This window comes from Vanellus vanellus (assembly GCF_965231255.1).
Source record: "Vanellus vanellus genome assembly, chromosome: 10".
In the NCBI taxonomy this organism is placed as follows: Eukaryota; Metazoa; Chordata; class Aves; order Charadriiformes; family Charadriidae; genus Vanellus; species Vanellus vanellus.
Genome location: NC_138915.1, coordinates 4,913,889 through 5,058,067, shown reverse-complemented (window position 1 = coordinate 5,058,067; position 144,179 = coordinate 4,913,889). Strand labels below are relative to the sequence as shown.

At 43.7% G+C, this 144,179-nt stretch overlaps 5 protein-coding genes across 5 annotated transcripts in view; 2 read left to right on the top strand and 3 right to left on the bottom strand.

Moving 5' to 3' along the window:
* LOC309675778 (synaptotagmin-like protein 2) overlaps positions 1–18,925 on the bottom strand; it is a 24,540-nt gene extending 5,615 nt beyond the window's left edge. Inside the window, exons 1-11 of the mRNA XM_082488161.1 lie at positions 18,700–18,925; positions 16,209–16,360; positions 11,236–11,329; positions 9,602–9,695; positions 9,349–9,442; positions 7,612–8,718; positions 6,198–6,296; positions 4,143–4,234; positions 3,586–3,687; positions 1,476–1,645; positions 556–658 (exon numbers count right to left, since the gene is read on the bottom strand). Of these exons, the coding sequence (XP_082344287.1) occupies positions 556–658; positions 1,476–1,645; positions 3,586–3,687; positions 4,143–4,234; positions 6,198–6,296; positions 7,612–8,718; positions 9,349–9,442; positions 9,602–9,695; positions 11,236–11,329; positions 16,209–16,360; positions 18,700–18,800 (2,208 nt within the window). The 5' untranslated portion in view covers positions 18,801–18,925. The remainder of the gene's footprint in view (positions 1–555; positions 659–1,475; positions 1,646–3,585; positions 3,688–4,142; positions 4,235–6,197; positions 6,297–7,611; positions 8,719–9,348; positions 9,443–9,601; positions 9,696–11,235; positions 11,330–16,208; positions 16,361–18,699) is intronic.
* A 30,193-nt stretch (positions 18,926–49,118) lies between these two features.
* On the top strand, positions 49,119–71,102 carry VSIG1 (V-set and immunoglobulin domain containing 1; the record flags this gene model as incomplete). The annotated part of the gene is made up of 8 exons (XM_082488357.1): positions 49,119–49,167; positions 52,431–52,591; positions 59,057–59,164; positions 65,519–65,717; positions 67,333–67,488; positions 68,168–68,287; positions 69,336–69,462; positions 70,919–71,102. The coding sequence occupies 8 exons, from the start codon at positions 49,119–49,121 to the stop codon at positions 71,100–71,102; spliced, it is 1,104 nt and encodes a 367-aa protein (XP_082344483.1).
* Positions 71,103–74,750: 3,648 nt separating this feature from the next.
* Positions 74,751–78,810, bottom strand: PSMD10 (proteasome 26S subunit, non-ATPase 10). Its single transcript, XM_082488277.1, has 5 exons — positions 78,686–78,810; positions 78,443–78,541; positions 77,224–77,370; positions 76,950–77,116; positions 74,751–75,929 (listed from the first exon to the last, which is right to left on the bottom strand). The coding sequence occupies exons 1-5, from the start codon at positions 78,797–78,799 to the stop codon at positions 75,776–75,778; spliced, it is 681 nt and encodes a 226-aa protein (XP_082344403.1). The 5' UTR covers positions 78,800–78,810; the 3' UTR covers positions 74,751–75,775.
* A 251-nt stretch (positions 78,811–79,061) lies between these two features.
* On the top strand, positions 79,062–91,537 carry ATG4A (autophagy related 4A cysteine peptidase; the record flags this gene model as incomplete). The annotated part of the gene is made up of 13 exons (XM_082488189.1): positions 79,062–79,071; positions 80,653–80,763; positions 81,971–82,042; positions 82,390–82,488; positions 83,761–83,862; positions 84,399–84,471; positions 85,815–85,894; positions 86,729–86,916; positions 87,027–87,105; positions 87,799–87,944; positions 88,547–88,603; positions 89,764–89,875; positions 90,254–91,537. 13 exons carry the CDS (start codon positions 79,062–79,064, stop codon positions 90,316–90,318), a joined length of 1,194 nt encoding a protein of 397 aa, XP_082344315.1. The 3' UTR covers positions 90,319–91,537.
* A 2,961-nt stretch (positions 91,538–94,498) lies between these two features.
* COL4A6 (collagen type IV alpha 6 chain) lies at positions 94,499–143,741 on the bottom strand. Its single transcript, XM_082488412.1, has 41 exons — positions 143,697–143,741; positions 137,760–137,876; positions 135,163–135,231; positions 133,671–133,706; positions 133,184–133,246; positions 132,516–132,551; positions 132,337–132,378; positions 130,802–130,894; positions 129,726–129,779; positions 128,290–128,349; positions 127,333–127,377; positions 126,071–126,124; positions 124,657–124,726; positions 123,817–123,927; positions 122,820–122,969; positions 121,130–121,234; positions 120,014–120,174; positions 118,842–119,021; positions 118,102–118,285; positions 113,272–113,343; positions 112,753–112,860; positions 111,394–111,615; positions 110,990–111,151; positions 108,805–108,975; positions 107,957–108,100; positions 107,556–107,681; positions 107,059–107,240; positions 106,727–106,790; positions 106,124–106,198; positions 105,610–105,717; positions 104,716–104,823; positions 104,218–104,289; positions 101,809–101,934; positions 101,347–101,463; positions 100,368–100,529; positions 99,313–99,411; positions 98,888–99,034; positions 97,076–97,192; positions 96,021–96,212; positions 95,501–95,787; positions 94,499–94,855 (listed from the first exon to the last, which is right to left on the bottom strand). The coding sequence occupies exons 1-41, from the start codon at positions 143,733–143,735 to the stop codon at positions 94,595–94,597; spliced, it is 4,791 nt and encodes a 1,596-aa protein (XP_082344538.1). The 5' UTR covers positions 143,736–143,741; the 3' UTR covers positions 94,499–94,594.
* Positions 143,742–144,179: the final 438 nt, after the last annotated feature.

Sequence of the window (144,179 nt, the reverse complement as noted above, 5' to 3'; positions counted from 1 at the left end):
CAAACCCATTCCACACATGCACTAACGGACGGGCCCTGCTCTGAACATTTCTTTTTTTTGTCCTGCAGCAATACTACTACTCTGACAAAGCTTATCTGCTGAGCACAGGGAAACCTAGCACTTATTTCATCACAGGGAAAAACCAATATTCTTTCAAGAATCATTAACACAGCCCCAGGCATTGTTAAATAATCCTCTAGGCTTTGATGAGTAAGATGACATAAGGAAGACCTTTCTTACCAGTCCCACACCTCGCGACTGCGCGCTAGGGAAGGGAAGAACACCCCTTGCTCTGGCTGAAGACAGCACAGGCTGCAAGTCTCTATCTCACCCAAAGATCGCGATGTGGTTTTGACAGAGAACTCTTGGGTGCCACACAGATGGGTGCAGAGAAACTTTTAACGTCTCTGCCCTCACAAACCTGAGGGAAGAGCAGTGCAAGGCTGGCGGGAGGCAGGTGAAGAAGCCTGGCTGTGAAGGCAGGATCTTTCCAGACCTGACCTGCTACGGGTGCCTGCTACAACACAGGTTTTCAGAGCATGTATTTGTTCTTACCCGTAACACCTCATTGTAAATGGGATTCACTGTCCTCTTCTTCACTGAAGTTTTCCGCTTACCCATTCTAGCTTTGTCTGGGAGCAGGTAAGTTTTAACATACCTGGAAAAGAAAAAAAAAATCCAGCTGGATATTGTTCTGTATTGCCAAGCTCTAGTAAGCGGGCAACACTTGTGAACGGTGACAAGGGAACAAAAGACCTGGAGCTGACTCTTTGAAGGCAAAACTAATAAAGAGACCTGCTGGGATATTAACTCGGTTTGCATGTGAAGTTATAAATCTCACCGGAGATGGGTGGATGCCACCAACACTCAGAACAGGCAGCTGTCTAGGCAATGTGGGAGGCCAGCAAGGCCATATATCCATTTTCTGAAATGCCCATAACTATAGCATCTCTGCACATTCAAAATCGGGGTGAAATCAGAGAGCAAGAAAGGGGTGGCATGCCTTCAAGTCTCTCTCTTGGGGTTCAAATCCAAGCTCCTTTTCATCATCTTTCAAACTAGAGATCACTAACCTCTGTACAACTACCATTGTGCCCCTAACAGCACTTCTTTATAGATTTCTTTTCATAAAGACATGTATCTACATCACCGGAGTCATTACCAAACTGTATTCACCATGGGGAGATCAAGGTCCACATGGTTGCAGAGAGAACATATTCAGTGATAACAGGAACTGTCTTTGTAGTGCTCAAAGCTTTCTCAATCTGTTCAAATTTAAGTCTGTGGCAACAAATTTATTGATGCCAATGGCTCCAGACCCATCAGCTAGGAAAGTTCCAGCAGTAACCATGCACCAGAAGTCTGAAGGAAGGAAGAAACCGTGACATTTAAAAAGAGAAAACATAAGAAAGAAAATCCTCCAGAACCCAAAATTCAGCAATGTAGAAGTCACAAGGCAGCAAAACATCACTCACGGGTCAGATCTGCCTTTCTTCTCATCCACAACAGCCAAGTCCCTGCACTGGGATACATGAACCTGGAACTCCCGGTTCTTCTCGTCATAGTCTAGAGCAAACTCCACAGTACCTTGGGCATCCACACTCCCAAAATCGCCGCTGTAGACACTGAGCACACTGCCACTCACCTGCCAGGTGGAAGAGCAAGGTCAATGCCAATGAAATAGGCCCCCTCCTGACTTGGTTCCTGGACAAAGATGACAGTCTGTAAAAGCGCACTCCCAGAGAAATAATCTGCTATTTCTGTCCTTGTATAGTGTGGTGTCCTGGACACAGAAATGGTACACATCTGCAACTGTGCTCAAACAAGCAAGGGTCAGGGAACCCAAATAAGAGTCTCACAAGCATGTGCTATCCTAGACCAGGACTTAGAAGCACTATTCTCCTGAATGCTCAATAACCGCAGAAGATTTTTCGTCCCTAAATCCCAAAACTTTGGGAAACGGAGTCAAATATTACTGGGGTGGCACACAAATCTCTTCCCTTTCTCTGTCTTTACAGTACCAACAGCTGCTATCCTGACCCAGTCTCATCACTAAGAAAGAAATATATTGAACAAACTGAACTTGAACTATCTGTACATGAACTTATTATTTCTGGGAGATATAGTCACACAATTGTCAACCAATTTCTAAAATGGGCTAGCAAAAACCATATCAGACTAGAAATATAGGAAAAACTATTACTATCTTGTTGCTTGCTCACAATGTTCCTGGAGCACCACAGAACAGAAATATCTAATCGCTGTCCTGAAGAGCCACTGTCCCACCAGGGACAGCCTGTGTGCATCTACTCGCCACAAAGGCACAGCAAAATGACGTTTCTACAGGTATACATCGGGAGCTAGGCACCCAAGAGTCACTTGCTTTCCCAAAACAAACTGCATTTTCCCATAGACCTTGGGGTTCTTTTTCAAAGCTTTGTCTTTCACCAGTAGAAAGTGATGAGGCAGAAACAAAACACAACTCCAGAAAGATGAGAGAATTTTATATTGCACCAATCACTCATGATTCCTGATGGGATAAAATAAAAGATAATGCCGTTTACAAAGCAAATAATTAACCCTCTTGGCACTTCTCTGTGGTACAGTCATGAGCATTTATCAAAAAACTTTCCTAGTAATTTACCCAATTCTTCTCTGTCTTCCCCTACTTCCTTTGGTTCTGAATGTCATTCCATTACAACCTACAAGAACCTGCTAAGCATCTCCTGCTCAGTCCTTGGAGCTGCATTTACCATCCCATCAGGATACGCACCCCAGCAGAGAATCCTGAGCGAGATTTTCAAGAACACCTACGTTACTTGGACACAACAGACTCATTTGTGGCTCCCAGACTCTCCAGGCTAGGAGAAGGACTCATGTGACCCAAAGTTCAAGGTTTTTTTTAACATATTTGTCTATATTCATGATCTCTCCCTACCAGCTTTGCTTCACGTATATTCTTTAAATCTCACATATACACCTTGTAGACACCTATAACAGTAATACAGCAAATTCAAGAACTTTTAAGCAGCTCCCCACAAAACACTGTCTCTAAGGAATCTTTTAAAAATGCTCAACTAAACACAGTTCTTTTCAGCTCTGCTTAGAAGTTGAAGCTCTAAATCACGTTTTTGTGAGTTCCCTCGAATTTGCTGATAAAGTGAAGGATGAGTTGCAGAGGGCACCTGTCTGCTGTCCCAGCTCTCTCAGAGCTGGACCACAAACACGTCACTCAATAGCACTGCGTTTCACTTCCCCAACTAGAAGAAGGGCCCCCCCTCTCTCCTTCACGCTGCCAGGCTTCAGAGCATCCACGCTTCAGAGCATCCACGCTTCAGAGTGGGGGCTATTGCTTACTGTGAATTTGTCTAACAATGACCCAGCGGGTCTCTAATTTGAGATGGTACCTGGAGACACTCCTTTAACGCAAGTAAGTAATTAACCACCACCATTCTTTTACTAATGTACCATGCAGAAACTAACAGGATACTCCGGAGGCCACAACATCAGTATCAGCCTAAATGCAGTGTCACTGCATCCGACTGAGAAACCCTATCTAGCGAGATGTACGCGTTAAATACCTACCGAAGAGACAGATGCCATGTCGGACGAGTGGCTGCCAATGCTAGGCGTCTTTTTGTGCTTGTTAAACTGGAAGCTGATTTCTGAAGCCGTGTCTGATTCAGTCTGCTCAGAAAATAACAAGCATCTTTAAGCTCTGCTGTATGAGCACTTTGCAACACTACAGAGGAAAACCAATAGCTCAGCAGAGTCCCATTAAGCAGCGATCAGGTTAGGAGAGTGGAGGAGAGCGCAGGGAGTCTCCCCAGAGGCATCCCCTCCAACCAGCAGCAGCGAACGTCATCATTAACTGCCTCCAAGCAGAGCCTGGGCTCTTGGGAAGGGCACGGAATAGTGCGGTTTGAGACAGGGAAACACTAAAACTCTTCCAGGATACAAGGCTGTCGGTCTAGGTTATTGGGGGCTTTTTTCTTAAGGCTGTTCTCATTTATTTACGACATAACCAAGGCATGCTCTAAAGCAAGTACTGTCGGTGTCCAGGAGAAACATTCTGATGGAACCGACTGCCATTCAGGGGATGCTGTGAACATTATTCCAGCCATTTCTGGCATCTAGCCTACCTCAGACAACAGGAGAGGAGAGGATCTGCTCAGCTCTTTGATTCTTTCAGGTTCAAGAAACTGATGGGGTATCAAATGAGGTTTATTGTATGCTGCAGGTACAAACAAAAAAAGGCATCAAGATACCTTGCCAGAGTCAGGAAATATAGAAAGTCACATTTTTGTTTAAGGGCACAAGGAAGGAGGAAAATCTTGTGGGGGACACCCGAGTGCCACCCATTTGCCGCATCTCTGTCACCTGCCATTGAAGCTGACCCTCCCCAAGACAAAAACTGCCAGCTAATATCTTAAAGCTGTTTTCAATGTGTTTTCGTTCAATGTGTGGGAGTGTGCAAACTCCCTCTAGTGGTTAATTGAATTCACTTATTAGCCTAAGGATGTATATCTTCTTTGCACCACTTTCTCTGTGTAGACAGATCTGCTTCCTTGTCAAAGAAACCAAACATGTTCATATTTTCATCTTGTAGCACTTTGACCTGTACAAAAGAAATGTAAAATACTTATACCTACAATTTCACCATTGCATACACCTCTCAAATATTCTGCTAGACAAATAGGTGGACGATAGCCTGAAAAGTTAGAAAGCTTCATATCAACTTAGAAAGATGGTTACTGGACTGTTTAAATGGCTAAGTAAAACCTATTTGTTCTATCTTTATCTTTTCTCAATAACTCCCTTGAAGATGACTATCTCTATCCCAGAAGAACTTGGTTTTAGACTACACATGGGTGGGAACATGCATGCACATACACACACTTTAGCATGTTAGCCATGATGATACATTCTTCAGTGCTCAAAACACCCAAAAGCTTCTTTGGCATTTTTCTTTTATATGATTTACCATTCATTTGATTTTTACTAATTTTATTTCCAAACATAAAAAAAGCATTAAATCTAGCCCTCTCCACAGACTACGTGTTACACTGCAAACAAGTGTGTGTAACTCCGTAGAGGGTTTCTGAGGATGAAGTCTGTGGCTCTAAATAAGCTTTAATAGGGGGAGGCTAAGATCTTGGTCATCGGTGTGAAGACCATGTCACTGAACGGCAATGCATGTGTGACCTGACGCTTCAAGCCACCACGCTGTGTGACATATGTTGGTGCACCGTACAATGGGGCACACAGGAGGGTACCGGAGGGGGTGGGCAGTCACAGGGCGACGCAGCGCATCCCACCCGCAGCCTGCCTTCGACACATGAAGGGGACTCCCCTCCCTCCCACAACCAGGGGTTGGGTTTACTTAAATGGGCTTGACCGTGTCCACTAAGCAGCTTTACCCTTCCTCGGGCATTGCCTTTCCGGCCTTCTCACCTCAGTCCTGGCAGCCTTGGCCTTACTGCTTTGCTTTTACACAAGCTCTTAGCTGTCCTCTTGGGCCTGCCACAGTTTTCACCTTTTGGGGACTTTTATTGGCTTTCCTGGCCACAGAGGTTGCTGCTGCCTTCCTTCAGGCCCCTGCCTTGGCTCCAGCTTTCTCGGGCTTCTTCGTGGTACAGACAGGTTTCTTGGCCATGGACTTCTTCAGCTTTACTGCCGCTTTCTTGGTTGCCTTCTCCTTAGCTTGCTTTCTCAGGGAGAAAGTGCCAGCATAAAGCATGTCCCAGCTGGCAGCGGGGGAGATCAGTCCAGCAACGGGGGTCTGCTCTGGGTGAGGCGAGAGACCCAGGCCGTGAGCGTGTGACAGGAGTCTGCGGCACAACTCGCACGGCTGACACAAGGTCTGGCACCGCTGATGAATCCACGGCACAGGCTGCCATGCAGCTCCCACGGTACTTGGTGGGGGAAGAGGAGAGACGGGTACAAGGTCCTTGCCAACCCTTTGAAGCCCTTGTGTTTTTGCTGAAGACACTGAATAACATACCATCGATCTAGCTGTAATTTCCTGGCTCTGAATTTAATTTTAGGCACTATAAGCTCTCTAATTTGATGATGAAACAATATGTCATTTTCCTTGCCTGCTACATGCACAGAAGCACCAGGGATGCAGAACTCAGGCATAATATATTACCTTCAGGGAACGTAAACCAAAAAGGAGAAAGAAAGATGTTACTCACTCTCTGTGGTTGTGTAAATGTTCACCATGCTCTTTGCAAGATTAACGCTATTTGCTCGGGCCAATGCCTGAGCAGCAGGAGAATGATCCCCATCTTCCTCTGGAATACATGAAAAGCCAAATCAACATGGTAAATAAATAAACACAAATGGGCAGCGTGTCAACAAGCACGCGTGTGTGTGCCTCTCCTGGCTTGTTCACTCTGCTTAAAGCACACTGCCGTTACATTGCACAAGGCTGCTTTCAAATCATCAGTGCGCTTTGATTTCTCCCCCCGAGGAAAACTCTTCACACTATGATGGGATTAACCCAGTCCCTAAAACAGACCAGCACTTGCAAAGAGCTTCCAGTGCAACACAGCCATCTGCTAATATCATCCTGAAATGAATGTAGTAATAGGGCAAAAAACCTGAGAAATATAAGAATGATCTGGTACAGAAAGGAAATGTTTATGTTTACCCGAAGTGCAACTCAGGATTTTCACAGAAATGTCATAAGAGGTAGGAAATAAGCTAAGAAATAACACAGTTAAAAATCAAAATCAGATGAGTCTATGGAAAATCCTCTCCAATAGGTCTTATCCAGATACAGGAGGGCAGGAAATCTGGAAAAAGAGGATAGCGAGCTCTCTCTTCCTAGGTTTTTGCTTGGCAGACAGCAGAGCTGTGGACAATCAGAGCCCATACGTAGAATGAATTGCAATTAACAATAACTTTTGCTCATATTAACATTGACTACAAGAGCCTGTCAAACCCAGAGACGGATAGAGTGATGATGCTATTGACACCATTATGGTTGAAAACATGCTATCAGAACTCAGAAAGATCAGAGTCCTTGTTCAGTCCACTTTGCTTGCAGTTTAATATCCAAATTCGCCTGCGGATTCCCAAAAGACCCAAAATGTCATTTAAACACTAACAGCCACCTGCTATATCAAGGTAGCCTAATAGCCCATGTATTTATTAAACATTTTGCTTCAAGTTTTATTTCTTCTATTTGTGTCACTTAACTCTACCACCATAAAAAATTCCACCGGCCCCACATTTGAAGAAAGTACAGTCTTCCCAGTGAGTGAAATAAAATAAGTTCCCGTGACCTGTTGTAGATAGCACTAAAGAAACGGAGGGCTGTCCCGAGCTGAGGAGCTTGCCGGTAAGGCTGAGGGCTGGTAGCAGGGAGGAAGGCAAGGGAACACGGCACTGCCCCTGTTTACACTCGCACCACGCTACACAAGATTCGTTTCCAGGACTGTTTGCTAAACACATTCCACACATGCTAACTCTGCACAAATTGCAATACAGCATAAATGAACAGACGAAGAAAATGTGCAAAGTGCAGAAGGGCTAGGGAAGAAAACAGGCTTAGGGATGACTCTCTATTGGGATTTCACATGGTGCAGTTACAGCCCTCAGTACCTGAGTAAACAGCCGAGTCTGTTCCCTGAATGGCTTCTCTCTCTCCGGCTGGTTCACCGGCTGTTGGCTTGTCTGAAGACTCACACGTTTTTTCCTCGGGTAGCTCTCCATTTATTTCCATGTTGTCATGAGTGCCCAAATCAGATCTTTCCTCTTTCTCATCATCACTTTCACCATCTGTAAGCACAGGCTCGATCAATATCTGCACCCTGCTTGCCAGGGATTTTGCTGCATGCTTGCGCTCTTCTGCCATGATGAACTCGTCTGTGGGCATCTCTGGCTCCAACATGCTGCCAGACACTTCTTTGGTAGGCGACTCGATTTTGATGGAAGGCGCTCGCACAGGCAATCTGGATTTCTTGGAGCAGCGCTGTGCCACCTTCTCTTCCTCTGGCACCGGTGGCTTCCCATTGCTTTCACTCAGCGAGTTATTGCTTGTAACCGGGCCGCCTTTGCTCTTGGCATACGTGGACCTAGGAATGACAGAAACCGAGCCCTTCCTTGCAGGGGCTACATAGCTTGGTTCTTCCTCACTAGAAGACAAGGTTATTGTCCTTTTGTAGGGAGTTCTTGTTTTGGTGAAGACGCCAGGTTTTTCTTCGCTGTTCTGCACAGAGAGGGAGCGGCACAGCTTGAACTGCCTACCATCTGCCTCCAGCGCGCTGGGGTCCTCCGGCACGTTTCCCACTGTCATGGAGTCTGCTCCTTTCTCCCAGAAGTTCTTCAAGTTTTTGAAGTGTTCACGATCGAGGCCGATATCCTCCTCTTTGTTACTCATTGATGAGATCGTATAGTTCACGCCTTGCTTCACCGCCGGGCTGCTTTCCCCCTCGGCGGTCAGTGGTCTGGGGTTTGCCAACAGGTCTCTCTTTGCGAGGCTGTTCTCTGCCGGCCCCACATGATTCCCAAACTGCTCGGACCTGGGGAAAGTTCTGCTTGGTTTCCTCTTAACTGGTATCTTGCTGGGAGCATAAGTTTCTTCAGGTGGAGTTTTTGGCCCCACTGTGGTGCCGGTGGCCCCACCAACAGCTTCTCCTCCAGCCACACTGCTGGGCTGAGGCACAGCATCTTCTGCAAGCTCGGTGGGCAATGGAGATACTCCGTGACCTACAACGACAATAAATGCTCACAGCCTGTCCCAACACATCACATCGCATTTCCCTGGAAGGTGTGGGCTGCAGCTTCTCAAAGGGAAGCTAGGGGGAGTTTACAGAAACCATCAATATGTTCCTAATTCTTCCCCATTTTGAGACTTTACGAAGCCCCTTTCCATCTGAAGAAGGCCCTGAATACCCCAGCCCTTCTCTCTGCAACAGGACACAGAAAAAGTCCCTGGAGCTCTAAATTGTTGCTGTGAGTTGGGGATTTGTTTGCAGCTTTGCTTTCAGTTTGACAGCTTCAGCTTTCCTACTGGCTACTTGTTACGTATCAAAAACACACTATGCATTCATGGCAGAAAAGAGAAGGTAACTTGGATCTGTGGATTAAGGAGTTGTGAGCCAAGCACTCAGTTTAAAATGTACTGAGAGCCAGGAGAAGTTTTAGTCACTTGATTGTTTTTTCTTGGGCCCTGCTGCCTTAGGCATAATTCTTACAAATGTTGGCAGCCCATTCTTACATGCCAAGGTAGGAAATACTCTTTGTTATTCAATTGCATACATATGAAAAAGCATCTTGTCTCTTGGTGTTTGATGTTGAATAACAAAACCACCAATGCTCACTGAACACAAACCTTACCTTTTCTAGACAAATTCAAGCTGTTTGTTGCAGCCACAAACGGACTTGTCCCAGTGTCACTCTCTGAGGAAGAGACATCAGGTATACTGGATCTCTGAATGGAAAACAAACGCTATCAGTGTATATAACCTGGCAAGACTGGAAAAATGTATTTCATTTGAGCACAGCCACCAGGGCAGGCAGTCTGTGGAGCCCCTGCCAGTAGGTACAGACAGAATAAGGAAAAAAAGCACAGAGGCTGTGCCTACACTACCTTGTGAGACGCAGACAGTGGGACAAGAAGTCTTGGCTTCGGTTTTGGCAAGATTTTACGCTCCTCAGCGGTATCAAAAGCAGGTGTGCTGGATCTGTGGGAGGGGAGAAATGCCTGAGCAAGGAGATCAGTGGTAGTGATGTGCCTGGTAGGGTGAACAGGCAGTCTTCAAAACCATCTCAGTTCTGCTCAGCTACTTTGCCACTTTTATCTACTGATCCAGGCCAATATAAGGCTGTCCAGAGCTGGTGCCTTCATTTATTTTTTTTATTACTGCTTGGAAGGACTGGGGAACATGTTAAATGGCCTGAACTCGGAGTAAGGACGAGTCTCACTGCAGTCAGCACAGAACTTGCTCGATGATAAAAAAATGGTGTCAACTTCTAGGTTTATTCAGACTTTCCCCTTCTGGGAGAAAATCGTAGGGAAAAATACAGGAAGCAGCTGTACCAGAAGAGCCCCAGAGCCATGCAGGAGGGAGATGCCTTTCCATGCTACGGCCCAGAGAGGAACACGCCACACCTCCCAGTTCAGGCCAAAGGCATATCCAGATTGACGGAGGATTTAGAAACTACAGGAATGATTATGACAACAATAGTTACGGCAAAACTATAGTACAGGATATATATATCTTTATGCTTGGAATATAAGTTAATTACTAACTGGCTGGTAAATAAATGGAAGAAACACATATCACGAGCAGTTTACTTGACTGTTTCTACCATCTTTGGGAGTGTCTAGTGGTGGCTGCTCTCCAGATGGAGAACAGCAGTCAAGCTAATGAGATTTCATATGGGAATGCTTTGTGCTTAGGGTTAAACGAGAAAACCAAAGTAAGCTTTTCAGGGTTTAATCAATCCCCCCAAAAACTCATTAGGACCATTCCTGTGCTGGTAAAGCAGGAGCATCTTGGGCTTGTTGACTCCGGATCCTTCGTTAAGCAATACTCAGTGATCAGCTGCAAGAGGTTTGGAAGTTTTGTCAAGGCCCATATTTAATATTTAACTGAAGCAACTGCCACCTGTGAAGAATGATTCCTCATTCTGCTGACAAAAAAAATGCAAATGAGATGGGAGCAACAATAAATGAACATGTGAATATTTTAATGGCTTCTCCATAGCCCACGAATATTGAGTGAGGTCACTGATTTGTTCGTTGGAGTGCTTTTGGTGGGTGTTTCTGCTCAGTCAGCACAACGTGAAATCCTACCAAGCCTTGATGGAGAGTGCTGAGGACTGGACACAGAGGTTGGCACCAGCAGGAAATGAGCAGTTTCCTCAAACTGTTCATTTTGTTAGTGTTGCTCCATGGTAAAAGTTAAACAAATAAAACCATAATTACTTTGAAAAACTAACCAGAATATCCTGACATTAGAGACAGCTTCCATTTTACTGACCCCTTATCAAATCATGCAGGAAAAGACCTTCCTGGGATAAGTACATTAGCACTCAGTTATTAGGGGAGGATTGATATTCTGACAATTCCTGGAAAAAGGATTTTAAAAATATCCTATATAACCTATTACTTGTACAGTCTTGGAAACTCAGTTAAAGACCAGGATTTAATGGGTAGCATTCCATTTTCATCAGAAGTAAGAGCAGCAGCCAGAGCATTGCAGGAGCAGCGGTGGTTACCTCTCCTCTCCTGTGCCGGCACCGTGCTTGGGGAAGGCAGGACTCGGGGCAGCTTTGCTTTCCAGACCCGTCCGGATGTGCTCAGTGGCCTCATCTGTAATGTAACAGACACAATTGAAAAACTTGCAATATTTAAACTTGCAATGGTCGGTGTGTTTTGTTTGGGGAAAGAGAAGGCTCATTAAATGAGTCCCACCAGCACAAATTCAGGGGTTTGAACAGGAGATGGCCCCGGGGCAGCATTGCCCGCGCTCCCTATGCGGCATAGGCACCTCCAAACCCCAGGGGTCCGGGAGGCCAAAGCGAGCCGCCTCGAGCCTGACTCACGCCAGGAGCTGTCCCATCACTGGAAACCTTCGCAGGACTCTGCCGCGGCTGTCAATAAAGTTAGTCCGTACCAGGATTTAAATTCAGCCATTTCCTGTTTTGACTCAAAGTCATCCGATCTTGGCAAACAAAGGAGGAGGCCAATACAGTTAATGAGGAGATCCCTGTTATTTTTACTGGCACAAGGCTCAGCTATGTCTTCTAAGCTCTCAAAGACCCTAAAGAAAAAACAATAGAAGACGGTAACCTTTAGAGCAGCCTGCTAGGGTATAAAGTCGCATTAACCATTTTGCTGGCAAACAGGCTTTCTTGCTGCTGCAAAACCAAAAAGATCAAACTCTCAAACAGCGATGAAAAACGAGTCTGGTCAACAAGATCTGCACATATTTATTCACGTGCAGCTAGGTCTATTTTAAAGAGTAAATCTACCTGTTACAAAACCTACCCAATCTCTTCAGGATATATTTCATTACACAATACAATAGAATCAGAGGTTCAAAGGACTCAGATGTGACATTAAATAATATAGCCTCGCTTGTTACCTGGTTAGAACACTGCACTAAGCCCAAGAGCAGATCAGTCCTATGGATGGGCTGTGATATCAACGTCACGCCGGTGCTGCCCGTGTGGTGCCATCCAGCATCAGCACGGTCAGCCCGCAGATAACAGAGATACCCCAAGATGGAGCTTCGTTCCCCCTTGCCTGCGCATGCCCACGGAGAAAACCGCTGCAGTCCCAACCCTTCCACCCTGCCCAGCGCCTGGCCCGGCAGTGCAGGGGACCACGGCAGGCATTGCTCGGGGCTGTCTGCGTTAGGACCACGTCTCTGGCACACGCATGAGATGGCAGCTGGGTGGCCCTGTGGTTTCCACAGCGGTGGGAAGTTGGGGAGTCGCTCCTGCTGGAAGGCAGGAGTCTGGTTGTGTAAGAATGAGCTGGTTTTAGGGAGCATGTTTCTGGGAGAGAGGCTGTGTTTTGTCCATGTAAATGTTGAACATAATTTTGGGAGTGACAAGCTGTGGCATGGCTGGTGGCACGTGCAGGCCACGTCACGTGCAGGCATGGGAAAACACACTAGCATGCTGAAGAGCATTTATTTATACAGTGAGCCACGTCCTCCTTTTCTGCCCTGGAGCCAAGGGAGGGAGATGCCAGCAGGTACCTGCTCTGGAAGTAGAGGAACTGAACACAGAGCTCCCACGTTTTCCCTCTGCCTGTCATGGCTGAAAAGACCTTGACAACCAACAACAGCAGCATTCATTTCTCACCACACTTCCACTTCCAAAGGCATTGCATCATATTTGCTTTTCACTGTCACTTCCCCCTCAGACAGAGCTCCCCCCTCCCCACTCCCTTCCTCCCATCCAAATCACTGCCCTTCACAATGGCTCAGCCACTGCACAGCTATACCTGGCTTCTATAACCACAAACAAATAGATTATTGGTACATTATAATCCATCAAGAAAAGCAAAATGCCCTTGCTAACTTTAGGATGAGACAGAATAAGAAGCAAATTCCAACAGAAATTAGTAGTGGCCTGACCAGTTCAACTTGTCCATACATATATTTATGTACAGATGTATACAGCCACTCCTTCTCTAACACTTTAGCTGCTTCACTCATTTCCTATCACTCTAAAATGAAGACACTCAGCACTTGGGGAAAGCATGACTAACCGTGCCATTGGGGCTGACTTGCCTCAGCAGGTGGATAAAATGGTCTCTCTCCTAGAAGATTTTTAGCTCCCGTCCATTGCACACAAGATCACCAATTCTATCCATCTATGCTACTCTGCAGGCTGTAGTTTAAATATAGGGTATCTATCTGTTTTATAGATTTATATTACTGGTGATTACTAGTGTTTTCTATTATAATCAACACCAACTGTGAAGACCCTTAGGGATCCACACAGCCCTCCCTTCTGAAGGTTAAAACGCTCCTCCAGAAAAGGTCACTGGGCATCTTCCTGAGCAGGCACTAATACCCACCCCTCCTCAGCCTGTTTACCACGCAAAGGGAATGCCAGCAATTATCTCAGCCGGGCTTTTCCATGCAGGAATTTTCTCATTTCTCTCCCTAACACAGTCATCAAAGACTTAGATTAGGATTAGCAACCCTGGAGTCATGAACCTGTTACATTGATTTGGCTAAATGAACACGCACCCCTTCATCACCTTGAAAGCCGCCAGAAGGTGAATAACTCCGATCTTTCTAGGAGAAGAAAAAAAGGTGTTAAGAAGGCAAGTAAAGGCCCTTATCTCATCTGCTGCAGATTGAAGGGGAGCTGCACAGCCAAAACGTTTGTAAAGGGGCCTCATCCTTGTTCCCCAATGGGCAAAGCGCTGCTCTCACTGGTGCAATACTCTCACTGACAAGTCAGCGAGAGAAGCGTTTGCCCTTACATGTGATGGGAGGCAATTTATACAGGAACCACTGCAGGAGCGGAGCACGCAATAGGCAACAGTGAGGTGGAAACATTAGCTGCAGAATCTTGATCCTCAACCACTGCTGTAAAAGTGGGAAAAGTAAGAGGAAGGAGTAAAACCACTTTATACCTGTGCTTTACCAAAATAAGTCAGAATAGAAAAAGAGAAAGAAAGGGAAGAAAAAAGTTGAAAGAGAAACAGAGGGCTAAATCTAAACATAATTACTATAGTAATTCAGTAACATTTGCTTCTTCCTTCTTAAAACAGCATTAGTCAAATAACGCATATGCCAAGACATAACTTACATATTACTGCTACTTTAATAAGGAGATTATTTTAGACAATAACCTGAGACCACATCTCATACGTGCACATCAGCAGTTAAATCTACAACCTACAGTACTTCAAATTTTGTTTTCCTGAAATGGGCTGCAAGCTAAGGGTGCTGATGCCTCTGGCAAGGCGACAGGCAGCTGAATCCAATCCATTGCTGGCTGCCAGCTGGGCTGCAGGTGACAGAGCATTTGTCTGACCTGGGCCCCAGCAGAGGGGCTGCTGAAGTGCCTGTCTCTTCACGCAAAGAGGCTGCAAGCACAGACGCACATCCTCAGAAAGGAGAGAGCATGCTCTGCAGACATGGTCAGGCAACTCTGTCGAGCTGGAAAAGGTTTTATATGTTTTAGCATTCTGGAGTAAATAGTAAATTTAATGACATCATGAATCCTTAATACCAAGGATAAAAGCAACTTCCTATGAAATACAATGGTCCAGTTCTGCATCAGAGGCTCCAGTGAATCTATGATAAATTATGAGAGCTGTCAGGGATAAGTACAAAGCAAAAAGAAAATGGGGCGCTCAGTTAGTGAAGTCCCTAGCCAGTGTTTAGCTTTGAGAATGCGTCTAAGTAACGTGGAGCTCAGAGTGGTATACTAAACCCAGGCAATTAACGTTAAAGAGATTCCTGGCCAGTGAGGCCCACCAAACAAAGGAGTGATCTACATTGCTCCTACCCCACAGCAGGAATGGGCAGCTGGGCCCAGGAAAGAGGGCTGAACTGAACTGGTGGACATGACATTTGAATTTTGGGCAGATGGAAGCTCTATGAGCAGCCTTTATTACAAAAGAAAAGAGCCCAGTTATAGGGTCCTTATATTAGGAGCTGGGGTAGACTTTGCTTGGAGCTGTCTATCAGGGCCATAGCTTCCCCAGAGCAGTGGCAGCCAGGAGTTCAGCAGCCATGTCTGAGCATCTGTGATTACCCACCCTGATAAATAATCAAGGAGGCTGTGTGAGACTGGGCTGCAGTCCCACAGTCCTGCTGCGGAGTCAGTTGGCCTGTCTTCATGTTGAGGACTGGATGTGAATCATCCCCAGTTCTGCTTTGCACAAGTGTTCAGCACCAAGTGCCAGCTCCAGGCTGGCTACATTTGAACTCAAAGCACAGTCCTGCTCGTTTCACACAGGGCTGATCTCTTCTCCTCTCTCTCCTGAAACAATAAATCTGATTTGATCTGTTTTACATACCACCATGAGAGTTCATCTGCATGTCAAACAACACACAAAACATCTGCTTCAAATTAGCACATGGTCCCAAACATACCCTTGCTATGGCACGCCAGCCTGGGTACCATTCAGACTTGGCCTCAAAGCCCTTTTTACTTTGAAAACCACATTGTGCCTTTATTCCCAAGTAAAAAGCTAGGCATGGACCCTCTCAAGTGGGCATATATTTGCCAGGAGAAGAGAGTCACCTCCTCCCTTTGCCCACCACCTGGGAAGCCTGCAAGAGCAGCCAGCTGGCTCTTTTTGTCAGACCACTCTAGAAATTTCGGGGGATGTTTCACCCATGCATATCAGTTTGATGCCTGAAATTGCTTTACATCATCCCCTTCCCTATTTGCTTCTATGGTAAGAGATGATACCAGTGACCTCTGACAAACAGACATTTTGGAAGAAAGAAGCTGAAGCGGGGAAAAGGCATTCACCGCACATAGCTGGTAAACAGCTTTTGCCTTGGTCCGATGCCACACTGTAATTTTTTCTTTGATTTTGAAAATCAGCTATTTTTTTCTAGTACTGAAGGGCTTGCTGAGAATCCCTTTATCCCAACACAAAGGCTGGTCCTCAACAGGCTCTCAGTACAGGGAGACCCCCATACTTGGCCACTTTTTTCGGGTCCATCAATTTGTTTTCTTAAGATGCACACTAACATACTTACTTTCTAGTTTGCCCTTTTTCCTTCTAATGGATGCCCGAAGTAGATCTGGCCCCTCTAAGTCTTCCTGAAACCGCTTTGCCTTCACTTCCGAAAACCATTCACCTGTCACAAACTTCTTCTTCTTTTCATCCTTGATGGAGCCTTGTATCCGCCTGAAAGTCAAGGAGAACATTACACACCAAAAAGACCTCCAAGGTTTTGACTTCTCCTGAGCTACCTTCCTAACAATTGTCCGAACGGTTCATCTGTCTGATACTACAAAGGATCCAGAGGTTATTCTCTGCAATCACAAAGGCCAAACCAGCATTAAAACAAAAGCTGGTTTATTCTTTATCTGAAATGGGAACAGTGTCTTGTAAACACAGACTTTCACTTCTTCCAAATTTTGCAAATCCAAATCGGAGTCACCTGGCAAGGAGATTTCCCCGTTTGCTTTGCAGCCCTGAGGGTTTGGGAAGGGGTGTGGCCGTTCTTGCACTTCTCCATTTTATTTGTCTATTAATCTCTTTATGAGCGGCAAAGCCTTTTGGATCAAACGTGGTGCAAGCCAGGGAAATAACTCATGTTGTTTAGGGGAGCAACCTGTCCCTGCCTCATTCTCCCTGGACACTGCTCTTCTCCCTGCTCCTCCTGCCGTGCCCATTTTGGCACTCAAACAGTTAGCTCTCCTTCCTGAGCCCAGCTGCTCCTACTGTAACTCGCCTGGGCACACCCAGGGCTGGTTTTTGGCACCTAAACCCGTCAGTGCTCTGTTTGCTTGCCTGTACTTTTAACCCTCCTCCGGTTATTTTGTTTTTACACCACAGCTTGCTGAATTAGCTGCCTTTCAGCTGGCACTGCCTCCCACAACTCACCACGATTCAGGGTCCCTGCGAGACCCGAGAGGCCAGAGGAAACTCCCACCTCGGTCCAATTCTCAGCAGGAAGAGGGGGCAAAACCCCAGATTACCGTGGAGCCTTGAAGGGTCGTATTTGGCTACCTGAAGGCCAGAAGGGAGCAGGTATGGGATAACCGGGCTCAAGGCTCCGCAGGCAGCGCTGGGGGACCCAGCAGGACTGACAGCCAGGGAGCTCCCATCTAGATCAGAGCTGCATCTGCCGCCGTGGGGGTCTCGAGGTGCTGCGCCAGAGGAGATGCAGGAGCATATTTTAATCTAGCTGACACCAGATCAGTGTAATGCCACTGACTTCATTTCACCCAGCAGGCAGGTTGTGTTGGAGCCAAACACGTCCACGTTTGCACCAAAGGTCTTACTGCATAGGGCCATGCTGACAGCAAGGGGCACCTGGCACCACCTCGGTCAGCATCTCACTCACTTCGCTCCCAAATGAAAGCCTTCTGCGCAACAGCTTCCAAAGAGAAGTGAAACAAACCTGAAATAACCCAAACACTCTTTCCCCCAAACCTCCAATGCAGAGCAGAAATTTTACTGCATTTCAGAAAAAGAAAAAAAAAAAAAAAAAGAAGAAATAAAAGAGAGAAACCATTTTGAAACCTGGTTTCAATTCAGAGGAGATGTAAGAGCATGCAGACACATACACCTCAAGCTGCTCGCATGCCACTGTCAGTCCTGTTCTCCCCAGCTCTCAGCCCGAGCAGAGGCCAGGGCTCCCAGGCTCCCCGCAGCCTGCTGCCACGCCACCCACTCCCCCTTCGAGCCCTGAGCACCCCTCCTACACGGGGCTTACTCTTCTCTGGCTCAACAGCGAGTCAAAGACTCACATCCTTATCAGGGGTAAACTGGAACAGGGCCATCCACTCTCACTGAACTACTCATTTCTTGCCGTGGAGGGTTTGGTGCCAGCTTCCCGAGCCTGGTGCATACTGTCAACCCAGATGGTCTAATGGCTGGCATTTAAAAAGTGACAGCAGCAACAAGCAATCCCCATCAACCAGACCTGAGCTCCAGGATGGCCAGTGGCAAGTGAGCTGAACTGAGAGTGACTCATGGCAAGGGCTCCCCGCAAACCTTTGGCAGATCACGTAGCCTCTCACTGCCCCTCTCTGCCTGCACGATGGATGCTGCACACACCCCCACCTCAAAGAGCACCAGAGGGACATAAAGCAGAGACGGGGATGTAAAGTCTCATTTTAAAACACTCTATGGATTTTCTGTGCTACTGAGTGGGGAAAACAAGGTAGCAGCGACTCCCCTGATCCGACCTCTGACACCGAGAAATCAGCATGTTCCTCCCCAGATGATTTCCCTTGGCGTCTCTGAGGGCTGCTGATTAACTCAAAAGGAGGGTCCAGCCCTGCAGTCCTGCAGAGAGAGGACAGCGGAGACAGCAGGATGGCTGAGAAACCAGGAGGTGCAATTAAAAGACCTGTCAGGATCTGAGCAAGAAGGGACAGTGCTGCTGCAGCCTGCACCTCTCCTTGTTGCACACACACACACACACACACACACGCGCGCTCTCCTCTCTAAAAGAAGTATAAAAATCCCCCCAGGGGAAGCTCACGTCCTGCTGTTATTGCATGCACTCTCACCTGATGCGATCCCCATCCTTCTTCTTCAGCTCCGCATCTCTCTGCAGAACCTTCATCAGCTTCTCATACTCCTCCTCAGTCAGGAAGCTCAAGTCCAACATCTTCCCTGCACTCTTCTTCAGTTCTTCAGGCAGCTGAAGCAATGACACACCAGGAACTAATCCAGCCCAGACTGCCGCAATGCCATGGGCAGCCCCCGTGCAGCCCGCCCCGGTGCGCTGAGCAAGACAGGGCTGGAGAAAAAGGACTTCACAACCGCATGGTTTGGGGTGGAAGCTGCGTTAGCACCTGGACTTGCACTTCCAGGCTCTTCGCTGGCACGTTGCTCTGCACCGCATGCCTCCCCCTGCCAGGAAAATTCTCTCAGCAAAATTATGCTCCTTCGCTTTCCTTCAGGCACAGTCGCAGCGATTTGGAAGCCAACGTCAATCAAACAGGCAAGCACGGGAAGGAGCGAGCTCGCCGCCCGCCGGAGCTGCCTCAACAGGCGCGCAAGCTCGTCTCACCAACGGCAACCCCAGAACCTCTGGCATGCGCTTTCAACGGGGAAGTCTGCCTCCGTGGAGTTCAAGCATCCCTGCAAAGAAATAACACTGAGATGCCTTTTATGATAAGCGCGACATATGGTAACCGAATGTGTACATTGGGGGTTTTTATTTGTTCTTCAGCACAAGTTCCATAACAAGCTGCCCTACTTTCCTCCCTGTCCTACAGCTCCTCACGTGGTATTAACCTAACCGAGACAATATTTTATTTTAGCCACTTTCCTACTAACAGGTAAACAGTTGACTCAGCATGCGGCAAGCAAAATATGCATCTAAATTACCAAATTGCTCACTTGCTTTTTACCTCCGTTCTTCTTTTCCTCACTTCTTTCTGCCCTAAATGAGACCGACCCTAACAAGTGAACCTTCGTAAAGCAATTGGAAAATGACAGAAGAGCAACCTGCAAGTGTTACTGCTGCATGTTATGCTATAAAAGACCAGAGGCTGCTCATTTTCTAATATGGGCGCACTTTGCTTTATGCTGCACTGATATTTGCTATTCAAACAGTACGGCTGCAGATCACTCAGCGTTTCAACAGAGGCTGAAAATGGCCAGAGGCTGCAGGGTGTGGAGGAAGAGTAAATCACGTGTTGCTTTGCTACTTTATGCCTTTTCCTATCCCCTGGCAAACTTGAGGGCAATAAGGCACACCTCCGAGGGAGCAGAAGTTCTGCTCGTGTCCATGGAGGTAGTTTCTAGCTCACCAGATGGGATTTTTCCACTGTTTCCAGGCCCATCAGGTGACTGTGGGTTTCATCATACTTGGCTTTTTCTCCCAAAGCCACAGCCTTGGGAGTCAGGTCATTCAAAATTAATAAATCCCAGCTTTCATGGCAAATGTGATCTGAAGGTCATCAGGCCCATTCCCTAACCTCAAGGCTTGTATCACCGCACCTCTCTGTCCGTCTAATCCACCCCTTCGGGGATGGCAGCCACAGCCCTTCTGGGCCACCTATTTTCAGCGCTTAGCTAACTGGCAGCAAGCAGCTTCTTCCCATTGCCGGCCCCAGACCTCCCCGACAGATCGTCCCGTCCGCCGCCGGGGTGCTCCCTTTGCAGCCATCCTCACAGGCTTTTACACTCCAGCCTCCACGATAACCAGCCCCAGCTCCTGCAGGTTCCTCAGAGCTGGGGTCTTCATCACTTTTGTCACTCTTCTTTGGGCTGTCTCCAAATGGTGCACCTCTTCCTTCATCGCGCATATCCGAAGTCGAGCACACGTATTTCAGCTCAGCTTTGCTCATTTGACATCATTTCACAGATTTACATTATTTTATGGACGATACATTCCCAAATGTTTGCCTTTTTCATAATGGTGTAACAACATGTTAGAAGAAAGAATAGGCACCTGACCTTAATGCTTACAAAGAAAAACCACATAAAAAGGCTCATAAAAGGAACGGGCATTGTCATAAAAACTCTGTAATTATTTGAAAATAATTTCTGGAGGGAAGGAAACAACATTTCATATTTCTTTGAGGCAAGTATGGCAGTGCTTGTCACACTACAATTATAGCCTTTATCATCTGAGAAACTACCAATACCACTTTAAATAGTTAAACCAGAAACTAATAAAAAGCCCTAATGAATCTCTACTGTTTAAACCTATGTTTCACCCAGCTTGGCACGGCACTGCCACGCTTGGTTCCAACCAGCTACCCTCTCTGGCTCTCAGGCACAATCCTACTTCTACAAAGACATTTATAGAAATTTCTGGGAAAGATTTTCTTTAAAAAAACGTATCTAGGGACACAGCTTTCACAGTATTTGCTTCTCTAGAACTTTTATTTATTTTTAACAAACCCATGATGTGTGGGCTGAAAGTACTTCAGAAAACATTTCCAGCGAAGACTCATATTTATTCATCAGTATGGTAGGCAATTAGAAAAAGAATAAAGGCTACTTCTTTGTAAATAGCTTTTTTTTCCCCCCCGAGAATGTTTTCTTACTGGAATAGTTACATTAGAAGGAGAAGGTTAACAGAAACCAAACAGCCAACTCCTTCTTTTGTTTTAAATAGTTAAAAATCAAACCACTAAATGCACTCGCTGTGGGAAAGTGAGCTGGTCCAGCAGACCGCTCCACCCGGAGGTTTTGCTGGCAGTCTCAGGAGCGGCAAAACTGTCCACCCAGTCCTCCATATGCACCACGGCCACAGGGCTGTCCCCACTGTGACTTGAGCCATTGCAGCCTCTGATGGGTGCACCGTGCTGCTGTGCCTCGGCCGCTGCAGAGGCTTGAAAGAGAACCCCACCATTAACTGCTCAGGTACGCAGCGATAAGGGAGAGCATGTTACTTGTTTACTTGGGTCTGCAAGTGCAATAGATGAAGGACAAAAATCAACTGACATGTATGGTGTGTTACCAGGCAGGCACAGCGCACTGTACCTAACCATCACCCGCTCCCCCACATTGCTTAATCCTGGAGCTCGCGCTTACGCTCCTTCGGAAGCACCACACAGCTCTCATTTATTTTGTTAGATTGCTCATAATTCTCTCCCCTCTCAAAGCCTGTTAATAAATGGTTCAGAGACCACAGGGCTGATGCAGTGCAAACACCTAAATCGAGAGATCCGTAAGAAAGCCAGGACCCCGTGGGTCTCACGCAGATGGGGCCACTTTCTGTGTGTCCTGCCCAGTCCTCGCCTCGCCACCTCTGCAAACATCAGGGAAGGGAAACACAAAAGCCTTGCAGATCTGTAGGGCAATGATGGGAGCCACCCGGCAGCGCTGGGGCAGATTTTACCCTAGACTGGGACGTCTTAAGTTGAAGCACTTTTATTAGCCCGCTGATGTAAATTGGTTTTGGACAAACTGTGACAAGCAAAAATACAGTTGCACTCTCTTTCCCTCCTGCCGGTGGGAGACCCCTCCTAGGTCAGGATTGCTCTCCGGCAATAGGACTAAAAGGGAGAGTCATGAAAGAGCAAATTGTTTGTGTCTGGGTTAGCAGCATCTGCCTGAAGACTGATGCCTGCCGTACAGAGCAAACTCCGGCTGCTCTCAGGCACTGCCCCACCACGATGTCCCAGTGCAGGGGGAGCAGCCCTGCAGGGTCCTGCCACGCGTCACGACAAAGCAGATGGGCAAAATGGATCACCATGGCTACAGGAAAGACCGTAAATCTGAGCAGAGGAGCACACTGGATGTCCAAGGGACTTTCTTCCCTCTAACTGCTTTTCTGAGGAAGAGAACACCACAAGGAGCTCGACTCGCATGCCCAGCCGTGTTGACAAATGCGGGGTGTGGGAGGGGGTGTGGAGACAAGCCGAAGCATGACCTATCATGTGGCATAACTGGCTGCATCTCTTACTGTGATAGCTTTTGATTTCTTGTGGCCGCCTCCTTGAGAAGAAGCAAATGCTCCAGTCACTGGAGAAGATCTGTCATGGTGTGTCACGCCGCTGAGCAGCTTGTCAAACCCAGAGCCCAAGCACGGGCGGAGAAGTGAGGCCTGTTCCGTTAAAACAGCATACCGGGATATGCGCATGTTATCTCCCAGCTGATTTTCAGTGTTCAGTTTAAAAATACAGGAAAGGCCACAGACCAGTAGATTGAAGGTCCCTGTAATGTACTGGCTTATCTTCAACAGGGGCTAACTGCACACGGCTAGAGAGAGTACGGCGAGCCCTCTGCGCTCCAGCCTCCTGCTGGTACAGGGCAGGGACTCCCCGAAGCAGGAGCAATGTCTCTGCATTTCACAGATTTTTCTAATTACTTTCTGAACTCACATTAATTTTAAGCATTTGCAATATCCTCAAAGCCCCACAGTCCCACAGCCTCACGATGCTTTAAATGCAAATGTATCTGCCCTTGTTTTGTTTTGACCTGCCACTTGCTTGCTTCATTTGATATCCCCAAATGTTTTATTAGAAAAGCCAGTGCGGATTACTCTGCGTTCACCTACTCCAATGCTGCTCATTTTGCAGACCTGTGTCACAGCCAGTTTCTCTTCCAGATGAAGGAAGTTTGTTGTTTGCTCATCCCAGGTGTTACTCGGGGAGCTCTGATCACTCCTCACACCCTTCTCTGCCCCCATCCAGCTTACTGCAGAATGGCTGAGCAGTGTCTAGGTGCAAAAAGGTTTTTCCCAACAGCTGCAGCCCCTGGTATCTTCACCTGCCAGACTGGTTTTGCGGTGCCAGGAGAGGTGGTGTAAGCCATGCCGGCTGCAGGCCGGGAGGGAGACCGGCAATGCCAGCCCTCACATGGGGACAGCCAACGGCTCTGCCAGCCCCTTGGAGAGAGGAGAGCTCTGATCTCCTGCAGAAAAGCTAAGAAGGACACCAATAAAAGGAATAAACCTTCCCTTTGTCAGCTGCTTGGACCGTGCGACAGCAAAGAGCAGTGCCAGTCAGGGAGAACGGCAGTCCCACATTTTGGAGCTGACAGCCAGGGAAAGGCTGAGCACGGGTGCGGAGAGACTCACGTTTACGCCAGCCGAGACACGGAAATTTGTGACCTGTCGAAAACTGCCCCTTTCCCCCTTCAGCGAAGCACCAAGCAGCGGTGTGACATGCATTCCCCTAGCACCGACCCAATATCGGACCCCTAAAGGGAAGGGGAAAATAAACACCAACCTTTCTTCAGCAGCGTGCAACATCCTCTCGCGGGGAGCACACCGAGTGAACGCACGTTCGGACAGCCTGCAGCCTGGGCAACGCTCGTTTCCTCGTTCCTCAGTGCTTTGCAGCGTGTCCCCACACATGTGATCAAAACCAAATGCGCTACCTGTGCTGACGGTTCTGCCTCCTCTCACTCGGAGCCTGCTGGACACACAGGTCATGGGCATGCAGCTGCGCCCGCAAGGAGAAACTCGAGAAGGCGTAGTGCTGGAGAACTTTCTAAAATAAATAGTTTGACCCATGTAGGGTTTCTGCAGCATTAAGAGCTATTTATGAAAGAAGGTATGTTACAGATCTCTCACTTGAATTCATATGTCCTCTCTTTTCAAGTTTTTTCTTTTTATTACAGTGGAGAAGGGTGTTGTTTGGGGAGTTGTTTGTTTTTTTTAAGTAACTCTCTTTCAAACAGTTTTATCAGGTGATTATTAAATGTTTGCTTAGCCCAGCCGGCTTGTAACATAGCCCCTTTTGGAAAGGCAGATGCTGAAGGGGCTGCCGCCTTCTTTGTGCTGCATTTTCATTTCATTTCTGGGAGGTTTAACTCAGCTCCAGCTCCAAACAGAACTATGCTAAGGCTCTTCATAACTGACCCGAGCACAAACTGCTCAGATGCACAGTACCAGCTCAGTGCTCTTGCTGTCATCTGCCTACAGGCACAAATTATCTATAGACCATCTGCAGAGCACTCCAGTCTCGGTTCTGATTTCTCAGTGTGTACCTTTCGTTCCCAATGCTGCACATCGTCCTCAGCACTGGGATGTGCACAGATTAATAATATACACCACGGGCCAAGCAGATATCATTGATTAGATGTTGCTTTGCATGCAGAGGAAGAGGATGAATTTAGGAACTTTAACCTGCCAATTTGGTACTCAGGACCCACTAATGATGACAGCATTTAACACCCCAATTTCATCACCTAGGTCAGCATAGGACCGTCCAGACCCACCTCACCCTTTGAGACCTGGAGCTGCACATAGGTCCATGTAATAAAGATATGAAAACATCCCTACTCAAAACATAACAAAACCCGGAACAGATAATACTGATCTCACAGGGCTATTCATAGCCAGATGAAAATAGCAGCAAGCTGGAAAGGCTGCTTGCCTCCGTCCATACCTCTTTATCACATATCCTGTCACAATGTAAGGAAATAACCTCCTTTTGCTTTACAGTGTGCAGACACTTCCCAATACCCTTATTAGTCAAGACACCTCTTGTAGGGCAGGTCAAAACCAAGAGTAGCATTGTATTAAGAATGACAGATGTGGTCCTGGCACCCACAGTCATACTGCAGTTCTCAATATGTGCTGTAGTCAACAGTACCAGAAAGACTTAGCGCCCAAACTGCCATACCTGCACAGAGCCCGTGATCAGCCTTGCGCCTCTCCCTGTCTCATGCTGGAGGATCCAGCCCTACTCTTCCTCCCATCTGATTCCTTCTGCTGTCAGTACCACGAAATATTGCCATCGCTAGTTTATAGGCAAAACACTGACAGCCGTTATAATGCTCATAAGCATATTACTATGACATTGGATTGATGTCCTTTACCAGCAGAGAAGAAATAAAAAGCAAACTATAGCACAGTCTTTCTCTTTGTGAGGGACAGGCTGAAAACCAGCATAAAACCTCCTGTCAGGGGGGGCTGCACTGTGTCTCCGTGCCCGGAGCCTGGCACTGCGGCTGCAGCCAGAAAGGGAGCGGTGCAATCCCAGTTTCCACCCAGTGCAGGAGCTTGCCGTTGGCTGCAGCATGCGCCAGCCACAGTCACCGAGAGAAATGGCAGCGCTGGGCTGGGAAGCCGCGAGCCGATGGGGCTGGCGCGGCAGAAGGGAGCCAGATGTGTGAGTCTCACTTAGACCTGTGGCAGCTCGACGGATGCAAGCGCTCCCTTTTATCACACCACTAGCCCTCTTTCTCCCTCTCTGTGCTCACATGTCCCCTCTCATCGTCACAAAATAAATCTATAAAATACCTGCCTTTTGGTTAGCCATTGCGAAGCGAAGCTCCGCAGCATCATGACAGCTCTTCCAAGGTGCATCATTTTCTCATAACTTTCAATATGCCACTTGTAGCTATGAACTGTCTAGTCCTTCGCAGACCAAGAGCAGCTGTGAGCTACAAGAACAGACAATATATTTAATATAATTGTTTTCTGAAAAGCTATTCCACTAAAAATGCTGTGGCTGCACTGTCTGAATGATATTTTGTCTGAGTTGTCCCACTGAGAGAAAAGAGGTGTACTGTTCCTACCCAAAAAAACTCCTAAGCAACTAAGTCACAAAGAAATGGTCTTCAGGTGAGAGACAGCTGAAAAGATAAAGAATAACTTCACACAAAGCAGGCAATTGTGGTCTCCTGGAGCAGTCCACGTACAAATGCATCTTTGGCCATCACGCAGGGAATGTCAAGGCCAAATTCTAGCAATACCAGGCTGGTTTAGCCTCACCCATCTCCAAATGCCAAAATCACTCATGCTCAGCTAATCATAGACTTTACAGAGATTTTTCTCTATGCAGCAAGGGCTGTACCTGACACGATGTGCCATTCCCACCTCAGACACAAGGATGAGCAGCTGGTGCCTACCAACAACAGCCACCACAGAGGGCAGCGTTGGCAGCCCCCCAGGGGCAGGCTGGAAGACAGCAGCTCTGACCTTAGCTCTTCACTCCAATGCGCATCCCAGAACAAAAAATACTGCTCAGTTCACTGTGAGCACAGCCTGGGGTGGTTTCTCTCCGTTTCAGTCATTGTCTCACATTACACTTTCCAATAATGTCCTGCACGATGGAGAACCTCGGTTATTTTATTAAAATATTTTTCCTCCTCCTCCCCCTGGGCAGCTTTAGTGAAGGACATCCATTGATCAAGAATGGCCCTGAGATGCTCTTAGGCGCCTAGGAATTGCAGGAATTTATCAGAGCAAGGAAGGTCTCTAGCCCAGCCCCTTGTGAGCAGCCAGCAGAAGATATTCTGGAACAACAATACAATGCTAAGCCAAAAAACCGAGTAAACTCCCCTATTCAGTGCATGTGGGGAATGCATAATTGAGGAAATGCTCCGCTGACCACATCAGAAGCGGGTGAACTCTGCTTATTTGCACTCAGCCTCAGAAATGCCACTGCTTCCCAAGAAGGTATGAGACCCACAATATTACAGAAGGTTTTGTTAAGGCTTCAGCTTTCGTTTGTAAAGAATTATGCATATGGATTTTTCCCCCTTATGCATTTCTATCCAAAGCAATGTAACCGTCGCATGAGTCTACACTGAACTCTACCCATTTCCTTCTAGCAAGGAACTGCATGGGTGGAATTTGCATTACATACAATTTACTTCCTTTTATCCATTTCTAATTAAGTGAACTATCCTACCTAGGGTAAACAAAAGACTTGAGTTTTGCAGTCCTAACCATTATTTCCTAGAGCCAGCATCACCAAAAAAAAAAACCAACCCAAACATCAGAGGAGAAGTGTGACTCAGACTCCTTAAGGTCGATAAGGCCTTTCACTGCTGATAAACTGATAATACAACACTTTAGTTTAAATATTTGAGACTTCTGTTTATTTCATAGGTGGGGACTATTTGCAGATCTTGCCGGATGTAGTGCATTGTAATTCTGCAGATTGCCAGAACACAAATAAACAAGCGCAGCCGCCTGGGACACCGAGAAATCCTCTAATATCCCATTGAACAAGGATGGCCATGTCCCGGCTGCAAGAGAGGATGCCAGCATTTCAGAGACCGTGCTACGTCTGTCACCCAGCCAGACCCGCTCTGCCTCCGTCCAGCCCCAGCGCAGGCAGGGAGTTTTGGTGGAGGGAACCTCTCCCACGCCACCACTAAATGCACTTGGCTTTGAGGTGGGGGGCAGAGGCTTGCGCTGGGGTTTGCGCTAAATCTGCACTTACATCCTCAAGAAAATGGAGGTTTAAAAGAATTTGCAATTCCCTCTTTATGAGTTTGTAACAAGCCTCCACCCCCATGGCTTAGCTGCATTTCTGCTGCTCTGACGTTTCCATCAAAGAAATATCCTGGTGTCCAAGCTTCCCTCTCAGCCAAGGGAGAAAAGTCACGCTGTATTAGCTTTAAAGAACCTAGCTGTCCCGCTAGCAGTGTTTTTAGATGCTATGTGGTACGAAGGTTACTCCTAAAAGCATCTTCTCAGCTGTTAGGCTTGAAAAGGCAACAACAAATAAATATATGGTAGTTAAAAGTGAGAAATTACCAGCTTAAAGCTAGACCACTGCAGGTGAAGGTTACGTATTTAGACTAATCATCTCCCTGTCCCCATTTGTCACTCACTCATCCTCAGAACCTGGATATTTTCAATATGAAAGAGGAAGACAGAAGATAAGTTTTGGCTGAGTTCAAACAAAGAAAATGCAGGACTGGAAGATGAAGAAAAAAGCAACCACCCATGAGAACTTCTGGCTTTTATTTTTGACCCTGAAAAATATTTGCTAACCTCAACTTTGCTTCTTTCTAAATGTAAATTCTCCATGTTTGCCTCCAGTGGTGACACGTTATAAATTGCTTTCCTGACCCTGCTTGTTATGCCCCAGTAACACTGAGCTTGCAATGCCTGCCCAGTTGTCTGGAGCTGGTTAGGAGCCTGCAGAATCAGAAGCCATTTTGCTGAAAAGAAAAAAGAAAAAAAAAAACCCTGGCTTTGTAACACAGTAACAGAAGTCAAAAATACATGGGGCCCAATTCCTTGGTACTCCTTTGCGTGCTGAGCTCGATGGCATGAGGCAGAGCGTGGTGCTAAAACCCACGGGAAACCAGTGCTGTTTGTTTAGGAAACTTTGCATACTAAGGGATCCTTCCTTCTGGTCAACGATCATTTTTAAGTCTCAGCCACGCCTGGATGATTCTGAAATAACTCAAAAATGGAATGAAGGTAACTGCAAAACAACAGGGTGCATCTCATAATTGCTTAAAATGAGGTATACTTGGACGGTATAATGCCCTCCAGCACCTGGCAAAAGGAAAGTTTTGGAAACAACCTTCTAAGAAATAATCACCTGATCTGCAATTTCTAGTTTGTGATGCCAAAATACAGAGGGGCTACATCCAGGGTCTGGGGTCAGCCCCCACATTATGAAAGGGGAGAGAAATGAAGCTCAAGTCCATGCCTGATTTGGGATCCCCACCTCCTTCTCTTGTAATTTCCAAGCATGCGCTGAGGCCTGGATTGGTCTGTGCTGCGCCTGGTTCGAGTACTGAAATGCACTATGCTATAATTTTAAATAAAGCAGTTTTACTTTGTCACACTGAGATACAAAGTGAAATCCAGAGAGAAATCCCATTACTGAAGCTACAACTTCACCTTCCGTCACAAATCTTGTTCCATGAGAAAACAAATTCATACATGGCATTTTTTTTTAATAAACTGACCACTTTTCTTCCAGGAAGAAGATCCTTGATCTATTTGAAGATACCTGATCTAGTTGAAGATGTCTCTGCTGCTTGCAGGGGAGGTTGGACTCGATGTCCTTTAAAGGTCCCTTCCAACCCAAACTATTCTGTGATTCTATGAATAATGCAACTTTCCAATGCAAACAGAAACTCAGTCATAAATTCACTTATTGGAGCCATGTATGTGCTCTAGGAGCTGGATGACTTGAGGGGGACAGGAGGTGTCTCTGGCAACGCTTGTTACCTACAATAAGGAAAAAAAAAAAAAGCACTCGCTTCCATTCTCTCTCCCCCGCGGTGCCCAGAGTTAGGTAAAAGATCTCTTATTTAAGTCTTCCCAGTGAAGGGTGATGTACAACACCCACAGACACGAGGAGGCTAACACTACCAGAGATCGGCAGTCTGAATTCACAAGTAAATTACTTAATTAAATAAATCAGATGCCGCACTAATTTCATCAGAAAGGCACTGTTCTCATATTAGGTTTTCTCTATAGGAGAAAGTTACAGTAGGTTAACTAACTACAAGCATGGCTATAAACAGATGTGCTTAAACTTGCACAAATCTGCATGCGGACATGGACTGTCATTTAGTTTAGCTGAAGATAAAGTTTAAGTAAACTCAAGTAAGAAATCCAAACACAGATTGCACCAATTTAGTTAAATCACTAAAAATAAAATCAGTTTCAGATGATCATCTGGTACCATTTTCTTGTGCAGACAAGGTGTTTCTTCCATCTGTGCAGCTCCACAAATACTTAGCAAATCTTGCAGGGAGGTGGGGAAGACGGACTTTTTGGATAGGAATAACAAGATCACCTGTGCTGTTGAATAATGTAGGTTTATTTATAGGTGCTCAAGCTGAGTAGGATTTGGAGCTTTTATATGAGCAGTGACAACTATAATTCTGCCCAGGCATAACTGTATGATGACACTGTCCTGTGAAATGCACATTATAGTGCAGAGGGTCAGACTGCTGCCCAGTGACACTCCACTCTACCGAGCTGCCTGTCTGCGATGAGGCAACAGCCTGGGCTGAACCCGCTGGAGAGAGGCAAGCCGATTCCAGTGGACACCCAGAGCTGTTGCTGGCAGCATACAGTATCCTCCATGGATGAGCTTCGCTGAACTGCTGTCTTGATCCCACCTGTTTTCTCCCCTCTAAGACAAACTGTACCATTAGGTTTAACTTGCGAAACGGTAACTTGATTTTTATTCCAGAGTCATTAATAGGTACTTATTTCTCACTGCAGCTTTGCTGCCTGTTGACACCCCAGGACAGCCATGTACTCCTTTCAACTTTGTTGCAAACATTTATTATTGTTCTTACTCCCCCCCTACATCTCTGAAGTGTAGATAACAATATTGATTTAAACACAATCAAAGCGAGCCTGCCGTACAATGAACACTTTGTCCACATTGTGCCATACTATGGCAAGGGCTGCCTCTTTCCCAGTGATGGAGGCCCATTAAAGGGACATGATTTATGAGTTCAAGAGGAAAAAACAAGTTTACGCTTCAATTACAGAATTGTGCAGGAGAGTAGAAACTTGGGTCCCCACATGGAACCTCTCAGATATTCTGCCAAAAGTGGAACAGGGAAGGAGAAAGAGGAGGGGAGGGTAAAGGAGATGGGTTCAACACTCATAAACAACTGCTGACATCCTCAGAGAAGTTTCACAGACGTAGGAGAGTAGATCTCCACCATCCTGACCCTGGGGGCAGAGATGCAGGAGGCATAGAATGGTCCGTAACATCGCTGGGGAGGATAAGCCCCATTGCCAAATATTTTATTTAAAAATTATTCACTGCCAAAGAAATCCAAGAAAGACATAATAAACCAAATAGCAATAGCCACAGGTTACCGTAGCTCATAGAACAGCATCAATCACACCAGAGAGCTGGCTGCCAAGGGAGCAGAAATTAATAAATGCTGCTCTTGTTGCCATGCCAACTATTTATAAATGAAGTGTGCATAAGGAAGTAAATAAAACCAGGCTGGGGGATAGAGGGTGGCTATGGAAATACAGACAAAAGAGCAGGAGAAGTCACAGGGGAGTGACACTTCGCGTTCCAGGGTTTCACAAGTAGCTCCGCACGAAGCGGGGACGCAGTAACGAACAGCACCCCATGGGGTGCCCCTCATTTACCAGGGTTACACCTAACGCCCCACGCCGCTACTGGCCCACGCGTGCCCGGTGGGAAGCCGTGCGGGTCCGACCGACGGGAGGCCCCTGCCCTCCGCCCGGCCCGACCGGGGGAACAGCGGGCACCCGGGGCACGGTTGGCTCCGGCGGCTGCTCGCTTGGCTCCCAGCCCTGCGGCTCCCCGCGGGAGGGAGGAAGGGAGGGGAGCGGTACCTCAGCCGTCATCTAACCGCCCGCCGCCGCGGACGCTGTCCCCGCACTCCCGCCCCCCGCGGACACCGGGACGGGACCGGGACCGGCGGAGCCCCCCGAGCCCTTACCTGCCCTCGGCGGCGTGGGGCGGCCGACGGGGGCGGGGCTATCCTCGGGGGCGGGGCTATCCCGCGGGGGGCGGGGCAGTGCCCGGGGCAGGGCGGGGCCGTGCCCGTCCCGGGCGGTAGCACCGCGGAAAACCCGGTCCGGAGTTCAGAGCAGCGGGAGCAGGAGCCGGGGCGGGCGGGGTTCTGGGGGTTCAGGCAGGTTGGCGGGGGCCTGGGGGCAGGTGCCGGTTTTGGAGGCAGGTTGGGGTGGGGGATCCTTTCAATTTGCCCAACTATAGATTTTCCTTATTTTATATTTTGGGTTGTAAAGACGATGTAACTAGTCCTACCTTTGGCACAGCCAGGGCAGGACCCACCTTAGAGAGGGAAGGTGTTAGGAGAGGTGTAAGGGGTTAGGAGGGGTGCAAGGTGTGTGTTAGGAGAGGTGTAAGGTGTTAGGAGGGGTGCAAGGTGTTAGGAGAGCAGGGGTAGGCAGGAACGCCTTAGCCCCAGGGCTCTGCGTGAGGCAGCCCTACAGCGTTGATCACCCACAGCATCACCCGCTGTGGCCCCCAGGCATCTCCTCCCGGGGCAGCGGGGAGGGTTACCCGTCCCTCTCCCCTCGCTCCATGCCTGCGGGGTAATGGAGAGGGATGCTGGGGGCCGGGGGGTATTACAGTCTGCAACTCGGGCAGATATCAAAGAGCAAACCCCCTCCAAGCGCCTGAGGCTTGGCTTTGAACACGAGCCGGCAAAAATTAAGCGCCGAATTATGATTTGAAGGTACATTCCCATCAATTCTGGTTTATTTGGATTCCTACATCCCTGCTGTTTACTTCGTCAAGGTATTCTGGACCCATGACACTGCCCTCCATCCCCCTCAGTGCCCCACCGGTCTCCGCCCCCCCCCCCCCCAAGGCAAAGTCACCAAGCAGAGAGACACAAGGGACAGTAACGCATCTTAGGCAGGGAGGAGAAATCAAGAGGCTCTGGGAGACCTGGGGAATGCAAGTCTCCCAGACCTGCAAGGTAGGGACCTTGCTAATTGGGGCCATGGTAGTCTACAACACTCCAGTGCCACATTAGGAAAAAAAACCCAACAGTGCAGCCGTGAAAGGATTTCGCAGCCAGGCGAGAAACGGGCATGGAGAGCTGCAGGCAGCCACCTGCAGTGCCCACTGTCCTGGCCCGCTGTGGAGACGGCACGTCCCACGTTTCCATCTTCTACAACAGATAAGGCTGAAGCAGGACTAGTCACACACGCACTCAGTTTCTGCTAAGTGCTTGCTTGCTATATACAAACTCTTTTACCTCACTGTCCCAATTTTAAAGATGGAAGGATGAAGGACACAAAGTGAAGCACCTTGCTCCAAAGTCCAGTTTGTCCCCAACAGCACCACTAACTCGTTCACAATCTCCAGCCCTGAGACAAAACCCGTTGGTGTGCCCAAAGACACGCTCCTGGGCGATCCTCAAATGCCTCTGCAAGCCTGAGCCTCTAGACAATGGGATTAAAGTATTTTTTTGAAAAGAGGGACATTCATTGTTCAGGACATGGCACTATTTGCATTGGAGTATTTGCTTTCCCACTGTAAATGCTGATTTCCAGCTGCAGTGAACCAGAATCGCTCCAACGATCTCAATTAGCTGAGATAAGTTTAGCAGAAGCTGTGGATTTCGTCGGGTAAACCGAGATGCGAGGGCACAGAGACAGCCCTGCCGACAGCCTTCAGCTCCGTGGCTCACCCTTGTCAATGGTGCCTTTGGGCTATACGATGGAGCACTGGCTTTGAAGGCAAAGAGCCAGAGTCTTACTTGACCCGACCATTAACTTCATGTAGCGCCACAGAAACTACTTAACTTTTCTATATCTCAGCTCCAGTCGATGGCAATATCACTAAAGCCCGTTGAGCTCAATAAGAGCGCTGTTATTGCTGTAACTTGGCTTGGGTGCTCAGAATCTGTTTGGGGGTTTCAGCATCAAATTAGACAGTGCAAACAAGATTCTGCAACTGCAGGAAGAATCTTGATATGAGGATTCAGTAGGTACAATGTTGGTTGGATTTACAGCCCATGCTTTCACATTTTTATCCAGGCACCTTAAACCCAGGCCATTGTAGCCTATGCCTAATAACAGGTGTAAAATAACAACCCTACAGCATGCAGTAAACTTCAGAAGTGACAGACATACAAACTGTCCAGACATCACTATGAGTTTCAATTTCTGGGTGCTGGAGAGTCAACGCTTCTGCATCAAGTGGAGGCAGGAATGACAGCTTAGTAAAGGTTTTATTTCTGGCCAGTCCTGTTCAGTGACAGAAAAATGTGACTTGGAAGTGAGTAAATACAGTCACACGGGGACAACTTTACAACAGCCTGTAAAATGAGTGAAGAAACACCTTTTATTACTGCAGCCAGCTACTCCTATGCTTTTCTCAACTTCCAGTCTTTTAATGTATTTATGAGAACAACTGGCAGAAGCCATGTAAAACACTAAAATAGTAGGCAGACGTGAGAAAAAAATGGATTTACTTGCTGATCTCTATTTAAGCTGTTATGGTCTATATCCTAAAACAAACTGCTGATTCAAGTCTAAGGTTTGGCCTATTCATCTGCAAATACTGGGAGGTGTTCTGAGGCTGGGAGATGCGGATTGCTGCCCGCCCTTACAAGTCACTGAGCATCTCTTGCGATCAGCTGGCGCTTTGCTTATGGCCCACGTGCAGCCCTGATGATGCGTATTAAGGACGATACTGCCCAAGTGCATAAACCTCTGTGCCTGGGAAAGGAGACCGGACATCCTTGAGCTGGACCAGTGTCTCCACCTCTGTGGGTCTGGTTGAGGATTCCCCGCTGCCCTGGGGCGCCCAGCCCAGACAGGAAAGCAGGGAGAGGAGGGGACTTGGGGCTGTTTAAGCCCTCAGTAGGTTTTAAAACAGCCTTGGGCTTTCCCCAGGACACCAGTGCTTCTGCAAGAACCCTTAGGTGTTACTGCTCTGCTTGGGGATATCTCTTGGGGGGCGCTTCCTCCACTTGTGCCGTGGCTGAAGTGACAAAGGTTGGTTCATTCATATTCTAGTAAGGGAGAAAAGTCCCTCAAAACCTACACCACTTTTCAGAGTACAATGGATGACTCCTCTTTAGACCAGGAGCACCTTTAACTCAGATGAACGCTCCTCTTGTTATCTCGCCTATGTTGGGACCTCAGTAAGTACAGCCATACCACAGCTCGTTGTTCTCAGTCTTTTTCTTTCTATGCTATCCTTTTTCTTAACTCAAATCCCACTAAGCCTGGAGTGTTTTCAGTATTTTTAGCTGTGACTTTCAAAAGGCTGCCAAGAGATAGCTGAAAAGTATATAGCCGTGTGATTAATGCTCTCGGTGTTTCTTCATGATTCGGCTCAGTGTTAGAGGAACCTAAATGTGGAAGCATGACAGAAGCACCAGCAACTATTTCGTTGGGGGTTTTCATTCAAATTTTTGCTACCCCAATGGGTGTCTGTAACTTTCCTCCCAGCTACACAACCGCAGTGCTAAAATTACTGGGAGCACCAAGCAAAGAACACGGTGCTTGTAGATGCCATTTACTTCCCACTGTCTTGTCACAAAAATATTAGACTGAGAACAAACTGCCTCTCAGTTTTGCTTACTGTGTGTTAAAATTTTAGTTTGCAGAACGCCAGAATAAAGAAACAGATAAAAATCCCCTGTCCATTAGGGCAAATGCTCCATCAGCAAGCCATAAACACAAATGAAGACTGCAAAGGAGGAAAAAACATAAGTCTGTGTATGAGCAGGATCCTACTCGCGTCTGCAGGCACTGTGGATCTGGGACTAAACAGGTGCAGAATAGCAATGCGTCTCTTTAGGCACATCCCTTGCAAGCTCTGTGTCTTACTTGGTTAGAGAAGGAAAGTCACGTAACAGCCAAAATCCAGCAAGTAAAATGCAGTGCAGGTCAGCTGAAGTTACATGGAGCTCATCCAGTTTAAACCAGCTAAGAACCTGGCCTTATTTTATTTGGCACTGTGGACCTCAGTTTTTACTGATGAAAAACTGAGCTGTTTTAATTGAAAATTGAGGCTCTGTGTCCTTTCTACTGTAAGGTATGAATCTGTATTGGTTGGCAGTGAGAACTATGAAAGATTTTTGATACTATCATGCTCGGCACTAATAGCATTGTAAGATTCTTTTTTTTTTTTAAATTTAATAACGGTTTTAGGAGATAAATTGGCTCATGTTTCAGAGAACTTTCTGAGGGGCTTACAAATCATGTGGAAAATGTTACTAATTGCTTACAGCAAAGCCAACGGTTTTATAGGGCCACATTCATCCCGGCTACCAGTGACAGAGTGGGATGGCAAAGTGTACACAGCTGCCCATGGCTCGAGTGACAGGAGGGGCTTGAGTCTGCACCCAGTTCCTGGGGCAAGGTCCAGACCCAAACCTGTAGTGAGAAGAGCTGGATACCAGAGGTGAGGTTTCCCTGCGGAAATGGCGGAACACAGGCACCTGTAGAGGTGAATCACCCCATCCTACAACAGGTGAGGAAGAGCATGGACCTCCTTCCCGAGGTGCCTCACCTTCTTTCACCATCTGTGTAAGGAACTGAGACAACATGGACAGGGAGTCCAGCTTCTAAATGAGGTAAGTGGAGTCGGATCCCAAACCAGACTCCTTTGAGACCACCGGTGGGTTTTAAGGCTTATTTCATTCCAGTGGCCAGAAATCCAACTAACCATACAAAACCTGTTGGGCACGAGGAAAATCCTTCTGGAAAACAGACCTACAAGCCTGAGACCCCCAACCATGTGTCAAGACTGGTATTGATCAGTGTTAGTAAAGGAAACAGGTGAGAGTTTACACATGCATGAGATAAAACGGCGTTGACTGCACACTGATACATACTGCGCTGGGAGCAATACCTACAGCTGTGGCCATATGTGTTTAGGTTGAGGGCAGTGCTACAACAGAGTGAAACCATCACAGAAAAGGAAACGCTATGCAGCTGCTCTTACCACTACTGTCACTTCAGGTCTGCTGTGCTGAACTGAGAATTTAGGCTAGACATACTGTACCTATGGCAAAAATCATCCCGAGTAATCTGTTCTCTGGTTTCCAAGACATGCAGTAACCCAGCTTACAGCAGACGACAACATGGAGCAGAAGGTGACTTCTCAAAGACAGGCAATTAGCAAAGGTTTACCATTTTCAGACTGAAATGTGCTGTTGATGGTTAAGTGACGCTGCCTGACATCCCTTCCACTGTCCCATGCCTCTGGACGCTCCGCATGCTCCCTTCACATCAGCAGGAAGCCATCAGAAATACATGTTTGCTGCTAACTGGCTATGAAAATGCACTGTGTTGTAAGAGGAAATAATACAGTCTCTCCTGTTGGGAACACATCCTGGCATGCCTTTAAAAACAAGCAAACAATAAATCTTCTTTCATACAGAGGTTTCTTTGAAATATTAGTGAGTTTGCTGCCCTCTTGCAGTCCAAATCACATTTTAAAACTGGATTTCCCTTTGGTTCTGACAGGGTGTCCTAAGTAAAGGCTACACTGCAGCGTGGTACCACACAAGGAAAGATAACACAGAGGCAAAGCTTTTTGCAAGATACAAAAAAAGGAGTAGATGTTTTTCCGCCATATGAGAATATCTGCAGTTACAATAGCTTGCAAGTGAACAAACTCCAGCGAATAAAAGCGAAGGACAGTTACCCAGGGGGGCACAACCTTCCCCCAGATGCTGTTTTACCACCAGTACTGCACAGCCTGTTGCATGTCTCTGGGGGAACGCTCAGCTGGGGCAGGGTACCAGCATCCCAGAGAGCCGGGCCTTTCCGACCCACCCTCCTACCCGTGAGACAAGCAGAGGCTGGGTTTGTTCATGGATCTGTCATATAAAAAAAAAAAAGGAAATCTAAGCAGAAGTGCTGCTCAGCAATGTGAAACTGTGCTCTGCTCCAGCACAAGACTCGGCACACAAACATTTCAGGTCCACAAAACCCATTGTCGCAATCAGCACTGCACATGGTCAGCTCTGGAATTTCCTTTTTTGCTCCCCTATAACATGCATAGGTAACATGACCTATTTCGGAATAAATATACTGCAGGCAAAGTTCAAAATTTCAGCTATGTCTGTGCACCGTCCCCAGTATGAACTAACACAACGCCCTAAGGACTAACTTCCCCAGAAATGGGCACCAACTTCGTATGTAGTGAAAGCTGATACTTTCAAGATGGGCTCTTCACCAGTATACACGCTTTCATCCAGTCTCTCACTTAGGCCATTTTTATGGGCTTTGCATCAGACCCTTCATAACATACTCATTTTGAACTGAAAGTCCACATTTTTCCAATAGATTTTAAGTACTATAAGTAACCGTCTGTCTTGAGAGAAGTTCCACTGAACTGCCAGACATACGTGCGAGAACTCCTACTCAAAACAAACAGGTTTCAAAACTGCTCATAACCGGAATTGTAAAGGACAAAATGCATTTGGTGTGTCTTGATAAGTAGTCAGGGCAGAAAAGAGAAATCTTAAGAGTAATTCTTTAGAAAGGAACATTAGTTTGAAGACGATTTCTCACTACGAAAAATGGGGAAAACTTTTTTTTCCTGTCCCCTCACAAGAGCTCAGGTATCCCTTCCTTTCCCCCCCCTTGCTCCCTCCACCAAACCAAACAAGGCTGAAACGCCCACCTGCGTGTATTCCCGTCTCAAAGGGTGCATTGAGGTTTTAAGCCGCTACGAAGCTTCTGTATTGCAAAAAAAGCTATCAAAATAGGCCATTTACTTAACATGCATGGAATAAAACAGGACTCTGCCAGAATTTTATATGACTAAATATTAAAAAAATGCCTAAATGCATTATGCTGATATTTGCTTAGACGAAGTATTGCTTTTGCTGTATTTGCCTTGAGGGACCACTGCACAAAATGAGTTTGCTTACAGGAATGAGATCACAAAAATAGCATTTTCTAAAGAAATAGGAAAGATTTGCTGCATGTTCTTTGGAAGTGCAAATTAAGCTGCTGCAATAAGGGATAACACATTTAAGAAATATAAAAAATGTCACATGGATTTGTGCTCAATCACAATTAAGCAAGTCCTTTTTAATTGCCAAGAGCCAGCCCTTGTGACAAACTCCCACACCATTTATGTTTATCCCTTTGTTCAGTTCATGTTCTAAAAAAGGAAATATTTGCAAAAATGAAAGTAGCCTATGAATGGCATTTGAACTGCAAGAGAGATTATGTTATTCAAATAAATTTCTTTCTAGAAACTATCAACTAATTGTCAACTATATTACTATTATTATTGTTGTTAATACAATGCTGAAGTAGAAAACTCTGGAGAGGCATTGTCCTGGTTGGCTTTGAAGTCCAAACTGTGAGAAGTTGCTAATAGTTTTTAGATGACATATTCATGGTAGCTGTGTGCTTCAGTGGAGCCACTCCAAATAGTCAAAAACCATGAACAGGGTCATAAAAATAACAAAAATATTTTTAAAAATACTTTAAAAAATAATTATGTACATAATTGATTTGCTTTCTTTTTTTTGCTCTTTTAGGGTATATTTGGAAGTATTTTAAGATTTTTCCATGCAACCAAAAGGATAGAAACAGCCTTTCCTTAAAGAAAGAGCAAATCTAACCTGACCTTTCATGTCATTATCCACCACCACCACGCCCAGAGGTAGGGATTTAGGGGAAACCATTAATTATTACATGGTTCATGATAAATTTTACAATCCTGGTGCACCTTAGGTCAATGTCTCCCCTATGCAACATATTACCATGACAAAACACCAAGGCTAAATAGCAGCTTCCTACAGCACGTGAGCTCGGCGGCGTCCTCCTCTCCCCAGACCTCAGCCCTGCATCCACAGCTGCGCGCACGAGGCGGACTTCAACAACTCCACTGACGCCACAGGACTAAAATCAAGGCTGCAAAAGATCATTTGCAAGGTCAGGGTCTTGCTGTCCCAGGAAGGCACTTTAATTACATGTAATTACTGTTAGCAATGTACAACCACTCTAATCCATCTGCTACAGGTCAGTTGTCAACCGGGGTGTGACCTGACTCCCAAAATCATGGTGAATTGAAACCAGCTTTTTCTAGATGCAAAGACAGTGACCGTGACGCGCGTTGAGTGGAACAGTCCTGACTGGATATATGATATTAACCTGCAGAAGGAAAAGGGACGGAACAAAAAGCTAATGCTAATTCAATGCCAGTCACATCAGTGGTGCCAATAAATATGTCCCTGAACCAGATTTTAAGCCATTATTTCTTTCTGGGGCTGTTTATTTATAGAATTGGAAGCTTTTCAGCATTTCATACAGGCTCCAAGAACGTATCACTTTACTTATTGAATGTTATAGAAAAGGCCACCCAGTAGGAGTTTTACACCGCCTCTGGCGCAACAGCAATATTCGGTGTTTGGGGAGGCAAAGAGCAAAAAGAGCCCCACTGCACTTCTGATAATTTTACAAAGCAATTCGGTTCTTCGGGGACGCCTGTACAAGCCTGCGGCTTTTTGCTTTTTCCTTGTGGGAGCCTAGGAATTCCAGGGTAGTTTAGAAATCAAGATTGTTGCAGCAAGTCGAGTGCTGTGAATGCGCACAGGCGACGGGGAGCCCAGCCGAGCGAGCGGAGGTGCCTGCCGGTGCGGGGCTGGGGTGCAGCACCCCGGGTGCGCAGGGCTCTGCAGCACCCACCAGCCTGGCCCGGGGAAGCCGTGGGAGCAAGGACGTGGCCACACGCAGCAGCTGTGCAGGATGCAGCCTGGCTGTAGGCAGCACGAACCAAGCACGCTCCTCGCCCGAGGGAGCCGGACTGCGGGGCAGGGGCTGGTGTGCAGTGTGCCACAGCTACCGGAGACGGATCAGTGGTTTCTTCACCAACACGGCATGTTTTCACAGCTGCAAAACCCTGTTGCCACGAGCAAAGGCATGACAGGGATGTAACTGTGCCAGGCCAGGCTGCCCCACCGCTTTTATTAGCTTATTTGAATCAAATTGCTGGGTACAACTGGATGAGACAGTTGTTCTTCAAAGGTTACACCCTACACACTATTAAGATTCATGTGTTTTTCAGCTGAAGTCATCTGAGTGATTGCTTTCCCAGCTGCTCCCATGATGTACGGGCTGCTGACAGCTTCATTTTCCATCACTTCCCTCCAGTTTGCAAACTCACTGCCTACTTGATCGCCGAAGGATAACAAGTGCTTCCAAAGAGTTCCAGCTGCTAACACGCGGTGCGTAACAAAGCTGTCGGCCTACAGGATCTGAGTCCCGATCAGCTGATGAATAACTTCGGTTGCCTGCCACAATCGAATCGAAGGCGTGACAACAGAAGTGCTTCAGTTTATCTCTGCCGGTCTTTCGCACTGTTTTTTATTCAGGATAGCTGATCCTCTGCTTGACTTCACCACATCACACCATTGCACTGTCATACTCAGTGTAATTAAAATCATTAAGACAACTCTAACGAGATTATTAGCAAGGCAGGATAGGAAGCATCATATCATTCTTCCTGAGAATTAAAAACATCTGAACAAGCAATCTTCTCCCAGTATGAAGCTCCTGGGAATCAAAAGGAAAAGTCTCTTCAAAACCAGACACTAAGCAAGCAGTCGCTCTTAGTTCACCACCCATTAGCTTGCTCAAGTTAACATACAACAGCATTTCCAAAGCACTGCCCAGCTTCGGAGAATCCGGAGTCTCCCAAGGAAAACACCCCGTCACATCCCACCTCGAGGAGCCAGTGCCGGGGCAGCGGTTGGAAGCTGCTGACGGGGAACCCCATGGCACACACACCTGGAGAAGGGCAGCTGAGGGAAAACGAGCTATACAACCATTAATTAATGATTAATGGCATATACAATTAGTATTCTGCCTCCCCGAGGAAAAGGACACGCAGTCTCACTGAATGTGGGCTCCTTCAGAGGGCAGCCCAGTTGCAGAGCCTGAACACGGAACAGCTTCTCCCAGAGACTTCAATTCCCTCCAGGGGACAGTTATGTGGGGTAAAATGAAAAGGGTTAGCACCCGGGTGAAACTTGGGCAGGCAAAGCAACGCTCAGACACCGGAGACTGCTTTAGTCTTTTTCCTAAACTGGAGCCCATCAAAAGCAAAGAGATTTTAGCAACTCCTCCCTCCTTGGAGTAGGGAGCAGATGAGGTCAGCACTAAGGTTCCTGTGTCCAAGCATTTCCTTGAAACAGTCAGAATTAAAAACTAGCTATTTTTTAAAATAAAGAATGAGAGTGCCTTGTATTCATTTGACAGCATGAATTGGTGTGTTTGAAAAGCACCAAACACTAGCATTGCTTTAACATCTGTCCACCTAAACCCTCCATTTCAGAGATGGCAGAAGCAGGTGGAAACCATAGAGTTCAGCGCAATTGCATGAATTTTATGGCAGGTTTTAATTTGGCACTGTAATCCTAAAATTACATTATCATACTTGTTAAGGCAAGCAGGCACCATATAAATTATAGTTATATACACTCTTAAGATTAAAGCATTCTTCATTTTAGACAAGTGCAACAAATGCTGCCAAACTCAAGGAACAATATCACTTAACAGTTTCAGAAATTGTTAACCTATGAAAATGCAAACGATGATTACAAAAAAGACCTTTCCCTCCATTAAGGTTGATAGACAGTTTAATCCCCAGATCCCCACTGTGAATTTTCCATTTTGTTTTGCTTTATTAGCTTCAATTCTCAAACTACATGAAAAAGAACAAGGAGAAAATAAAGACATAACGATGAGAGTTAATCATATGCAGTGAAAAGGTTATGCAGCCAATGCAAATTCAAGGGAACAGGAATTCTACAAAGATAGAACTATTTTACTGTGATTTATCATGCAGCGGAGAGCTTGCTTTGGTTTTGACACCTGAGCCACAATGCATAAATGGATTATTTGATGGTGGCACTTTTTGTCAGAAAGTCATTCTTTCTCCTGCATCAGCCAGGGCACTTGTGGAGCACAGCTCGCCCGCCAAACAAGGGAGTAAAACTTACCATTTATACGAACACCACGACTGCTGCAAAACCATTGGTCTGCTTCTGCAACAAAACTCTCTCCAGCACTCCCATCATCCCAGTCCAGCCCAATCCAGGGCAGCCCTGTTCCAGGTTACGCGGCTGCTACACCAGCATCCCCAGGAGGTCTGGGACAGCATCACCAGCAGCCGCTTCTCTGCTTTTATATGCTTTTCTCAGGACAGAAGGCAGGGGAGACGGGGGAGTGTTACCAACAACTGAAAAGACCTGAGCCAGATCCACAAATTTATCCAGGTGCTTACATACACACGGATTTCATGTGGGCCTTGGCTGACTAAATAAACACCGCTGTGGGTACAGGTGTTAGATCTCTATTGCAAAGTGTTGCACATGAAGAAATCCCTTCAACAGCAGCAGGCATCAGCTTCCCACAGACAATACAGGATAAGAAAACTTCCTACATCTTCTGTGTCTGTCGAACAGGCCAGATCAGATGGCAGAGGTCTAGAATTTTGCATGCTTTTAACAAAATACCACTGAATTAACTGCCTGCCACGCTTTTGAGCAATCTAAAATGCCTAAGCTACCCCAGCTTCAACACGCCAGAAATGTGAGTAATATTAGAATAACAGCCCAGGCCGTTGCCAGCCCCACAGGGGGTATATTTAAAACATGCCTTAACAGCTGGCTCAAAGCCACCCTCTGCATGAGATTTGCCATCCCTCTTCCGTGAGCAGCGTCCCCGGCATGGCTGGGATGTTCCCTGCAGAGCCCTGGAAAGGATCGGTGCATGGGTGCTGCCCCCCGCCAGCCTGCGGCACGCCGGGAGCATCCTCCACGGCAGGACAGGAGCAGCGGGTGGGTGCAAATGTTCTTTGCTCTCCCACATCCCGCTTCTGTCAGATGTGATTTTCCTCGCCGCAGTGGAAATATTGTGGGCAGACTGGCACAGAGTCACCCACTTGGGACAATGTTCAGGTGATAAAGATCATTTAGGTGCCTACTAGGGGGTCTGGCAGGGGACTGCACTTTTGCGGCTGGGTAGTATTTATCCTCTGCAGCTTTTACAGGGACACGCAATTCTCTTGGATTCCACAGTTATCATCACCCAGGACGGGGACATTTTCTTAGCTTTCCTCAGGCAACCTTTCTCCCTGCATCATTAAGCCCCCAGCCTACGGGAAGCCTGTTTGTTTATTTCCATTTCCAAGCTTTTCTTCTGATTGTTTTTCAGTTACAGCTCCACGCTGGTTTCCTTTTCTTTTGTTCCCTTTTGAAGAGGAACAGTTTTCTGCACAGGGGAAGTTCTGCGTCTGCCAGCGCTGTTATGTTCCTTTGATGAAAAGACAGGTCTGATTTGGGTTTGTGTCTGGCTTGGCTATCTGCTTGTTCACAGGGGATTCAAAAACACACCGAAAGTTTGCAGTTTGCTGCCTTTCCTTGGCTGGGAAGAGGAGAAAGATGGAAGGATACATCGCATATGACTTTTCCTGAAAACTTTCAGACTACATTTCCGCTGAGCAAGTGACAGCGTGAAGGCAGCCTTCTTTGGAGAGTTGTGTGTAATTTTATGGTAACCTCTGCCATAAGCAAAGCGAGTCATCACATGCAATTACAGTGACGAAGGCAGCCTTGGTGTTGGGGGGTGAGCGACATGACTGGGATGGGTCCATTGGACATTGTGCTGGGGAAGGAGTTCAGTCCCCTTCCTCTCCCATGAGGTCCTGCCTCCAGCCGAATTGCACAGCTCACAGCTTCTCTGAGGAGCGGGACAGAAATCATGGGGCTGTGCTGGAAATGCCAGTGGGGGCAGTCCCGAAACAGGGAAACGGGAAGCACAAGGTTGTGGTGGGAAGGATGCAGGGAGTCAGGGTACCCTCACATTACCGAGCAGCCTGGGGTCACGCCACAGCCAGCGACTGGGAGCGCAGTGCTGATAAACCTGGGCTTACTAGTGCTCATGTATAAAATAAAGATCCACACATAGCCACAGTGCTCCCCAGGTGTTGCTGTCAGCGTGCTGGTGAGGATGCAGAGCGCAGTCAGCTTTGGGGAGATGCCTGTCTGCACCCAACAACATACCTGCCCCTGGCAGGCAGTGAAGAGTGCTTACATCCACCCGAAACTGCCAGGGGCACAGCAAGGACAGACAGGGCCAGAACACTGCAATCCACACTTACTCTGATAAAGATGATGCTGGATGCTTGAATGGCTTTCTCTATACATTTCCAGCGGATTTCAATAAGTTTAAGGGAAAAACTGAGAACCTCAAGCACGGATGAGCACCCCTAGCTGCACCCGGGGCTACCAACTTCAGCACAGACACCTACTGAATTGCCAGCATGTGCCTTCACAGATCACTTGTCAAAAGAGGAGTTATTCCAACCGCACGGAGCATGGGAGATCTAGCTGGAATTCAGCATAATGCGACACGCACCACTTACAATGAGGCCAAGTTTATCTCTGGGGATAAAGCTGCTAACTGGCAAGCAGGATAGAAAGGAGGCACGCTTAGGGCTGCCAAAACCACTGAGGATACACCCACTGACCCAACAGCTTTTATGCCATCTTCAGGACACAGACCTGCGAAGGCAGGCCAGCCAGATGTGACCTGTGAGTCCACACCGCTCTGCCGTGCCCAGGAAACCCACTTGGAGACGTGGCTAGGAGAGAACCGTAGGATGGAAGTCAGAAAGGCCAGGTACGAGCCCACCAAACCCAGCCCAAAGCGCTGGAGCCTGGCCACGCGGCCCTCTCATCTCCCGGCAATCACTGCTGTATCTCATTGCAGTGCCTCTCCCACCACCCCAGAAAGAGGAAGGCTTCTTGCATAAAGAGTTTGCTCCAGGGCAGCCTGCCTTTTGAATGGTTAAAAGGTAAAAGTACTCTTTCTGGAGTGAGAAAAGGAACAATACAAAAAAGACCGGTCCAGCAGCACCTTTATAAGGAAATGATATTCTGCTTTTTGATAATAAGTGGTGTCTGTTCCGGGTAGTGGATACAGAGGATTAAGTATATTTCTGATCAAGTTATTTTGAGGTGACAAGCCGTGGTGCTCTCCTCAGAAGAGTTTCTATTATTGGTATATTTACAAACTTTGACTCTTTGTGAGCTTGAAAATAACAGTGAGTTCATTAATTCATTTTTAGGCTACAAACACTCCAGTAAAAGCTTATAAATATTTTTTAGACAACAAATGAGGCTGTGCAATAAGCAGGCAAACTGTAAAGTGCATTTGAAAGTCAACCTAATGATGGATTTAAAGGCTTAAAGCAGCTCTTTTACTGTACTTGTTTGAATCTTTAATTACACTCTTCGTCCCCAGCAATCAGATGCTATACAAATTAGAGAGTTTTGTAAATCACATTATGCTGGGTTTGATGTCCTGGAACAATCACATATTTAGCATATTTCAGGAAGACAAAGCACTTGAAGTGCTGCTGAGCTTTGTCAAATTAAATGTGGAATTCTACAGGAAGTCTTTTAATTGGGTTTCAGGCCGACAGAAGCAACCCCTGAGTATCAGGGCAGTGCTTGGCCGGGCAACGCTGCCTTGCTCTGGGTGTGCCTCTGGGCTTCATTTTTTTAATGACTGACACTTCTATTTATAGAGTGAATACAAGGGAGCTGCTTGGAAGGGAGCATTTCTGAACACGTTTCAGTGTACACAGCTTTGAGTCACAAAGTCTGTTAACACCCAGTTCCTGGTACTGGCCCCTTCCATTTAATCTCAAGAGTCTTTGCTCCACCCATGGCAAAGTGACTGCTGCCGTTGCTGAGCTCTGGGCGGTTCTTTCCATGTAGCCGAGAGCCGGTGGCATAAGAGAGAGTTTCTTCATCATCCCACTCTAACTTAACCTTAACCATCATGAAACCAAACCAGATTTTGCTTTCTGCATTCAATTCTTTTCCTAAATTGACATCTGAACGGGCAGTGCTGCTCTCTGGTAGCAATGCACAAACCCAGCAGCTGACAGGTACCATCTATTACCTTCACAGGAGAATAACCCTGGATGGCTTGGAAGATTAGCCTTAGGGTACACGCTTCTGGTTTGATGGTGTGAAATGAGCCCCAGGCTGGTAACAGTCAAAAGTAAACGCTACTGGCGTTCAGTATCCTCTGTAAAACAGGACTGATGGTTGTAATCATTCGCTGTGAGATATACCTGCTCCGTGATTGGTAATCTCAGCCCTGCGTCCCAAGCTTAAACAGGCACGTATTAGTGCAGAAGTTGTGCTGTTGGCTCCTGTCCGCTGGTCAAACTGAGCATTTCACCCTCCAGGAACATAGTTCTGCCATCTTTCAGAGACTTAATTGACAAAAAGTGAATATAACAGGGAGAAAATATATATGAGCTGAGGGTGCCTTAAGTGCCAGAGAAAGGTCTTCGATGTTGATAAATGAGAGGGAATTAGAGGACACACTGATATTGTGGTAGAGACACAGGACCATGCAGGTGTGTGCTGACCTGCAGCACAGGGTGGTAACTTTTTTTGCATCTTTCTGAAAATTGCTGTCTTTTGCAAATGATCAAGGCTCCGTGAGCTACTAGTCAGGCTCCTTCTGGGTATGATCGAGCTGCCGCGGGTGATCACCAAAATGGGTCTGTAGATTGTGCTCATGTTCAGAACGTTTGTGCTCATCCATAGCTAAATGACTGGAAAACAGCAGCAGCTCCCATTTTAGGCTGACCTGGGGAAAGCCAGTGAGAACTTCCCATGTGCATTTGGGATCCCTCCATGCTTCTTTAGTGAAGGTGAATCTAAACACTTTTCATGTTTTGGAAGAAACCTGAATTTGAATTTCAGTCTTTCAAAGTACATATTCCTTTTTGGACCCTGGGTCACCCGTGCATCCTTGGATGAGACATTTAATTGAATCCAAGTCTTGCCCACCCTGTGGGAACGCTGTGTGAAGTGCTGACAGTCAAAACTAAGGAAAAGACATCTTTTATAAAGCTTTTGAAGACGGCTCATATAAGAATGTAATCAAACCCTGACATCTGCCCAGAGATTATTCGGGGATCTGCCATGCACAGAAATATCAGGCAGAATAAAATTCACCGAAGTCCACAAACCTGATCCCAATAGTAACTGACAGAACCAGTAACTCACCGCTTCTGCGCTGACGAATCTACCATCACTTCACATGAGAGATGAGGGAGAGCTTGGGCATACCTCTCCCCTCCAACCGCACATGGCCAGATGCTGAGCCCCACCTGCCGAAAGGGCTTCCCCAGTACAGCACGGCCCCTGCCATGGAAAGGGTGGCCGCCCTTGCCTGCCACTAGAAAGATGGGATCATCAGGCATGACCTAGACCCACGTTTTCAACAAGCACGGAAAAAAATGTCACGGACCTTTTTAGTTGTCTTGGTCCCAGGTACAGGCACACATGAAAAGGCAATGCTGCCCTCTGTTACGTCCTCAGCTACTCACTCATACACGGCTGCGTAGGCAGAACCAGCTACTCCCATCGCAGCTGGGGCTTTGAATTAGCCTCCACCAAATGACATGGAATAAAGCAAGCCAAGCTGGCTCCTGCAAGAAGCAGAGCTCCTTCAGTTCCTAATGAGCTTCAGAGACTTGGAGAAGGTGTTTTGCGTTCACTAAGGAGAAAGTAACCTACTGTGAGTTACTGTAATTAGTTCTTCAAGGCCTAACCTTCATCCACAGCTTTTTCACTATATAAATCGAGTATTAACATTTAAATAAAACCCAATATATTCACCTCGTTATTTTGTATTAGTAGCATCCAACCTCATGGATTAAAACTAGATGAAATAGATTTTATTATCAGTTTAGAAGATAACTTTTATTTTATCTTTATTTTGGTGTGTTATCTTATTGATGAGTTCAATACGGAAATTTCAAGGCAATCATGAGTCCAATGTAATGTACTAACATTATCTCCACATGTCCATTTTTAAAAAGAAATTATAGAATTAACAGGAAATAAAGATTATTCCTTATTCGTATGAGGCCTGACTCCAACACTGGTAATCAGATTGACTGTTAAATAGCTCCACAAATACTTTTCTTGTACTCAGTGGAAGTACTTATGTAGGCAAATACTGCTGGGCCCTGGTAAAAGTGGGAGAACCTGGGCTTCTCTGATTCCAAGGTTTATTATTAACAAAACCCTCGGTTACTCAAACCCCACAAAATGGTTTCAACTGAACAGTCACACCACTAGTCGGAGAAAGGCACACATATGATAAAGGAGAATGAAAAAGCTATTGACGTGTTGATACACAGCTGATAAGGAAAACAAAAACCCACTTAAAAAAATACCAGCTGAACTTTAAGTTGAAGTCAGAGACAGCATCTGGTCTCTCTTCTCTCCCAACGTCAAGAAGATGTTTGCAACGGTGCTGAAGATATTTCCAATTCTTGCCACCCTTACAGGTAAGAATAACAAACTGATCGAAATAGCACTGGAATAAAGGAACTTGTTGAAATAAGAGAGCGGGTGAACCTGACTGGCAAACTAGGAGAGAATTCAAGATTTATTTCAGGGTGGAATGAAAATCATGGCTATAATGCTATGCCATTTTGTGGAAATCAGCAATCTGACCACTGACTGCTAAGAGCTTTTTGCTCAAGAACAGAATTTTAGCTATGGTAAATTAACATTTTGCTCTAAAGCCAGGAAGAGGCAAAGAGGGCCATTAGGGCCTTCCAAGTGTTTCAAGGTTCGGGTTTTTCACATTCGGCTTTTGTCTCCCCTTGATAATAGCCCTGGGAGATGCTGCCTTGGTCCCACCCCACCAAAAAATTTTGGGGGATGCTTAACTTTAAGCATGCAAATAATCCTTTGGATTTCTCTGAAGTTAAGTAAGGATGTAATACTTTGTGAAACCTAGGGATTATATGGTATATTATATATTATTCGTGTTTCAAGGACATTTCATTGTGCTAAGCTTTATTTTTAATAAATACAGAAGCAGACATTTTAAGTCTAATGCTCCATGGAGATGAACAGCCTCTGTATCCACTAAAGAAAACGGAAGCTAGTTTCCACATTTTCTTTTCAAGATGGAATAATCTGGTTTGGGTGCCAGAGAAATACTTTAAATAGTTGCTCCTGGTGTTTCAATGTTATCTCTCTCACTCACACATAAACGCCACAGATTTTTGCCTTAGGAATGAAAAGCAATTCAGTGTTAGTACCAATACTTCTCAAAACAATGTCCTCTAATTTTAAAGTTCTGGATTTAAGACTAGCAGTGTGTCCATACTGATGGGCGCCACTGACTGGGGGTTTCTGCAGTGGGTAGGAAAAGATCAGCAAACTTGGATTTACTTTATGAGTGTTAAAAACCGCATGGGACTTCAGTGAAAGTGGGCGATTCCCAATTAACTGCAATGACTTTCTCTGTAGCAGGGAAGCGGTCTTACCGTGATACTGATGAGGAAAAGATATGGCTCAACTATTTTTAACAAGTTATGGTCCTGTTCACGGTAGCTTTTTTCACTGAGTTACTTCTTACTCACGCACTTTTTTCATTGAAACCAAAAGGCCTGTATGTATGAAATAGGATTACGAGTTTGAAACTGTAAACGGTGAACTAACTGCAAAGTAAAACACCCTTTAACTTCTGTGATGAGGGAACAGGCTCTGTGGGTCCAGCTCGCTCTGTTTTCAGTCAAAAGCTCCACTTTACAATTAGTGATGGCTTTAAACAGCCTCGCTGGACAACGGAAGTTTGGTAGGTTTTGGCATTACATTTTTACTAGACTGAAGCCTATTTCAACTAAATGTATTTCTTCAAAATATACAACTTAATGGAAATTAGAATATTTCGTGGAGTCATTTAAGCTAAAATTAATTTCTTCTCGAAAAGCTTGTAACAGCCAGGCTCTGTGGCACTCCTGGCTCCAAAAACAGAGAATGATAAAGGAAATAAGTGCAGCAGATGACTGGAAAGGGGATGTTTTCAGTAGAACGACACTGTGTTGAAAGACCGTAGCTTTAATCCAGTGAAGAGCAGAAAATAAATACATGTAAACCTGGAAGTATTATTGCGGCGAGAAACTATCATCCTCTGGCCAACTCTAATTCTTAAACCTGAGAACAGTGAAGTGAGATATCTAAAATAATATTACATGGCTTTTATATTAGATCTCAGTAAGGATTAAGCCACTGTGAACTCACAGGACAAGCAGGACTTGCAGCCAGCGCTGGGATCCCCTCCTTCCCCAAGGCAGGTTTGACACATTTAGGTCAGTCTCCCGGCATTCCTGTGAGGCTGCCTTCACATATAACGTAAATCCCACTGTAGTTTAAACCTGCTAGTTCTCATCCTAGCCACCACCAACATGAAAAGTAGATTATTCCCTTCTTCCTTGCAGTGAGCTTTCACTATGGAAGCCATCAAACACGGGAAACAGACCGCAGAGTTCAGACTCTAGGTTCAGATAGGTTTGCATATTGCAGCAACTGATGAATCTGCAATGTTTACTTGGTTAAAAATGTCAAAATAGATGATATTTCTTTTTAAAATAATGTTTTCTCTCAAAGGGCTGATAATTTGAGCAAAATACTCTTTTGGTATTACTGGAGGTTCTGCTTAAACTCTCAAAAGCAGCACCCGAGCATAAGATCCACAGATATTTCATTGAGAAGAATATTTTCAATGTTTTGCCTCTATCATTCATACATGCAATAAGCCCACGTGAAAATTATCATTATTATAACATGAAGTTCTCACCTTGCCTGTTTTGCATAGAAAGCTTTGAAAGATTTATGTTTTCCATTACATTCCAAATAAATATATTCTCCTTTAGAGTCTTTAGATGGTAGCTTTAAAACTGGACTCGGTGATCCAGCAAAACCCTGAAATTCAGACTTATTTTCCTGACCGCTCTAGCTTTGTTGCCGTATGTCACCATGGCTAGTAACTTAGACGCAGGACAGAAACAGATAAATACTGTAAGATGCTGCTCGATGCCTCTCATTAATATGGCTGTGTAGCCAAGTCGGATCGGAACATCGTGGGAAATGGCTCACAAATTATGTTCAGCTCAGAGCACAACAGAAAGGGTTGATCAAGTTGTCACAGTATTTCTCACAACCCACATAATAAAAGCAGTTCCAAAAAAGCTTAGTTGGATGTTTCCAACATAAAAGCATTGGAAAAGACAAGCTTTTGCATGTAAGGCATAAGAAACCTAAACAAAAGCAAAGTAGTTAGCAAAAGGAAAGATCCATGGTAAGGAAGATCAGACTTCTAAAGGAATGACTGAAAAAAAAGAGGGCGAGAAGGGTGTAAAAGAGAGCTAGAGACAGCTGCGAATGAGCGTGCAAGGTGCAGGAAAGCATTGCGAGTGCAGAGGAAAGGTTCGGTTTAGCCACAGGCTCTTTGCGAGAAGACAAGTCTCTGCAGGTGAGAACAAGTACGTTTTTAGGAACTCTGCTTTTTCAGAATATTATTTCTTTTAAGGGTGCAGGTATTCTGGGTTTTTTTTTTTTGCTTGTTAGCTTTTACCCACTCCCAGCTTGTTATCACTAAAATTTCCATGCAAAGCCCAAGGGAAACTGTACTGCAAAGGAGAATGACTAGAAATGTCCTGCGGGTTTCTTCGATAACGCGGGGAGCAAGGCACTCCCGCACGGCTCCCAGGGTCGGCCCCGGCTGATCTCTCCTCACCACACTTACTGCCCACAGGCCACGTCAGCGGTGTTGTGGTGACCGTCCCCGAGAAGACAGTGAATGTCAATACAGGTGGAAACGCAACCCTCCTCTGTACATACACGAGTTCTGGACCGCTGGGAAATTTCTTTATTCAGTGGAGCTTTTACAGTGCCAAAGAGAGCCAACTGCATATCGTAAGACATTTATTTATTATTAATATGAAGTTACATTTAAGATATCCTTAAATCTTCAAATCATGATGTTACATTTGATTGATAGTGTTATCCTCACTACAGGCCAGGGTGGTGGGTAATGTTGGTGTTCCCACCCTAAAGACAAGGGACTGGGGTGCAATGAAATCTGGGGGCAGATGCACAAAGTTATCCAGGCTCCCCGTTCCTACTGGCATGCCTGACCTCCTTTAGAAACTTAGGAGAGGGTACAAAAGGGATTCAGATGCTCAAACGACTTGCTCCAAGTCACACAGGAAGCGTGAAGCGGAGCAAAGACCAGGTGTCCAAAAATCACACAAGCGCTCCAGCCCCTGGACCACCTCCCTTTTCTCTTGTCTGGCAGATATTTCCTGCCATTGTGCAGGCTGCTTTCCTGGTGAGACGCCCTTGCCTACGACAATGTGTCCCCCATTCAAGGGTCAAATGAGAGCTCCTTGACTCATTAGGAGGCTCAGTAAGAGGAGCGGTGCATGATAGGCTATTGGCACAACGTGAGCAGTGAGTATTTTGGCAGGACTCTGTAGAAATCTGTCATAGCAGGAAATCTGCCACAGCAAACTTGCGTTGGTATTTCACGGCATCCCACGGGTGTCTTTGTGGCAGCAGAACAATTACAGATCAAAGGCAAATGCTCCCTGCCCTTCCTGAGACCCCGAGAGGCAGCAGAGCCAAACAAACAGTACCTCCCCCCGGGGGCATATCGAGACCGCATGGTGGGTTGGAGTATCGGCAAGGAGGCAACATCAGGACTGTGAAGGACACGGAGGACTAGCCAGCTACGTGCTGTAACCACTGCCCAAGCCACTCACGTGGCTGTAAAGACCTTGCAGAGCAGGCTGGTCTGCCTGGAAGGAGTCAGGGATGGGATCTGTAGCTTGCTATATGTACTCACACTACTGCCCAGACTTCAAGAGCTATCCATTAATCTTATTTTTTGATGGAGAAATGCATCCACGAATCTCACTCCCAGCAGAACATGCAGGATGTGAGTTGCCATCATCTCAGTCCTGACAGGTGCTGAGTAATCAGCAACATCTTCCTTTATAGGAAGAAATGCCGATTAGAAGTGTTACTGCATCCTTGGAGATGACTGTGATTTTTTTCCCACGCCCTGGTGTCAGGCTTGTGCCTGTTAGCCAATCAGTCCCTTTTCTCTCCCATTGTTTTTATCCTATTGCTGTTGCTAACTTTTTTTTTTTTTTCCTAAAAATTCAATCCTCCTGCCTGGTGTTAAACCTGAGAGTTGATGTAAAGAGATTTGACTTAGAAGAGTGTCACAGTCCACACCGATTATATTCTTGTCATGTTCACCAGTTTCCTAATAATACTGTTAGGGGGTTTGCCATTGCTGACAGAGTTATATCTTCTATTTGGTTTATCAATTATAGCAGAATTAGACTGTCTGTAATTTGCAGAATGTACAGCTTGTAACATATTTAGCATTGAATTTGGCCAGTAGGTAAGAAATAGCAATTTCACCTAAAACAGAACTACTCACCTTCCCTGCGGTATATCGTAGCCACAGATAAAGACTCAATCAGTGCTAAGTACAAACACTGGGCCCATCCCAAATTCTGACTCTAGCTGAACGCCAGACCGACATATGCCCACCTTGCCTGACTCATTGTATGAATAGTTGTTACTCATCATTTGCTTTTTTCAAGCCAAAACTATTTCACTAAATGAACAATTATTCATGAAAGGGTGGCAGCTGCAGGTTTCCTAAGTTGTAAATAGTACAATATATTATAATTTTGATCCAGTATGTTATATCATAAATTTTAATCACTTGTTCAGGTGGGAAGTACAGCACTGAGATAGGATCAAGCCCATCTTCTCCAGATTTGGTCAGAGTTTTACTTGCATCAAATTTTCCATGTTATAAGACAATAAATCCAATACATTTTCTGGTCACAACCAAGAGAAATAAGTAGATTGCAGTTGCAAGTATTTTAGAGGGAGAATCGGACAGTTTGAGGAGATCCAGGAGGGGAAAACCATTTGTAAACTGTGACCAACGATGAGAAAATAGCCCCTGAAGATTATAATCCTAAAATACTGTGGGTGGTTCAGAATAGGCTCAAACAGAACTAACTGGTGTGAGGTTGCCAAATGTCAGGGAAACCTTAAGGATCAATCCCTTCAGCGCTCGCTCCCGGCTTCTGCAGCTCCCACTGCTGGCAATGGGCAAGCCAAGACTTTAGGCATAACGACTGCAAGAAACACTACTGGGAAAAATTGCATCTGGGTTTCTCCCTATCTGAAACTAATTTCACGGTAAATTCTCTTTCACACTGCAACACGCCGGCATTTGTAATGGATGATTTGCATTTTCATTAACTAAAGTCGGTTCAATCTGGAGAGGCCACGGGTTAGCGACTAATCCCGTTCTCCTTGAACACCGAGGTAAAATTCCCTTTCGCTGCAGCGCCAGTGCTCCTTGGCTGGCGGGCTCGGCGAGGCTCGCGGGACACCCTGCGCTCCTCTGAGCCTGCTGGCATGCCTGGAGGGCACGTGTGCCTGAAGAGCTGCAGGACTGGGGCACTACTCTTTTTAAAATGCTTTTAGCAACCCATTCAGTCCCGTATTACTTGACCCTGTATCCATTTACCACAACACGGCGATTCCTTACCACTTGGAACCTATTCACAATAAAATTAATCGTGTTAATGCAAACACTGGGACGAAAGGACTGTGACTGTTTGTGGAAAATACGGTCTAAGAAATTACACAACACGGACGAACATGAAATTGGATTTTCAACCTCCCTCTGAACCCACAGCAATACGAAGTTGCTATTTCTATTTCAGGCTGGTGACTTTTCTCAGTTTCAGAAAGGACAGAGTCCCTGAAAGCATGCATGTTTTTCTCCTACAAGTTTAAACAAAAAATAATCTCTCTTTCTACAAACCTGGCTTTGCCCTGGTTGCTTGGCATGTAGCTGAAGTTAAGTTTCACATTTTGTTCCAAGAAGGAAATATATGCATGGCAATGGAGGAGATTGCCAGCTTTGGCTTTCATTGTTTTGATTAAAGAATACTAAAATGCAAGTCAAAAATACATTTAATATGCTGCTAAGATGACATAACCAACCACACTGAAAAGACTGGCCGCAGATCTTACTGAATACCAGCACAGTAGCTTGCGTTTTAAGTGGGATAATATTATTTAGTTTTATGAGATATTTACATTCTTCGAAAATGTCAGTAATAAACAAACAAACACTTCTTGATAAATAGCATATATTTTCCCTGAAAAAGTTTGTTGAAAATTCTTGCTCCATTCAAAATTTGCCATTTTTTTCAGCAACTAAATGGATAATATTATCAAACTACATTTTTTAAAGTTGAAAATTTCTGCCAAATATTTTGAAGACGGGAGACTTACAATTTTTCAAAAGAATTGCAGAAAATACGTCTTCTTATCCCATCTGCTACAATTTTAAATATTCCTGACATGTTAGTAAATGCTAGATGTCTTGATCGCCATGTTATTCACATGGGTAGTATATTCACAATAATAAGATTAAGCAGAGGGGATGTTCTCCCCAACAAATATGGGGGGGAGTATCTTGATTTTAATAACTAATGTTTATGTACATAATTAAGAATATGGCCCTTTCTCTCTACTGCAGCAGCAAACAACAGAGCAAACTGTAGAATGTTAGAATTAACTAAGGCAAATTTATGTCATTAAGATGCCTTTGGCTTGAAGCATTAATGAAAATGAGCTTTAAATTACTGGATTTTAGGAAATAATATATAATAAGCATAGAAGCTATAAGTACCCTTTTTAAGAAGAATGTCAGTATTTTACACTGCCACGTTATAGATTTCGCAGTGTTTTGAGAGACATAGGCTCAGGTACAGTCCTGTCTGGAGCAAAATCAGTAAGATCAGGATGAGGAGTAGCGCCAGTGTTAATTTAACACCCCAGAGTATTCAGCGACAGATTTTCCCTCGCCTCACGGTGAGGCAGTGCTGTGCATTAGTTTGCAGACCTGATGCAGATCTGCCACCCAGCACTGGCTTTGTGAAGCTGGCTGCTGTCTTTCGCTGCTTGTTCTGGTGTTTTCATATCCTGTTCCGCATTGCCCACCTTACACAATGCTGGCGCAGGTGCTCGACAGTTAAAAGTCATGGCAGTTACCCCGGAGAGGATGAAATACCGCAAACAGGCTGTTCGCAGACAGTATGATGAAAAAGGAGGCAGCAAACAGCGGAATGGCAGGTGTTCGCGGTGCTGTTTTGAAGACAGCGCAGCTATATATAGTGTGCGAATATAGAACTTTTTACTAATTGGAGCCTAACTCTGCTCTTTTCCTGAGAAGTTTCTCCAGCGGAAGCAACTCCCTTCATTTGAACTAAATAATGTAAATATCAACTCATGGAAAATAGGATGCCATATGTATTTTAAACTTTTTCTTCTTGCCACTTACCCCTTAGCAACATGTCTTTTTAATAATAAATTCAATTTTTGAATAATAACTCCCAGCCAAGGATCTTGAGAACTTTCCAATAGTGAACTATCTCTAATTTACATATAGACAAACGGAGGTAAACACTACTTATTCAGCTCACCCAGGGTAACAGAGTCCATCACAGCCTGGCCTGGCTCATAAGGTAAAGTCTCAGCCCCTGCTAAGATCTGCGTCTGTGCTTCATTTCATGCTCTGAGTCACTCGGCTGGCCTCAGTGTAAGCACCTAAGTAAATGTTTGAAAGATTGAAGCCCACTGTTGACTCTGCCCAGGCGAGGCTATAGCCCTGCAAAGCTAAATACAACTCCTGAACCTAACCAGGGCCACACCTTGAGCCTCCCTCCAGCCCCGGCCACCCACGGTTAAAGTAAGTGGAATTATCAGAGACACTGTGTGGCTACCCAAGATATGCCCAGGGCAGAATCCTTGATTGAAATGTTAAATTCGCTAGATGAGTAAACTTCATGAACTACTGTTACTTGCAAAAGAAATTGAATTATTGATAGACTTTTCATGAAAATTTTCTCTAAAAAAAGTGAGCTTGAAATATTTGCAAACAGCAACACGGACATGGCTTTGGTAAAACTGCTGATGGGCAGTTGAGAGGGAAAGAGTGTTAGCAACATGTAACAGCAAGAATATCTTCCATTTATTTAATATATTGGCTTTGAGCCTGCCAGAGCCCTGTATTTTTCTCGTATCTGTACTACCAAGAAAAGTATCACTTAGTGGACAGGAGCAAGCAGGGTTTCACTTACTGTAAATCCTACAGAAAAGGAAGATGGCACTGTTCCCTTGGGAGAAGTCCAGCTATGTCCTTCCACCCAGCCTTGCAGGCCCGGTGAGCCACTTTACAAAATCTTCAGAGGAGTGAGCAGGCTGGTGTCACATTGTTCAGGAACAGGGGACAAGGTGGTGGAGCCCAGGGACGGAAAGCAAGGCAAGAAGAGCGACCTGAGCACAACTGTGTCTGTTCCTGTCACCCTGAAACCCCAGATTGAGATTACCAGCAGTCAGGATGCCAGCACAACTCTGCTGCCCAGCACAAAGCACGGCACAGGCACGGGCACTGGGCTACCATGTGAGAGCCAGGGGCCAGCCAGCCCTGTAAGTGTGGGGTTCCCATAAAAACTACTGAAATAACAAATTCTGCCCCATGTAGTATGAGTAGCTTCTGAGACCCCATCACACGCTTTCAGCCACAGACAACCAAGATCAGGTGCTGCAGAGGCTGTCAGTGCTGCAAGGGACATTGGCTTGGGAGCAGAGCAGTCCGTTCCAGCCCATGAGCGAAGATGAGTCTGTGCAAAGCACCTCCTGAAGCAGCACAGGAAAATTTCCTGGAAAGGGCCTCTCTGGTACACGAGCATTTCTTTTTGCCCAGAAATGATTCTTTAAAATAGAGTTTTATCTAGCACTTACTGAGCAGGCACTTAAAAGGAATAGCTTCATGAAAAGCAGAGACAACACCTCCAATGCAGAGGAATGGAGACCCTGGTGTCACGTCATTGCAGTCAGCGTGACTCCCTGGATGTCACTGGCATTACTGTGGACTGCCTGTGGTTATCTCTGGCACTGGAGTGACGGTCTGCAGAGGGAAGATAAAATAAACTGGTACACTGAAGCAGACAATAATGAGAACACACCAGAAAGTGGAAAGAAGTCGAAAATGATCAGGTTGTAACTGGCGTGTTTGGAGCAAACATTAGACTTCGATCTTAGTTTGCCTAATTTTAGGTCAAACTTAGAAATAAGATTCTATTGCATCTCATTGTTGACAAGGGCTTGAGACATCTGCAAAATCTGCTGAACACGAGGCACCCTGCCCTTGTGAGCAGCACTGACGGTACTGATGGGGATCTGTGTAGAGAAGAGGCTCTTTGATTTTGGGGGAACATTTAAAGTCTCATTTAACTCTCAGATCAGCACATTTTTACTCAAATACAGCGTTCCCCGTGTCACGGTATTCTGAGTATGGATGAAAAGTCAGTCAGTCATTGTCAAAAGATGGTGTATGTGACAGATGCACGGGGAAGATGTAGCTGGAGACACAAGGTAAGAAAAAAATCCACACAATCTTAAGGGCAAAAAAAGAACTAAATAGCTTCTACGACATTTATGCTACTGTAAGACCTGTAATCATGTTCTGGATTAAAATCTTAAAACCAGCACATGGCTGACATATGCCGAATCAGATGTATCATTCAGAAATTTTAATTCACTTTATTTTTTATTGCATTTTTCTCTATCAAAATTATTTTGGATGTAGCTGTTGTTTTTTTTTTTCCACAGCTATTCTAGGTGGCTGAACTAGCACTTTAAGGAATATTCTACCCAAAGGGTAACCGTAGGGCATGCCCACACACCAGCAGCCTCTGGGCTGAATGTGAGCAAGTCTGGATAGCCCAAATTTGGGGCTACATATTTACATAGCAAAAAAAAAAAAAATAAAAAAAAATCATCCTGCATCTCCTTTCTAGAATATAACAACATTTTGAGAGGCAATGGATACAGAGGGACACTACGCTGCCTGCTGAACTTCCTCCCAGCTGTCAGCTCAGCATCCCAGCCATAATCCATTCCAAACTCTCTTTGACTGCAGTGGGATTCCTGTCTCACCATGAAGTACAGGGTACAACCCAATGTAAATTGAAGTCTAATAATAACTGCTGAAGAGCAGTTACACCAAGTGCACTGAAAAAACATGTTCAGGCTTGATGCACTGTAGAAATTATTCACTAATAGTTCAGCCACAAGAATGATACTGTGAGAACGTGAAAGAGCTGCTCCTCAAAAGTATTTTGCACCAGTTAAAGCTGCTGAATGATTAATCCTCTAAAGGCTTCTGACTCCATCCCTTTTCTTCTTCTACCAATGCGCAATTGTGACAAGAGGCTTCTAGTCATTATTAACATCCTCAATTACCCATGCAAATATCCCAGTAATGCAGGACGTAATATCCCTATGACAGTCTGGAAGATCAGAGTGTTGACAAAAATGTGTGAAAAGAAGCTGTGGATGAAAAAAGGCATTTGGGGCCAGACACACGTCAAAGAAACCAATGCACGTGTGAGCATTTGCTTTCTTATCTAGCTGAGTTCAGAATCTGAGCCTCGGGCTTTAATTAACACTTTGAGCGTGAGGCATTTGTTCTCTAATTAGATGGTAAGATGCTTAAGGGAGTGATGAACATTTTTTTCCTTTGTTGTTATTTTATAAATTCTGTCTGTACTCAAAATTCAAAAAGAGATCATGAGCTCAAACCAGTAAAGTTGTTAATATCCTCCTTTGCATTTATCGGTGAGAAAGAGACTTTAACAGTTCTTTTTCTAGCAGCTTGAGAAAATGTCAAACAGAAAATGATAAAGCAACCCAATGACAGGGCCCTCTGAACGCCTGAGCTTTACAGCTCGCCAGGGAAAGACTGTGAATCAGATGCTGAATACATGGGCCTAGAGAAACGTCATCGAACAGGATGCTATAGCTTTGCATCTGCTGGTGGGAGAAAGCGAGAAGGGGCTGCGGGAGGGAAGACAGGTACTGGAAAGGAATTCATGTCCTGAAACTGCCCCCCAGTCAGGAAATTAAGACAACTATGGAGATTGAGTGGGACATTTTGTAACACATCTTCAAGTGCATCTCATCTTACAATTCTGATATCCAGATGTACTAGGCATGTACAGCAATGTGATACAATAACACCAGGAGATGGAGGGTGGGAGGAATATTGACCTGAAATTATGAATGAGTCCATCCAAAGACTTGTGAAAGACATATTTATGCAAATTCTAGTATGTATTTGTCCTGCCCCAAGAAGAAAGGAAGCAGATGGAGGCATGTGTCTTCTAATTTACTGCCTGCTTTTTCACACATACCCTCCACCCCCTAAGGAAGATCTTTCTATAGAAGTTGTATAAAGAAAACCTGTAGGTGGGTGCCTCACTCTCTGCCAAACATCTGGCAGCCTTTGAAAATCCTCAACTCAGCATCAGCTTTGCCAACTGCTTCCTCTGCAGGCGAGTACTTTCCTCACCATCACACTAGAAAAGGAGCAGCCTTCCCACAAGTCAGGCTACAGAAGAAGAAAAGGACACGTTATTTCATGTACCAGATCCTTCAGAATTGGGGGACACAAATTATCTTGTCTCCAGCATCTGGAGTGCATTGAGATTACCAAGATTTTCTTCCAAATGAGTATGATCATTCCCAATTCCCTGTTCTGTTTGTAACCCAGCTGCCCCAAACAGGTACAGGTACAGGACTCAACTGCCTTGGAAGTCTGTGAGCCTAAATCCCAAATTTTCTTGGTTGCAGCAGAAACTGTGACTGTGGAAATGCAGAGTACCTATACCACTGCCTCAGAAAGCCACCCAGGGCGGCTGCTGACATTAGTGCCTTTAGGCACTAAAGCGTCTGTAGGGAGACGTTTTCTGGGCGACTTAGCTGTTCTGCAGAAACTGCCTTTTTTTTTTTTTTCAGATTGTGGAGTTATTAGGGACAACATTTTTAAGAGTGATAATCTCCGCTCTATTTTCTGTCAGTTGTTTGGTTAGTCAGCCCAGGCAGCTGCTCCCACGAAATGTGAAAAGGCACCATTATATAAAAACTTGCATCAGCAAACTAGCTGGTAAGGAGAAGGAGCGACCATTACTGCATCCTTAATGTGGTTTTTACACGGGTAAATCATCGACTTCACTAGTAGCTGCTTATGATTTGCCTGAGGACATAAAAATCTTATTTTTTCAAGAGCAGCACAGCAGATTTCTTTCTTGGTTTTTTTTTACACTCAAGATGCTGCATTTTAAATATATTTATCACATCAAATTAAAAAAACTTCCAGGAAGAGTCTACCATTGACTAAATTTACAGTTTTCCCATGCAGACATTTTAGGTAAAATGGAAAGAAATGTCAGAGATGTGTGTCTGTAGGAGGGAACATTAGCTGTCAGTTGCCCCGAAATAAAAAGTTTTCTCTATCTTCAACAGAAAACAAGTTTTTTGCTTTTGAAACAGAACAGAAACATTTTTGCAAAGATTTTCATTTCAGCTTTTTGAACGGCACAAACATGAGCTTTTCAAGGACAGCATAAAACCATTATGAACGAGGGCTTAAAATACCCATTTTAAGTGTATTGTTTAAAATGGGCTATGAATTCACAGCCAATTAACTGAAACATGTTCCTCTTAAATGAAATTTCCTGTGTACACAATCCAATCGTACCTCTGGGACAAGATATACATTCAGTAATTAATCACAACATTACTCAGCCTTTTTGGTGTTTACCACCTTCCTTCAGGCAATAAACTCCAGAGCCAGTGAGATAAGCGTCATACAGGAGCAGGAGAACAGGCAGGAGCCTGCAGAGGAACTGAACACATTTCCTTAAGATGTTCCACTGCCTTTATGTTCATAGTTGAAAAAAAACAACCCAGAAAGGCTCTGTTTATATCCACGAAGAAAACAAATATTCTGTGCTGTGTTGACACCTGACTGAGATTTCATAGTGTACACAAAATATTTTCTCTGCATGCATTCAGACAGGAGGAGGGAACACAGGGGATTAATTTTTCAGTGTATTGTATGAAGGCTTAGGTATGTAATTCGCCCTGACTTTAGATCAAACATACCAAGGAGCGCTTGCTCCTTTATAACGTTTATTGGCATGCCCTGACTTCAGTTAAGGCTCGTTGTCGTGCCAGCCCTGTTTCCCAGGAACACGTGCTATAGCTGAGCTAGCGCTCAGTGGGCAGCTTCTGCTACTGTTTACTCTCACATAAATCCCAGATCCCTCTGAGTAGAATGTGGCCCCTTTTTTTCAGTAATCCGGAGGATTTAATGGGCCTGCCTCTCTTCTCATGCTTCTGCAAGTCATGCATTACTTCATTTAAGTCATCGTACAACTTAATTTCACATTAGCGTGAAGAGCTGATGGAAGCTCTTTCCCTACCGCACTCAAACAGATGCAATTGATGGAGAGGAGATGTAAATCTGGCCCATCACTGCTGAGATCTATATAGGATCGTCAGGCTAAGAGGAGCCTGAAGTCAGAAGTCACGATTCTTGTAACTTCGGACTCTTGCAAGGATGTGTGTAACTCTCTGTTGTTGCTAGTACTCAGATAAATGTAGAATGGGACAAGTGTGGCCAGTGTGGTTTTCTAATGACAAGTAGATCGGTTTTTTGATGAGAAATTTGCTTAAACCAAACTCACAATTTTGAACACTCTCTTTCCTTGGGGAATACAAAGCTGGGCATCCAGACTCTAGTTTTGCAATAGAGGTCCATGTCTAGACATTTGCAAAGCATAAAACCAGTTTTAAAACTGATGGAAACAGCGGAAACTGGAGCCTCTACCCAGCTGTTCAGCAGACTTTCTAACCTAGTCTGCCGCCGTGCTAACGCTGGGCCTCGGCCTCCTCGCTGCAACACCAGTTTTCCACATGCTGGCAATGCAGTAGTGTAGCTTTGCTGTTCAGAGCTCTGCACCAATTGTACCTGGTGTTTGTAATCCTGGGGCAGGGAAAGATAAAGTCTGGCTGGAAAGTAGGCAAAATTGCACTTGAGATGGGGCCAAGCTGCAGTACCGGTGCTGCCAGTGCTGTGCAGTCTGGGTTCTGACCTTCACTTGAAAGCCTTATCATTGCATGAACCAGCTGTGCTCTGGCAGTTCTGGGGTGCAGCTTGCCTTAAGCTAATAAAGGCTTTCAGATAACATTGCTTAAAGACTTCAGTCAACATTGTATCAGGGTGGATAAACGGAATTAAGAATAAACATTCTTAATTCAAAATGCAATCAGTTAATCTGCAAAGTAAAGCAAATTCTACTTCTTGCCTGGGCATCTGCAGTGTCCCTAAAGGCAGGGAACTGTGACTACAAGGAAATTTTGATACTAGTCAATTGTGAATGGCATTTCACAGGAATTTGTGGAGCTTTTTCCTGCAAGTATTTCCCAAGTGTCCCCATTAAAAAACATGCTGTCAGTATCCAGCTTCAGTAAATATGTTTACACTGCTGATTTTGGAATACTGTCAGTAGGTATGATGTTAGATCTATTTGGGTGCCAGCCTGTAGTTCTATATAATTACCTCTCACTAGTTTAAAAAAAAGACTGAGTATGCCGCAACTGTTCTCTTTGCCTAGACAATGGAGTTTGTCCATGTAGACACTGGGGAATGTACTGCCTATGCCAAATACTATCACTTTTACACAACGCTATCATTAACATCTGAGAAAAATAATTAACGCTCCATAGTTTTCCACATTAGCTTTGTTCTTTCAGCTCTTGGTTTCACAGCAAAGCTAGAGTGGACAGAGCATGTGTACTCCTTGAGAACTATTATATTTACCCCAGAGCAGATGAGATCCTGCAGCCCAACCCTCAGGCTACCAACCAGGCTCCGCAATGAACTTTCAGTCTCTCCTTTCAGTCAACAGACAACAGGTTCGGGCTTATAAGTTTCTGAGGCTGATTCTATTCACCCAGTGCTGTTAAGTACAATTGATGCTACTAAGTCAGTGAAATCAGTCAACGTTAAGCAGCAAATTTTTATTTGCGAGGAAATGTTGCATTTCTTAGAGACATTTATCCTTACTATGTCTATAATTCTGCAAAACCTCTTTTACTGTGTAGTAAAAGGGGAACTTCTCGATCCCAAATAGGTGCCCCTCCAAGCACTGGGGCCAACAGGTATTCTTGGCTTCCACCTATGGTATAAACTAAAAAACCAAGATTGTCCATGACACTGTCTCTGACCTTGATTACACAAACAAGGAGGACAGCATGGTTGCTCTAATTGCATGTGTGATGGGTTCTGCTGGTATTCTCTTATTGCATTATTATTGCTTCTGAATTTACTGCCAACAGATCAGGCGCCTTATTTGCTTAGACCTATGTCTTGTGGATTCATTTCAGTTCTCTGTTTGCTAGCTTCTGTATTTGGAAAGCTCTGCAGCCATACACTTTTTGCAATGACAGGTCCATTCCTGTCACAATCTTCTACTGAGCCGCTTATTAATAATATCACAAACTATCTGTGCTTCAATTAGTGCCACTATTAATTGTGCATGACAGCATTTTTTCCACAGAATTGTCATACGATGGTCAATAGTCTTACCTTGGTTTTTGCAAATGCATCAGTCTGTGACTGGAGTATCCACAAAGAACTAACTACTGTCCATTTACACAATTGAAAAATCCCATTTCTGGAAAGCTTGCCTTTTAAGAACCACTAGAAATATATATTCAAATGTACCAAGTTTTCATCTGTGCTTTCTCAGGGCAGGGGGCAAGAAAGGGGGTGACATTGCTTGGCTTAATCAGAAACCAACTATATTCTGATTATGAGTAGCAAGCAAAGCAGCAGCAAGATCTCATGTTATTAAACTAACAATTGATTCTTTATCACAGGTCTATTATTATTCAGGAGGCCAGTCTTACTCCTATGGTGAGTTTAAGAACAGGATAACAGCTGCAACAGGTCCAGGGAATGCATCAATAACAATCTCCAACATGCAGCCCTCAGACACTGGTGTCTACACCTGTGAAGTTTTCAGCCCACAGAGTGATGCTGGGCAGAGTCAAAAATCTGTGATTGTCAGTGTGCTGGGTAAGCGCCTTTCCTCTCTGTTGTCTATTGTCGTTTTCTTCCCTTACCATGAAACACTGAATTCACGGCTCAAACTACGCAGGACCAGAGGGAATAAGAGAACTGTGATAAACAAGGCCCACGATGCAGAGACAAGGGCTCAGTGATGCACTGAGGCAGAGATTTTTCGCACGGGCTGAGGAGGCAGGCAGAGCCTGGGCTGCCCTCTAGCTTCCAGACACAGCAGACCCGACACCACTCCGCACCTGCCCTTGCCTGCCCTACGATAAAACCTTACTCTCCCGCGAGGACCCTTCAGATTCACTTTGTGCCCTCAAAGAACTACCTAATGTATGCAGGTAGGCGAGTAGCTGGAATTACCCAGCTTCACAAGTGATGCTAACTTTGATGAAAATAAAAAGCCCTGTCAGCTGGGAGTGACAACTTCGCTCTGAAGCCATTACTTTTAGGATAATCCAGCCCCAGCAAAGACCAAAATTTTACTAATTTTACCTAATGTTGGTCATGGTGACTTGTGTAAATCTAAGGAGAGGCAGCAGTACAGCCCAAGGGTTCTGGCTCACCTCCATTACCAGAAACTCTAGAAACTTAGTATGTGTTGGATGGAAGTAGTACCAAGTCTGTTTTGGATGGAAGAAAGCAATAGTTCATCCACAAATAGGCAGGACAGAAAGGACAAAAAGCTGTGGAATGAGACATTTTACTTCCTAAAAGTCTGTACTAACCCCACCTAATCATTGCTTTTGTATTGAGAATTCATACCTGATCAGAGTGACTGAAATCAAAGTCATATGAGAATGTGATTCCAGCATCATTTGCCTATCTGCCAGGGATAAGAAAAAAACATATGTAAACTCAATCCCTGGAGAATCAAAGTAGTACTGTCAATTATCACCTAAAATTCCCCAAACAAATAGTGAATCTTGGAGCAGTTGAGTAAGAGATTGTACTTTTCACATGAAAACCAAGAAAGGTTGTTAATTTATGCACACAAAATTGGGCTGTGTTCATTGCTGGTATAGTTCCACTGACGGTACTCTAAAGAACCACAACAGCGTATCTATAGGTAGCAAATGAAAAATAATAGGTGTAAGTGAAGACAGAATCTTCTCCTGTGTGTAAAGTGAGGAAATGCTATCAAAACAGACATATTTTTTAACAGAATTGTAGTTAATTTATTTCCACCACAACTGCAATATACTGAAGAATTGGGCCCCGACTCTTTCCCTTTATGTGGAAAAGTTCCTGCTGTGTCCCTAAAGAAAATGATGCTGCTATGTGGCGGAACGGTGTATGACGAATAGTGATTGGCCCGTTATAATTAAAGTAATTGATAGTCTTCATCTCAATGCCTCCATACTAATATTTAGGATGCAAATGGAAGAAAAGATAATAAAAATGTATCCTAGGACAGGTACATATATTTAATATTACTCAAATCTTTACGGGAGAGCCTTTAGTCAAATCCATAAACAAGACTGTGCTCTGGATGGAAATCTGCAGATGGGGTTCAGTTCTTTACTTAAAGCAGCACGGTGCCAGAACTCGAGGCGGATGCTCGCAGCCCCGGGTATGTACCCATTACGTGTCTGTTCTCTTCATTGTTATTTTACAGTCAAACCGTCAAAACCTTTCTGCAAAATAGAAGGAACGCCTGAAAAAGGCCATCTAATCTACCTCTTATGCAAATGTGAAGAAGGATTGCCTCATCCTACCTACCGCTGGTACAAAGTAGATGAGAATACCCTCAAGCCTGTGACCGAACAACTTAGTACGTAACTACGGGGCTACGGTACCGTGTTCAAGATCTGGAATTCCACAGTACCAGCCATTTCAAACACTGTGTATCACATAGGGTAGTTAAAACTTATCCTCCTCTTCTGACAGCCAATGTCACAAAATCGTAATTTTACTTATTTGAATTGACTGATAGCTGTCACAAACACAGGACGTTTTTTCAACTTGTTTTAATAAAAACTGTGTGGCATGTTAAAGTCTTGTCTCTGCCATTACTTTAAATTGTTAAAATGGGACAATGGTTATGCCTTTACAGCTCCCTTCCCTTGGAATTTTGAGGGAACTTAGAATAAATTAAGTCAATTTGTCATTCGGGTGCTAAGACCCCAATCCCAAAAATCTTCAGTACCCGTTACATTTTCATTTGTGAAGTTACACTGACAAGAGAATCAATGTGGGTAAAACATCAGACAGACTCATTTGCAGAGTAGGGGCATACTTTTCACGTTCTGATATACTCCTGCAGAATCTACTGTAGTCATTTTCAAGGAAGGTAAATGTTTTGTATTTAAAGAATATAAAAAACCCCAAGTAAATTAATAAATGGAGAACCCTGTTTCTAATGTCTTAGTAGCTCTCAGTATTACCAAGTAAAGAAAACCATTTGCCTCTACAGTATACAAACAGTAATCTGTACCTGCTCTCTGTCACAGATCCAAAAACCGGCATTCTTTACATTGGCAATCTCACCACCTTTGAAACTGGGTATTACCAGTGCATAGCCAGCAACGTCCTGGGGAACAGTACCTGTGAGCTCGACCTAACTGCAAAACGTAAGTTTAATGCATGAAAGTAAGCACATATTTGATGTATGACGTGCACAGTTTGCGGAAAAATGCTGTAACAATTTTAAAGCATAGGGGTTTTTTCAAGTAAGAACAGAATGGGATTTGGAGAGCTCTGGAGTTTTCATCCAGGCATGCCCAGAATTTACACTGACCTAGACAACCGATTTAACACCTCCAGCTTTGTTTCTCACGGGGAGCAAGAGCTGAACTTGGCTCTGACTGCAGAGCCTTTACTGAGAACCGACAGACATGGAGTTTAGAGCAATTTCTTCCAGCCAACAATCCCACTGAGGTCCCCCCACCCCAGAATTTACAACCATCACTGAAATGTGGTACTACACGGACCGGGGCACTGTAGATGTGACCACTAGCTAAAAATACTGCAGTCATGGAAAAATAGCTTACCTTGACTGCCCTCAAGCAGTGATCAACCTTACCCTGACTGTTCTCAAGCAGTGGTCAACCACATCTGCATGCAGACTTTTCACGTAACCACTTACATTTAAAAGAGCCAAGAATATGTTGCACAACCAGCCACGAGAGGAGTCCCTGAAATGGCCACTCAATCACTTAGTGGTCTATAAAATGAAAATATCGCAGGTCAGAGCTAGAAGCTGTACTGAAGTGGAAATTGAAGGGTTTGGGTGCTCACAAACAATCGGAGCATACATTTTACATCACCACTCAAAGAGAGCTAAAGGCAACCTAAATTTCAGAATGTGTTTGCAAGGACTGAAGAGCAAAGGCTTTCAACTATTGCCAGTGCTAACAGCCTTAGCCAGGCATAAACATAGGGTTTGTTGGGGTAGGGGGCTAACCAACAAGAAAGGCGGCAGCAAAGGTCATAAAAGTCCAGTTCTATCTTTCCTAGAGAATCTCTGGCCTCCCTCCTGGAAATACAGCTGTCAGTCAGTTTTTTAGTTCTTTGAATCCAATGCCTTCTTCCTGCTAAAGGCTCCTCCACTTAATTTCCACGGGATTTTGCTATAATAATACTTTTAAAAGTCAATTAATCTTTTTTTTTTCTTTCCAGATTCAGATAGCGGTATTGTTGCTGGAGGATTAATCGGAGCAATTCTGGTAGCTGCTATCATTTGCATTACTGTCTGGGTCTTAACCAAGAAGGCAAAGAATAAGAAGTCATCAAGTAATGAGATGCAGTAAGAGTTTCTGTTTGCTTCATTTTAAGACAATTATTTCTGTAAAGCACTGCTGATAATCCAGAACTAAATTAAAATGTAATTACTCTAAACATTTTTTGAAGGGTAAATAATACAAGTTTTGAGAAAACTTCCAGAGTGAGAATATTTGCTTTTGTGCGCAAAAGCAAATATGTGTGTTTTTTGGTTTTTATGCTGCTGCTCTTTTAACAGAAGTTGCTCTTAGCCTCTTCCCTATGTTTACAGGCAGCTACCACTTAGCGGTATCTAAAATAGTAAAGTAAGTGTTTTGTAAGCAACACAAACTAAAAGTGACAAGTTGGAAAAACAGTTATTAATATTTAAAAGTTAATGGTGACTGTTAATGGCAGGTGGAGGAAGTAAAAAAAAAAGACTAGCAGCTAAGGGTTGCCTCAGCAAATTTTCTGGGATTGTACGTTACTGGATTTAAACAGACGGCTCAGTTCAGTGCTACTTGAAATTACAGGACACACACTTGGGATAGTCAAAGCATCTCAAATGGCAACAGAATGGAGCCCAGAGTGTCCATTTTGATCCTGCTCTGGAAAGGTCTTTTCCTCTGTGCTTTGGTTGCTCATTTTTCCCTTAAATCACCAAATCTTCAGAATAGGGATAATCTCATCTCATATCATGTTAAATGCTAAAAGAATACGTGCAGCTGAGGTCAGAAAAAAATATTATGTCATCTGGACACTTCCCTGTAGCCCAGGTCTAAGACTTCCCGACATAGAATTCTGCTAATCCAGACCAGTGATCAGTCACTCATGCACCTGATTTCTGCTTTCAACTGATGTAGCATTCTAATTTTGTGCTCAGATCCTAATAAATCTTACTGCATTGAATTAATCCACTAGCATCTGATATTTTTTACATGTGAAAGTACTTAAATATTGGGACTTGGCTTATTATTGTTTTGATAAGATAGATGGAATTGATACCCGCTACTAAAAATATTTTTCTAGATTTCAGCCTTCCTGTAGCTCCTTTCTGACTGCACTCTATTTTTAATGCACTTGAGCGGGACACCAGATGTGCATGGAATTCCTCCGAAAGCTCACACCAACCAGTGTCTTTTGCTGCTTCTTCTCAGACACTGTTTGCCAGCACTCAGTTTCCCATTCCGCTTTCCTGGCCTAGCATTTAAACGTACTAAAATCTATTTTATTCTAACAGGATCTGTCACGGTCTGGATCAGGTTTGGACAGGATCACTTAACAGTGATGCAGATCAGTCTTGCCTTCTAACGCTCTGTCACTCGTTCTGTCTTGGCAGCAGCGACGCTGTAGCCTTTTCAGGTGCTCTTCGAAGAGAGTCATAATAATAAGGGGGTTACTGTTTAGACAACAAAACTAAGACGAGTCATTATTTTGAAAGACTCTAGTGTAGATGGGATTTCAATATGTGAAATTACAATCCTTGTCCTGTCTTCCTGCAGAGAAATGGCTCAGAAACAATCCAATGCAGAGTATGTACAGGTACCTAATGAAGAAAACATTCCTGCGACCACAGTTCCATCAAGCAATGCGACAAATGAATACCCTAGCGTTGATGAAACGGCAGCCTCTGGAACACCTGAAAATTATGAGAAGCAAGAAGCGGAAAAAGAAGAAATAGCCTAGTGTTTTCATACAGTTTTTCTTGTCAGCTTTGGACAACTTTATATAAAAATTGTTGTCATTGAATTAATATAGAAGCATGACTAAATTTAAATGGGCATTTGTATTGTGAACCACTGGGCTGGAGATTGAAAAGGGTCTGTTACACATGCACTTTGTGAATAGCAGAAGATTCGGCCTTTAAAGTTAACCAAATTTCATTTATTATCTAGTTATAATTGTACATAAATATAAGAAGACTATCATCCACATTTATCCAACCTGCTTTGCAAAACTAATTAGGAAATGGGCTGAAGCATTTGACAAAGTAAGAGCTTTCCAGTCAACTGTCAGTAATGCTGTGTATATCCATACCGTTCTGAACCACAGCAGTCTTCTCCGGAATCAGTGTTGGCCGGTGCACCAAGAACAATCATCATGGCCAATACATCGCAGTGTTTAAAGGATCTGATTTTGCATGTCAGAAGTAAAAAGTTTCATCAATGTCATCAGAGTGCAGAAACACATGTTAAGACCGGGAGCAATGAAATCTTGTGTGTCTGAATTCCACTCAAAGCTTAAAAAAAACCCCAACAGATCCTGGAAACTTTTATCCTCTTGATGCCTGACATGGAATACATTTTGTTAACAGTGACTTCTTGGCTTTAAAGTTCCCAAGGCACCAGCACTCCAGAGTTGTGCATTCCGGCAGTTCTTGTTTTCAGTTTAATGGGACTAGCATTCAGGTATCCAGATCAGACATCGATTGACTGGTTTCCAGACAACAGGAGCTGGAAATCTATATCCCTTGCAAGGCTTGTTATAATAGGCACACAGAGTATCAGATTCCTCATGACACACAGAGACAGCTGCTTTCAAAACCCGGAAGCGAATACTGCTACTATACAACGCACTACCTTACATTGCTTCCTCTGCCTGAGATGATTTAAATCTATTTCCAGGCAACTGCCCTACCCACTAAGCAACAAGCTCATGCGACTTTCGTTCTGGTCTCTTCAGCCCAGTATAACTTTGACTGTTTTCTATAGGTGAAAGCACCAAGAGGAAAGGTAAGGAGTGCATTCACACCAATAGCCAACAGCTGAGTAACGAGCACTCTCTTGGAAGGAGAAAAAGGAATCAGCTCGTATACACTCTGCTCACTAGACACCTCTTCTCTCTGGGCTTCGTTTCTAAGGTAAAGCAAACTCTGTTGTTCAAAAACAAAAAGTTGATGCCTACTCTCAGAAGAGCTCAAAGACCACAGAGCTCAGGTGAACAGACACACAGCCTCAGCAGCTCCCTTCTGAACTACATGAGGCAGATAGTCGCGGACACAAGGAGACACTGGCTTCAGTCTTGTGCACTGCAGAAAAACTTATCAGGGATCTGAAATGTTTTGGCACTGAAGTCTATTACAGGATCTAAGGTTCATAAATCCTTTGTTGACTCTTCCTAGCCTGTAAACATAAGTTATATGCAACAGTCATCTTTAAAACAGATAAAAGGATACATCTGTGCTAAAATTTTCAGGTTGTTCCTATAGCTATATTTATTAAGAAAGTGACCACAAAAAAATAGGGCAACATTTAAAGAAGATGGAAGATGTAAGGCATGAGGTCCTAATTAAGATTCAATGTGGATCAATAAGCATAACTGCATTCATTGCCCTTTGCACCCAGTTTTTTGGCTTTCAAATATTTGTCTTTGATAAGTGCATCCTAAAGTTTAGTCTCATTGCAGAGTAAAAGAGCATTTATAGTGTTCTTATAATACTGTTTTTGCTAAAAACTGCTTGTGCCAGACTGTGAGGGTCAAACCCGTACTACTACCAACACTGCCATACTCTACCAGTGGCTCCTCACAGTCCTCCCTCCTCAGAATTACTCAGGGTAAACCTTGAGTCATGACCTGCATGGAAGTCTCTTCTTAATCAGGCATCATCTCTCTTATTGATTCTTGTGGCAATTTGGCTAAGCAAAATCCACAAACTCGCATCCTTCAATCTACGTTTAGAAGCTTACTGAAATTTTCTGATATTCACACCTGAAGTTTTGTCAGCATGCAGAACTACAACATTAAGCATGCTCAGTAACAGCAAGAGAAGTTTGGGTGCCATTTCTACCAGAGTTGTTTCCTAATGAGATAATTCAAATCAATTATTGGTCCAAGGGAGCCCACAACTTGGCTGCCCTTCATGGGAAGATACAAACAACTCCCTTCACAACACTGCTGTAGTCGTATTAGTTCTACTGAAGTCATCTCCTGTATATATATGTCTTAATTACATTTTTTTACTGCAACAGCTTTCCAAATTTCACATCTCTGCAACAGCACTATCGCGATTGAAGAGGGGAACTTATTACGTGGTCATTATTGTAATTTTTTAATCTTTCCTTAATCTCACCTCCACAGTTTCTCTGCCTGTATTCCTTAAGTAACTTGCTGCAACAAAGTAGGAGCTTATGCTGGTGAAGTTGTAATTACCTTCTATAGCTAATAAAATCTTCCTAGAACACCACAGATCTTATATTTGCTAAAAAAGTAGAAATTGTTAAAGTTATGTTAATATTTTTATATTGAACACAACTTCTAGACTAATAATTCCTCTCATACTTCTAACAGCCAGTGTGTAATAGATAGTAGTGGGGGAAAAAAAAAAAAAAAAGGGCAAAAATAAGAAGCAAAACAGATTGCTGGGGGTGAGGAGGAAGGTAAGGAAAATAACATTCATTTGAAGTATCTTAACATATTGAGATATTTTTGTAAGCTTTCTGGCAGATGTTTGTTCTCATTATGAATTTCTCTCATGTAAAATAGTTTATTAAACAGGATGGGGCACTGTTCCTAGCTTTCCACTGATGCTCTTGGCAAAGCACAAGCCAAATTAGGTATTGATCCACAGTGTGTAGCTCAAAAACCCTGCAGAGCTATGCAGGATGCAGAAACACTTTTCAGAATTTGCCTCAAATGTTCTGACAGTCTTTGCTGCATGGCCCACTTATCTTCTCCTGAGGGAGTAGGGATCATTAATATGGAAACCAGATATTAAGCCAACATTCAAACCACCATCTCCTAGGGAAGTGGATTTACAAAGCTACAGAGCTGTGACAGGCTTTTTTTTGCTATACAAAACCAAGGATGAACACAGAATTCTAACTTCAGCTTTTCTCAATTCAAGCTTTCAGCAGTGCCTGAACAATATACAAGAAACATTTGCTCAGGTTCCTCCTTGTCCTCAGACCAGGACACTCCTTCAGGCAAGGTCTGCTTACTGTACAGAGCTTACTGCTTAAGGCCAGAGCTTACTGTACAGGCAAGTGATCCCTCCTGCTCTCAGCAGGTACCCTCAGTGAAATGCAACCTGCATTTGGCTTTCTAGAATAAACTTAAAGCGCTTGGTGAAGATATTTGTTTGAAGCTTCTGTCTTGCTTATCAAAATCAATTGCATTACCTTAATCCCTACAAGTCAAACTGCAGAAACCGTCATCTTCCATGTCAACCCTTCCTTGCAGCTGAAGAACAAACATTCTATTTCCATACTGTGCAAAGGATGGCAGGGTTTCATCCGACTTGTTGTTCGCATCCCATGTGTACAAGCTATTTAGAAAATATTGGTTTTGTTACATGTAAGTTTAATAAAGTTTTATAACACCAAAGACAGCTGTTTAGGAAAGTTCTTTATTTCACAGAATTTCATCGGCATGGTTTGTTCAGAAAGGGGAAATCTATCCCACCAGTGTCAAAAGTGATCTTGCCAACATCAGAACAGAAGGTCACTTTTCAGCCTCGGACTCATTAGCTCTGCCTTCTAATAACTTAATACCAGGATTTGCTATGAGTAAATAGAGATTAAACCAGGCTTCTGTTATAAAATAAGATGGCAAACTGCAAGCATCAGTCCTACATAACGCGAGTCAAACAGAACAGGAAGGGAAACTTACAGAAAGAGCAAGAGGAAATAAAATTAGACTCGAAGTACGTCCCAGGGAAGTATCCAGAGCCATTCATTATATAGTAGTATATCCGCACTGGTAACCCTGAATCTGCACCTGCATTCTGCCAGCAGTCCACTGCACTTCAGCAAATACATATATTTAAAGATTCAAAGAAACGGGATAACAATAGACAACAACAGAAAAGCTTTAAACTCTCAGAGCCCACTTGAACAGACTAAGAGTAAAAAAGGATACAATTATCTAAGTAACTGAGCAAACTGCATTCTACAAAGGCAGAGGCGTAGTTTAGAATCATCTGAAGGAAGAGAATCGGTATCCACAAAAAACAAACAAAAAACCACACACAAATCACAAAGGGAAAAAACCAAAGACTCTAGAATAAGCTTCCAAAATAAAATTGACTTTAAATGGTTAAAACATTTTTGGTCCTGTTGCTTGGAAGAAATAATCCTAAACTAGGTTCCGAAATGGAAGGAATGACCGCGTTTATACAGATCGTACTGTAAACTGAAAGAAAACTGCAAGATATTGAAAAATACTTTAAAATCGGTGAACTGTTTAATTGATAGGAAGTATAAACAGTTGTTTTGGCACTGTACTTGAAGGAAAGGTGGAGATACACATTTCATTACCACGCTGATGCCCATACATGACATCCTAGTTGAACTATCAAACCACAAAGTTTGCAGTCTTAAATACAAGTGCAACAGGAAAGAGAGTCAAGTCAGAAGTCCCCACTAGCCTTCCACCATTCTTTTAAGTATGGCTCCCAGGCCACCTTTTGCCACTTTCAGTGGGGTCAGTTCTTCTTTATTCTCAATGTGAATACTCGCACCGTGAGACACCAGCAGCTTTGCCTCCTCCACTCTCTCTTCATCGCAGGCTAAATGACTGTAGCAAGAACAAGAAACCCACAGCCACTATTAAATAGTCCAAGCTTATAAAGAGCAATAATTACACCTTGTCAAAATGACAGTGTGAATGTTGGGAGGGGGAAGGGGGAGATACATCCTAGAACAACAAAACCACACACAGCCAACTACCTACACAGATTCCAAAGCCTGCTGTCCAGTTACTCTGTTGTCATTAAGTAACTCAAGAACATTCCTCCTGCTACTGCCCTTGCAACATTAAGACACTTCTTTAGATTAGGATTTGGCTCTGCAGTCAGCAAAGCTAAGGAGCACATATTCAACAGTGGAATCGGAAAATGGTAGCCTCTATTTGAATCAAAAGTTATAAAGGAAATCGTACGGTCCTTAAAAATAATCCGAAGTAAAGAGTTACTGCAAATGCAGCCAACGCTTTTTTCCATTTGGCATAATATCTTGAGAATAAATGTATGTGTTCCAGGGCAATACTGGGTTTTACGTCTAGCTAAAATACACTGCTTGATCTTATTCACAGCAAAACCTTGATTCCACTGTAGACGAGGCAGAGTTTTGCCACCAGCTTCAGATTCAAATTGATTTCTAAGGTAATATCAAACACTGGACTGACTGTACTTAAACTGCAACTTATTTTCCTTACTGAGGTGAAGAAAAGTTTCCAAAATTAGTTCTTGCTCAGCAGGACAGAGTAGGCCAGCCTGCAAGACCAGTTTCCTCCAACTTTGTTGTCATTAGCTTGCTTTCTACCCTCTAGTGGCAACTGAGCATATTCCAAATTATTACAAAAGGTGTTCTATGCTTTTTAAGTAGATGTAGTAACATAAATTAAAGCATGTATGTACAGACACACTTAGGCAAAACGCTAAGTATGATTTTTCTCAAATCCTGTTTAATTACATAGCGGTGTGAAGCAAGAGAGTATTTGTAGGCAATGAGAAATTAAAAGAAATTGAAGTAATGGAGTTTCATTTCATAGAGATTATGCTATATCAAGTAAAATAAAAATTAAAAAATTACTTACAGAGGAGTATTCCCTTCAGAGTCCTGCATATCAACAGACGCATTATGCTGCAGAAGGATCTGTACCATTTTTAGGTTTCCTTTGGCTGCTGCTCTGTGCAATGGGGTGGATTTAAAATGATCTGTTGCATCTGGATCAGCTCTGTTCTCTAAAAGCATGATTGCAATCTGAATATGTAGAAAGAGAAAAGAGGGGGGGAGGAGGAGAAAAAGTTAATATAGCTAAGCACTTCTTCCAAGAGCAACACCATCTCCAGTAACACTGGCAAACATACCTCCTGCTTATTTTTGGAGGCTGCATAATGTAGGGGCGTACAGCCGTTCTGATTGACAGCATTTACATGAGCACCCTTGGCAATGAGGGCTTTCACAATTTCATCGCGGCCTGCCGAAGCGGCAATATGTAAGGGGGTCCAACCAGCCTACAGAGGAAAGGAAAAACCCACATTATTCAAACCAGGAGTTTTAGGCAAAAGTCATGACAAAGCATAAACCCAAAATACACTTGACTACTCATTAGTCATCCCGCACATATTCTTAAAACTGTAAAGCTAAACATTCTTGTTTAGCACCAGAAAGACAAGTCTCACATCCTCTCACAAGCCTGCATTCACTACCTGAGAAATGCTGCCAGTTAATGACAGAAATCACTTCCATCATGTAGTTATGCACGGCGTCTTGCAGGCCACTTTGCCCCGGCAGAAATAACAGTAGTGCTTTGTTAAGAACAAACAAGAGTAGCAGAAAAGGGTGTCCAAAACTTTATGCAATCTTTTCTATATCCTATCCTCTAATTAAACTGATGGGACGTTTTCTTCTTTAAGGAAAACCTTTAGGATGCTTCATAAAGGAAGCAATCATTTCAACCCTTCCTCTAGAACAGTAGCAGACCGTCTCCTTTGCAACTGTGAAATCACCGAACCTGTCACCGACTCTATAAAGCCTTCCCCAATAATGAGAAATCTTCAGGGTACCTCATGATTTGGCACAACGTATTTAACAGGATCACACTGGGATAAAGGTAATGTGAAAACCCCCAACAACACAAACACCCCCGGCTTTGCCACTTTGTTCATAAAAATTCTCCTAAAAATCCCTTGACAATAAGCAAGGCTCATCAAGTCTCGTTATACCCCCCCCCCCTTCCACGTAAGCTGTGAAACGCTTCAACTGCCTTTCTAGCGCATGCACAGGCATACGCACCTTTTAACACCACCACCCCCCGCCCCCCCCCGAAACCACACTGGATACACCAACCGGCGGGAGGAGGGAGGGAGGGAAGGAAGGAAGGAAGGAAGGAAGGGAGGAACCTAGTGCTGGGAGCACTTCTGCGGCTGAAACCGCGACGGTAAAGGGTCCGGACAGAAACTTCGCCACCGAATTCCCCACACAAACACCGGTCCCCGGCATCTCCTCAGCCTCCCGGCCAGCCCCAGGCCAGCCCCTCACAGGGGTGCGTGGGAGGGGGCGTCCCGGGAGGGCTGCGACACTCACATCGTCCTTGTCACCCACAGGAACGCCGAGGCTGAGGAGGAGATCGGCGACGTCAGTGTGTCCCGCCGAGCAGGCCCAGTGCAGCGCGGTCCGGTTGTCCTGAGGGAGAGAGGGGGGGAGCGGCGATGAGGGGGAGGCGGGAAAGGCGGGAGTGGGGCGGCAGCGGGGCGGCAGCTGACAGGAGCGGCCCCACAGGCCGCCCGCTCTCGCCCCGGCGGGCACGGAGTGCCGCGGCCGACTGACCTGGTCGGCCTTGGTGGCCAAAGCCCTGTCGCGCAGCAGCTGTGCCCGCAGCTCCTCCAGGCGCCCAGCATAAGCCAGGTTACAAACCCCCACGTCGGACACCGCACCCTCCATGTTAACCCTGCCACAGGGGCGGCACCTCGGCCCCGGCGCCGACCAATCAGAGGGGCGCCGGGGCCAGCCCAGCCAATCGCACCTACAGGCCAGCTCGTCTCCACCTCCCGCGCCGCGGGGGCTGACGGGATTTGTAGTCCTCCGGGCGGGAGGCGGCTGCGGTGCCGCCGGCCGGCGGGACTACTCCTCCCAGGGTGCCCCGCGCCGCGGCCGTGTTGTGCCTCCGTGTCGGGGCGAGGAGGAGGATGGTGACAGCGGGAGGATGGAGTCAGGTGAGGGGCGGCGGTGGCGCGGGGCCGCGGAGCGGGGAGAGGGGACAGCGGGGCAGCTGTTGGCGGGGCAGGAGCGCTGGCAGCGGCGGCGATGGCAGCGGCGGCAGCGAGGGGTCAGACCGGCGGCCCGCCCGCCTCAGGGCCGCGCCGCGGGCTGAGGGGTGAGGCGGAGGGGGGTGGTCGGTCGGTGCTTTCGGTGGTGAGGGGTTTGTCTGGCGGGGAGGGACGGGGCCCCGCGGCCGCCCCCGGGGCGGGGGGTGCGGGGGCTGCCGGCGGCGCGGCGCGGCGCGGAGGGGCTCGGCCGAGGCTCGGGGCGGCCCGAGGCCGGTGTCGGCGCTGGCGGCGGCGGGCGGCTCTCGGCCGGGCCTCGGCGGTGGGAGGGTCGGGGCTTCGCAGGGAAGAAGTGGCAGAGCCCGGCGGTTCTTTCGCGGGTGGTCGGAGACGTCCCGTGGGAGCGGGACACGGCCGCGCAGGGCCCTCCTGTTGGCTCCCGGCGGGTGACAGTCTCTCGGGTGGCAAAAAGGGCTCAAAAAGAGAGCGTTGGCTCTGTCAGCGCGCCGAGGGGTGGGCTTTCTGACGGGGAGGGCAGAGCGCGGTGTGAGAGGTCCTTTCGCTCTCTGCGCTGTCTCGGGGAAGAAGTTGGCGGTGGTTTTTAAGGGCTGCCCGCGCCCACACCCAGCGGCGGTGCACCTTCGGTGCTGGGTGGCCCTGGGTGCGCCGGTCGGAGGGTGCTGTAGCTCCATTTCGCTTCTGATTGCGATTGTGTATATTTTTACCTTTTTTTTTCTTTTCTTTTCTTTTTTTACATTTTCCCGATGCTTATTCATTCTTTATACTGTATAGGCGTGTACTTACTTGAGGAGTAAAATATAATTGTGTTTGCTTTCACTTTCAACCTCTGGCTTTTTAGCAGTATGTTCCTTATGATTGGTATGTAAAAGAAACGATTTTACATTCATTTTTACACTTGAAGGCCTGTTTTCCTCTTCCAAGAAACCCTGCTTTGTCTAAAAATTGATTGAATGGTCTTCTTTAAGTACTACTAATTTGTTATTTTACAGTAAGTAGGTCTAGCGTTGAATAATAACATTAATACATCTTTTATTTTGAAGTATTTCAAATCTGCAGTTAGGAAAGCAAAACCCAGTCTTGCTAACACTTCTCACATGCTTCCCATTAAGCACAAGGGCATAATCGCTCTGAGTGGCAGTATTTGTGCGTTTCAGATCCAGCATGGGCACACATGCTGTGATGCCTAAATCGTTTTTCCCATTCCTCATCTCCTTGAATCAAATCTCACCGCGGCCATCCTGAACTTCTGCTGTCCCTTCAGTCAGACTGCTTTTAGTCAAGGTGCCAGCCACGTTATTCTCTCGGCACTCACCGAGGATCAAAATAAAATCCAATAATAGCCAAGACATTGGCTATTTCAGTATCAGAACAGCTTGTTAAAGGAAAATAGTAAACGTAGAAGACCTAAAGACGACAAAGAGTCAAACTCGTTCAGTCTAAGAACTCAAAATTGTGTATAAAAGAACAAAGGGACAAAGTGGAGTTTGAATTTTGTGTATTCCTGTTCAGTTTTATCTAGGTATGAAAACCAGATCACTATTTTGTCAGACTACTTAGAAGAATTTCCAGAAACTGATGAACCGGTGTGGATTTTAGGAAGACAACACCACCTAAACACAGGTATCTTTAGAATGAAAATTCATCTCTAAAATCCGTAGAGCATTCATGGATTCACATGCAGCAGCAGCTCCTGATTTCCTTACGTTCTCTAAATGTCTTGTGAGGGAAGTTTATTTTTCTCCATCAATGAGAAACCAACTATAAGCAGCGGTATTCATCCTAAAATGAAACCAGAAGTTTACCGATGTACTTTCTACCATAATTCATGCAGAGAGATCGTACTTGTAGCAAAGGCTAGTCAGGTATGAGGCTGGTCACTTCTCAACATCAAATGCCTCAGAAATATGTAAATAAATAACTTTTGGGGAATGTTCAGTATTACTAATTTTATTTTCCCTTGAGGGATGCTGTCTGCATCCTGTTATTTGCAACTAAAATGATATTTCAAAAGAATAATAAGAATAGTAACAATAATAATAACAACATTCATCTAGGGCACGTACTGTATTATGATGAAAATAAATATATGACCTAAAAGTCATAGCAGAGTGATGCATTTATATATCATATAAAAATAAGATTTCAGAAATGAGTTTTGCTCCTTGGGGAGAAGACGAGGGCATCCTCCTGTGTTACGTGTCAGAGGCAGTGTCGTCGGTGCAGGTGTGGTGTTCAGGACAGCCGAGGGTACCGCGTACAGCCTGGGTTGGCTGAAGGATCCCTTGAAAAGGCCGGTCAGTCCGAGCCACGACTCGGAGAAAATGCAGCAAGTAGGATTCTTAAGAATTCTTCAGAGCCTTTGGGAGAATTCTGTAACCGCATGTATTTAAAAAAAAAAAAGAGATTTAATTACATTTAATATTATTAACCTTTTCTTAAAATGACTTTGTTTGGAGGTAATGCATAATTTCATGTTGATTTGCATGTAGAAATTCTTCACCTTTCTTAACTTGCTTTACCAGTTCTTTCCTGAGGACATAGTTCTCCACAAATGTTTCATTCAAGCTAGGCATAGTCATTCCAAACACCTTGTAAAACTTCATTGGCTAATAATTATTTCAACCTTAAGAAGCTAACTTTAATGGAGAGTCTACAAAAGCTCTCTGTGATTGAACAGCTAAAAATGTTTTAAATATGAAGGGTCTTTTATATAAAAGCTAACGGAAGTCTTCCATGCGCTCTGTATATTGACTGTAGAGGGAAAATTAGAATTTTTCAGTTTTAAAAGCTTGTTTTAATCATATCTTTCCTCTTAAAAATATTCCAGACAAATCTAAGTTATTGTTGGATATAAGTGCTCGTCTCTGGTTTACATATAGAAGAAAGTTTTCGCCTATTGGTAAGTATGCAGCAGCCCAGCTGCCTTGTTATAAATTAGATAGCAGAATTAGGGGTGTTATCATGGACTGAAAAATGATTTTTACTGTATTAGAACATTTTGAGCGTCATTTTAAATGTTCATGCAAAGAAAATGTTAAAGCTATTGAAAGCTGTGTTTACTTGTACCTGCATATACTCAAGTCTTCATGTTTGTAGAGCAAGCAGTACAGTTAGACCAGCAATACAAAAAGAAAAGGTCTTGCCCAGTGTCTTTTATCCACAGGACGGATTTTAATACTGACATTTTCTCTCTGGCGCTGCGCTCAATTTAAGGCCCGTACTGATTGTAATGAACTTTTCTCATAGGAGGCACCGGTCCTTCGTCTGATGCTGGCTGGGGCTGTATGCTGCGATGTGGGCAGATGATGCTGGCACAAGCGCTGATCTGCAGACATTTAGGAAGAGGTGAGTACTGTTGCTGAGTGAATTTTTGTGTTTTTTGGAGACCGTTTATTTTTTGTTGTAGTTTTCCATAAAAGCACAAAACCTAAATTTATTAGTGAAGCTTTCTTTGAGGTCCTGATAGAAGTTACTAGTGAATTATTCTTGTCTCACAGGGGGAAATCGTGCTGGCCTTAAGCAGAGAAATAGAAATAGAGGGAGGACAAATAGGGAATCCCATGGTTGTTACTTTATAAATCTTTTTGAGGAATACCCAAGTTGAGGCCAAGGGAAAACCTGCCGCCATGGGTCTGAGTTCTTACCCTTCTCTTCATTGCTTACATAGCCACCAAATGTTCGCACACAGTGACTGTGCGAATAGTGACATAGTGATAGACATCATACAAAGTACTGCACAGACCACTCACCCGTCACCAGCCTGAGGTCCAAACCCCACAGCAGAACCCATTAGTGCAAGTTCTTAAGCCTGTGTCAACACCTCACGTCCCAGGATCACAGGTAAGTATCACAGGTCTGGTCTGCGCGTAGCTGCTCTATCAGCTGAACGGTCACGGATAAGTCTGTCACCCTTATACCAGTGTGCGGTGGTGTCTATGGTGCTTTGTGGGTTTCTCTGCTTTAATAACTGATTCCACAGAAGGATTTACCCACTTGAATAACTGAACCCACAGAACGGAGGTGCAAAGATTTGACTGAAGGCGTAGGCAAACAAATTACCTGAGAAAAACTAGAATATGAACTCGTAGTATCTGTCTGCTTCCTAGTATCAGCCCCTCGTATGCGCTTGTCTGTCAGTAAGCGGGAGGTTACTTGTGTTAGAAGCAAGAGCATACATGGCAAAGCTGTGGTTTGGATCTTGCTGTGGCAGAGGGCCAGCGCTGCCTTTGGAATTTGCATTATGGATATGTCATTATCTGATATATACTTACAAATCTAACAAAATCTAAAGAGAGCGTATAGTTTTAAACAATCTTGGAGGCTCACATACAGCAATAGCTATCAATTCTCAGCAGTGATTGCTCAGAATATGTTTGCAGTTGATGTTTTAATTTTATTTTCCCAGTTTTCACAATCAGGCCTGTGATGATAAAGGGCAGCTTGATAGTAAATGACAAGCTGCGACGTCCAGGAACTCTAAACAAAATGTAAATATTAGAGATGAATTGTACATTAGTCTTTTAACACCTCATTGTATGGCTTTCTACTATCTAGAGATTTGATTGGGATGTTGGAAACATTATTATTTTTTAATCTGTATAACTTTTTTCCTGTAAGATTGGCAATGGGAAAAACACAAAAAACAGCCAGAAGAATATCATAGAATCTTACGGTGCTTTCTAGATAGAAAAGATTGCTGTTATTCCATCCACCAAATGGGTAAGAATACACATCAACTTTTTTTTTTTATTCCACTGAAATTCCCACTGTTTTGAAACTTTCTAATTTGAAGTACATTAATTCAAAATTTTAAAAAGGTGATTACGAAGACGATGTATATGTTTACATATAGATAAAAATGCATGCAAATAGGTACAAAGTATAATAATTCAGAAATGTTATTCACTGAGACCTAAATAAGTCTGTATACTAGAATCTGGCTCTTGATGAAGTGTGCACGCCTTAGGGTACCAGAGCCGATTGTATTAAAACAGACAGTCGCAAAGCATATTGCTGTAATTTGCAATAATGGACACAAATATTTTTAATTGTCATTACAGTTTAGAAACTTTTTGTAAAGTACCTAGCAGTCATTAAGATTTGAAAAAGGCATAGATTGAGAAAATAATTGTTATTGTCAAATACAGTTTGCAGTTGCTCTAGCATGTATGTCAAATATTAGCAGGTCATGCTATTTAACCTGCATTGTGACCAGACTCTGTGTGGTCTTTTTTTTTTTTTTTCTCTAAAAACAGCACAGATGGGTGTTGGAGAGGGGAAATCAATTGGAGAATGGTTTGGACCAAATACAGTTGCTCAAGTACTGAAGTAAGTCAAGTCGCACTGGTTCACTCAGAACGTACTCCCCTGGGGCAGCTGAGCACAGAGACTGAGATGCGGCCCAAGACACAGCTGGTCTCCCTCGCTCTCAGAATCAGGAATATATATGCCGTGTGTTTGCAAGTACCGCGCAGACGATGATGCTGTAGCCCGGTGGGCAGCTGCTGAGTTGGGATTGGGCGAGTTTTAAATTTTAATATACCAAGAGCCTGGGGAGGACCTGCAGAAAGGTCCCTCCTGCTATGGCATCTACTTGCCCTAACCTCTAAGCACCGGAGATACGAATTCCTTTCCACAAAGCGGCATAGCTATGACAGGTCATGAGTGTCCCTGTGCAGATTAGAGTGGTGGCGTGAAACGTCAGAGTGAAGTCATCCAGGCCAAGGAGGGAACCGAAGCACAATTCCTCACTGTCTGAGCTGCAGTTCTGCCTGAAGGCTGCTGTGTAAAACACAGACAGCTCCTCCTAGTCTAGAAGCCGCACTTGAAAGACTTGACTTTGCTGTGTTTGTGAGGGATAGGTGGAGGTGCCAAATCTCAAGTGGAGTCTAGACTGCAGGTCCAAGTGCGCAGCAGCAGTTCTTTGCAGCCCTGGGACAGACACACATTCTGGAAAGAGAGCAGAGCTAAAGTGTCCCCCGGTCTCCAGCTCTTTTCCCTTACAAATTCTTCATGGCTTAGTGCTCACATCCAGGTTTTTCTGGCTTATTTTAGACAGCTGACTCTGCCTGTGCATCTTAAGAGTGTAGCCCCCTTCCCCAGAGTTTTGGATTCACACAAGTGGACAGAAACCCATGTGCTGTCATGTCTCCCTCCTAACTTTTGGGTGCTGAAAACCTTTAGCTGATCTAGCTCTTAATGCCCCGAGTCTGCTGTCCACACGTGCACAGAAATAGTTCCACTGAATTTAGTGGAACTTCTTAAACAAAAAGTAATGTGCAAAACTGGCACAGGAATTTTTTTCTTCTCTAGACAATGCCAAGCAGAATGGGGAGGATCCCCCTGTGGAAGCTGTGAAGTGCAATAAAAAGTAATAAACTTAATTAGGTGGTTGAGTTGTTACTATCACTGCATTTGGCCAAAGGGCAAATCAGCTTTCCCATGGTGCAGTGTGCTTTTCCTGGTACCGCTCAGTATTTATTTTTCTAAACATATTAAACATTAATTATTCAAAGCTATCTTTTTATGACATGGAGACTTATAAAAATCCAATAAATGTTTTTCCAAAGAAACATTTTTTTTTTACTCAAGAATGATCTAATTGTCCTGAATGAAGAGCTGCTCTCCTGGTCCTCATAGCTTGTATTAATTATTATCTTCATATTTTCTAGGAAGCTTGCTTTATTTGATGAATGGAATTCATTAGCAGTTTATGTATCTATGGACAATACAGTGGTCATTGAAGACATCAGTAAGTGAAACATCGGTTCTCTGGTTACAGTTTTTGATTTGACTCCACTTTCCTGAATGTATCTAAGTATGAACAAAATAGTTTTGGGCCGTCCCTACTTGTTCCCAGGGGGGGGAAAGGAATAAAGGAAATGCAAACACAGGTTTTGGGTGTCCAAAACTAAAGCCAGCACAGAACAGTGTTGGCATTTTTGGTGGCTCACTTACATACCGTGCAGTTTGGGAGAAGATGGAGTTTGGTCTGTGCTATCTAAACTCCTACCCCAGAAATGGAATGAAGTTGCAGTATGTAGAAATACAGAGAAATGTTTTTAATACAGAGTTTGCCAGAGAGATGTGGTTTTGTCAGGCAAAAGAGAAACCAGGGGCAGATCCTAGAGGAACAGGCCAGGCTTAATTTTCAGTTCTAATAAAGGTGGGCTTACAAATGGTATTTAGCCATAGCCTATTTCTACTTTAGTCCCTGCTTCTGCTTATTTTGTGTTCACATCACTGGAAGTGAAGAGTTCCCTGAAGAGTTTCTAACGCTGTCATCTCTGCCGTTTCTTTCCTGGGCGAAGCTTGACAGTATTAATAATGCTAGCAGTAAACGTAACTTCTGTCTTAAATTTTCATCCCCCAGTCATTTATGTCGTGTCTCACTAATGTGCCAGCACATACCCTGTCTGCTAGAATTACTCCTACCAAATAGTTATGATTTCCACGCCCTGCTCCTTTTGTCTTAAAACAGGAGCTCTAGAAAGACGTCTGCCAAAGTAGCTTAATTGACGATTGAGAGGAAGATCTGCTCTGTGTTCCTTTGCGCATTCATTGATTTCTGGTTTTATTCCCACAGAGAAAATGTGCTGGTCCCCTCCCCAGAGCAGCAGCGCCGCCCACAGCAGCGCACATGTGCACAGAAGTGCTCTCGGCCGAAATAAGAACGCAGCAGGATTCTGCACAGGCTGGAAGCCCCTCTTGCTTATTATACCTCTACGGCTAGGGATAAATCACATAAATCCAGTGTATATCGATGCGTTTAAAGTAAGTTTTTTTTTCAGTGAATTGGTTGTTACTGTGAAATGAGTTCAGGTATCTGTTACATCAATGAACAAATCAACTACAATTTCAGTTTTCTTCCTTTGAACTCCTAGGAATGCTTTAAGATGCCACAGTCTTTGGGAGCATTAGGAGGGAAACCAAATAATGCCTATTATTTCATAGGATTTTTAGGTAAGGAAAAAAGAAACTTATTCCAAATATGTGTATGATCTAAAGAGAGGTTGGTTTGGGTTCTTTTTGGAAGGGGAAATAGTAAGAAGTTTAAGCATGAGAATAGAATAGAAGAAATGAAGAAACATACCTCAAATACTTCAGGAACAGTGTGATACCATCCTTACAGGAACGGAAAAGTAGCAGCAAAGCTTGACATAAAACTAAGTAATGGTATAAGCAAGAACACCACACTAAGAGCCACTGATAGCAGTGGAAAAGTGTCAAATGGCACTAATGCTTTGTTAAACCTGAACTGGTTTAGTCAGATTTCTTTGTTCCATTTTCTGAATGAATGCCTAATGGGATTACGGATTGCATTTGTGGTCATCCTGTACTTTTTGATTTGTGGAATGTTAGGGATTACAACAGTTGACATTTTTAAAAAACGTACTGGACCTCACATAGAAAAAGGCAAGTATGTGACAAAGGTAGAACAAACCAACCAAAAAATCTACAGTAATCGAAAATTATACTAAATACCCTGTGGGAAACTATTGTGTCCAACTTTCTGATTCTCTCGAAGACTCCCTGGCTAGAAAGTCTAGATACTGACTGTGATGATAATCTAACTTCTGTTTTACAAGTCTGGATGGAATAAGTGCTTATTAAAGTCTCTTGCTTATTATCAACATACGGATTTTACCCATACAGGCAATGAGCTGATCTATTTGGACCCTCACACCACTCAGAGTTTTGTAGACTGGGAAGAAAATGGCACAGTTGATGACGAGAGCTTCCACTGCCAGCAAGCCCCACACAGAATGAAGATCATGAATTTGGACCCTTCAGTAGCTTTAGTAGGTGTTAGGAAGTAATAGATGTGTATACGTTATTTCTGAGTAATACCTCTGTATATTGATAAGGGCAGTAATGCATTTCCTTGAGCAGAATCAAGATTACAGGGCAGTCTTCTACCATCTAAAATTCAACAGCTGGCAGTTTATGTATTAACTGCATAGGATACGTTAATCTTAGGTCAGGCAGGGAACTGGCTGTTTGTATCCTGGGGAGCTCATTCATTTTCCTTACTGAGCAGAATTTACCTTGTGCAAGAAGGTCAAAGCAAGGAACCGTTTCCTTATTTGATTCCATCGCTACCACATATGCCTGGCCGCTCTGGACAAGTTGCTTAAGCTTAACTTATTTTACATCATAATTTACAAATCTTCAAATGGAATTACTTGTAGAAGGCATCCAGTATACATCAAAAAGATACTGTGGTAGTTGAAGAAATTAAATGTGATCCTGTGCCAGTATCCTTTGGTTGGGTTATAGGTGATTGTCACTTGAGACATATGTTTCTAAAGCTTTAAACCATGCATAAAGATACCACAGCCTCCTTCACGCATTGACATGTTATTATTATTTAATACTACTGTTGTATGTATTTTTTCTTTAGGGCTTCTTCTGCAAAGAAGAATGTGATTTTGATAACTGGTGTAGTCTTGTACAAAAGGTAATAGTACTATCTTTATTTGCTCTATATGAAATAATGCATAGTTTGTTGTTTTGTGTGTTTGTTTTTTTTTTTTAATGGAAATTCCCATTACAGCTTTCTCTGCATGCAAATTAAATGAGCCATAGAGGAGAATGCATTAATGTATTGGGATAGGCCAATCCTACTGAATGGCTAATTGGAGTTTGTTTAGCATTTTGACAGCCATGAACACTTGGAAACGAGTGTAAATATATACACTTTAAAAATTTTTCTTCTTTTAGCACTGCTATGTTACTGGCTGAAACTTAGTCATTTACTGAGAAGTAAATGTTAAAAGTAAGTTTGAACTGCCATGTTGTAGCAATTTATTTATTTATTTGCTTCCTGATCCTTTTTTGTTGTTGGACATAATATACCATTACATGTTCTAATTATGACTGTTAGTCCCTGGTACCACAGAAGATCTGATTCTGTAAGTGCTGGATCCCTCCAGCTCCTGCTGAACTGCAGGACACACAAAAGGTGCTTGCTGCCACACGAGAAGGACGTTAGGATGTTTCTGCATGCAGTTGGTACACAAAGCAACAGAAGTAACATCACCCTCTAAAGGCGTTTATTAAAAAAAAAAAAAAAAGCTAAGGAAAGCAGTTTGTAAATAACCAAAATGCAGGATGTCGCTTACCTCATTGAAGGAGTGGAATTTGGCTTCAATAACTTGTTTCTCCTGATCAAAACCTATCCTTCAAAATCTGTTGGGTTTTTGGACCTGATAGATCTGCCTTTTTTTCCCATCGATCAACGGAAAACTTGAGCACAGAGAGGTTCATGCAAGTAATTTTCTTTTAAAAGGCAGAAAATACTGTACGTTCTTGGTGTCTGCTACGTGCAAACAAAATTATAGGTGTGTGGATATCAAAGCTAATTATAACACACTGATAACTTGTAGGACAGTTCAAGGGATTTGTCTGTTTTCAACTAGGAAAATATTACAGAGCTGTGGGAAGCAGTGATTCGTAATGGCAGGTGCCTGAAATAACAGGTTTTCACTGTGTGTCTGCATAAAGCCTTTGCTTTTTGATAGACATACATAATTAAAAATGTTTTTAATTAAGCAGACATTTTTCATTTTTGAAAGTTCTCTTGAGCCATCTTTTAAAATGAAAGTATTGTGTCCTCAGGAGATTCTAAAGCAACAGAGTCTGCGGATGTTTGAGCTGGTCCAGAAGCATCCCCCACACTGGCCTCCTTTCATACCTCCCACCAAGCCAGAAGTGACAACTACCGGAGCAGGTGCAGTACCCACTGAAAGTGCTGTTGTGCAGCAGAATGTTCCTCGTTAGCAAACAAGAATAATCACAGGTGGAATAATTATGCTTTCCTAAGCGTCAAGCAGTCGCCACATGTTTAAATGCCTTATTCTTACGGAATATCGGACAGTCATCCAAACAGGCCACATACAGTTGCTAGCACAGCTTTTTTTTTTTTTAATCTTACAAAATACTTTGAAGGACACATTCCAGAAAAGTGTTTGGGTGTTTTGGGGTTGGTTAGTTGTTTTTGGTTTGGTTTGGTTTTTTTTTAAGTAAATAAAATCGGGCAAGTCTTTAGATTCTAAACTTTTTGTTTTGTTTTGTTTTGTTTTTTGTTTTTTGTTTTTTTTTTCCCCAGAACTCATCGAATCTACTGACAAGCTATTTGAATTGGAGGAAGAATTTGAAATCCTGAGTGTATGAAGGAAGCTGTGGTGACCCTTCTGAGTATTGAACATATTGCTAATATTATTGCATTGACTTAAATCACACAGCCATCTTAGCCCCAAAGTGCCTGAAATTACAGATAGCAGAGCACAAAAACCTGGTAGCATCCAAAACTCCAACAGTGACAGTTCCCGCTGTCAAAGCGCTTCCCCGGATGGAAAGGCAGTAAAAGATCTTATAAGACTCTTAAAGGGAACCTCTTTCTAATGTGTCTCTTTCCTGAAGACAGATGGACCTTTGAGATTAAGGCGAAAATAAGTATATCACTGGGCTGTATGTTTGGAGAAAGGGATAACACGAAATGGATATTTCTTGCTCTCGTATAATGCAATAGTTTAGTTCTTAAAGCAAAACAGTCTTCAGTTAAGGAGGATGTTTACTTCTGTTCCCTCCTGTGGGCTGCATCGTAGAAAAAATACATTGTCTTGTTTAAAAGATCGACTGGATCAGAAGAAAATCGTTTCCTTGTTAAATATTTTAACATGTATTTGAGCAACCACACTTTATTACAAAAATGTTTCTGTAAAAGGAACTATGTCTAATGTATACGTTTTGCAATAGCCTTCCTGTTTCTGGGAAACCTCAAGAGGAACAGGAGACGTGGACAGTTGATATAGATCACAACCACTGTTATAGTTATGATCTATTTCACCTTGACCTTAAATTTCAAATCATTAAAACTTAGGCTGACTTTTCTTTTGGAGCTAAAATGAGTCAAAGGTGGTTGAACTGTACCTTATTTATTTTAAAAAGGATTTACACAAGTTTCTCTGTTACAGCACTTTATCTGTGCATCTAATAAATTTCTTAAGCTTTTCATAGGTTGTATGCTGCTATATTTTGTTAATTTGTTTGTGTGAACTAAATATAAACCAGGTTATCTTAAAACTTAATATATAGGCATATGCAAATTACGTAATTGTTTTTTGACTCGCTGCCTTTTGAAGTCTGTTTTGGTAAAAGTGCCTTAATTCTACAGGTTTATCGGAACAGCCTGTGCAGTTTTATTTCTATGGCAGAGCATCTCTCTAGTAGCCATAAGAAAACCAGCTCAGAATAATTCAAGGCAAAGATCTTTTAATCCATTATAAAGTTGCTTTTTACTATCAGACAGTCCCCATTATGGTCATTTTGTCATGATAGTGTAATGGACATGAATCGCACAGTCGCATCTTCACCAATAAATGACAACCTAGAGAAATACCAAATGCCGTCTCCTCTCACTTGCACTTCTTCATCAGGGCCAGTGTGATTTCCAAGAAAATAGTTAACCGAATCATATTTCATCTTGTTTGCCTTCAGTGTTTATTAAGCACAGGTAGGAAACTATACACTTAGAAAAAAATATCATTTTCTTCCCCTCTCTGTGGATTAGCTGCATGGGTTTTTTAAAAACAAAGCATTACTTCTTAAGAATTCCCTCCGCGTGCACCTGAAAGGGAACGGCTTGTGCGGGAACAGGCTGAGCTTGTTGAACTGGGTGGAAGTTTGGGCAGTGATAGCAGTGGTGCCAGGTTATTGCAAGAGCAGCAGTTCCCTAAAGGTAGTGGTGCTTAAAATGCATAAGGTGCTGATCCTGGAAAAATATTAATTGTATTTGCATGTGTCCATCCTCAAAACCAAAACCATGTCCCTGTAGACACATTACCCGCTTGACACCCCTTTTTATGGCACCATGGGAGCCCAATGGCTGAAAAATTTGTTGTAGTTTGCCAGCTATTTGCATGAATTTTCAAAAAGTAGTTGTCGTGGTTTAGGCCAAAATTCGCTACTGGGGACCTGAGGGACCCCAGACGGGACCGACAGATGCTCCCCTCTACCCCTCTTCGCAGAGAGAGGCAGAGGAGGAAAAAGAGACTTAGGAGTTTAGAAGGAACTAAACTAATGAAATATTAATAATAAAATAAAAAGAAATAATGAAAAATATACAAAACCGTATCAAGCTCCCGAGATGACAGTCAGGACACCAGCTGGCACTGGGGCAGTCCCAGGCTGGACTCAGTGACGGACGGGAACTGGATTCCGGATCTGGATTCAGGATGGGGATCACAGGCAGACGAACAGCGTCCTCCTCAGACGTCGGCTGTTGGAGGAAGAGCCCGTGACCCTTTGATCCCTCAGCTTTTATACTGAGCATGAGGCAGATGGGATGGAATACCCTGTTGGTCAGTTTGGGGTCACCTGTCCTGTCCGCTCCTCCCCGCAGGTGGGACCCCACTATGCTTTTCCGCTTCCGACCCTCCGACGGGGCAAATAACAAAGTTGGTTGGCCGTGGGGGTTATGGCAATAAGTATAAGCAGAGCCTCTCTGCACACCATGCCTGGGCATCAGCTATATACAATTGGTCTGATCACTCTGAGAGAGCGAACAGTGTCTGCACTATATGCAGTTAATTTCAGTAGTTAGAAGAGGCCCAGCTAAGAAGCAAAGTTACTGAACAAAATTGGTTCTGTTTTACCTCAAACCAGGACATTAGCGAGCTTCCCTGGGTGCACACGGTGTTTTAAAGTTGCATTTACATAACCCAAGATGCAAATACAATGTGATCTGTCTGTGCTGGGACAGCTAAGAAGTAGCTTGGGTATTCTGCATAAAAGGATTTCCGCTCAGGAGTGTTAAAATGCCGTAAAAGACATTTGCAAAATGCATCCAAAGCAGTTGCTGATCTGTCACAATTAGGAATAAGCTAAATGAAAGACTAAATTGTTCTTCGTGAGTTCCCTGCTCGTCTCCAGGGTGGTTCAACTCTAGAACATCAGGACTCTCTGACCCCAGTCTAGGAAGATGATATTATTATATTAGCCATGTAAATAACCACGGAAGGCAAAAATATTATCTGCTTAAAAGTAATCATGTTAAGTACTTTGCTGGATAGAACTAGAGCCCGAGAGCCTAGTGAAGAAATAATACTTTAAATAAATGCTCCAGTCTTGTATTAATAATAATTTTCTGAACAATTCTGTCTTAAAGATTTTTAAGCTGAGGTGATAGTATATTTGCAAGGCACTTCTTTCAAATATCCCAGAATGTCAATATATAAGGATTGCATATGTTTCACTCTAGAGAGGCCGATGATAATTACTTTAGCCCAACTATATTAGCATACCTTTTTCATGGCTGTCCCCCAAAGTATACAAGGATAATACAATTAGTGGCACTTCTCTTTAATTGTGCCCTGAAGGAAAGTGTGACTAACTAACAGTGCATACACTAGAAATACAGTTTTTTAAACTAACAGAGATAAAGCCCAGAGGAAGAAGTATACAACACGTAGTGCCTGTAGAAGTAACAAATGTACATCCCATAACCGCTTACTCCTGTGTTTGCGTAAGCTTGCGCACTAGCTAGTAAAGCCTCTACTTTTCAAATACACACAGCTCAAATAACTACAAAACAAGTGTGCCACAGCTACCTCAGAAAGGAAATGTACGTTCATAGTAATGAAATGTTTCTGGTGGCTGCACATCATTTGATTGCAAGAAGATAAGCACAGACTTTGAAACGAACATTTTACCTGGAATATGTTTCGATAGAAAGCTACAAAAAATGCTAGAGGTGTTTTGGATTCATCTTCACATCAATATTTGCATTTTTCCCTGGGGTGGCTCTTTAAAGTCAACTGTGGATGAGAGTCTATTCGAATTGATTACCTGTCACTGGAGGAAAGAACATCCCATCTGTTTAATAAGCAAAGCAAAACAAATTAATCTTTCAGTCTTCCTAAGGAAGTCAGTTATCAACCATTAATGCTTAGTGTTTCTGAGTCACCTACAATACACTGATAAATTTTAGCTATTCTGTATTTCATAGAAGAATGACTCTTCATTCCCTTACACTAGACCAAATACTGTTTGCAAAGACACTAATAAAGCAAAACTGTTGAAAAGCGTCTTGTTGGCGACTGCCACATGCCTCAGACAGAGGAGTGGTGTAATGGGAGACATCAGTTACTCTGCGCTCTCAATAAGGAACTTGCAGAGACTTTCTGAGGTAGCCATAAATGAGGGAAAAAAAACCCCACTGAAGTAAAAGCATAGCACCATGTTCCATAAAAAAAAGAGGTTTCAGAGCACTGGTCTTTTCCTCCTCTGTGTGCAGTCAAACTCCTGGACTTGACACTTTTTCTAGAATTCTGGCTGTCTTGATTCACCCATCAACCACGCACAAAACAGGTTTATGAATTTCTCCTTTTGCACATCAGTGATTACTCTTAGGTAAGAAAGACTGTTAATGTTATTGCATTTTTGTTAACTACAAGTTCTTCATGCACACTTGGCAACGGCTGACCCTTGTCCGAAGCTGTCCTGCTTTCAGAGTTTCTGAGGGAGGAGCACTGACAAACTGCTGCGACTGTTCAACGGTTGTCAGCCAGAAGCTGTATTTGTTCGCAAAGTAATGGCACGTTCCCCGAGCACCGTTGCATTCAATGAATGGAGTAGCACGGAAATCCTCCAGGCAAGAACCAGGTGAGACCAGGGACTGACCTCCACCTTCTGCACCAGCCGCAGTATGCTGAAATAAAGATGCCAAGTTAAATGAGTTCAAAGGAACAGAATGAGAGGTAAACAGGGGAGTCCTCCAGTTCCATTGTTAAAGGAGTTTAACAGGCAACCAAAATTATACCTTGGCTATGTCTATCTGTCTTTTGAGTCAGGGCTAGAGGTGAAGAAGCAAAGGAATGTACTTAGGCTGAATATACAGACCTGGTATAATGGAAAACCAGATTTTCACTTGCAAGCTGGGAAACAATAATGCTGACTTCATATTTTTCTAACAGCCTTACACTAATGAGCTTCTAAGGAGAGTGCTACGGAAAATGTTCTTTTTCTACCGAGAGAGGGGATCAAAACAATACTGTAGCAAATTAGTGTTTCCACATTTAAAGGTTTGAAGAACAAAGAGTATGTGTGGCAATACAGAACTACTGCGTCAATGTTACTACTGAATTTGAGCAGTACAGGTGAGGTGGCCAGCGAAACGGGAACAAACTCAGAGCCTACAGCAGATTGGCTGATAAAGAATAAACACACAAGGGCAAGAAGCTACAGAGCTCTACTTTCCTGTAAGCAACTCATAGAACATGGTCTCAGTCACCTGATCAAAGAGGAGCTCTAGAAATGTTTAAAGCTGCCTTTGCCTTAGCAATAGTGTCCTTACCATCAGGAAGGAGTATCCTATCCATAGGCTGCGCCAGCCAAGGGGACACTGTGGGATGGTGATGTCCTGACTGTGCACAGCCACAGCCTGGGAAGGTGCTTCACATACTGAGCAACGACTGATGTACTGTGGGATCTGAACACTGTCCACTGGCATCATGGGGATAGGAGCAGTGGTGGAGAGCCAGTAGGACTTGTCATTTCGGCTGGCGTAGTAGCACACTTCATTGATGTTGCAGTAAATAAAAGGCATGGTGCTGAAGCGAGGCAAACATGAGCCGGCAAAACCTGGAAAAATTAGAGAAGTGGTCATATCACGCATCTGCCAAACGCTTCAACTCATACACACCAGACATGAGCGGCAGAGAATGGCGCAAGTGACACTGGGCGCAGCACAGATTCTGGCCAAGCAGACTGCCACCACCTCTACCACAACTGCCTGCGGTACAAATGAAGGCTGCTCATTTGAAACAGGATTTTGGTCCGTGTTGTTTATGCCTGAGAGAATTCTGTCAACTCACCAAGATCCTGGTTGTGTGACTTTTCCTGCCCCTCCACATACAGTAAGCTGTAGCCTTCCCAGAGCTTATTCATTCCTACGGGACAAGGTGGGATTTGGTCTGACTGACTGTGCTTCACTAAAGTGTATCCAACGCCCACGCTCCGACCAGGCATTCCCGGCAGACCAAGTGAGCCCGGCTTTCCAGCAACACCTAGAAGACAGAAAAGGAGTCACTATTACTAACAGGCAGTCTGGACACCAGCTGGCTCTATACCCATTTTTGGCATTGCTGTCATTGTGTTTATGTCTGTCTTGTACAAGGAGGAGCCCAAATATTGATGGTTGTTACATGAATAATCAGACTTGTCGGTTCCAAAAGCAATCATTTCACAGTAGCACCCACCCATTTCCTACCTCATTTAATTTTCTTTCTCTCAACTCTGGTGCCAATGTGTTAGCACATATCTCACAGCACAGTAATTTTGAGTATCTCAAAGCACCAACCAAAACCTAATAAATTCATTTTTGCTATAGTGCTCCTCATGATGATATTCCTTTGACACAGAAAGGCCAAAAGTTGTACAACAAATCTGTGGCGGAATGCAAACCTTCTCTCTCTCACTGCCCCTTTTCCCTACCCTCCAGCCCTCACAGCTGTGTTCTCTGTGAATACCATTTTGCTGGTCTAGATCTTCAAGATGACTCCCACATGAACAAAACATTAAAACCAGCAGATCACAGTATCACAGTATCACAGTATGCTAGGGATTGGAAGGGACCTCAAAAGATCATCTAGTCCAATCCCCCTGTTGGAGCAGGAACACCTAGACGAGGTTGCACAGGAAGGAAGATGTTCAGGAGTGTACCTAGGGAAAAACCAGCAGTGACAGACAACAATGACATGTGACATAATCTTCCTCACTGAAGATTAAGTTTACTTCATTGCAGGTACGAGACACAAGATCGTGTACATCCCCTGGTCTTCCTAAGGTAATCGGGTGTTGGGGAGGGTCTCTCCAGAACCTGTAGGCAGACAGAATTCTACTGACTGCTTCTTTCTGATCAGAAAAATACCTTCAAATCCTTGTGGTCCTGGGACACCCGAAGGTCCTGGATCCCCAACTATGCCAGGTGATCCAGGCAAACCATCACGTCCTTTCAAACCAGATCTTCCTGGTAGGCCTTTTGCACCTGAAATGAAATACAATTATTGCTATCATTACTTCCTCATACTAATGCCTTCACCCTGCAATCACATTCCTGAAGAGAAACAGGTTGTCAGCAGCCATGCTGAGAGCTCCCACTTCAACAGCTGCGGTGACAAACAACCAACTCCATACAGGAATTCCACATGATCTGATTGTCTGTTAAAGGATCAAGAGGTGCAGCTGAACATTAGACAAGGCTGAAAATGCAGCACTGAGATCTGGGATAAGCTACCGATTTTAGTCTGAAGCGACATCGGACCCAAAACTCAAGTTTCAATTTGATGGCTGTGGAAGTCTGTGAACTCATCTCTGTCTCATGAGATTCCTGCCACTCTGAAAACAAAAATCCTCTGGTATAACAGTCCAGCTGTTGTAAGTTGAAGAAAGTTGAGCCACCTTGCTGAAATTTTGCTGAAGACAAGTCACTTCTTTTGCTTGATTTCACCCTTTTCTCAAACCAGAAAATTTGCCTTAATGTTCAGCATAAATATTATGTAAAATTAGAGCCACTGACTTGAACTAAATTCACCTTGCCCCTCCTCCCCCTGATATTCAATGATGAGCATCTGACTGACAAATCTTTAAAAAGCCTCAGGGCAGTGAAAGGCACTCAAAATATAAAGGCTTGGAAATAAGTGGGATGTAAGAGGAGGTGGCTGCCTGTGGACCTTTAGAATCCATTCAGGACTGTCCTGACTTCAAACCACAAAGGTCTGGCATGGATTGGATAAACCAACAATAAAATAAGTGTTCAGGATGTTACTAGTTAAAATATAACACAATAGTATAAAGAGACAGAAGGCGCTACGCGACTGCACCTAGCATGTGATCAGCAATGTGGAAGCTTAAATTTAGTATAAAGAAACATGTGACTGGGAAACAGATGGGAGTACATTTGCACAACTTTTGTAAAGATTAAGCATTAAAAATAGTATAAGGAGGGGTAATTTCCCAATGAACTTCTCTCTTTCCGCTGCTCTGCAGCGTCTGCTCAATTGCCTGACCAGTGTTGATAAAGGCTCTCTCAGCTTTACACTCTGCACTCTGCATTTATTCCCGTTAGGAACTGCGCAGAGGAAGGCAGGCACCGACACAGCTCCCTGCACTGTGACGGGATTCAGGAGAGCACCTGGGGGAAGGACTGCTGCTAAGTGATGTTCCCTCTCTAGGAGCTTTCATGAACAAAAGAGAATACTAACATTTAAAAATTGCCTAAACGGCAGTGCTGAGAAAGGAATCATGGGACTTGCTGGGCCTTGGAGAGCCAACTGGTGCAAGACTCGTCAAAGTCGCTTTGCCAAACAATATGAACTGCAGTGGTGCAGGCTGAAGTTCCCAGCACTTCTCCAGTTACAGTATTTCACGGATAATTCAAATAATTCTCACTGGTGAATTACTTTCATGACCCCTCCACCTGCTAGTACCAAAGCTGGTAACATACCAGCTACTTCACAGGCTGCTGCACCTAATTCTGGAAACCTAATTAAAAACACTATAAAAGTGCATGAACAGAACTTATCAAATAAATTCTAATAACATTAAAATATGATATTCATATGCATTTTGCTGGAATTATTTCCTTTATTAGAAAAACCTGTAAACCTTCCTAATGCATTTGAGAAAGTAGTGCTGTTCTTGCAGAAGACCAGTGTTTCAGTGATTGGAGTGTACTTTTTACCTGGTTTTCCAGCTGGGCCCTGGAATCCAGGATCTCCATCAAAGCCAGGGACACCATCAATTCCTGGCAGACCAGGTAAGCCTGCAGGGGCTGTGACTTCTTCCGGCTGTGGGGTTATACCTGGAGCCCCTTGTCGACCAGGGAGACCTGCACATGGTGCAAATGACAGTGTAAGTACCCCACAAAAAATTCAGTGTTTTGATGACAATAATGACAAAAAGAAGTAGTATGTTAAATTAAGACTGCCTTAGTACATCAGCACTGGGCATCTTTGTAAAAAGTGGTATGTCAAGCTCTTTCTAGTGTATTTCAATCTCTAAGAAACTAAGAGTCCCCCAAATAAGCCTACTAAGGGAGGTCTGAAATTTTCCCCAGCCTGAACCACGTGCAAAAAAGTACAGCTTTTCAAATCCTTCAGCACTCACCTCGACGTCCCATTTCACCCTTCAGCCCAGGGTAACCAGGATCCCCCGGAGGCCCATCTTTACCTGGCATGCCCATAAGGCCAGGCTCACCTCTTATACCTGCAAAGAGACGCAGCTAAAGACCTCAGGGGCTAAGCACAGGATCCTGATCCTGATCCACAGCTGGGGCACCGAGAAACACACTGAAGGCAGCAACGGCAACAGCAGTTCAGCTCTGAGACGGGGAAGACCACAACCCTTAAGGAACTCTGTGCCCTTTTTGATGTCCAGAATGGCTGCAGAGCCTCAAGACAAGAATTTCCACTGCTACATAATTACACTTTATTGAAAGTATTCTTCCCCTTCCTTGGGTAACCCAGGGAAAGTGTTTGGGGAATATACCTCTTCTCTATTTGGAATTCATCTCTATGCACAGCACAGAGGGATGGGGATCTGCCAGCCTACAAAGACAGCATACAGTTCTTCACCTGGCAATGGTTGTCCATCCTTTCCTGGCTTTTGAGATGTGCAGTTTCTTTGAAACCTTGCTACTAGAGCTCTTGTTTGCAGCTGCCCTCTAGTCTTCCTTCACACAGACCAAAGAGAGTTCAACCTGCTCCCTGCCTCAGCCCAGAACAAGATCTCTTAACTGCTACAATCCTCTTAGCCTCTTATGGAGACCTAAATCCACCACATTATGCCTTTGAGCATACATGATAGGTGGGATGAAACAGCATCTCCAGTCTTTGCCTAGAGAGCAGATGCAAGTGGGTAACTGTAGTCGACAAGCACAGCACCACTGCAGATGGACATCATGTACTCAGAAAAAAACAAAGAGGAAAAAAATCATTAGGGACACACTGAAGAGGCACCTGGAGCTGGCCTCACTTTGCTGGTTTTGGCATCAGTAGGTAAAACCTGCACAGACCAGAAGGAAAGACTTAGACAACAAACTCAGCTGTGCTTACACCTGAATGAGGATTTGTTTCCAAGCAGTCACACTAATCACACAATAGCCATTCATACTGTCAAGGTGACAGCTGCCAAACTTTCAAGGCCTTTCAAAGCAAAATTACCTTTGAATCCCGATGCTCCAGGGAGTCCAATTGGACCGGTGGGTCCCACGTCACCCTTAATGCCTCGCAAACCAAGAACACCAGGGAAACCTGGATTGCCTGTGTCACCTTGGTCAGAAGCTGGGCCAGGGGGCCCTCGTGGTCCTGGAGGGCCTGGAAGACCTAGAGACAACAGGGGTAAGTAGCACAATCTGCTCCTGGGGCAAAGGAAATGCAAGGGCTATCCCCAGCGTGCCTTTCTAGAGGACAGTCATTGTTTGGGTATCTATATTTTCAGGGGTGTCCTCCTCCCAAAGGAAAAGAACCAGACCCCACCTGCTTATACTCACTTAGGTCTCATAAACTTTTAAATCTTTTTAACCACAGTAATTTAGCTTCAGATTCTGGGCCTGAGCATAGCCCTTGCCCCACTGGGGAGCTGGTGTGGTGACTCAAGACATTCCCAAGGAGAATGAGAGCAGTGGCTTCAAATCCTTGGAGAGTCTCAGCCTCTCCGACAAGGCTGTGAGGTACTGAATGGGTACCAATGCCACCATGACAAATCTTTCAAACTATCCTTGCTGTAAACCCTACGGCAAGTGCTTCTTATGTACCTCTGAGGAGCAATGAAGCTTTGCTGCCTCCCAGCTCACACAGGATACTTCTGAACTTTACACAGAGACAATAATTACAGCTGTGGAAACCACAGTCCAAAACGGAGCTGGTACCCAAATTTAGACATACTACGCTGGACTTAAGTACCTACCTCAGTGCCTGAGTCTGTCTTCAGTACCACAACAGGTGAAATGAATATGGACTAGAGAGCTTTAATAACAGGCTAAATCAAATCAGGATTCAACAGCAGGAATTGAAAACAGATGTTATCACAGTGACAGTACTCATCCAAGTCGTTTCCCCTCAGAGCTCTTCAAAGAAAGCACATAAAGAAACAGAAACCCCCTTAGCTAGTCCACTCTGCTTAAGAGGCCTCTCTTCATACCTGAACTCCCGTCAGTTCCTGGATGACCAGCATCCCCAGGTCTCCCACGTATTTCAGAAGGAAGAGAAATTCCAGGTTTTCCTGGCAAGCCAGGTAGTCCCACAGGACCAGGGGGACCTAGAATAAGAGATAGAAAGTGAGAGAGTGTACCCAGAACTTCACAGACATGAACAGAAGTAGTGACTGAGTAGCATTTATATTGAGGAGAACAAAGCGACATCTCACTACATGAGGGGAAAAATTACTACATTCTGCTGTTCAGGAGAGCCATAGACACTGTGCAAACTATGTAACCAATTGTTTCTCAAATGTATAGCCACATCAGAGATTTAACGTTTACCTGTCAAACTACTAACCACCTCTGTGGCTTTAGGAGCTCTCTTTGGTAATTCTGCTGACCACGGAATCCATTAACCTGAGCTGTAATACATCCTGCTGGCCTTCCAGAACATCAGTATTTACCCATGTCTCCTGATGAGCCTTTTGGTCCAGGGAATCCTAGAGCTCCTCTACCCAAGCCTGGAGAACCTTCTTCACCCTTCGGACCTGGGAGACCCGCAGGGCCTTTCAGTCCAGCTTCACTCAGACCTGATTAAATATGGTTAACAAAGACAAGAGAGTCTATTCAAATTGCCTAATAGCAGTTAAATTATTACACAAACTGAGTTGTAATAAAAAAATAGCCATTTGTTACTCTCTCTGCTGTTTTCAGTAGAGCAACTCCTGAAATGAGATTTGGTGCCTCATGTGCTACGCTGGTTGTGCAGAGTGAATTTAAACGATCTGCAAGATGCTGAGAGAGAAGCGTATGACCGTTCTGGTCTTCCCACAAGCTCTTGCACAAGGATGTGAAAATAGCACTCCTGTGACAGGATTTGCCTGCCAGCCTGTATGCTGTGTCTCTCAAGAGGATGCAGCTCAAGCTTCTGGTCTTTAAATAATCTAGTGGGCTTCATGCTCCAACATGGAGACATCAGTTTCCACAAACTACTGCAGAAGACACACTGAGGCACAAGTGCCGCAGGGCAGAGGCTCCCAGGAATGCTGCAGGGAGATGCTCAGCATGTCACTCTGGTAAGCGTAAATACTAAGCAGCTCTCTTATGTAGGAAAATTGTGGAGGATCTGTATGCTGTAAATCATTACCTTCCAATAGAGAATGTTTTAAACAAAGAAAACACAGGTATCACTTGAGTTGTACACATCTAGACTTTTTGTCCATTTTAATGCGTAAAATGTATGCCACAAATTTTAAGTGTTGCTTTACAAGAGGACTATAACTAAATAAATCTCTTGGGAAAGGTCTTTCTCCACCTCTTGACATCTAGTAAAAACACTGTTTGCAAAACAGAACCACATTCTATTTCATACAGTTAAAAATACGAAAAAATTCCAGAAGCTTCCCAAAAGTAGAATCCAAAATGTAATCAAAGAAATCATCTTCCACCAGTTGGTGTCCAGTCACAAGTGGTGTCCCCCAGGGCTCGGTGCTGGGGCCAGTTCTCTTTAATATCTTTATCAATGATCTGGATGAGGGGATCGAATGCACCCTCAGTAAGTTCGCAGATGACAATAAACTAGGCAGGCACGTTGATCTGCTTGAGGGTAGAAAGGCTCTGCAGAGGGATCTGGACAGGTTGGAACAATGGGCCGAGGCAAATGGTATGAGGCTCAACAAGGCCACATGCCCGGTCCTGCACTTGGGTCACAACAACCCCATGGAGCACTACAGGATTGGGGCGGAGTGGCTGGAAAGCTGCCTGGCAGAAAAGGACCTGGGGGTGTTGGTGGACAACCAGCTGAATATGAGCCGGCAGTGTGCCCAGGTGGCCAAGAAGGCCAACAGCATCCTGGCCTGTAGCAGGAATAGTGTGGTGAGCAGGACTAGGGAAGTGATCATCCCCCTGTACTTGGCACTAGTGAGGCCCCACCTCGAGTACTGTGTTCAGTTTTGGGCCCCTCACTACAAGAAGGACATTGAGGTGTTGAAGCGTGTCCAGAGAAGGGCTACAAAGCTGATGAGGGGTCTGGAGGACAAATCTTATGAGGAATGACTGAGGGAACTGGGGTTGTTTAGCCTGGAGAAGAGGCTGAGGAAAGACCTTATCACCCTCTACAACTACCTGAAAGGTGGTTGTAGAAAGGTGGGGGCTGACCTCTTCTCCGTGGTGACAAGTGAAAGGATGAGAGGAAATGGGTTACAGTTATGTCAGGGGAGGTTTAGATTGGATATTAGGAAACATTTTTTCACTGAAGGGGTTATTAAACATTGGAATAGGCTGCCCAGGGAGGTGGTGGATTTGCCATCCCTGGAGGTGTTTAAAAAAAGGGTAGATGTGGTACTCAGGGACATGGTTTAGAAGTGGTTTTGTCAGGGTAGGTTAATGGTTGGACTTGATGATCTTAAGGTCCCTTCCAACCTCAGCAATTCTATGATTGTATGATTTTACCGATGCCTTTCTTGAGCTCCGTATAATGGAGGGCTACGGAAAGCAGTAAGGAAACATGCCATCATTAAATCCAACTCAAAGCAAGTATTTGATGCTGCCCTGCTAAAATCAAACATCCATTAGAAATGGAAGAGTTTTATGATTTCATTCCATAGACTTTCCAGCAGTGACATAGTCCTTCAGGAATTCAAGGACAACCATCACCAGAAAAGCCTCCTCACTTCACAGGCTGCATCCTATTCTTACTGGCAATAACGAAGAATTTTTTCATGCACCTTCAGTACCCTGAGATTTTTCTTCAGGTTATAATTAAATCCAGAACTGGGTGAAATAGGGGAATTTTGTGGGGAAACACTGCTCTCATGATGGACCAGTGTATGCATTTCCCCAGCTATGATGCTTCTACTACACATTTCCTTTACCTGGTGTTCCAGGAGACCCTTTTGTGCCTGGCAAGCCATTCAGACCATTTAAACCCGGAAATCCATGAAACCCTGAAGAGACATTGGAAACACATAAGTGAGCAAATAAGCAAATAATCTATTTAGGTGGAAATGCATGACATGTTTCATGGGGACTACGACAGGTATGAGAAACCTGATGCACAGGAGAACAGAGTATGTAAAGTCTTCCTTCACACAGGCCCCCTTCATGGAAACTCTTCTCACTGCTTTCACTGGTTTTTACCCTCAGTGAACCCCAACAATGACACAAATCAAGGAAGAGCCTCTCCCTTTCCAACCACTCCTCTGCTCATTTCTAGCAGCTGGTGTCTGCACTAAGATTGCCAAGAAATGAGCTGATTTCCCACGCACAGCTGGCCCACACATAGGAGTGCTGCCTGCCTGCTGTGATATGCTTGGCTGAAACACTGGTTTTCTGACTCAATTTCGCCCCCCATGTGCAGGCTCCAGATATACCTTTAGGTCCTGCTGTTCCACGAGCTCCAGGGAATCCGACAGATCCTGGCTGCCCTGGAGGTCCTGGTGGCCCAGGGACTCCTCTCAGCCCAGCATTTCCAGGGATTCCTAAAAACAAGCAGAAAAATGTTCCTACTACACATCCAGGATGGAACAGCTCACAGCCTCGTCTTAGAGCTTTTGTTCCTGCACTTAACTCATAAGATGGATGAATAAACTACTATTTAGCTAAAGCAAAACCAGATCCAAATCTCTCCTCACTACCACTACTAGCATAGCACTTATCAAGCTATTTATTTCTTTACTTGATTGCTTTTTTTTTTTTATCATAGCAATGACATTCTTCATCATCCACCAGGTGACACACTGGAACAGTTTACATACTGATTAACTAATGAAATTGTTTTTCAAATAAATATTCCAATAACAACTTTCACTCTTTTCCCATCTTTAATCTCGATACCAATTTGAGAATCTACCTGCTAGTTACACCACTACCCAAAGGCACTTGTAGCCATCCTTCTAGGTAGGTTTGGCTCTAGAGAGGGAACGGACAGAAGTGTTGCAAGGGAAGATTTTAGAGCAGCCTTGCCCATAAGCAGCTGCAAAGAAGTTGCTACTGCTTTTATCTAACTGAGGGCTTCCCTATTTGTTAAAAAGAATTCCGTTAGGTTTCCATTGTGCAGGATTCACCACATGGTTGATCCACAGGATCGGTCATGACAGGACAAGGTGACACCTTACACTAGTGTCAAAGAAAATTCCCGTCTTCTTGTCAACCTTCTTGTTTAAGCCTCAGCTGAGACAGACCGACCAGGGCTAAGGAAACAACAAGGTGAGGTTGTTCCACGGTCACACCATAAACTGCAGAACTTAAGACACCTAGTCCAGTACCTGCTGGTCCTTCTTGGCCAAGATCTCCTGGGCCACCTTTGAGTCCATTCACCCCTGTGTTTCCTGGGTAGCCTGGTTCACCCTTGGGTCCTTCTCTCCCTCTCTCTCCTGAAAGGATAAAAACAGACAGCGTGCTAGAGCACAAGTCAAACTGCAGGAAGGTGTGAAGAGAATGAGAGACACATTATGTTGAGGCTGCAGCATTTGTGTTTGCTTAGCCATGGTCTAGGCCCTGCACCAGACTCCTTGGATGCCAAATACCAGTGCAAGTTCACAAGTTCCTTCTCAAGAAGTGAGGTGTGACACAGCACTAGAATTGAGCTGTTCTCAGGCATGTTCATTATCATCCAGATTTGCGCCCCACCTGGATTCTGGACTCCAAAAATCTCACTTTCAGGAGAGGACTAAAGTACTTAAATTTATAGATTACAAAAATACCCAAATTGGGCAATGCTATCTTGTTTAATTTCTAGAATTTTGCAGTCTAGAAGTAAGCAATCAAAGGCTACGTTACCTGGGAAGCCCGGGTCCCCTCGCTCTCCTTTTGTTCCAGCAATGCCAGGAATGCCAACAGACTCTCCCTGGTCACCTGGAAAAGAAAGACAAGGTGGGCGGGCTATTCCCTAATTGACTGTGGGGAGCAGTTTTCAGGGCTGCTCAATAGCCTTGTTTATGAAAATAAATCCGGCCTATACTTCAAATCCATGGAGCAAAGACAACAGTAAGTGATGCACCTGAGTTTGAAAATGCTTATAAACAGCAATGGATGCAAACTCACCCATGCAAATGTATGATAAGATAAACATTTATGGATAATTTCACAACATCCTGCCCTTTATATTTTTGACACAAGGGGATGAGAGAGAAGTGTGCCTCTTGTACTGTCCAACATGCTTCACACAGCACTGTGGCCAAATTTTCAAAGGACCATAAAGTATTTCGGCATTTGGCTTGGGACTGGTCTCACCTGAACAAAGCCCCTTACAAGGAGACACGCACTTCAGAGCCAGTCACTGGCGAGCAGTGGACACTTCTAGAACACTACTCAGTCATTTTAGTCATGAATATTAGGACTGTGCGTACTGAAAGACCATGCACACTACGGAAGATTTCTTACCCTTTGGACCAAGGAGGCCAATAGGTCCTGGGAATCCAAGTGTTCCTGTGATACCATCTGAACCCTGAAAAAAAAATATCCCCAAATTAGCCTTTGCTTTTTGTTCTTGCTGTTCCAAGCTTGAGTCGCGGGGGATAACAGACTGCAAAGATGTAGGAAGAAATACTATACAAAGTGTCATTCAACAGGATGAGCCAAACAACAAAAATCTGGAAGCTTTGTAAGGAAAAATCCTGCCGGCTTCTGCTGCTTTGCTACAGAAGCACCAATTAGAACACAGGATTTTTCTAAGAGCACTTAGAGAGTGTGAAGATACTTAAGAAGGTATTTACCCTCTCTCCTGGCATGCCTGGAAATCCTATGATACCATGTATACCCTTCTGTCCTGGCAGCCCAGGCTGTCCAGGTGGACCAGGGAAGCCTGGGTCACCACGAAGACCTCTCTCTTTGCTTGCTGACCCAATTGGACCAGGGAGACCAGGCTGTCCACGGCTTCCTGGGACTCCTTTATCACCTGGGTTATACAAAAGAGTGTAATTTCATTTCATAATACAGACATTCAGCTCATTTAGGCCAATTGATCTGTTACTCAAAGCTCTCCTTAAAGAGGAGGAAGGGATGGCATTAGCTCTGCAGAACAGAGCTTCAAACGAAAAATGTTTTCTCAAAATTCAGAATTGCCATAGGCAAATCTTGCTAGAATGTGAATGGTAGAACAGAAAATAGTAATACTGCAGGTGCTGTCAAAAGGACAGACCATACTCCACTGAGAATAAGCACAGTTACTGAACAACTGATACTGGCAACTAACTACAATGTTGTGAAATACCTCTAGGTCCAGGGAATCCTCCAAGTCCAGCTAATCCAGGATCTCCTTTGTCTCCTTTGAACTGCAGTGCCTGTTCTGGAGGCCCAAGAACAGGAAGACCAGGTGGACCTACATCACCTCTGTCACCTGAAGAAGTAAGAAGTCAGGAAATCTTCTTGCAAAAGAATCTAACAGAGAAAGGACATAACACTAGAAGCTGGCAGACAAAAACAGAACTTCCATGTCTCCTGATGTAAATTCATCAGTAAATGCTCAGCATCTTTGGCAACCAAGCCAAAGTATTTCACAAGGAAGAAAAGAACACAATATTAGAAGAAAACATTAAATATGCAAACATCTCAGACGGGCCTCCTAAGTCCCTCTGCTGCAAAGCCAGCAAAAGCCTTTCAGCTGTTTCTTACCTTTTTGACCTTGGAGTCCCACAGCTCCAGGGCTCCCTTTTCCTCCAGCTGTACCAGGAGTTCCTTTAAACCCATTCACCCCAGGGATACCAGGCAGGCCTGGCATGCCAGGGAAACCAAGCAGGCCAGAAGACCCTTTCTCGCCTGCACAGAAAGGTTGAGAAATAGAAGGGGAAAATTAGTCTCCTCTGACACATTGCGTAGCCACCTAGCTGGCAGGTAGAGGCAGCATGGGTCTGGCCAATCACCCAAATCTGCATAGTAAAACTTCATGGAGCAAGCACAACATGACCACTTCTTTCATGGGTTTCCACTTATGATACTTTCAACCAGCACTTTTCAGTTCATCTTTGAAGGCCTGGTCCTACTTCCACTGGAGAGCAAAACCCAATCATTTTCCATGAGAGTAACATGCAGTTACATAGCTCTACTGCTCTCTGCCTAAAATAACACAGAATTCTCCAAGTAACCAAGTGTTGTATTGGTGCTTAATGACCATACAGATTGTCAATTTTTCCTTCCCATTTGGTTTCTGCTTCATTCTCTCCCTTCTACAAATTTCATACACTGTTCCTCATTTCTTCAATTTTCTGGTCTTTCTATCTTGATTTGCACGATCCTTTGCCCATAAGGGCCAAACTCCTTTAAGATGGATCTCCTTATGACCATGATTTGATATTTAAATCCATCATTTGTGATTCATGACTCAGCAGCAAAAAAAAAAATGCATTCCAACGCTAGTTGGGAATTCATTCTCTTGTCACAAGTTGGGCCTAAGATCGGTATTAACAAGGTTATTTTTTTACAGGCACAGTAATCTCAGACTATTTCCCCAGTGGAATACATACCTTTTGGCCCAGAGAAACCTGGACGTCCATCTTGACCAAAAGGCCCAGGTGGCCCTAAGAACCCTCTTTCCCCAGGAGATCCTGGGGCACCGTCAAGACCTGGGAAGCCTTTCATACCAGCAGGGCCTTGTGGACCTACATCCCCAGTCATGCCTTTGACTCCAGGAAGTCCTGAATCAATACAAGAAAGGACTCAATAGATTATGTCACGTAAACACTAGGACAATTTGTGGACAGCTTCCCAAACTCTTTAAACACAGCATTGTTTTTAATATGACAAATGGACCTTATGGCACATGCAGCCTACTAGAAGGCATAAAGCTTAGAATTGCAAAAGCATTAGTCATCTAATAATAAAATACCTATGAAGAGGGTTACTACCTACATCACTACACAACTGGCAAGAGTGAAACCCCTTATGATGTATCCATTTTTGCCTCCTTTACCAGACACTAAACTGTAGCGCACCAGTCTTACCTTTATCATCAAGGCAGCCAAACCAGAATGGGGAGAATCATTAACGCCAGCTTCTGCTACCTACCCCATCCTCTGGGTGGACCAGAGAGCAATTGGAGAGGCTTGCTTTTACAAGTTTCTTTTCCACCTTGGTAGTGAAAGTGTTACTTCTCAAGAGGAAATTCCTCACTCAGGGAACAAGCTTCTGATTGTGCTGTCACAAAACCAACATCATATGTACTGGTTTGCCTCTAAATGTTTCAGCACGTTTCTAGCTGAAGCTTTGTAATGGTTTACAATTTTAAATATAGGCTCAAACCATTGAAAACAGAATGCTCAGATCCAAAGAGAGGAAGAGAAGGAAAAATCAGGTGGCTTCTGAAAAATGGCATTTGCAGCAGTAGCACCCAATATATGAGCTTCATTATACTCAAGGCTTAAACGCTTTAAGCTACAACCCAGTATTTTTTAAAGCAGAAGATGAAATGGCTGCTTTATTTAAGAAGACAAAGAAAACACACACGCTTGAAATCTGTACATATTAAGGATAAGGATTTCCTTATAGGCTCCAGGCTTTGTTACTGTCTGAGCATTCTCACTGCAATGGTTCTTTGCCTTCTGGTTTGATTAGAAATAATAAGGGGTATCACCTATAGTCAATGCAATTCTTGTAGCATTAAAAGCTAGGTTGTTAGTCCGTGAGCTTTTATGCTACACTGCATTTTCTCACCTTGACAGCCTATGTGAAGAACGCATAACCAAACAGTGTGACATCAGAAAAGGAGAGTTGATGATAAATGGAATAGAAACATGGTGAAGGAAAAAACAGACAAAATATGTAAACAGAAAGAACAAGGGTACAAAAGAAATTAATGATTCAGAGAGACTACAGCTGCAAAAAACTTAATCATTTGGAGCTTATCATCCTAGCAATGGGAGGCTTTTAAAAACAGTTGAAGAAAAGTCATATATGGCATACAGTCCAAATGTAAAACAACAGAAGAGGCAAAAGCAAGGTTAACATCAAAATAAAAAAAATGTTAAAATTCTATGATTTTCATCTCAAATGACATTCCTGCTTTCATTCGTTTGCTGTCACCGTGCTCCAGCACTGTCATTCTGCATGTCAGAACAGATAAGTTATGTCACAGACCATTATATACTAATTCCCAGGTCCCTCTTCGCTTGGTTCTCAAGTCTTGCATATACCGTTATTATGAAACACTTTAGTCAGTGCAGCTTGAGAGATACTGCTGTACTCAAATGGTGGGGGTTTTCCCCTTAAAGTGAAGGGAAATAGATTTCCCTTCTGCCCCGGTGAAGAGAAAGATGGAGAAGACTTAAGTGCTTGTTCTGAGAAAGCCAACAATTTTTCAATCTATCAAAGACATGTTTCAAGCAATCTCATACATTAGAAATTAATTGTCATGAAAATGGGAAATGAAGATTAGTCAATGATACAGCCAGCACATAAGAGCAGAGATGTTAAAAACACCAAGACATTTAAGATGCTTTCTCCTGTCTTTCTGCTGTACTTCCTACAGCCTTGGTGCACCATTTCTAGGCAGGAGTTGTACAGCAATCAGAGGCAGAAGGCTCAAATTCTGCACCCTGTTACCCCTACTCAGAAGTAGGCGCTCACTCCTAGCAAATGCCAAATCTCTCCCACACTTCCTCAACACTGCAGCTTCAGCTTATCTACTTGTCTTCATTTGAAGACACTACATACCTGGTGCTCCTGCAAGGCCAACTGACCCCATGGGTCCTGGTTTTCCCTTAATGCCAAAAGGACCTCCAGGACCAGGAGGTCCCCGCAATCCAGGGACACCCGAATATCCTGGATTACCCTGTTCGCCTTTAATACCTAGGAGGCCTGGTCTTCCGTCTAACCCTGGGAACAGAGAGGTGGGAGATTACAGAACAAATACAACAAAATTCACACTTTTAATTAAAAAGGTAGTTTTAATAACTGGCTTTGAGTTGCATTAGATTCTAAGAGAAAACCAGCAAATCATGACCTGTGAGAAGTTTAGTGGACTGCTAACACAGTACCTTAAAGAGACTGGAAAGAGGGAAGATTTTTGAAAGAGAAACAGTTTGTTATTCCTAGGTACAAGCAGTATCAGTGCTTACCTTTCGGTCCTGGAAATCCAAGATCACCTGTAAGCCCTTTATCACCTGGGAGTCCAGGTCGGCCACGTTCTCCCAGGGCTCCACTCTCAGCACCAAATACATCTCCAAGTGCTCCTTTTGTTCCAGCTAAGCCTGAAGCACCCATTTTCCCAGGCAAACCATCTGTTCCATCCAGTCCTGGAAGTCCTTGTGACCCTTGGTCTCCTCGAGGCCCAGGGAAGCCTTAAAGAGAAAAACAGTAAATGTCACTCAGCAGAAGTACAGAATATCTGCTTCCAATAGCATCTCTAAAAAAATCAACATTTAAAAAATTTCCATGCAAGAAAAAGTTGTTCAGAAAGTTGCAGAATGTTTCAGTACCAAATTACAAACAATAATTGGTGACAGAAAGCAATGAAACTATTTGAAACGGTTAAAATATCCTTTCCTGATATTTTTTCTTTTAAGAAAATAATACTTTAGTAGTATCTGGGAGCTGTAACTAGTTGCAGCTTTACAAGCTTGGTTTCACTAGATGGCAGATTAGTCAAAAAAGGATAAAAAAAGGAGGAAGATGGCCATTTCAGATTACAGACAGGCAGTATCTCACTACCACCATCAACCACAAGAGCTGCAAAGATGTTATATTCGTCACACCTTTCTTACTCTGTCCTCTACGTCAGACAACTTCTGGCACTGTGGGGCAGAAGACACTGGCAGCCTTGGTACAAGGAGGACTGGAAAGTACTCTCCCTGTACCAAGCAGACACTAAACTGCACTGCTGTGAGGATGTGTCACACTGCCCAGGGGTTGCGTCATGAAATCAGTGACCCCACAAAGATGACTTCCCCCCCCGTAATGTAGTGAAAGGCTAAGAGATTTCTTCAGTCATATCCAGAGAAACCTGATGGATACACAGCAACCTAGCTTGAGGAATCTTCCCTCACCACCTCTGCTTCTTGCGCTTTATTTATACAACCATCAGAAATTTCCACAGCTAAAATGAGTCCAAACACCGCATACAGCACGCCTTTACCACATGGCTTAAAACAAGTTTTGCTCTAAACTTGTAGTTAACCTGAACTGTAACAAAGCATGTGACAATGGCCTCTGGAGAAACAAATTTTCTTTTCTTCCAGAAGCGATATAATATTATAGACAGGTAACGATCTTGAACATTTCTTTCATTTCCTTCCAAGCTGCAATCATTTGCTTGCAGAGATTGCCTTTGAAAGGAGCGCAATGGAGCTCTCAGTGGAGCGTTGTGAATGTACCAGGCAGAAAAGTTGTCCAAACCTAAAAGGTTGGACAACTCTTTTGGTAAAATATTGTACGCATTAACCAGACAATAAAAAGAACTTCAGCAACTTCCCTCTTACCAGGTTCCCCTTGCAAGCCTATTATTCCTGGAGACCCTGGCTGTCCTTTAGACCCGTGTAATCCAAGTTGGCCTGGAATGCCAGGAAAGCCTTTGCTGCCTTTGGGACCTAAGGGTAAAAATATATTAATAAATAATATTGATGAATGAATAGTGGAAGACAAAAAGACAGCACGAGAAAACAGGATCAGATCTCTTCTGCAAAGCTAGTGCTGAAAATACTTGCTGGATTCACAATTTAAGCCAAATAAAGTCTCAAAGCTGTTTCATCAGCTACCTAAATACAGAAGGAGAGGGTTTGTGTTCAGAGTCTACTTGAAAGGGAAAAAATGGTGCAGTCATTATGATCCTCCATGGGATTTAAGCCTAGTCTTTTTGGAAACAAAGAACATTGTTCTGCTAGTTAACTCTCTGGAATAACTATCACTTGGAGGAGATTAATTAGCAGGTATTATCTTCCTTGAGGAATAAGTGCTTCTTGGTAGTCAGCCAGTGCACTGCGATCAGCTTGTCTCCCTACCTGGCAATCCTGGAAAGCCGGGAGTCCCTGGGGGCCCATATGCTCCAGGAACTATGCAGGGCAAGGTGATACCTGAAACAAAGAGACACTGGGGTTGCACACAGCCCCTTTCAGAGAGACGGTCAGAAGAGGAACATTTAATGTCCAGATGTTTTTTACAGGACATATCATAAGTGGCTGTGAATGAACTTACGCACATCAAACACTGCTATAGTGTGAAATTCTAAAATAAATGTGCACGTACAAGATAAAATACATATCTAGGGATTATTAACAGGTGTTTAAAAAAACACCTGCCACCCAAGAGCTTAGGCCAGAGAGACGCATGCATGGAGGGTGCAATAGCAAGGATTTTTTATTTCAGCCTTAATCTCCAACTGCTTCTTCTGCAGTCTGTCAGACTAAGAAATAACCACATGGCTTAAAAGTCTATTAGCAGCAAACAAGACTCAGCAACTGCAAAGCTCTTTGACCTCCACCTCTCAAAAAAAGGCTCTGTTTGTACTAGCAATCCCTCTTCAGCAGAATGAAGTTTACGTGGCGTTCTCAGAGTTGCTAGCACATCAGATTTACCTGAAAGATCTCAAACACTTCCACATTCCTCCTTGTAGGTCACTGACAATTTGAAGTCACATTCACTCAGTCACAGAAATGATTATCACAAAAACTAATTCAAGACTTTCCACCACCAGAAATGCTTCTGGTTATGTTAAGCGGAGTCTGTGCTAGAACCATAGAATTAGCTCCTATGCTGGAACAGCCTTAAACAATCGTAGATACACTTTCTAAAATTGAAAATCTAAAGGACTCTAAAAGCTATTTAGTCAGAGAGACTACATACAAAAGGGGACTACTAAAGCACATTTGGGGAAGAGTTGGATTTTTTCACTACTCTGAACACTTTCATATGCACAGAGGAACAGCTACCTAACTGCACTGTTGCCCAATATCTGCTAATTCAAATCTCATGTCAGCTTCAAGGCTGATTAAGGATGAGATAATCAGGTATCACCGATACATTGTCTCATTCTCTTGCAACTCTTTTTGCAGGATCCTTCTATTCAAGCTCCATTCCCAGACTGACAAGCTAAATTTATTCATCAGCCACTCAAGAGCACTCCAAACTCTGACTGCTTTCAGTCATGAGGAGATATTCTAGTCTAAATCAGGTAACACTGGAAGTATTTCTTCCAGCAAGTAACACGAGTTAAAAACTTTTTTTTTCATAAAAGATTAACATTTTCAGATGAATAACAAATTTTATTAACAAAAGACACTGAGTCAAATTATTTACTGGATAAATCTAATCAAATCAGTGGATTGCTGTACGGATAATAAATATGGGTATTTGCTTCTGACATTGACAGTGGGAATAGGGGTCTCAAAACAACACAGGCCAGGGCAAAAACTCATAAAGTAACCCAATATGTCTTTTCTGGTGGAAAGGCTGTAAAGATCCCTACAAATTTTTTGGTTGAAACAGTGCTAAGAACGGGTTCAATGACATTCTTCTTGGGTTCTTCTCAATAGATTCCAACTCGGTTCATAAAAGGCCATGTGAAAATCTTCTGACTTCAATGCCTACACCCAACCAGAGATGGAAAGTTAAGCTTTTAGTGTAGGGTCCAGCCACAAGCCCAGTCGGGCCAGGCAGATTTGAGCATCCCTCTCTCGCTATGCCAAGTGACAGAGAGTGATTCTGGTTTGACCTCTCATTTCTACCCCCTTTCTTTCCACCCTCAATCCTAATTTTCATGATTTCATTACTCTGACTTGTGTGACTGATTTCATTATTAAGACTTGTGAGAAGAAAGAACTATCCTAATCTCAAAATCGGGGGCTGCTAACAGGTATCAGCTCTAATGCAAAGAAACAAGCGAGGCTCATGTGGAAAGTGGGATGCAGCAGGGAATGCGAGGGAACACAACCCCCAGGGTGTCTAATCTACTCACATAATGAGATGCTGTGCCAATTCTGAAGGAAACATCAGAACATTTTCTTCTTTTATGTGACAGAACCAAAGGTCAGTTCTCAATTCATTACTTTTATCTTGATGTAAGGCATTCACTGATAGCAAAATTCATTTTAAAATTACTATACTCATGATAACATATCTACACAGAGCTGCAGTAACAATTCCATTCTCGCACAAAGCCAGAGTGCTCCCTTTTCATCCGTGACAGCAATTCATCTTTATAGCCAGCACTAGCTTTAAGAACAGAGGTTCAAAACTAAAACACCAATGATCCAATTTATGCTTTGAATGGATATGAGCACCTAACACCATGATCGCAAGACGTAACACACCTTGCTGCCTGCACTTGGGTACACTTTGACAGGGCGTTCTTTTGATAAAGTAAAAGTTAAATGGTAGGGACACAACACAAAAATTCCAGTTCTGGTCTTCTGCAATTCTATGTGAGCCTGATGCTGAACGCTTTATAAAATAAGAAGCTGAGGTCCGTTTCTGAGGTATTTCCTCTTCAGACACAGTACTGACATTTTGCAAAAAGCAAACATTCGGGGCAGCAACTGGCACGGAAAGGGAAGTTTAATTAATACTGTTGCATTCACATCACATGGCTTTAATGACTGTCTTATGTGAGTTTTCCAAAAACAAATCTGTACAATAGCATATTCTGTATTTTACGTTATTAGCCAGCAGTAGATTACTTGAACAACGGATATTTCATGTGAGGATAACTGAAATGCCAATAGGACTGTTTCCTTGTGCGTTTTGCGAAATGATGTAAGCAAGGCCTAGCATAAAAATTATATAAGCAAAACTTAGTGTTCCCCAGCTACTTACTATCCTACATTATCAGAGTTTACCCAATAATATCCCAGTATCGAGGAAATGAAACAATTATGAAACCAGCATGTCAGCCATAAAAGCAAAATATGGGCAATTCTAACATTTTTGAGTAATCTCATGACACCAGGTAAAATCAATCTAGCTTTTTATAAAAAACCTGACTTAGACTTTTCCAAAGCAAAACGGTTTCACCCTCTTTTACTGCATGTGGCATGAACTTGAGCAAAAATCCTCACTGGTGTCTTTGACGTGGTAACTTCAGTAGGTCACAGTCTCTTTTTAAATGTCTTTCCTCATTTTCACGATAAGGCCTTTCAGTCCGGGCAGTATCAGAAATGATTATTTCTTCCACCCACACACATTTTTTTAATATTAAATGAAACTTATTACATCAAAGGGTCTTTTAATGCATGCAAATTATTTCCTAGCATGGAGGGACTGATGCATTCATAAGTTTTCTTACACATCTCTGTGGAGGTGCAAACTGAACTGGCTATTGACTTATTCACACTTTCCCACATATTTTGACTATAGATACTCTTCTACAAAGGACCGTTCATTGTTAGCAAAGCTTTGATGTAGCATTCATAATAAGCTGGCTTCTGATGCGCTCCGCACAATATCTAGAGTTCACATTATGCACAGAGCATTTTACTTCTACTTATCTTACAATGCAATTTTAATTTAGTGGATTTTGTAAGAGACAATTTACCAAACAAAGATGTAAGCATTCATAGCTATGAATTAGTAAAGCTTTTAGCATTTAGCATGTGACTTGAATTGGAAAAAAAGCTTATGCAGACTGTTCCAGGGGGACATTAATGCTAGCTGTTTCCTCACCCCATAACAACAACCCAGCATGACACTGATGTGAGGTAACAGGCCAGCCGGCATGTCCGTGCAACCTTCCCAGTGCTATTCCGGCCTGGCTCTCACCTCTCTCTGGGTTTAAGATTTCTCTGCCAGCTCCTCATACTGCAGTGGTCTTACCGCCAAGGTTTTTGAACTCAGAACATCAGTTTATCAGTCCAGAAACCTATGCAACAACACTATGCCTGCAAATATATTATTGATTCTGCATTATTGATACTGACAGAATTATAAACCTAGAAGCCTAAGTGTACACAGAGTGGAAAATACACTGAAAATCACCAGCAGCAAAGAAAAAATACTGTTTATCTTAAATTATATTTAAACGGCTGGCCTGGAATCAAGACATTGGGACTAGCTTTCTGCAGTCATTTCGTTATGAAAAATTTTCCATAAACATTTAGATATACGACTTTCCATGTAACTCACTTTGAACTCTGAGAATGACCATAAAACATCATACGTGAAACATTATCAAACCTATATTTAATGACTTTTTCACTTGTCACTATGGTATGCTGTAGGTACATATAATGACATACCAACTGAGCCAAACTGGAGTACCTCAGGAAGCAAACAGCCCAGAGATGGCTGCACCAGTTATAAGTGAACTCCCTACCAGACAGTCATGATAATGGCTTATTCACCAATGCCTGTTCATACATACAATGTACTACAGTTTCTTCTTTTAAAAAATCTGTAGCTCTTATTCCAATAATAGTAATAGTTCTGAGAATTGATTCAGAAGTCAGAATACCAGTGAGTTACTATTTTTACCTGGACATTGAAGTAGGCTGTGCTTTTTAAAAACCTCATTTTATCAATCTTCCTAACTACCTTTGGTGTTAAATGGTTCTCCAGCAATAGTCAGTGAGTAGCTCCATCCAACACTCTTAGTATTTGAGTACTGTTTGAGTATTTGTTGCTTATTATCTGTGTCCTCCCGAGCATGACAACTTGAGAAAGCTGTGACTGCTGTGTGAGGCCTGGTGAGCCCACAAACCACTTTCAATTAATTTAAAAAACAATCTTTAATCTAATGCAATCTTCTGGCCTGGCTACAAGCACAACAGTAAGTTGAGTGCCACTTGACTTGTAGCAGCTTTGCACCTTTTCAAAATAAGAGCAGACCCAGCAACACCTACCCGGAGGTCCTGGAAGACCTGCTTGTCCTGGAAACCCATCCATTCCTGGGTCACCTGGTGGCCCACGAACTCCACTAGGACCTGGATATCCAACACCAGGAGAACCAGTTTCTCCACGATGGCCCTTGGAGCCAGGTAATCCTGGCAGTCCTTTTTCACCTGGGAAACCGAGCCCACCATCGCCCTGTGCACAGCAAAGACAATTACAGCTGAAAATCAGAGAAAGAATATACACATTTTAACAAATGCATGGGAGTTTCATCAGATCAGTGCAAGGTTCAGATGGGCCTGGGAAGGTACGTGGAAACCACTGTAAATTATCCAGCATTATTTCAAAATGCAGGAAAACTCAGTGAGCTTGATGTTCTATTTGCCAAAATGTAAATATTACATACCCTGAAAGACGTTTACTTTCTTTTTAATTAAAAAGATTCTGCTGTGATTTTTCTATTCCAAGATTTGACTCATAATTATGCCTACAGTGTCTTTTATCTTTTAGGACACAATATAAAACGGGAGTAGGGTCTACCCCACTACTGGAAGTTTATCTTTTGACTGGGTAGCCAGAGGCATAATGAGTGCCAATTATTAATCCTGACCAAGACAAATTTGTTCTCAGGGACTGTGAGCTTTTTTTGTATTTGGAGACTTACCACAGGGCTAATCAGGGCAGGCCCTTCTGTTGTCTCTGCTCTTTATTCCAATTCTGAAGCACTGCTGCTAAATTAATCTGAACTTACTGGAGGGCCTGGTGGGCCTGGCAAGCCTGGAAGTCCATCCCTGCCAGGGGTTCCCGGGATGCCAGAAGGTCCTCTGGGTGCTGTCGCACCACGGTCCCCACGAGCACCTCTGCCTGTTGCATAGGACGAATCCCCTTTTTCTCCCTTAAGGCCGGGAAGACCTTGCTGACCAACTGAAGCCTACAGACCAAAAGATAAAAAAAAACAGGAATATGAAAGTGCAGAGAAAAGGCTTGGCTTCTTAAAAATATCATATGAGGACAGGACACAATGACCGGAGCTAGAAAGAATCTCCAAAGGGCTTCCTATTGTATACATTACACTAAAAAAAAATATTAAAAAAGGAGGTTTGATTACTCCAAATGTTTCAATCGAGTCACTACAGCTTTACAGTGGCAAGCCAAACCCTGGTATATAGCACTATAGTGACAGCAATTTTGGATGGCATCTGGAAACATTACATCACTCATGATATAACTGGGCTCAAGTATTGAATCTATTATCCCTATTACTTGGTGTGCTTCATTTACTGACACTGATAAAGATACTCTGAAGACACAAGACTGGTATCTTTATGGACTACAATTTTCAAAAGTAAATACTGCAAATAAGCAATGCTCAGCACTTTGGAAAATCCTGTTTGTTATGGTTGCTGTTTCATAAAAAACACAGCTCAACTCTCAGTAATGTATTTAGCATACAACAGTTGAGAAGGAGACTGCATCTATGGCACACAGTTTTTACAGCTATGAGCAATGATGTGAAAAGATCTCACCATTCGATTTTTCAGGTCATTTTTCAGATGTACATCTGCTTCCCCAACCAGCCCTCACTTAGGAAGAACCCTGGGTCTAATCCATGTATGACTATGGCCAAGAAGCCAAGGGATGAATAATTGTTACTGGTTTTCTCTTGACTGCTAAACATGCAGTTCTCAGAAATTAAGAAGCATTTCCTCTCCCATTTTTTGTAGGTGATAATTTCTCTACTTGCAGCTGCTTTTCACAGATCAGTTTCTGGGTTGCTTTTTTTTTTTTTTAAAATCCAAACAAGTAAAAGAACTTATGCAAAAAAATGTGTTCAGCTTTCACTACAATCAACACCAGCAATTGTACATGGGTACTTCTTCTCCTTTAATTCATGACAACCAATATAAACTCTTCCTGCCTTACCGGAGGGCCTCGCAGTCCTGGTGCCCCCACAGTGCCTGGGTCTCCACCAATGCCCTTAATCCCAGGCACACCAGGGCTTCCTGATGGACCCGGTAGACCTGAGATGCCTTTTAGACCAGCTCTTGTAACTCCTCCATCACAAGCACAATCACCTGCCTCTCCTGGAAAATACAGTCAACACTCCAAACTCAGTTTCATTCGGATAAATACCTTTTCAGTTGCAACAGCTCCAAAAGCAGTATTTGACTCAATTAGGACAAAGTCATTCTCATATTATTTGATTTTGTGCCTGCTCTGCTCAGGTGATGTGAGTGTCAAGCAAGTGGAACTCAGGTTTTGTCCAGTTTAACTAGTATGCAATGCCCATCACCAAATTACCATGTGCAGCATGAACCTCAGCACTTCTTGACCTCTTCCCAAAGGTTTAGACTCTCCTAAACAGATGGGTTTAGGAGAGTTTTAGGACAGAAGTCTTGTGGGTTTTTAAAGAGATAGTTACGTGTCAGATAAAGCAAATCCATACTCCTACTCACAGTAGGTTACACAGATAAAGCAAACCCGTACTCCCACTCACAGTAGGTTACAATGACCCTCAGCTGGATATCTTTATATTTCCCTGAATTTTAACTGGCCATGGATCCAAACAATCACAAAGCACAGTGATGTCCGCGTCATCACGGCTTTTCCTGCTGGTTCTGTCACATACTAAGACCCAAATTCTCATTGTTTTTAGCACAGAGGAGAATGAAATTAAGTTTCTCTGTCATTTCCAGCCTATACTGCAAAAAGCAGTGAACAAGGTTTTATTCCTAAGTCTCATTACGTCTTATGGCTTATAGTAGGCTATAACCTACTTAGCTCATTTTCTGGATATGAGATGTTTATCTGCTTATTTGCCTGAGCAGAGTAGGAAGTAGGAAATAGGTTTTTGCTGGCAGTGCTGGGCACAATTCTTTCAAAATTGTAAAGGCTGTTGGCTCCTTTAATCCATCTTAACCTCCTGTGATTTGTCATAAAGACACTTCTACCTCATCCCTTACGATATTAACCACGTGTAAATAACTTTCTGAGGCCCAATGACTGCTAAAAGGCTCTCTCAAAACAAGAGTCAATTACCTTTGTATCCCTTTGGACCCAAAGCTCCTGGCAGCCCTCTTTGTCCAGGCTCCCCTGGAGCCCCAGGCCTTCCATCCAGGATAGCGTCTGGGGGCAATGAAGGACCTACATGCAGAAAGAAGGCAAGCAAAAGCCATGAGAAGGCGAGACTTCCAGCTCATTAAATACTTACAATGTCAGTTACACAACTGACAGAAACAGCACCGGCTCAAACTGCAACTGTGGAATTTACACAAGGGGACGGAACTTGGTTGGTATCATAGGCTGCAGTTCTCTGCCATACGTTTGCTTCTAGCTTCTCACACAGAAAAGCAAAAGCTCTCACAATGTGGTTGAAACAGAGTTTCGCTCCTCCACTGCTCCACCAGTGCGCTTTTTTCAAAGACTTAACAGTTGGCAAAGAACTAACCAAACTACGAACAGGCTGTATAAGGAAGGGTGAATGACTTAGTTCATGGCAGATGCACCTTCACAGCTCTGGGAGTAGCTGAGACTCATATGGATAGAAGCTGAAGGGACAGAGCAGTGTATTGGTGATTGTGATAACTAGCTATTGCCCTTTTTGTTGGCAGAGAAGCTATCATAGATGATAGCTGCTGCTGGCATGGTAGAGTCATCCCCAGGGCTGCATGCCTTCTGCAGAGCTCCACAACTTCTCATCAAGTTGCTCAGGAGGGAGACTAAATGGCAAAAACGGTTAAGGGGAATTTCCCTGTCCCTCACTTTACAACTGCAGGATTCTTTTCTACATCTCTTTATATGCTGAACAGAATGAAACATGAGCTGACAGAAAAAGCAGTGGAAAGCCATCTAACATAATCTAAAACTACTGTGTCTGAAAACCCTTCCCCTCAGGGACAACAGCAAGACGGAGTGCTGACCAGCACCCGTCTGATGTTCTATGGAAACAAACTGCAATCATCAGCTAAAAACAGCTACAAGAGCTTTACAGACTCTGCAGAAAAATGAGCCGAGTTTGACTAGCAAACAGATATTGAGAAGAGAGCACTTCTTTCTTCTCCACAGAAAATCATTTCATCAGACCATGCTCATTGCCTCCATCACTGGAGTGTGCCCTGTTTTGAAAGGTTGGCTCTCAAAAATAAAACAGGCTGTTTGAATTCAGTTTATGGCAGAATGGGAACACACAAGGTTTGTGTAAAATCAACCCTTTTCATGTAATACTGACTTTCTGAGGAAAACAAAACAATTAATCCAATCAGGGAATCCATTCAAATGAGCATGTAAAAATAAAATCACATTTCCTTTACTCTGAAAACTGTCTCTTCAGGCATCCTGTCTGACTCCTGGTACCCAAAATACCTACTCACAAGACTGGACATTTACCCTAGGTGTTCATAAGGTCACTGTCTATTCTTTATCTAAGCCAGTAGGAGACTAGCCTAGAACTTCAAAGTCCTCTGTGTCATAAACTGTGTCTACACAACCTTGTGCTTCAGTGTCTCAGGCTACACTCTAACAATAATTACCTGTATTTTCTTACTTCAGAGGAGTGGCTGCTGATACATATATTTAAGGTTGGGAGTTAATGTCACAATGAGGTGTCAGCCAAACATTTAAGATTTACAGATGAATAATCCTCACCGGCAAAGAAATAAATACATAAATGATTATTTGTCTTGTTTTGCTCTAAATCAAATATAAAACTAGATGTTAAAAATATACATACGTGGTGAACCAGGCAATCCTGGTGCTCCTGGCAGACCCGGTAAACCATCTCTGCCAGGAGTGCCTGGTAATCCAATCGTTGCTCTTCCTGGTTCTCCCACTTCACCCTTCACACCTGGAACACCTGGAGACCCTCCAGGGCCCATTCCATCTAGACAAGAAGGACACAATGAGCAGCCCTCCTCCAGCAGCAAACACATTCTAATATTTCTAACGTTATGAAAATTACTGTTGTGCCCTGAACTGCAACCATCTTAACACAGAACAATTTATAATTGCACACAAAGGAAACCTTACTAATCAGAGGCACCAACTAGCTCCCATTTACACGCTCCTTTGGTCATCCAAAAAACTTCACAGGGCTGCACTGAAGTCCCACTGATCAGTTGGATAGTTAACTATGTAAGACTGCAGTTATTTATTTTCTGATTTCCTTTGAGTAAGGTAATTTCCTTAATAGTTCCTAGTCTCTGGATCATTGTAGGACAGGATTTCACAGATGACATTCAAGAGAAACAGAAGCCTTCAAGTGAGATCTTTGATGGGACAAATGGGTTCCACCTACAGTGGGTTTATCTAGCCAATCTGCTAGCTCTCTATTGCAAATATGAAAAGTAATTTAAAAAAAAATAACATTCAAAAACATTTGCTGTTCTTTAAAATGTAGGAAAGGTTCTGCCAATCAACTCATTTGAAATGGAAATCAAACAACGAACCTCCTGCGTACAGTGCTACAACAAATATTCACACCTGAAGACTAACCTGGGCTGTAATCGTTGTGGGACTAATTCTGCTCCCATCCAAGTCAACATACTTGGTTTCCCTGTGTGTCACCCCTGCCTCCTACGTCTCATACAGCAGCCTGCAAATCAGCCAGCTGAAAGAGCAGGGAGAGGCTTGCGCCAATACCTTTACCATCTCCACACCACTACCCAGAGTCTTCTCAGCAACACACACAGAAAACAGCCCGCGAAGGGCACTGTTAGCGGCTGCTTTACCTCCCTCCAGGCCTGGAAACCCTGGAGCTCCTGGAAGGCCTGGTAAACCACTGATCCCTTCCTCTCCTGGAGGACCAGGTATTCCCGGGTTTCCAGGGTCGCCCGGGGCACCTATGAGACAAAGACAGAAAAACACGGAGGAAAACCTCATGAGAATTTCTGCTGAAAGACTCCGTTCAGCCAACTACCCTGGTGGCCACTGATCTCATTGACAGCAAAGGTTGCAAAGCCGTTAGCAGTAAGCCTGTTAGTCAAGGTTTAAAATAATGGGAAAAATTCCTCCTGACCTGTTAGAGGTTGTTTCAAACTTGATTGCATGTGAAGGAGGCAGAATAGGAGAGATCATACAATTTGTCCGCTTACCTTTACAGCTTCAGAGGCTGTTCCCATCCATGCCTCCCTCATTCAGCTGTGGTGTTAATTAAGTTCATTTTCTCAACAATATTCTTACCACATTGAACGACAAATAACAGCAGAATGACATTCAGAGTGCCCATTTCCAAGCAACACAAGGAAGCCACTTTTCCTTAGTACATTGAAGAAAGACACATAGCACTTCCCCGTGCTCACACACAGTCAGCCTCCCAGGCACTAAATTTCATTTTGCCTTGAACCATATCATTCTGCAATGTGGGGATGAAAGGTTTATTGGAAACTCTGAAGTTATAAACACAGCACCAAATGCATCTGTATAACAACAATACAAAAATTAAAGGAAAAATAACAAGGGATGGGTTAGGCCCAATACACAATGTGGAAAAGTGGTAAAAAATAGTGAGAAGGAAAGATGGACCAGAAAAAGTGCTTAGACAAGTTCCAAAACAAAATGGAAATGTGTACCTGAAATGACTACACCTTCCCTGTCAATAACGATAGGAGGGCCTGGGGGACCGATGTCACCTAATTCACCCTGTTAGAAGAAAACAGATTCACGCCACATTCAGATGGGTGATGGAGGGGAAGACTGCTTGTCAGGAGACAGACTGTATTATGGTAGCAATGTCTGTGGTCATTCACTGACTAATCATCATTCTTTGTCTTGGTGAAGAATTCACTTTGTCCTTCTGCTATTCACAATCATCTGCTGTCCTGACTTACCTACTTTCTGTCTGATGAAACTGATGGCTGCTTCAGATAAAGGGTTTGCTGCTATCCTGCTATCCTCTGAAGGCATCCCGTTACCTCAATAGGAAGCACGGACATGTATAGACATACCCTGTGTACTGGAGACCAGTTATCATATCTGCATATTGACCAATATCAGGCAGATCATATTTGTTCACCTTGTGGTAAAAGCAAGAGCGCTGCTATGAACGTACCCATTTTTAAAAGTATTCATCACTGCAGCTATCTGTTGCCTTGGAATCCCGAATTTCAAGATTTGGAGCTTCCAGGAAATTGGATTCCTCCACAAAACCACACAGGTAGAACAAGCAAGTTGTGACAAACTGCAGTGTCATTCCTTCCTCTCACTCTAACACAGTATCAAATCCTCTTTGAAATAGCAAGTGCAAAATCTAACTTGCCCAAATTGCCATCATATTTATCATATCAACCCCACGCAGTGAGCCGAGGCAGTGCACACTGTTGCTTCTGCCAGTAATATTCCTCTGTGCATAAACCCGTCCTGCTCCTTCTTCCATGTGCTCTGCACAAAACAGCCCTTCAGTACTTGCATTTCACATCTCTGCCAACCATATACCAATCTGGGTGGCAGATAAGCGTTTTTCACAGCAAACTACTATCCAACCATTTTCCACTCAGTTTCCGGACGTCTGACTGCCCAAGTTGTGAGATACCCAGAAAATGTCTGCTATGCTTTGCTTATCTCTAGCAGGAGAAATCGAACACATTATTTTCAGGCTTGTCAATACTTGAAGATCTGTGACGGAAGACTACAGATAGCCTTGGCAACTACCGTAACATCCACTTACTGCTATCTAATCTTGCCTCAGTTGTCCAGTAAATATGGCACTGGTGTAAGGATAAAGAAGACCAGAAAGACTACACCTCCAACTTTAAGTCATGAAGTTACATGAACGAACATTGTAAAGGTATTAAAATAGCCAAGTGTTCATAGTTCAGCAACCACTCATTTTTATACTTAACAATAAAGTAAATGAGGAACTAAAACTTATTGAAAATTACAGTGATACAGAGGTAAAGAAGATATTTGATTGGGGCAATGATAACATATATTCATGCAAATATATTTAAAAGGGCAATGCTTTAGTATTTTCATTTGAGAAGTTACCTTCATGCCTTCGACTCCATCCAGTCCTGGATAGCCTGGAATACCTGGATGACCCTGCAAAGTCACAGACGGGAACACTGTTACACAGTGATACAATGAGACAGTGGCATTATTTGTTAGCTGAGACATCTGCAGTTCCTGGACTTGAATCACAAACCTAATTCGTTGTCCTACCAAACATTTGCAGAAGAAATAAAGAAAGAGAAAACTGATGGCATCAATTTCTCAGCACTCACAAAATGCCACAGCTCCTTTAGGCCTCCTTGTGCTGTAAAGATGGTGAGAACTTGTGAGCAGGCATGAGGGTGTCCAAATCCGGAGGACACCTTGGAGTTCTCATGGAACTGTAGAAATGCTTGTGGAGTGAGGAGTCTAGAACATTATCTTCCTTGTCCCCAACACTTTCCCCTCCACTATGTTCCCTCTTCAACAATGATTGGCACCAACACATTTAAAGTGACACTGGGAGATCGAGCTCTCCAGCTATCCATGTCCTGGTAGCATTCTCTGGGACACCAAAATTCCCCTTCTGGGTGTGTGACTGGAAATCTGCACAGAAGCCATCTACTGTTCACTATTGGGTAACGTAGGTATGGATTGCAAATCCCACCGCCACTGCAGACAAAAGGCGATGTTCCAAGAGCTTTGGAGCAGGGAACCTTAACTTTAAACCTTGCCTGTGATTCTGAGGTCTTGGACAGCTGTAGGCCCCAATATGGCCCATACACAGTACTGTTGAGAAGCTTGTCATAAAGAGCTTGTTTTTAATCATATAACATATAGATATGAATTAGATTATATAGGAGATAACATCACCTTCAGTATATTTTGAAAAGGACATATATAAAACAAAATATACAAGAAAGTGACTGAATTCCAGGCTGCAAAATGAAACCTGTATTTCTGAAAGTTGCTTTCTTGAACAACTTCCACTGCTGTTATCTGCAAGCGGAAGTCTCTTAACACATTTTCAGCCACTTGATCACCTGGCCATTTCCACCCCAGAAAGAGAAAAAGTGGGAGAGTCAATTGTTGCAGGAGGGAATGTACAATTTCCAGTCTGTGGTGGTGGATAACTAAAGAGAGACTTAAAGGGATCTAGAGTTTTACGCAGACTTTCCAGATAGCTCTCACTAGTTTAATAAGGCAGGTGCATTCATCCAGCAGAGAACTGGAGCCAGTAGATAAGGAAGTCAGCAGATCTTAAGCAGTCAGATGGATTCTCTAATTGTAAGTACAGTAAAAAATAAAAGAAATCTCACCTTTCTGCCTGTAATCCCATCAGATCCATCCAGTCCCAAAAGACCCTAGAACAGAAAAAACGCATTAACTTTCAAAGGCTCCATCTCTGTCTGGTCTTATTATATCAGGCTCCATATATCTCGGCACCAAAGAATGAAAAGGTAAAACTTTCAAAAGGAGAAGTTACCACTGATTTTCCATATCTCCAAAATATTAACGATCATAACTGAAAGAATTCAGCAGAATAACTGATAAAAGAAGCCTTATCTTCTTTAGCCATTGTCTTTCTAATCGGTGGTTCAAGTTAATTAAGTCATGGTGTCTCAACTTACTAGGAAGTTAGGTAGGTCCTTTGTAATTATAAAGCCATGAAAGTTAATGCAATCTTGAGAATTTATTCTGCACACAGAACGCCTTGGGCTTCCTGCTGTGTATAAGCACGTCTCTGCAGGGTCATGGTGGTTTGAAGAATCTATGGCTGGCATGTGATTGAGCATGCTGTTAACTCCCACATTCATTGACTAGTTAAACCAACATTTATTGACAGCTTGCCTGTTTCTTCCCCAAATATCTACCTGTGCTCTCTCATGGATGGTTCTTGCACTAGTAAGACCTCCCTAAAGCCCCTGCAAGGCTTATTTATTATCTTCATTTGGACCTCCTGCAAGCTTCTTTTTCTGTGAAGCTTTCAAAAAAATTGGAAAAACACAGGCCCTGCAGTGTCAATACCTCCACTAAATACTTCTGTATGATTTTCTTGGGCTGCCTTGTCTGTATATATCTTTCATCTCACCTTTAATCCAAGACTTTACTGACATAAGTACTGTGCATTGGTTCTGTTGTTGTGTGGTGCTGGCTGCTATGGGACCCAGTCCTATGTCTGAGACTCCTACATGCTTTGGGAACGCTTTTGTTGATGAAAGGCCCATTTCATGTGTTTGAGCACAGGCATTTAAGGACTTTGTAAAGTTACCTACCCTGGCACCCGGTAAGCCAGGCACACCTTTTTCTCCCTTTTCTCCAACACCTCCGAAACCCTGAGGAAAAACGTCAACGTTAAATCTGTGATCTGTTTGGAATTGAATAGCACAGCCCTAAGACAAAATGAGGACAAATCCATCTATTAATACAAACCGTACAACAGAGAGACAAGGGGAACTGACTGTTTCTGCTGGGACTCTTTTGCCCCAGAAAGAAAACCTGTATCAACCAGACTTGGAAGCATGTGCAGTGTATTTTCTTCATTCCCCATGTTTTCCATCCATTTAAACCATGGCACATCTCCCATTAACAAGTGCAAGTAACACAATGCTATGAACAACAAAGTCCTGCCACTGCTACTCTGTATTCTATTCTACATTTAGAAAATATTTCAAATCCCATTTCTTAACAGCAGCAGCTCGAAAGAGTTCTCAGAGCACCCTTTTTTGTTTCTAAGGCCTAAGAATGACACAAAATGAGCATTTTCACGCTCAACATTTGATGGTTTTCGCAGTCAGCAAGAAGTATCAAATCCAGAGATAAAACACCGAGATTTAATTTCAGCGAGAGTTACGGCAGTTAAGCAATTTTCAGGCTTCAATCTTGAAATATCTTATGGTTGTGGTTAAATTCACACATATGTTCAATTCCATCAGCTTCAATGGGCCTCTTGTGATGCATAAAGCTAAACATGCACATAATGGAACACGTCCAGAAAGGCTAATAACAAACTGTGCTTCACATACAGGTTTTTCTTGCACGTCTTTCTGCTAAGAACATCTGTACGTTGAAGAAACTGACAAACAATTTATCTTATTAGTCAGAAGTTCCTCAAAATATTTATTCCCTAAACTTATCGAAATAATCTGTGTTTACAAAAGGTTATAAGATGAGAAATAGCTCTCTGGAATCCAGGGATAAATTGTTGTTCTTGATTCATACAGAGAAGACGCTACACATTCCTGAGTGTATGAGCACTAATATTAAACAGCCCATTTTAAAATGGGACATATAAAGACAGACAGAAAGATCTGCATGTGCTTTACAACTTTAAAGTAAAATAACAAAAAATATGTTTAGACATAATTAAAGGAAAAAAATAGGATCTTTGAGAAAATAGGTCTACCTCACTGTGGGACACCAAGAAACACTGCCATCAAGTGGCCACGTAAAGGGTATGTCTACTTGCAGATCTCTGCAAACCAGATTACATGTACTGAAATGATGAACGCTTTGTAACATCTGTGGTAGGACAGCATTATCTTCTTCGTATCTCCAGGAAAAAACCCTATCAGATTACAGTTACACTCTTCAAAAATCTTGTGGACTCTGGTGCCTAGAAAACCCTGTAGAGACTTCGTGAGCTATTCAGAGGGTGTTGAACCATCTAACCCATACTAGGCCTACATTAAAAACTCTCCTCTGTCCTTACCGGTATGCCAGGCAATCCTTTGTCTCCAGGGAGTCCTTGAGGGCCTGGCTCACCCTGACAAGGGGAAGAGGTAAAAACAATAAATCACTGCGCTCGTGAAAGCAAGACTTTCCCCAATCCACTCATCATGCTCCTGACTCCTAAAGTAAGGCCTTGCAATTTGTTTGTCAGCAAGAATACTTGATTTGTGTCATCATGTGCCAGATATAGTGTCTCTCAGCACAGTGCTGGTGCATGCAACAGATTTTCTGTGACCACTTCCCATGGCTTCAAAGACCACTACTTGGGAACTGTTGTTCGGCTGTCCTCCATTGCTAGAAGTCAAACTAGAAGCATTTCATATCGTCATCTAGAGAATCGGAACATGCACAGTACTTCATGGAAAGCAGCAAAATAACACATAATGAGATAGCATATCTTCACAGTCCTGCTTACAAATTCAAGAGTGAGCCAAAAGGAATGGCATTTGTTTGAACCTCAACTCATGCAAATGTAACTCCACCAAATAAGACGGTAACTCTCATGATTTACGCAGAGGCTTAAGTAAGCTCAGCCTGTATAGGTCCCAGGTTAATTCAGAATGCCTAAATTTCACACATGTAGAGAACCTTTAACTCAGTTACAGAAACACTGATGAGCCAAATGTGTATCTCCGTAAATGCCAGGATAACGAAGTAAAGGAAAGAAATCTGATTATTTCAGAGTAGTGTGCATCACAGCCCAAAAAAAAAGAGCTGCAGCTTTTTATTTATTTTTCTAAATGGATTTGGGGTTTTTTTCTTCAGTTGACCCAATTTCACAGGTCCAACAAACTACAGGTCATTTATTTTTAGGATTAATGATGAAAACCTTTAAACAGCTTTCAGATTTTTCCTTTTGAGAGGTATGCATTCTCCAGTAGTCCACAATGCTCTGAGCTAAGAATATTTTTATTCAATAGCCATCTGGCAGATTAAACTAGTACAGAAAATTATTTTGATTTGAAAATATAACGGCCCTTACTGTCCAGTAATTTCTTTCAGCCTTGAATGAAGGAGCATGTGGAGAGGGAGGGTTTGTAAACTGAATTTACAGACCTTTTCTCCTTGCTTCCCTTTTGGAAATCCCATGAATTCCAGTATTCCAGTGGATGGTGGGGGACCTGGAGGGCCAGGCAGCCCTACATCACCCTGTAAAGAGGCAACATTATTAACACAGGCAGAACATGACTGATTTCCTGTGAAAGTGGCCTGCGAATCAAAAAAGAGCCACTCTAATTATATCCCATGTACATAATATATGTGTGCCTGAATGCTGGCACAGGAGTTTGGCTGTAGAAGTCAAATGATCAGACTGAAAAATAAGATGAACAAAATGCATTATAGAATCATAGAATTGTCTAGGTTGGAAGAGACCCTTGGGATCATCGAGTCCAACCATCTACCCTACTCTACAAAGTTCTCCCCTACACCATATCCCCCAACACCACACCTAAACGTCTCTTAAACACATCCAGGGATGGTGACTCAACCACCTCCCCGGGCAGTCTATTCCAATGCCCGACCACCCTTTCTGTGAAAAATTCTTTCCTAATGTTCAGTCTAAACCTACCCTAGTGGAGCTTGAAACCATTCCCTCTTGTTCTGTCATTAATGACCTGTGAGAAGAGACCAACACCAACCTCTCTACAGTGTCCTTTCAAATAGTTGTAGAGAGTGATGAGGTCTCCCCTCAGCCTCCTCCTCCTCAAACTAAACAGTCCCAGCTCCTTCAACCGCCCTTCATATGATTTGTCTGCTAGGCCCTTCACCAGTTTCGTTGCCCTCCTCTGCACTCGCTCCAGCACCTCGATATCTCTCTTGTATTGAGGTGCCCAAAACTGGACACAATACTCGAGGTGTGGCCTCACCAGTGCTGAGTACAGGGATGTCTGTACAGGATGTACAGACATTTATGTCTGTTTCAGAAGAGTTGTGGACATAAAACGTGGCAAGAACAACAACAAAAAAGGCTCAGCTTTTGAATCGACATGAAAACATTCCAGAAAATATTTGCGGGAGAAATACGAAAGAAAAGAAGAAAAGAAACAATTAGAAATGTAGAATGCTGAGAACCAATTTTAACAGCAGCAGAATCAAGTCCCAGATTAAGAACTTTGAGAAGCCCCATTATGCCAGTGTAAATTCTCTCACAGACTACAGGACACCCATTTAGGATAGTAAAATTATAAATTACACATTGGTTGACCCAAAGAATACTATGAAAGCCAAAAAGAACGAAGTCAGTAGAATAGTTCTATATAAGAGGTGAAGGTCCAAAGAAACTGAAAGACAGAGACTCGAAAGGTGTCTAAGGACCTCATGTCTCGATGACCATGAAAATAGTGTGCTGAATTGATATTTTCCCCTTCCCCCTCTTCATCCAGAAAAAGCTCCCATCCTTTTTTTGCGTACCAACAGATAAGGAACCAGAAAGACTCTTTAGTATTTGGACTGTTAATAAGTCCAAGAGAAGAAAAAAAAAGGAAAATAGGAAAATGCTAGAATCTAGCCACTTTCTAGAGGATCAAGGTATGATAGAACACTAGAGTGTTATTTCATGCTCTTTCCATAACAGAACAAGTTTCACCTACCTTTTCTCCTTTCTCTCCTTGAAAGCCTAATCCCATGTTACCCTAGGAGAGAAAAACACCAATGACGAATGAATAATAGAACAACAGCAACAACAGCATCACTATCATCTAGGCTCACAGCACTGTTAAAAAAGCCAACAATCAGGTGTAGAAAGGAGACAGGAAAAGTAGGTACTTACTTTTGGACCTGGTGGCCCAGGGGGACCCATTGGACCCTAAATGTGAACAAGATCAAGATTTCATTTCTTTTGACTTAATTGGGATGCACACAACCGGAGCAATGCTGGGATCTGCAGTGGTACCTAAACTTTCACCTCTTGCCCCCAAAGCAAAAGTAACTGATACACATGATCTTCAAGTCTTCACATCTGTAATAGACAGCATAGCCCTTTGGTACCGTGGATTAATTAAGAGCAAATTTCCATTTAAAAGCAACAAACAAGTAGTTTGTTTTTACCTCTGCCGAATGGAAACTCTCTTGTAGTATCTTGAAAAAGCAACTCTTTAGCATATTTCATGATGACAAAGGCTCCAAATATGCTGAGGTCAGCATGTGCCGTCGAGTCCCAAGATGAGGAAGTGCTCAGAACGGTGTAACGTAGTGTTTGCAGACAGCTCTCCAGGGCTTTGCTGCAGCCCTCATTCATGATTGCTGCTCTGAACACTGCCCCAGAGAGGAGCCTCCCCTCTTGTGATTAGATTAAACGATCTAAGTTGAAGTATTCTATGCTGTGCTCAGTCCTTTTAGCTGCACGTGCACTTTTGCTCATTGTCACGACACAGGGAGGGAGAACTGCCAATATTTTGAACAGTTCTATCAACAAGTGCAACAGTTGAGGTCTCTTACCTGCAAACCTGGTAATCCTATAGGGCCCGCAGAACCTATTGGACCTGGAAAGCCTTTTGGGCCCTATAAGAAGAACATATGACAAATACACAATGTGTAGCACTTACCCCATCAAACCCCAACCAAAGACAAAGCGAGTCTCAGGAAACATTAAGTAATATCCCCTAATTAAGTATGTCAATTTAAATACTAGAACAATCCATTTCATATTATTAGATGTATTTTGAAAATCTAAGTCACAGAGTTCAATGGCAGAAGGGAGTTAGAACTGAAAAAGGAAAAATGGAACCAATAATAGCAAAAAGCTGAATTACTCTACCATAATGAAGATCCACTCATACCATGACAAAGCTGGAATTGCTCATGCTGCTGATATCACCCATGTCAATATATGGCCCACTAAGCTGAAAAGTGTCCTTGAGAACCGACACAAGAAAAATTACCTACTTAATATTCTTTAAAACCATTATTCCCCAAATTAACTTACAGAAATTCCATCCAATCCAGGAAGACCATTTTCTCCCTAAAAATTATAAATGCATAAATAAAAGATACACTATGTTATTGCAACAAACAATAAAGAACATTAAGTTTTGTATAAATAGAAACCTCTGCTGTTGGTTACAGCATTATTAGATCAAGTGTAAATGGGAAAATATTTTGACACCTGTGCTTCCATATTTAAATTGGGTAATGGAGAGATTCCAAAACTCTGGAGAAATTACAAGCATTTTATTTATGCGAAACTAAAGTGGCATGGAAAAAAATCGTATTAATTGTAAAAACATTGGAAAATACATTAGAAATATTTTGATTACAAAACCACTATAAAATACGCAAAAGCATATCATTATTATATCAAAATATCTGTATTTCCCATAAATATTAAAGTAAATAAAGATCTATTTAAGTTTAACCAACTTATGAGTATATGATGCGGGTAGAATTTTGACCAACAAATTCAGTGTGAGGGACATTACACGACAGAATAAATTTCTTAATATTTTCAGTATTTAATGAACCATGAGGCTGCTAAATATTGCTGAATTCAGTACCACAAGAGGCACTGAATCCTTTGCAGATTTATTCCAAACCTAGTACTTCTGGCAAAAAGCAAACCCATGGTAAGCTGGTGAGTGTTTGCTTCAAGGCAACAAAGAACCAAATCTTTTACACGAGCATATTCAAGAACCAATTAATTGTTCTGAACAATAAACGGAAATTGCCTGTCCATAGTTTGTATTTTCTGTACAGGAAATAAAATTGATACAGACATTTCAGGGCAAGGTCCTTATTAAATAGAGAGAGTAAAATCCTGACTTCACAGCGGCAAAGGATGGAATACTATGAGTGGGATACGATATTCATGTACTTAAACCGAGAATATGACTGATCACTTAAGACCACCTCCCAGTACAAAAAACACTGGGAGGAAGCTGGGATGTCACAGTAGAAATCTTAACATGCACTTGTGAGTTTCCTGAGCTGTTTTATCAACAAATCTGGCACAAGCAAAAATGTCAGTTATAGGAAAGTTCTGAGTGTAGGTGAAGGGCCCCTCCTTTGCTACATCTGCATCCAGAAACACATACGCTACCTCATATAAGTCAGGATAAGCTTACAAGAAATTCCTCACATCCATGGTTTGACACCACAAACAAATGGTGCTAGCTCTCCAGAGACAAGTGAAGGTCCAGCAACTACACTGCACAGTAACAGGGTGACCAATGTCCCAGCATCCCAGTATGGGAAGAACAAGATCTCTGCAAAGACCCAGCAGTTCTAAATTCTGGGAGTATTCTGTGTTGGCATTAATGAAGCTATTATAAGGCCTTTTTCGCAGCTCTGCTTTCAGACATGCTCAAGATACCCACGTCTCACATCATGAGCAATCTAACCTGCAGCATCAGCCCTGCAACCTGTAGGACATCAAAGTGTTTCTTGTACTGTATTTTCTCCTATGTGATGACAAGCCTTACCTTCATTCCTTTAAGACTGCCTTGAGCAAAAACAGGTTCTCCTTTAAGGCCTTTTGGGCCAGGACGACCCTGATTTAAAAAGAAAAAAAAAAAAGGCAAAAATAAATTTCTGGAAAAAATACTGTTTTGAAAGAATTTATATTCAGCATAATGAATAAGGCAAACTCCTGACTCCAGTAAACTGCAAAAATACGACTGCAGTTTTGTCAAAGAAGCTGTGGTATTGAGACTTCCAGCAGCTTTAGAAAAACACGGTTCTGCAAACATTTTCTCTGATATTTTCCTGTTTATATTAGATTTCCCTTTTATTTTAGGCCTTTGACAACTTTTAAGATCCTATTTGAATCTGTTTGACATGGTGTAACCCCACTGTTCATATACACATCAATGCCATCCAGAGGGACCTTGACAGGCTGAAGAGGTGGGCCTATGTGAACCTCATGAAGTTCAACAAGGCCAAGTGCAAGGTCCAGCACCCAAGCTGGGACAACCCCAAACATGGATTATGGCTGGGCTATGAGTGGTTGAGCACAGCCCTGTGCAGAAGGACTTGGGGGTAGCGGTGGATGAAAACATGGCCATGAGCCAGCAATGTGCGCTCGCAGTCCCGAAAGCCTAATGTGTCCCGGGTCCATCAAAAGCAGCATGGCCAGCAGGTTGAGGGAGGGGATTCTGCCTCTCTACTCCGCTCTCATGAGACCCCACCTGGAGTACTGTGTCCAGCTCTGGGGCCCCCAACATAAGAAGGACGTGGACCTGCTGGAGCGAGTCCAGAGGAGGGTCACAAAGACGATCAGAGGGCTAGAGCACCTCTCCTGTGAAGACAGGCTGAGAGCGCTGTTTTTTTTCTGCCTAGAGAAGAGAAGGCTCCAGGGAGACCTTATAGCCCCTTCCAGTATCTCAATGGGCCTGACAGGAAAGGTGTGGAGGGACCCCTCATCAGAGAGTACAGCCATAGGCCGAGGGGTAACCATTTTAAACTGAAAGAGGGTAGATTTAGATTAGATATTAGGAAGAAATTCTTTAGTGTGGTGGTGAGACACTGGAACAGGCTGCCCAGAAAAGTTGTGGGTGCCCCATCCCTGGAGGTGTTCAAGGCCAGGTTAGATGGGCTTTGAGTAACTTGGTGTAGTGGAAGGTGTCCCTGCCTGTGGCAGCAGGGTTGGACCAGATGATCTTTAAGGTCCCTTCCAATCCAAACCATTCAATGATTCTCTCTTTTGTTTAACACTGTAAACCACTGAATTTGTTTAGAATCGATGAGAGAAAAAACTGGTAGAGTGCATGAATCTTCTGAAAAAGCTGCCATTATAATTCTAGATTTATCCAATTTATTTTAATCTTGATCATCCCATCCAATTTATCTGAGATTATTTCATTTAATTGTCAACTTAATTTGAGAGGGGTTGGCTGATCCAAGCAGCTTTCCTTGCCAAAAATGTAACCCTACGAACATTACAAAATAGAAATTTGAGCAGGAGGTATGGGTAAATCCGTTACTCTAGAAAGCAGTACTTTAATTTGATCTTATTGCTTCAGTATTTTTCAACGCCATATGAATTTCAACTCTGGATGACACGTAAAGATGTCTCAGCACATTTTAGAAATGCGGAAACAAATGGCGTTATTTACATCTGCCAGCTGTATTTTCTTCCTCTTCTTCATGTGTACGTGCAAAGAAGTTCCATTACATGTACTATTAGTCACACAACCTGTGTTTGTAAGATCAGGCTTCGAATGTCAACAAATATTCAAATATTTGTCAAATATTTTAATACCAAGTCAAATATTTTTTACTTACAGTTCAAAAATAGCCACGTACTTCTATGAAGGACTATATAACTCCATCTAAGAGTGGAGTTCTTATAACTAATCCTACCCACTTAAACAGAGCCTAGCATGTCACCCAGCTACCTTCACTTTCTCTGCAGTCAATGCAGAAAAACGGGTATCTTCAAAGACAATTCATCCTGAAAGGCAGAGGGGAAGAAGTGCTCTCACCAGTACCAATCTCTGCAAGAACGGAGTCCAGATGAATAGATTAGACACCTAACTTTAAGGTGTCCAATGCAGGCTAGATAAAACTCCAACCTGGTAGAAAAGTGTTTTCAAAAGTAAAACATGTACCCTGGAAAGAAAATCCTATTGACACTCAATGAGACCAAAGCTTTTGGCTATCTTAAGACTTGAAGGAAAGCGTCCAATATTTGATGATTAGACTTGGACACATGATAACATCCTTTCCTGAATCAGCGTTTACTAACTTGAAACATGCCAGGTAGAAACGTTTGGTACTTCACGGTTCTTAAAAACTTTATCATGGTTTCTTCTGAGTTAGCTTGAGTACTGCCAGTGGCAATGGTGTAACTTGGTGTGGGAAATACTGAATTCACAGGATATTCATTTTATCCTCAGATTGGAATTTCAATAAAAGAAATGATACTGAGCTCTAACAATGCTAATAAACTTAGGGTTATTAGGGTTCCTAAGTACTTGGAGTACTTCCTAAGTACTTGGGAGCTACTTTTCCAACAATGGCACGAAAAGCAAATCCTGACTTAGTGACTACAAATCATCATATTCAAGTTGGGACATACAGGCAGCCCAGGTAGGCCAGGAAACCCATCTGATCCAGAAACACCAGGACTCCCCGTGGTGCCATTGCAGCCATCGAGGCCAGGAAGACCTCTAGGTCCAGATTGTCCAGGATGACCCTGTGTAAAGGGGAAAAAGAGAGAATGAATGACAGGATGTATTATTTTATTACTAATACTGTCCCCAGAAAACTGATTTCTTCCAAATGGCAACACAAAACAAAAGAAATGCACAACTCCCACTCAAGTTCAGTGTATGGCAGACTGCAACAGAACGAGCTGCTTCGGCCAGCATTGTTTATCCTCCCCAAAGCTTAAATCCTAGAACATTGGCTGCATTCATTTAATTATCTTTTTCGCCAAGGGATAATTTTCTGAAGTACATAACTCATGCATGAGTAGGTCCCAAAAGGGCAATACTCATCCCACTGCAGTCTGAAATATATGGCATGTAACACAGTGTAGAACAGCGCGCAAGGGTGCACCTGACACCAGGAATGGAAGTTACTCATGTGAAAACAAGGGCAGAGGCAGACTCAACAATACTGAGCATTTATAATTCCAATCTGCTTAAAGTTCCAGTGACTTCTCTTCCTCTCCAGTGTGGATTCTTTCCTTTAATAGTTCAACAGATGTTACAGCTCCAATATCAGGCCATTCAAGCAAAACAGCTTTTCTTGTTATATTAAACTCAAAAGCTTAAGCAAAGCAACTGGGAGAAAGACCTAATTAAACTAACAGCATTTAAAAGAAAGTATTTGTAATGTTGAATTATTAATCAAGCAGAGTAGAATACAATTGTACCTAATTCTGACTTCACACCTCTTTTGGCCTGGTATAGCTCTATTAAATTGACTGGAGTTTACTCAGCACAGTACTGGTGCAAAGGAGATCAGAGTTTGGGACTTCAGCTACTTCTTCTTCAGTGTCACATGGGTATGTGTAGGCAAAACAGAAAGACAGATCTGTCAGTCGCACTACTCAGGTATCAAGCAGCTCCTTCTTCTATCCTTCTTTTCATAGAAATGAGTTCTGTGGCTCCCAAAGACAGTGTTTTGTGGCAGAAAGAAAAATGAAACTTACGGAGATCGTATCAGTAACTGACAGTCCTCTCCCTTCCCTCTGTACACCCTGATCTTGCCTCATCCCAAAAGTACTTTTGTTTGATCCCAAAGATTCATCCTTAAGATATGGCATTAAACAAGCTATGACTCACACTAGGAAAGTAAAAAAATAAACATGGATAAAATGGAGATAAAGCAGAACATTAACAATTCTTCATGCCTGACACTTAAAACAAAACACATTTGTGTTGCTAAAGGTCTTCCCAGTCCAAGCCAATAGCATATGCTCTGACCAAACTCAATGAGAACTTTGCAGTAATGTAAAGCCTTTTATCTATGGATCTTAAAATGCCTTGTAAAAACGTGGGAATGCTATAAACTTCATTTTATGGACGCGAAGCTGGGGACATACAGTAGCAGAGTGACTTTCCCAAGGAAGCAGAGCAACTTAGGCCATAATTATGTAAATACTCGAGCTGATCACCAGTCTCAGCTGCTGCCAGGAGGGCCATCACACACTCCTGCTTACTCACACCTACCTCTTCCCTGTGCTGGCATAAGCACAGGCAGAATAGGCAAGTCAGAGCAGGAAACCAACTCAGCAGAGAAATAACTGTTCTGTCTCTTAATGGGGTTAATTTTCAGCCAGATGAGTTCCTTGGTCCTGCTCTTTTGGCAACTGTATTGTGATTTGTGCCAACAAAATGGAGAGAAGGGGAAAGAGCCCAGATCTACTCTCTGTCAGTCAATAAGGTGCAAACAATGAATGTAAAGTGTGTCTCCACTACAAGACCAAGGCAGCTCACCCAGACAAGTATAAATTTGAGATTAAACAAGGCCTCGGGACATGGAATGAAGTCATCCCAAAGCGTTTGCATCAGGCACCACTGCACACATAGTACCAGTTGCCGATGATTAATGTCTGTTTGTCAAAACACCCACATGTGGTGTGCAAGCAGAGACCTGCCAGGCCCTGGTAAAGTGACAGGAGAAGGCTGAGGCACCCATTTATTGCCACTTATGTTTGTCGCTTAGAAATTATTTCATTTGTTCCCAAAGCTGGAACAATTCAGTGGCAACCCACCCTCCTCCATTCATGCGGGATGTCATAGCCAAGAGCAGCAAGTCTCAGACGGGACAGGCTGTGACTGCAGAGGGAGGCCAGAGTGGTCAAAGTTTACTGGGTCTTTCACTTTGCTAACAGCATCAACAAAGCCAGAAGCTATGCGGGACAAGTGCACATGTATCTGGTTACAACATAAGGTGACCAGCTGCAGGGTTCAGTGGAGCTAAAGAGCCAACATCTGCCCCTGAGAGCTAGGCAACGGGGAGCCAAGCTGCTGAGCCTCCAGTGCTGGCCAAGGGCCAGCCCATGGCAGGCAGCTGACCAGTGGTCTCACGTCTTGGGAAATGCTTTGGGTGAGATCTCCTAACTCTTGGCCCAACATAGCCTGTAAGTAGCCCAAAGGATTTCGGTATCCTCTTAATATGTGAGGAAGGCTCACAAAGAGAGGATATAAAGTATGCTGACCACAGTGATTTCTCATGTGTATGAAATAGATCTGTGCCCCTGTCACTTAATCACATGGCATCCGTGTCTGTGGGCCTGAGCCAAAGCATGACACAGACTGACACACACACATACACACACACGCTGTCTCTTTTGCTTTAGGGAAAAAATCCACAGGATTTCCTACTTTCTAGCTAATCGTCTATCAAAGTTCACAATGTTTTGTTTTAAGAACCTTACCTGAGGAGATACTGAGCACCCACAACTGACTTCCTTGAGAGTTGTTGCTTAAATGCACCTTTTTCCCCAGGGATTTAAAAAACTGATTTAAAGAGCTGGTTTGACCTGAAAAACAGTGGTTAATAGTTTCACTGCTCTTACCTCCTCTAATTCCTGTTTTGGCAGATGTGCCAATTCAGCACACGCACCTCAACTGACTAAGGCAGAAGACTTTTACAGGCTTTACTTACACATGGCAGGGTGACGGGTTTACAGACCTGAGTTAAAACACAGGCTGGAGAGATCGCTTGTGCTCTCTGTTCTCACAAAAGGAGACATTCCCTGTGAGACAGATAAGGAAACCTGAACCATTCATCTAGGCCCTTGCTTTATCTGACTCTTGCTCGTACACTAACACTGTGATCCCAAGGGGCCTCTTTTCTAAATCAAACAGCACAAAGGCAATCCCACCAAGAGAGCTCAACAAATATTTAAAAGCAGGGAAACAAACGCAATCAAGGGTGAACACAAAACTAATTGAATAAGCATTTTCATGGATTGCTACAGCAAAGTGGCCTTTACACAGCCATCACCAAGTCCTTGTGTTTCCTCCAGAAGGGTCACAAAACAGAGAATTTCGCCTCTCCATGTAGCTCTAGCTTTCAGGGTACAGACAAGGGCTCACTTCTCAGAGAAATACTTCCTACTAGAACTCCTTGGACAGTTTATGAAAAGCTATACACATCTCCCAGCTCCCGTTCCAGCCTTTGCCAGAGGTGTCCTTGAATCTTGTCCTATGGGAAAAAATAAACTTCCCGAGTAGGGCTAAGGATTTGAGGGTTTCTTCTGCAGTGTGACACAGAAAGACTAGCAATAAACACATGTAGCTGCTGTATTTACTAGGTTAAAGGGATTAGCCAGGCCAGCTGCAACAACAAGCTTTACTTGCCACCAGCATTCCCCAGGGGAACTCTGTGGAACATCACTTCCCTTAAGGTCAATAGTGGGATTCCCCTCTGAATCACAACCTTATGGTCCTTTGGCCATGACTAAAATATACCTGCCCACACTAACACACCTGCATACTACTAAGATTATCTCTTTCTATTCAGATGTTAATCCTTGTGCAGAGATAACGATATATTTTTACTTCTCTCTTAGATGTGTCGGCACACACATGCTCTCTCTCCTTTGCTCTGCATTTCACACATCCATATAACGTGCATATGTTCATATACATTTCACAACAAACCTAAGCTACTCCCTATGCTGAAATGCAACTGGCAAAAGTGTAAGGATTTTCTCAAGCAGTGGTGGTTGCTATTTTCACCCTACAATGGAAGTATTTATCTCAGTGGCTAGAATGTAAACAATATGAATTAGTTTCCCTTCCTTCTTTTTCTGTCCTGCAGTTGTGACACAGAGGAGCCACAGTGGTGAGCACTTTGCTGTTCATGAGCAGCAAAATCTGCCTCTTTCCCATTTGCCCACCTGCAGACTACTGAAAGCAGATGGAGTAGATCTGCATACGCCGGAGGCTTTGAATCCTCTCATCTGCCTCCCCTGCTTTCTCCTTGGAATGCCTGTCGCTGCCAACTACCTGGCAATAGCTGTTGCTGTATCTCTGCCTCCCCTCATGGTTGGGAATCCCCTTTCTCCAGAGCCTCATCTGAAAAAATACCCGGAGAACAGCACGTTCCCACAGTGTGTTCAATTAAATTAAGCATTATGGGAACAGCTTGTTCTCTTCAGAGCTAGAGAGTTGGCTGGTGGGAAAAGAAAAAAAATATCAGCGAGGGAGTAGAGCAGGAGAGAAAACAGTCAAGGATGAGCAGAGGGGGAGAGAAGGACAAGGGCCAGGAAGGAACTGGAATCAAGCAAGCTCATTTACAGGGCCAACTGTGCATTTTCAGCCAATCTATCAAAACAATTCAGTTTTTGATAGGAAGTAAGAAAACACAGCTCAACTGTTGGAGCTCTTGGCCAGCTGAGGAAGTAGGGAAGATGAGAAAGAGCATGAGTATAGTCTGAAGGCACAAGGATACAGAAGATGGAAAAACGTCATCAAGAAAAGAAAAATAATTCTAATACCAGAAGGAGAAAGCAGGATGAGCTAAATAGTGTAGAGAGAGCAAGGAAGTTTGGGGCAACTTCTAAAGCTGACCCAGCTAAAACTCCCCTGAGGTAGTGTCTGTAAGACATCTTTGCAAAAGTCACTGGGGAAAACCAAACCAAAAGAAAGCTGGTCAAAATACTCAGGCACATAATTTTTTGTATGGTAAAGGAAACAACCGTCACTAGAACGTTAAAGTTCCAAAGAATGAAAAATTTCCTGATGCTCAGGCAAAGTGGTTACCTACCCCTATCACCTGGAAAACACAGCCATTATCTTTCCTATCTTAGGTTTCTGAAAGGCTCAGATCTAAACCAGAACTAGCACCTAGTGGAGAAGCAAGGATCCTCTGAAGGGCCTCAGCTCTAGTCACTGGTTTTGTTCACATCACAGGAAAAGAAGATCGAGGGAGACCTGCTAACAGTTATCACATACGAGAAAGCTACTACAGAGTGAAAGAGAACAATGGGCTCTCTGTGTCCATGATGAGTAAGATGAGAACGAAGAGGTTTAAACTGCAGAAAGAGAGACTGAAGTTAGGCATTAGCAAAGCTTTTCTAACAGAGAAGTTAGAGTCTCCATCATTACAAGGTTTTAAGATTTGGTTAGGATACACATACTAAAAATGGCCTGAAGCACAGCTGACCATGCGTGTTTGACTGTCTGAGGTCCCTTTCAATTCCATACGTCTCTGATTTTATGATACGGTCTTTTCTAGACATAGTGCTGAGAGAACATGGTGCTGAAAGAAAAGCTTATCAATGGTGCAGCGGACGGCCACGTAACTCGGCATCACTTCCTGATACCTATCAACTTTCTATCATTCCATAATAGGATCCAAACCTCTTACAAAACAGCACAGGACCACCAGTTAGACTAACAAACACTGCCATTTCCCTCCAGAGAGAAGCAAGCACTCCCAAGATACACCATGCCCAAACCATGACAATGTGCTAGGACAATCTCATTGGTGCTTACATGCTTTTGGTTGTCAATAACATTCTGGTGATTTACATTTATATACGCAAACTTACTGGGATCCCATTGATGCCTTGAAATCCTGGAACTCCCATTGGGCCCTGAAGAAAAAGAGTGCACATTATATTTCACTTCATCAATCTGTATATTTCAGTTACCTGTGAGATACTCATCACTCCAACGTTTTCAGTCTTGGACTTCAGCTTTCAAAACCAAAAGAAGCAAACTATCTCTGCAGACTCTCTCTGACCGCAGAGGTCAGTGAAGATAGGAACTGAGCATCTGAGCTTTATTGGATGCCAAATGAGTGTTTCAGGAATGTTTTAATCAGGCAACTTACAGTAAAAGTATAATTGTCTACTGCACATCTGGGGAAAACAAGATGCCAGGAAAATAAACAATCCAGTATAAGCTTTACTCTCAGTGTCACACTTGACCTTGAAGAGTTTCAACAGGACTTACGGGTTTTTCTGTCTATACTTGGATAGCACCACCCAGAGATATGCAGACCACGGTATTAACTTCAGACCACTCTGGCT

Bases quoted from the DNA above. Each gene is read 5' to 3' on its own strand.
- PSMD10 (XM_082488277.1), bottom strand. From the start codon at position 78,799: ATGGAGGGTGCGGTGTCCGACGTGGGGGTTTGTAACCTGGCTTATGCT. The intron at 77,117-77,223 runs GTATGTTTGCCA...CTACATATTCAG, and splicing joins CCTCCAAAAATAAGCAGGAG to ATTGCAATCATGCTTTTAGA. The intron at 75,930-76,949 runs GTAAGTAATTTT...TTCTTGCTACAG, and splicing joins TCTGAAGGGAATACTCCTCT to TCATTTAGCCTGCGATGAAG.
- COL4A6 (XM_082488412.1), bottom strand. From the start codon at position 143,735: ATGGGAGTTCCAGGATTTCAAGGCATCAATGGGATCCCA. The intron at 133,247-133,670 runs GTAAGTTAATTT...TTCTTCTTATAG, and splicing joins CTGGATTGGATGGAATTTCT to GGCCCAAAAGGCTTTCCAGG. The intron at 128,350-129,725 runs GTAAGGACAGAG...GTTTTTCCTCAG, and splicing joins AAGGATTGCCTGGCATACCG to GGTTTCGGAGGTGTTGGAGA.